General features: G+C 35.6%; 1 protein-coding gene across 5 annotated transcripts; it reads right to left on the reverse strand.

Moving 5' to 3' along the window:
• Positions 1–5,007: 5,007 nt before the first annotated feature.
• DNAJB6 (DnaJ heat shock protein family (Hsp40) member B6) lies at positions 5,008–119,199 on the reverse strand. 5 transcript variants are annotated; one of them, XM_051961574.1, is made up of 11 exons: positions 119,070–119,180; positions 91,889–91,933; positions 87,449–87,539; positions 84,833–84,942; positions 76,941–77,003; positions 74,800–74,910; positions 60,248–60,379; positions 58,609–58,750; positions 57,943–58,013; positions 16,906–17,091; positions 5,008–6,867 (listed from the first exon to the last, which is right to left on the reverse strand). In XM_051961574.1, the coding sequence occupies exons 3-11, from the start codon at positions 87,511–87,513 to the stop codon at positions 6,785–6,787; spliced, it is 963 nt and encodes a 320-aa protein (XP_051817534.1). In that variant the 5' UTR covers positions 87,514–87,539; positions 91,889–91,933; positions 119,070–119,180; the 3' UTR covers positions 5,008–6,784. The 5 variants fall into 5 exon arrangements, with proteins under 5 accessions (XP_051817534.1, XP_051817533.1, XP_051817535.1 ...); XM_051961573.1 differs by lacking the exon at positions 91,889–91,933 and having other exon boundaries at positions 119,070–119,183; XM_051961575.1 differs by lacking the exon at positions 119,070–119,180 and having other exon boundaries at positions 91,889–91,948.
• Positions 119,200–144,179: the final 24,980 nt, after the last annotated feature.

Raw genomic sequence — 144,179 nt, forward strand, 5'->3', positions numbered from 1 at the left:
CTCACTCCATTTTGCTCTTGTTGCAATTCTTTGAGAAGTCATCTACTATGAGTGCCTTCCTTTCTTCTCATTTCTTCACGACCTCTACAGTCAGTCTGGCTTTAGACTGAATCATCCAACCCTAACATCTCCCTCCAGTTACCTAAAAGAATGGCCTTTTCTTAAGTCTTCCTAGACTTCTCTTTAGTTTTTGACATTATCACTATTCTCCTTGATATTCCCTTCTCGCTGTTTCCATGACACTACTATAACCTGGTTTTCCTTGAACTTAACTGAATGTTCCTTGAGTCTCCTTTGCTGGATCTTCATTCAGGTCACTCCTTCCACTGGTGGGTATCCCCCAGGGATTGCCTTTTGGGTCTTCTTCTGCCACTATACAATTTCACTTGGTTATCTTATCAGCTCCCATGGATTCAATTATCATCTCTATGTTCTCAGATTTGCCTCACCCTAATCTCGCTTAATTTCCAGTCTCACATCTCCAACAGCCTATTAAATGTCTCAAACTAATGTTCCATGGACAATTTACACACAAGTGCAAAACTTTCTGATCTTATCTTTCTCCCCAAAATTAACTTCTAATTTTCCTATTACTGTTGAGAGCACTAAAACCTGTTCAGTCATACAGGCTTGCCACCTAGGTAACAACATCCTTGACTCCTTACCTCACCCTACTCCAAAACCAATCTTTTGCCACTTTATATTAGTAACATCTCCCTTGATATTGCCTTTCCCTCCTCTGTAACTCTACTACACACACCCTACCCCAACCCTCTGGTGCAGGCTTTCATCACATCCATCTTATTTACTCTTCCTGACATGTCTCTCCCAAATTTAGAACATTCTCCACTTAGTTGTCAAAATTGACTTAAATTGCAAATCTGACCATGTCATCCACTCTGTTCAATAAACTTCAGTGACCTATCACTTCCACAAATATAAAACCCTTTTGTTATTCAAAGCCTTTTATAATTTGACCCCCCCTCTTACCTTTCCAGACTTCTTCACTTTGCTCATTTTGGATTCCTTGACTTCTCCTTACACAGGATGCTCCATATATCAGCTGTAGACATTTTTACCAGCTGTCCCCTTGACCTAGAATTCTCTTTCCTGAACTCTTATCTACCTCCTGCTTCTCTAGCTTCCTTCAAGTCCTGCTAAATTTTCATCTTCTACAAGAAGCCTTCCCAGTTCTTCCTTAACGTTGGTGCCCTCCCTTTGCTTATTATCTCCAATTTATCCTGTATTTATCTTCTTTGCCCCTAGTTGTTTGTGTCTTGTCTCCCCGTGAGACTGTGAGGTCCTCCTCAAAGGCACAGATTATCTTTTTTTTTTTCCTAAACTGCGGTGTTTCACACAATTCCTGGCACATAATTGGTGCTTAATAAATGCTTATTTAGTCACAGTTCAGACTGAAGGATTTGGAAGTGGGAGTAATAGACAATGATGAAGTTGGAAAGATGGTTTCACTTCCCAATGAAAGGGCCCACAACTTTAAGACACAGACAATGGAATGGGAACCAAATTAGATTCCTGTTGCTTATACTTACCAATCACATCGCTTCCGGTAGTCTATTAACTTCCCGGAGCCTCAGTTTACATATCTGTAAGATGCAGAGAACACTACTTACATTACCTCCTCCACAGGATCGTGAGGAAAAGCTCTTGGATAAGAACCGTCTCACTGTCACACAGCTGCTTTTCTTTTGACCCAAAGATATGATGACTTTCTGCATGTCCACACCCCTGGATAGAGGGACTGTCTTTTCTAGATTTGATACATCTCAGAGCTAAGCATAGCAGGTGCTTTATGGATATTCAATGAGGGAAGCAACAACTTCTTTAAGATTCCAAAATATTTCCAGAAACTTTACTTCCAGCATCTGAGGAATGAATACCCTTTAATCATTTATTAAGGATAGAGGAGGCCCAAGTTTTGGGAGCTCTGATTTACTAAAGTATTGTTATGGAAGCTAAACAACTTTGCCAGGCAGACTCTTAGCCATTTAAGAGTCTATTTTCCCATTTGACATGGGGACATGACCATACCTCCTGAATCTCTCAATGTATGCTAAAGAAAACAAAAGAAGAGAGTTTTTTTTTTTTTTAAAAAAAAAAAAGGACAGAATTTGAGTGAAAGGAGGAAAAAGAGGACAGAGCCAAAGATCAATCTAATCAATGACTAAATTTCAATCAAACTCTGATTAAGGATCTCTGCAAAACACCCTTTTCTACACTTGTGATGGCATTGTTCTTTCCTATTCAGCCTCAAAACATTTTTTAAAAAAGAAGAAATTCCAAAATATATTAAAATAACTACTATTGTAAGGGAAAATAGCTTTGAAATGCTTCAGAGCCCTGATCATTTCAGTGACCCATCAGGACCCCAGAAAAATTTTAGTGAAACAATACTTCCCACCTAGACTAAAGGTGCAGGTAAGACATATGTTTTCTGAAATGACCAACGTATATATCTATTTTACTCGACTATACTTGTTACAAGGGAAGGTTTGTTTGTTTTTAATTTTAGTAGAAGAAAGCCATAGGTGAGGAAAATAAATAGGGGTGTCAAAAATCAGAAAAGAATATTAATGATATATTTATAAAATACACAGATTAGAGCAAAAGGAAGTCCAGAGACACAAATAGGATCCATGTTAAATTTATTGTATACTTCTCAAGGACTATACATAATGCAACTTCCTATACAAATTTTTTTCTTCTGTTTTTTGAAAATGGAAATGATTATTCTCACTGACTTCTGTCAAGGTCATTTTAAGAGAGAAAAGCCTCCCTTTCCAATTTTGCCTTAATGGAAAAAGAATTTTTTCCAAACCTTCATTAGCAGACTTAAGGATATAGTTACAGACACTGCAGGAGAGGATAAAAGTGAGATCATTTTTGCTTCAGAATTCAGACAAGGAGAAAACCCCATGAAAGTTTAGAACCCCCTCCAATGCCTAAGCCACATCTTTCCCAGCATCCTCAGCAGGAACAGCTCCTCTGTTCAATGACAGGGGGAAGAGCTAAGACAGCACTCTTAGGGGACTCATTTTAGATTGCTTCAAAAATGCATTGATCAATTAGAAACTACTTCAAAGCAGAAACAATTTAATATTTTCCTGGTGCATGTAACATAAGGTTTTAATAAACAAATGTTTGCCGAGTTAAATTGAAATTCCTGTTTCTCTGACCTCAGGATTTTTTTTGGGGGAGGGGGGAAGAAGGGGCATTTCCCAACCCTATCAGGATTCCCACATCAGCTGAAAAATCTTATCCTTAGCTGCCCCATTCATTATTATTTTGTGGTAACATTCTTCTACAGCTGCTCCCATCCCCGATTTGATACTCTCCAGTCTTCCATTCCTACCATCTGTTTAGATATATAATCTCTGTTTGGGCACCGCTCCAATTGGGCCCCTAGCCTTTGTGATACCAGTTGCTATTTTATCCTCTGATCTCCTGTTGTTTCCTCTGTCTGCAAGCTGCATCTTTCATCTCCCTTCACACCCACCCACACACTCCTAGTCTTGTCTTCTCCCTAGTCTTAGTTGTTCTGCTAGTCCCTGTTAGCACAGCTATATCATCTATTCTCCCCATTACCCACCAAAACCAAAATTAACAGGGGAAATGTGCACCCAAGTTGTTTCATCTTTAATGGACAACACTAGTGTGTTAGGAACTCAAATAGATCACAGCACCAGCGATGAACTTTTAGCTCTATTTGTGGTTTTAATTTTTTAGATCAGGGATTCATAACCTTTTACTAATTACAAACCCCTTTAGCAGTCTAGTGAACCCCTTCTCAGGTTTTTAAATTAAAAAAATTTTTTAAATATAATTTACATTTTACTGGTGGAATAAAATATGAAAAAGAATATAAATGTGTTCAAAATAATGGGAGAGAGCTGTAACACTAAGGGATCAGGAAAAGGCTTCCTATAATAGGTGTCACATGAACTGATCTTCAAAAGAAGGGTTTTAAGAGTTGACTATAAGAAGGAAGTAAATTCCAGGCATATAGCACTGTAGTTGTAAATATAATGGGGTATAGCTAAGGCATAACCATTCACACAGAGGTCTTGGAGTGGAGAAGGTGGAAGAAATGAGAAGTTGGGCAGACTGTGATTCAGGCATTGGACTTACTGGTGAATAGGGAAGATTCACAAATGACATCAATGAGGGTCTTGATAGGATAGTCAATTTGGAGGCAATTCTTGGAATATATCAGAGGATTTCCAGACTTGGGAAAATGTCAGGTATATTCAGAATAAAGCTAAGTTTTAATGAGAGTTAGAAGATGGAACAAATATAGAGAGAGCTAGGTAGGATGAAATTAACAAAATATTGGGATTTCAGGAAGCAGAATGGAAAGTTAAGGCAGAGAATTATAAAAACTGGGTTTGACTATGGCTGATATGAAAAGGAGCAGTGTGTGTATGGAGAGATAGCAAAGATTTTAAGGCAGACCAAACTAGGAAAGTGTATATCATGATACAGAAGGAACGGCATATCTACTTCTATTTCCTCTATGATCACCACTGATTGCTCCCTTGGGCTCCCTCCCCTCTCCCTTACCCCGGCCACCCTCAACTTCTCAGGGCAGAGGCACAAAGCAACAAAAGAGCTCAAGAAGTGAAACATAGGGAATTACAGTGGGGAGAAAGGAGCAATCCCACCTACCAATCCAGCAATGAGGAAAAAACCCCAGTTGTCCTACCCCAATTATATTTTGGGTTGATATAGTTGTCTAATGGGCTCTGTCTGAGTCATTTATATTTATTATTTTCTGCATAAAAGGGGAGAGGAGGATGATAGCTTAATTTCATTTTTTTCTAACCTGCATCTAACATTGACCTTATGCCACACCTACTTCACCCTCACACTCTCCAAATAAAGTGTCTCTATATTTTCATAGTAATAATTGAAAATAATCTCAAATCCACTTGAAACACCTACTCCTCCACCTCCTCTCCCATCTCCCACCCCAAAAAAAGACAAAGACAATGAGAGAATTGCTTTTATTTTTAAATATTAGTAACACAGCACAAACAACTTAGTGGTACTTATCAAGTGACCGACAGAAAGGCTATGCTAAATCTTAATGTTTCACATATGTAGTACCTAAAATATCCTACATACGAAGTAAAGTATCTTAATGTTTACTAAGGTTACAGTTTTCATGATAAGCATAAATACTAAACCACCCCAGGGTTCTAAATTAATCTACCCTCCCTCCCTCCCCTCTCCCCCCACCTCCATATATAAGGCCCTTAAAACACAATTTTAACAATCAGTTCATACAAGCAGAGGCTACATTTGTATTCTGGCTTCCTGAAGCTCAGTATGTTGCTACAGCATATTGACATGCTGCATTTTACCAAAGAGCTCGGCCTTCAACAGTGCTAGGTGGAAGCTGCTGGCTTTTCCCCCCCAATCACATCAAAGATTTCACAGTGACTACATCTTGAAGACACAAAAGAACAAACCAGTGTGACCCAGAGGCTCCGGTGTTAAGAGGGAAAGAATTCACTGCCAAGGAACATGCAAGGAATCAAGTTAAGTCAATACAAGGAGATTCTAGTCAGGCTCAAAGAAAAAAGAATAAAGGTTAAGAAGCAATAAGGTCATGCAAATGAAATAATTACAGGAAGCTGGAAAGTGATCCTGCCAGATTCAAAATGATTTTTTTAAATGAAGAGAATGTTTGCAAACTGAAAGTCAGCTTGGCCTACTCACTCATGATAGCAGATGTCACTTTAAACTAGCTTATTCCTTCCCCTCATCATGACCCTAATATGAAAAGAGTCAACCAATCGCTGTGGAACAAGAATTATTGGGGCAGAATCCTGGACATCCAATGAAAAGGAATCTTATAAATATAATAAAATAAAAGAAGAGATTCTGCATCATACACACCCCAGGAAAAAAACCCAACCAACCAAACAAACAAACAAACAAAAAAAAAACCCAACGGAAGTTTAAAGTAGAATTTGGACGGTTTGGAGAGTTTGGGAGTTAAGGTCATAATGAATGTCAGGAATGAATGATTTCACCTCTGGGGTGATTCAGCGGTCACCTGGCAGCACCTAGGAGACAAAGCCAGAGGTCTAGAAACATCTAGGCCCAGTTAACTTCTATTTAAGAGAAAGTACCTTCTTCACGACTCAATGTAACTCACAGTATGACAGTTTTCTTAAATTATGCAGTCTTTAATTATCTTGCTAAGTAGCATATGTTCTACCTCCCTTAGGGAACAAGGGTCACTTGGCAGATCCTTCAAGAGCCCATATCTGCTCACCAGTTAGGTTCACTAGGGCTTGGGCGTGCAGGGTTCTGTTGTAGCAGTCTGCATGAGTTGCATGGATGAAAAGAATGAGATGGAGGTTTAACACTAACCCTCAGCGGGGTGGTGCTCAGTCCCCTCGAGGGGAGGACACAAAGTGAAAACATCTACGATCTTCCAAATCACCAGTACATCACACATCACCAAACCACCAATCACTAACCTGGCAGTCTTCTCACTTGCCTAACCCGACAACCCGTTATTAAAATGTCCAGAGTCTCATGAGAAACTGTGATGATAGTGCAGTTTTAGTACAATATTTAAACACGAGCTGTCTTGTACCTAACAATGTGTATGACCAAAACACACAGACACACACACATGCGTGCACACACACACACATACACACATACACACACATACACACACACACACAGATGTGTTCAAATGTTATAGGATCATGTGGTGAAAAGGTACTGGTGCATCTGACAATCCGTTTTAATGGTTCCCTTTGGTCGACTTCTTCTTCTTCTGCTCTTCTCTCTGTTTCTGTTTCTTCCTCTTGCCACCTTCTTTGTGTCCTGAGGAAATATGGCTTGTAAAACACTGTTCAGACATTAACTGCATTTCCTCTGTAAGAGGCAAATAGTTCTATATACCCCATATAAAATCACACACACAAACCAGCATCTTCACTTGCAAAAATTGCCATCATTAAAACCTATGTACAAAGGGGCAATCAGAGGAATCCCCTTTTGAGGGGTGTGGGGAGGAGGGAAGCCCCTGGAGCTGGGCAAGGACCCTCTGGCTCTGTGGGGAAGAATACATGCACTGTCCCCTTACTAGCGGTCATATACAACCAACAGTTCTTGCTTAGGGTTCCTGATTGCATCCTTATGTTCACATGACTAGGGGATGTGCATGAGTCCCTTCCTATGGAGTCAAAGCCCATGCATAGGACAGCAGATCAAGAGGTTCCCTCGATCAAACCAACTGCATCTAAAGCAAATCTAAATTCAGATTTTTTTTTTAAGTTACGGCTGAAAACCTTTTAATATTAGGAAGAAAGAAGCCATTCAAAGATCTTCAAAGTCCTTCACATTTGACATACAGGCTACCTATCAATCCATCTCTTTATCTGCCATCCTCCTAAGTCTCTCCATCCCTTCTTTCAATTCAGGGGAACTCAAACACCTCCTTAGTAAGCTGACATTATTAACAGAGCTTTCTCCTGGTCATAGGATTGGAGAACATTTGATTGTGTTGGAGCATTCCAACAGGGCCAGCCTGAACTGCAGGGCAAGGAAGTTACTTTCTCTGACATCTTTGCAGAAGATTGGGCTCATTCTGTGGCATGGTAGGATATTCTCAGAGCACAAGTACCCAATATTCTGACTTGAGCAAGAATCCTTTACCTTCCCAGTCTACCATACTCCAAGTCAAGTTTTGCCTGCCCACAAGCAAAAGAGTCATTGATTCTAGACAGTGAGGGCACAGCATGGCTCCATGCACTTATCCTTTGAAGTTCTAGCCAAAGGGGTCAAGGCACATTGACCCTCATCCTATAGTCACTCTGGTAGAAAGAGCTCCCAGCAGCAAAATGTGGAGGGACTACAAAATAGTTTAACAGATAGATAGGCCTGATGCTTTATTAGGCAATAAAAGAACATGAATTCAATCTGAATTTCTGGATTGGGAATCTGACATGTAAAACTAGTAATACGGCAGAGCCGCCACCAGCCTGCACTTTAGAAAGCATAGATCTTTTAACCCACAGATATACATCACAAAAACAAAAGATACTCCTTTTAACATGTAATAAATACCGGACTAAAGATGGCTGAAGAAGTTGAATTCTTGGTGGACAACCAGTTTTCACAAACAAACCTTAAACATAGAATGCTATAAAATGTCTTCCATGCCCTAAAAAAAATGCTCATCAATAGTGGTCCCACACTAGTCAAGTCATCAAACATTCATCTTAAGGAAAGCCTCTCTTGTTTTTGTTTTAGTTCAATAAGGTTGGGCTGCAAAGGCCTTTTCTGTCTCACAACCTGGCCTGAGGCCTAGGACACATTCCCTTATGAAGAGAAACATCTTTCTCACGGCTAAAGGCCAACATATTTCACCAAGGGCATCAGCCTAATTATTTCCACATCAGAGGTAGCTGAGCTTGGCTCATCCGTGCTAAATTCAAGTTATCTATCCATGTGGTTTACAGCCTTGGTTGAATGATGAGGTTTTTACTTTAAAAACCAACTTTTAGCCTCCTAAACTGGAAGCTTAACCAAAGTATGACATATGGATTCTCTGATTATTCTTCCTTTATTCCGCATTGAGCTAAGGCTTCAGGCATGACACCTCTAGGTATAAAACAACAATCCTCAAGACAGCCTCTAATCCCCATCCAATTTTATGCTGCTGCAGTACCTCTCTACTAACAGTCCACTTATTTCACTGGGACTAACCTGATACTCAGGATTTTGAAAAGTTCAAAGCTCTCTCAACATGGTACTTTCCACAGCACAATGAAAAGACAGATGCCCTTAACTCTTGAAAAATGTTCTAACCATTCAATATGTAAATTGGTTTGGAGGCCCCTATGGATTTGAAAACAAAGGAAATTTTCCACTTCCCTGCCAAGATCCCACCATGACACAAAAGGTTGGCCAACAGTAGATGGAGACTAAAAGCCAAAGCTTTGCCAGCAGGAGGTGCGATCCAAAACCGAGAGCAGATCTCACTTGACCTCCTCCCACAAATAAGGATGGACGACAGAACTAGCTGAGGCAGAGAGTTTGCTTGGGAAAGAAAGCGTTGGTCACTCAGCTTGTCCCGTGTGGTATGCGGAGATGGATGATTCCAATCCTCTTAATTCACCATCTCAGTCATTCCCGAAGCACGTTATGAAGCGGACATCCCAGCACGAAGCAAGTCTTGCCTACCTCACTTACTGTCACGGTGAAGAACAGATTTTTCATGGCAGAAAAAAAGGATTGCTTCAGTTTAGCTCCCCTTTTAATCAATCTGTGGCAACCTGTCTTGTACCTCCCCAAAGGTAGTTATATCTGGAAGCCTAAGAAGTCTTCTCTGACCTTCAAAACCATTCTGGGCACCCCTACTCCCTTTTCAGCTCCCCTTTTCGCGTTATCTTCTCCCACTGGGACATAAGTCTCTGAGGACAGGGAGTATCTATCTTTTTCGTTTGCATTTCTATCCCCAAATGTCTGACACTGAGTAAGCACTGAGTAAATGTTTTTAATCTAATTCAGGAATCTGGGGTCCAGATTCCAGCTCTGATACTTTCTACTTATGTGACCTTGGTGAAGTCTCTTTATGCCTCAGTTATATCTAAAAATTGGATTTGTGAATACTTTCACGACTTATTCTCCACATGACTGTCTTGAGGAAAGTGTTCAGTGAACCTTAAAGGTACTATAGAGTGCTATCATCCTAAGGTATGGACTATGAACAGAAGAGAAACAGCAAAGACTTCTGGCTCTTGTTATCCTCAAACCTGCACCAATTGTGGGAATCAGAGGAATCTACATCAGTGAGGGGAAGAGAAAAGATGAGAGAAAAGAAAGGCAACAAACTATACAACTCAAGTAGCAATGATATTGAGTTGAGTGACAAGGCATGTATATGCCAAATAAATGCAAATTCATTTGGGATCCTTCTATTTCCTTCACTTGGGTTTTGGGGTGGAGGTAGAGGGAAAATCTTACTAGACACTAGGCCCTGAATTCTGGGGGGGGGGGGGGGGGGGAAATAACAATTAACTAAAAGTGTGAACCATCTTTAATGGATATATAAAATAGCTATTTAAAATGGGGGGGGGGGGGAGGAGGTACATTTGTCACTTTGTTCTGAGTCATGAAACAATGAAGCAGTGAACTTTATAAATAATGGCAAGTTAAGGATACTGATGACACCATTATTGCTAATGGTAGATTAAATTTTAAAATCCCACACATCATGATGGAGAAAGGAAAAGACAATGTCCTTGAGGGGTGGGGAAAGAAGAGAAGACAGAAGCCATGAAAATTCACATAGCTTCCAATTCCAATTCCATGAAGACTGATCTTGTTAATAAGTATTTATTAATCACCTACTATGTGCCAGACATGGTGCCAAGTTAGGGGAAAGAATAATTAATTCTATTCATACCAGTGAAGACCAAATAAAGTGATACTGTCTCTCAAAGGAGAGAGTCTTTCTAATTCCAAGCTGTACAAGTATAAACCTCATTGGAAATGTTTGTGATTGACCTTAGCTTGGTGACTAGAAGCCTAGAAGCAGAGAAAACTGGAAAAATCCAGGTAAAGATCACATTTAAAAATGCTTTCTAGTCTTCTTTCCTTGAAATAGAGCTCCTCCACCTTTCCATGGGTCACAGAGAAAGACTTAACAGGACTAGGCCACCTGCCCTGACACAAAGAGAAAGAGAGTCTTAGTTTTGGTTCCTGACAGAAAGTTTGGAGAAATGCCTGTCAAAAGTGGTCCTTCAAAACCAATATCTGGGGTTTGAACCACATGGAAGAAAAGCCCAACAAGGGAGACTGGGCCCGCTGTGATTAGGTTTTAAACAGTCATTCCTGCATAGAAATTGAGGACTAAATTAAATCCCACCAAAACACCAAAGCCGTGCTAGGCCAACACCAAGCAGATCTATGAATATGCATTACCCACCAAGTCATTGTGTAGCCCTGCCAGTAGCTATGTTGAACTGTTAACTTTATGCCTATGGATGGCTCTCAATTATCCACAACAACGTGGCTAACAGCACTGCACTTTCTACTAATTTTCTAGACCTTTTATGCTCAAAAGTTATCTTTTTACATACCATGGACCTCTTTAGCAGTCTGGGGAAACTTACTTTCAAAATAATGGTTTTAAAACAATTAAAAGAAATGCTAAATTTCAGCTGGAGGCTAGTGAAAATAAAGGATGTCTCTTGAAATCTATCCATAGACTCCTTAGGCTCATGGACTCTGTACCTCCCAAGGTTAAAGGGAAGAGGAAGAGACAGAGACTGTGTAAAGTGACTTGCCCAGAATCACACACACAGGAAAGAAGATACAAGCCCAGGTCTTCTGCCTCCAAATCTAGGGCTCTTTCCTAGGTCACCAAACCACTTTGAAAAAAGCCAGTCTCTTATTTTAAAATGTTTCACAGATGAGTCACAAAGTGCTGAGAAGTGTCTAACTACAGTGTCTTCCCCAAGGTTTGGCTTGACACACTTTCTCTATTTGACCTTATATACAGTCAAGAGGCAGGAAAGGGGAGTAGGGGGAAGTCTAAGTTGCAAATTTTACCCATGTTCAAATGATTTTTTAACAAACTAGTAAAAGACCCAGCATCCATGACAGTTTTCTTTGAGGATTTTTTTTAAAAGCTGTAATTCTTCTTATAGAAGTAATCAAATATACAGAGGTTAAGCTATTTATATTAAAAATTATGCTTTTGAGGATGACAAGCTGAAAGTAAGATTAACTATGAGTGATTAGTTTGACAAGCTTCATGCTGAATGCAGTATTGATCATTGCAGTAACTGAAAACATTGGGCAGCATTTGTGGGCAAGTTAAGTGGTTTCTTTTAAAAAAAAAAAAAAAAGCAGCAGCACACACAACACTTTTCAACATAAAAACTTCTCAACAACGTTCATTGTCCAAAGGACTCCAGAGGCATCCTTTATAAGGTTCTCTTTTCCTCCAAAAGCCTATAGCATGTTTGGGATTTGTACGAATCAGAGGAAGCCCAAGTACATCCTTCTCCATGATGTATTCTGAGAAATGAATTTTCTTTCCAAGATAAGCTATTAAGTTTGAAGCAACACAATCACTCTGGCCATTTGGAACAATGCAACTGAATTTTAAAGTTTCAAATGGAGTAAGCAACAAGGCAAAGGACCAATGGGTCAAAACTGCACCATCTTTACAACACAGCCCATGCTATTGGCACAATGAATTATCTCATTAATCAGAAACAAAAGCAGGACTTGCTGTTGGCTCCCAAAAGAAAATGCAATCTTTCTGAGAGTCTCCTTTGATTTTCATCCTCAAGGAAATTTAACTGGGAGTAGCTAGACTATTATTACTCATGAAGATACACCAACATTTAAAACAAATAATGGATCATAAGTGAAAAATATTTTAGCACATCAATATGATTCATTAGAAATCCAGGTGCATCCTGGACAGACACATACACATACACACACATACACACACACACACACACACACACACACACACACACACACACACACACACACGTGCTGTGGCTGAAAAATTAAATGATTTCACAGTCATACTTCTGGGTATCATACTAGGCTGTATGGCATAAGTTCTGACATCAAGATTCTTTGCTTAGCAACTAGTCAAACTGCTGAAGCATGAACACATCTGTCCTATTCTCTTAAGGAACTCTTTACTCCCTTTTTGCTTCACTTTTCAGGGCCTAATATCTGGCTTTAACAAATTTCATCACAGTGTATATTGAAAGGTCCCTTCAATGGCATCAAAGAAATATTTCCCAAGAAACATTTAACCAAGTGAGAACAAGCTAACACAGACTTGGAACAAAATGTTTCTTAAGCATTCCTCCACTGAAGTCCTATTCTGATACTTGGGGGTGATATTGGAGATAGTATGATGAAAACTCAGGCTCTGAAAAGATCACACCAGCTGAGTTCAAGCTGTGGGTCTAGGCAGTCTAAGTGTGCCCATTGCCAAAAGGATAATAACTCCAAAGCTGGCTAATAGGGGAATTTTGAGGGAGAAAGGCATGACTACTCACAGAAATCAATTAAGGTGGGGAGAGGTTACCATTTTGATTGATGGAAGAAATAGTATGTCATTGACATCATGAGTATTTAAAATAATGAGCACCTCCAGATATCTACAAAGTACCATTTCAGAAGTTGGTAATCAAAGTACTTCTGTCTCATTCAGCAATGAAAAGAATGAGTGGTCAGAGGTAGTTTATGAAGATGATAAAACCAACATACTGGAGAGAGGGAATTAAACTTACACATGTAATACCACTACCATGGCTTTACATGAAGGCAAGGAGGAAACGGTTCCTAGGCCATGTGTCTACAATATAGTTATCTAACCTATTCCTGTTCCAATGAACAAGGGCTTACATAGTGGATAACACAATGAATAGAACACTAAGCCTGAAGTCAGAACACCCTGAGTTCAAATTCCACCTCAGACACATACTTGAGCAAGTCAATCTCAATCTCAGTTTTCTCAACTATAAAAGGGAGACAATAATAGAATCCATCCCAAGTTGTTGTGAGGATCAAACGAGATTATTTGTAAAAGCACTTAGCACACAGTAAATGCTATGTAAATGCTTATTCCCTTTTCTTTCCCCCAACCCCCATAATAGATCAAGCTCTTTCTTACCACAAGCTTGCCTAAAGAGGAAGATGAGAGAGGCAACACACATAGCTAGGATCCTTTAAATTATTAAAGAGTATTTTGGAATGTACCAACTTCTCCAAACTCGGAGCAACTCAACTTTCTATGATATGGCTTGTCCAAAGACAACAGTACCTGCTTCGGATCCCTGTGTTTTTCCCCAGTGTGTCTAAGCTCCACACTTCAGCCCCATCCAACAAAAATACCTCTTTTCAACCCCCCAAGCTGGTCAGTGCCCAGAACATTCGGGAAGTTTCTAACCCCACTGAAGTTAGCACTGAATTTATTCTGTATTCATACATGCTCCCCAATTGCCTCTATTTTTCATTCAATTACACAGGAAAGGGCTGATGCCTCTAAAACATCCATCTGCTTCTCCTGGCAACTCTCCATCTAGAATCCTAGTTTGATTTGTACATTTCAGATGGTTGCTATGCCCATCCTGATGAAGTTTCAGAAGAGAACTCTTGAATTCAGGTAGAGAAAATGGGTCACAGTACCAGAGAGTTTAAAGCTGGAAGGGAACATCTAGTCTAGTTTTGTAGTTGAGAAAACTGAAAGTAACTTACCAAGGTCACAAAGGTAACTTGTGCAGAATGTGGACTCCAAATCCATTGTTCTCAACTCTACACAGACATCTTGCTTTTTATCAGGCTAGAGCATTTCTAAAATGAATCACTCACTAACCATACCCTTTCCTTTGCATTCTAAAATCATAGATGTGGAGCTAGAAGGATCTAGTAAATTAACTAAACCCTATCCAAGCCAGGTGAAAAAAACTGAGGCTTAAATAAATAAATAATAAATAAATGGCTTATCTAAGATTGGCCCTGCAATTACTTACTGAACTAATATTTAAATCTATACCCCTTCTCTATTTGTCCATCATGTTGTTTTCCCAATTCATAAACACAAGTATGGTGCCCTGCTTTACCACAGAGATGAAAATCCCAAGAGACTGCTGTTTCTTTATAAAATTTTAAGTTCTCCAAGAAACTAAGAAAAAGACCTAATCCCTCTGCTTCCCAGATCAGAAATGAAGACTACATTGCCTTTTAAGAGATAGAAGATTTTCCTCTCACGTTCTTACTATTGAGAATTGGGGGTGGAGGGGGGGGGGGGGGGGTTGGGGGGGAATGTGGAAGAAGATTCACCAACCAGACATCTTATGTTTCCTTTCCCATAGGAATAGTTTGAGTGGGTTCCACTTAAATTGTCCTGTGGCTATTTCCTCAGCATACCTCCAAAACTGACTATTTGGATTTCTGATAGCCTGATTTCATCTCAATTCATGATAGCCAATCCTCTCACTTGCCTAAATTAAAGAATCTATATTAACAAAGGGAAGAAGAGGCATGGACAATGCAAAATGATTATTTATCCTTGGCTTTGGGATACAGCTCTGGCTGTATTCACAGCTGTTCAGTGACACATACAAACACATCCATGCACGTGTACACCATGCCTAGGTCTACTACCAATACCTAATGGTTTAGCACTAATAGAAACCACTGGGGAGATAAAGATAGAGGTAGTTGTAGTTAATAATGACTATAATTGGCTAAAATAGAAGAAATGCACTAATTCTATAAATAGCTTCAAAAGTCCTGGATCATAGTTTCCTTCTGTAGCAGCCTTTTAAAGTTCCTCATTTTTGATGATTGGGAGATCACAGGAAAAGATCTGAAGGGGCTTTAAAGGTGAGCTTGTCCAACTCCTTTGTTTTAAAGATGAATTAACTAGGGCTAGGTTAAGTGACTTGCTCCAGGTCACGCAGATTATAAGGAGCCAAGATAAAACCAGGACCCAAGCCTTCTGAATCCAAATCTAGCATTCTTGCTACTGGGCCATTTTGGTGACATTCTGCAATCTAGCTGCCATTTCTGGCAGGTGCCTCCATGGAGCCATCCCATGGCTGAAGGGCAGGATGAGGACAAGTGGATTCAGTATTACCTGCAGCTCTAGATGAATGGGAGGTGGGGATGGAGAGGAAGGAGACACAGACACATACACAAACACACACACACAGTCTCTCTCTCTCTCTCTCTCTCTCTCTCTCTCTCTCTCTTCATGCTCACTCACAAAAGATCACTCAGTTTAGCACAATCCTTCTCACTAATAGGGTGTATGGGGAGCTGAGGGGAAGATAGGGGCGAAGAGAACAGGATGACTTCTGCAGCGGCCGTGGAGAGGAAATAGATGCAACACGTCTTTGGCACTTAAGAGACTTCCCACTTTACTTGGGCATGAGGGTATCCTATAGCTTATTACTGATACCAGGAAAAGGCATGAAGAGTATTTTTCCGTAGTTACAGAGTTCTCTACCTGCTCTACCTGTATGGAGTCCACCAGGCCTTAATGTTAAACAAGCCTGAAACATAAGAATCCTCTTCCATTCCCATAGTTGCAGGTTATGGGCCCAGCATATGTATCAGGGTTAAGTTAGAGCCAGAGAACTAAGGCATTGGCTCATGTAGGGTGGGGCTTGAGGGTGTTTAAAAGGAAGCAGCCCTTTGCAGTGATAGCTAGCACCTGTTTTCTTGGAATAATGATGCACTTCACACACACAAAAAAGAACCATACAGAACCCCCCTCGTTTTACAAGTGGGGGAAACTTGGAGGTTTGGAGAGATTAAGAGTTACTTGAAAGGATGTCGGTCTCCTGAGTTAGGGCAGAGAGCTGTGCATGGAAACCTAAAGGACTCTGTCTGTGCCCCCCACAGGCATCTCCCCTAACTTCCCCCCAGCCTCCGGATTGCTCTGCCCAGGTCAGGTCAGGACACAACAGCACTGGCTATCGTCTTCCTCTTTGTTTTGGTCTGAAAGAGGTTTTCCCTCATCTGGGAGGCTCTCTACATCAGGGTTTTTCTGCTCTTTCTGCTCATTCAGCTCTTTCTGCTCATTCTGCTCTTTCTGCTCTTTCTGCTCATTCTGCTCTTTCTGCTCTTTCTGCTCTTTCTGTTCTTTCTGCTCTTTCTGTTCTTTCTGGTCTTTCTGGTCTTTCTGCTCTTTCTGGTCTTTCTGCTCTTTCTGCTCCTCTGCACAACTAAGGGGATCTGGGAGCACGATGACATTCTTTTCCTCATGGATATTAGTTTTAGAACTTTCACTTTTGGGAGAAACAGAAGGGGGTTTCTCCTCCAAAGGGATTGAGGAATACCCCTCATCAACCTTTTTTTCCACACCTGCTACGAATATGGGGGACTCCCAGCTGCTGCTGACCCGAGGTTTATCCTGCTCCTCAAAAATATTTTGAGGCGCGGGTTTGGAAGGAGCAGGGCGGTTCATCTTCTGAGCACGGGACTGGAAAGGCAGGGCACTCTGTCCTCTGCGGCTACACTCCTCCACGAAGGCGTTTTCATCTTCTACACCTGAAAGAGCACACAAATGCAAGAGGGACATAAGCAACGCATCCTAGGAATTGGCAGCCATCATCCCGGGCGGTTATACTCTAGCAGGAACAACATACCCAAAGTGTTTCTTTGAGAAATTTGAAGCAAAGAGCTTGGCCTTCGCCTCATTCAAAGGTAATGATTCCTGAAATAGCAGAGAGGGCACCAATTTTAAGTCCTTTTTACAAACTGCCTCTTTCACTATTTACAGCCCGTCTGCTTTCCATTTTAGCTCAGCTTAGAACAGATAACTACAAAGAGGAAGCACAGTGTGCCTTAAAAACCCAAGCCTGGACATCTCTGCCACTCTTGTGTCCAATATTCTTCCTTCCATACGTTTTTGAGAGTTCAATGGATAAATCATTCCCTGGATTGGTCTTGTTCTAAATTTAAAAAAAAAAAAAATTCCCGAGGTTGACCACCCTAGACAAATTCAACCATCACCATGCAGGGTGAAAAAGGCAAAATGATTTATTTCCAGGAAGCATTTATTCTAGAATCAGTGCAAGAAGCTCCTGAGTACTAAAAACATTTGTTAACCATCCGACATGAAAGGAAGAAAACTGGTATCCTAATAGAATTTGAAATGATACGAATAGTCAATTGCCTCACCAAATCCTATCATCTATTTCCTAATTGACTCCAACTGGGAAGTAGTGTTCTTTCAAAGATTCCAGCCTTATTTGCACACATCATGAGAGTCTCTATGCCAACTTCCTGCCTTGGAATTTGAAGACTTATCATTCAGAATGTAGGCATTTCTAACTTGTTTTGTCAACTAGTATCTTTTTTTTTTTTAATAAAGCGTTTCAAAAATGGGGGTAGAGAATGGCATTGAATACTGGGGATTAGTTAAAACAAAATGTTGAACACCATGACTAAGAATAGTTGCAGAATGATTTCAATTTAAATTCTTGGGAAATACTTAGATTGAACTTTTGATTGAGTAATTAATGATGACACAGGAATAACTGAGAAGAACTTGAAGCATAGGGAGAAATCCATTAATGTCATTTAAAAACCCAATGATGCCCCCCCCCCCGATATGCTTAGCACAAAAAAGTGGTCCTATTCTCTCTAAACCTTTACCCATGACACTCCATTTCCCAACTGAGCATTTTCTCTGGCTGTCTTCCATACTTGGAATGTTCTCCATCCTTATCTCCACTTACGGGCTTCTTTTAGTCCCAGCTAAAACTCACACCTTTTGCAAGAATCCCTTCCTATTGCTTCTTAATCTTAGTGTCTTCCCTCTGAGACTGTCCGGTTTATTGTTTCCTCCTCCCATTAAAACTGTGACCTTTCTTTCTCACACACACACACACACACACACACACACACACACGCATATATATTTGGGCCTACACTGTGCTAAGAATTGAGGATACAAAAAGGACACTGAATAAATGCTGGTTGATTGGCTGTATTCAAGTCAAGATACTCAGCACAGAACTCTACTAAGCAAATTATCCTTACCCTGAAGCTTTGCACCTTCACTCTTAACACATATCTTCCTCATCACCAAATCACAAAAGAAATACTGATGTATCATGGAAAGTGATTTTATGGGATTATAAAGTGTGCTTTTAAGAAGCACTCTTAATTGTGCCTCTCTGTAAGATTAAGTGCTCCCTCATCATCCTGTGCTGTTGTCCATCTTTGGTTCTAGTAGCTGATTTAAAAAAAAAAAAAAGATTCTTTGCCCTTCCACAATGGGACTCATATGTGTTATGTCTAATTTTTCATGTCTCATCATTGGATCTAGGCTATAAAGAATCAGTTTAAATTTATATGTTCTAAATGTATAGGCCTTTGGAAAAGGCTGTATCCCCTTCTTGCCAAATTTCCACAGTTGGATGGGGCCTTAGGGACCAACAAATATTCTACAACATGCCTGACAAATAATTAGTTGGATTTATGCCAAGTTGGTTCTTGCCTACAAGAATTCTGACATACTACTACCTGCCATAAATATAGTAAATGAAACCTGTTAACAACAAAATGTTTTCTGGATAAAATGGACTTTCTCATCTCCCATTGTGGTGGAATAGCTGAAGCTTCCTCCCTCTGATAAGAGATCAATGAGTAAAGATTGTAATGATACTTCTGGGATTTTAGAAGATGATCTCATTGGGTAATTATAGGCAAATTACCAAATCCTCTATTTGGCTGGAGTATAGGAATTTTGGCCTCAGTTGTCTATCTCCTTAAACTGAGAACAAATTAGATTTTGAAGGTAAACTTGCAATCTTTTTATCACCTAAGGGAATTCCTGTTCCAATCAATATCCACCAAGTTACTCCCCATCACCAATGTATCATCAATATAATCTTCCATGAACAGCTCAATAATAGCTGCTTGTGTTAATACTACAGTTCCCAAGACAATCATTTCATGAAGGCAGAGTTCTCAAGGTTTTACCACCCCAAGCCTACCCTATGCTCTCCTCTTCTCCCAAAAGGAACAGAACAGTTATTCTTGTAGGCATAGATACCAGAGTCCTCCAGCTCTGCAATCATCACATCCATAAACTAAGAGGCCAGAAGGCAGTGGTCGGTAACTAATTCTTTCATTCACAACATGTGACTACAACCAAAATGAAAAAATGGAAAATCTGGTCTTTTATTTCCCACCCACAACTACATATTCCTTCCAAAGGCATCCTGTGGATTCCAATAAACACAATTATGAAAGCCCAACATTTACAGTTGGAAAAAGACCTTAAAAACATAGTTACAAAGATGGAAGAGACCTCAGAAGCCATCTAATCAAACTCATTTCTCAGATGAGGAAACCAAGGTTCAGGGAGCTTGTGATTTGCTCATAATTATATAGGAAGTTAAGTATCAGGTGGAATTAGAATTCAGATCCTTTAAGTCTAAAGCCACTGTAAATATTATAAGACCTAGGACTAAGAGAGTCCTTAGATATTTAAAGTTCTAATTAACTCTGAGTAGTTTAATGCCCCATTCACTATAGAGATGAGGAAACCATGCCTCAGAGAGGAGAAATGTGATAGAACAGCTATTTACTGAAACCCAGGTCTTAATTCCCTCTCCAACATTTCTCTACTTAACCATGGGGCCTATTGGTCACTAGTCTCAGAAGACTTCTATCTCAGAAGTAGATTATCTAATGACTTGAGGAATCACTTCATTCTCTGGTCATTTCCTTGTTTCTAAAACAAGGTGAGTGGACTAGATTTTTTTTCTAACTTTTAAATTCTGAGATTCTATATAGGGCTTACTTTAAGAAAAACAAAATGAAACAAAAGCCCCATACCAGAACTATCCATGGATACCTAGAAAATGGCTTTAAAGAAATATGGCAGAAACATGAGTCTTCAAGCAGGTCACAACGGAAATAACTGGCTAATGGAAAAACTGATCAGAGAACTTAGAATCTCCAGATGATTCACCCACAAAAGGAGTTTCCCCACCAAAGCTGAGATAGCAACTAGAAACCAGTTTTGCTCCTGTCTGGGGTTTCTGTGGTATGATGCAACAAGCTGTGAAATTCCAAAATGTCCTGCCTGCAGGGTAAAGTAAAGCCCAGCATTGAACACAGACAGCAAATAACCAGGTTCCTACTTCCCTGTGAAAAGGAGTGGGGAAAAGCTATAGAAAATAGCTTTATACAGAGTATCACTCACTACATCCTGATGGTTAAAAGCACAGTGTTTAGGACACATTTCAAAAACCCCAATTGTGAAACTGAACAGTAGGCACGCAGGAAGGGGATTTTGGTGACCAAGTTTCTGTAAGCTCACCTGGCTGCTTCCTTTTGGTTTCCTTGGCAATAAGTCAGTTGCCAGTCAACATAACACAGTAGAGTCACTAATTATGATTAGTCTCCTAAGAGCAAGCTTCTTTGGCTTCAAATGTCAGCCCCTGGCCAACTGTTCAATTTCTTTCTACCTTGGGAAGGAATAGGCTACTGAACCAATCCCACTTCAATAAAAAGTAGCAAATGCAGACCACAGACTGGGGTATGAGTCCCATATTGGAATGTTTGAAAGTTAGTCCACCTAAGTTGTGAACGAATCCAACCATTCTGGAGAGCAATCTGGAATTATGCCCAAAAAATTATCAAATTGTGCATACCCTTTGATCCAGCAGTGTTTCTATTGGGCTTATATCCCAAAGAAATACTAAAGAAGGGAAAGGGACCTGTATGTGCCAAAATGTTTGTAGCAGCCCTGTTTGTAGTGGCTAGAAACTGGAAAATGAATGGATGCCCATCAATTGGAGAATGGCTGGGTAAATTGTGGTATATGAATGTTATGGAATATTATTGTTCTGTAAGAAATGACCAGCAGGATGAATACAGAGAGGCTTGGAGAGACTTACATGAACTGATGCTAAGTGAAATGAGCAGAACCAGGAGATCATTATACACTTCGACAACGATATTGTATGAGGACATATTTTGATGGAAGTGGATTTCTTTGACAAAGAGACCTAACTGAGTTTCAATTGATAAATGACGGACAAAAGCAGCTACACCCAAAGAAAGAACACTGGGAAACGAATGTAAACTATCTGCATTTTTTTTTTTTTCTTCCCGGGTTATTTATACCTTCTGAATCAAATTCTCCCTAAGCAACAAGAGAACTGTTCGGTTCTGCAAACATATATTGTATCTAGGATATACTGCAACATATCCAACATATAAAGGACTGCTTGCCATCTAGGGGAGGGGGTGGAGGGAGGGAGGGGAAAAAAAAAATCGGAACAGAAACGAGTGTCAATATAAAGTAATTATTAAATAAAAAATTAAAAAAAAAAAAAAGTTAGTCCACCTAAACCATGCCAGACATATGAGGAACTCATGAATTCATATAATTACATAAAATTTAACATATACCTTATTAATTAATAATGTAGAAGATTTAACAGTTTCTAAAGCTTTAGCCTTGTGGCATTTTGCCTTTTGAGTTCAATACAAAGCGTTTCAAGACATTTTTCAGGTACTAGGAAGCAAAGAAGCAATTAGTCCAACTGCAGAGGTATTGGGTTGACATAATCACAAGACTGGTGAAATATCCAGTAAGATCTCCAAGACAGCACCAAAACAGTGGTAATTTTCCATTCCCTGTGCCATGTAAATTTGAGAGATCATATGTAGAAGAGAGAGCAAGTACTGGATTGGTTCTGCCACAGCTAAATGCATGACCCTGGTCAAGTCACTTTAATTTTCTAAAACTCAGTTTCCTTGTTTTTAAGATGAGAACTGAACTAAATAACCTTTAGGGATCTAACTCCGAATTTGTAATCTTAAGAGGAAAAATTCATAATCAATATTAAGAGAGAATTTTTGAATGTGACTTTGTATGTAGGGGGTGTGTGTGTGTATGTCTCTATCACACATCAGATGTTTCCATTTTTTAAAATTGGCACTCCATAATTTTCTCCCATTTTGCTTTTTTTAAAAATTTGTTATTTACTTTTAAGTTTTTATAAATCATGAGCTCTAAATTCTGTCCTTCCCTCCAACTGAAAAAGCAAGATACATCAACGGATATCAATTATACACCCATATAAAATTTTAAAGAGGTAAAAAGTGATCTCAGCAATCTTGTCCAATCCCTATTGAAATCATTAAGAACCTTGCATAACAATCTCGAAAAGTGCCAACTGAATTTTTGCTCTAATACCTAATGGGACATCCAAAGACAAACCATTCCATTGTCAGACTTTTTTTTTTTTTAATTATCAGGAAGTTTTTCTTTATGTTGAGCCAAAAAACTACCCTCTGTAATTTCCAATGTCCTAGTCCTAGTCCTGTCTTTTGGAGACAAAGAAACACATTAAAACCCTTCAAATTTATCATAATTTTGTCCTCTTCTGAACTTTCCCTTCTCTCTAATAAATATTTCCATTTCTTTGAATGTATCTTCTTATGCCATGATTGCAAGGGACATCTTAGTCATCCCACCTCTCTGTTTTCCAATTTATCCCTCATCTTATCTATTAAATTTGATACCCAGATCTGTACACAAGATGTTTTCAGAAATGCTCTCAACAAGTGGAATTCATCAGGACTATCATGCTTTCCTAGGCCTGGATGTTATACACCTATGAATACGGTCCAAGTTCACATTGGCTTTTTGGGTTACCTAGAACTTACTATGTAGTTACCACACTATGGACAGACCTGATTTAACAGACTACAGAAATCCCTACTAAAAGCTTTCTGACCTCTCTTTCCTCTACACGTCCACCCATGTACTTCATTCTCTTTTAAACTTTATTAGTTTCAGCCCAACATAGGCATAAGAAGATGACAGTTTTGAATCCTATCATTTATCATACAAGTCATTGAGGCATGGTATGTGTTAGAGATGATCTTCCACAGTTGCTTTAGAATTTGGTTTCTACAAGGGTCTTTCCTTTTACTTGCTTCAGCAGATACTTTATACAACTTGTTGAACTTAACAAATTTAATATTCAACCAAGCAAAACCACATTCCGCCTTGAACACATTTCTACTTTGGGCCTTGCTATCTGTACTATATGTGTGTAGGGCTCCGTTTCACATACTAAAATAAATTTTGTAACCACAATGAACTTGTAACTTCCTTGAGTAAATCAAGGGCAAATTTCCAATTTTCATTTCATTACCTACTCAATGTCCCCCAAATCAAAATGAAAGACAATTGAAAAATGAGGATCAAGAATCCAATAATGCCTTCTATTCCTATCCAAAATTGCCACTGGGTATTCTGTTCTGATCTGTATAAAAAGGAATGCTCTTCCAGTAAAATTAGGGCCTATGAGAAAAAAATTCAAAGCAATCAAGAAGCATCTTTTAAAAAAAAATGAAAATACACTATTATTAGAGGTCATCACAATACTACAAAATCTATGTTCATAGGTGGGCAGACAGTGAGGCATAATGAAAAGACCATTTTTGGAAACCAAGAAGCCAAATTTGAATACTTGCTTCTTCCATTCTCCAGATAACTCAATTTATGCAAGCCAATTAGCCTATCTGAGCTTCAGTTTCCTGACAGAGATAACATTTGTAATTCACAGCACTATATTATAAGCATCAGGATAATTACGGGAAGATTACGGGAAGATCTTTATAAAATTAAAGTACTATTTAAATATATTTGATCATCATTCATTCAATATATGAATAGGTAGTACAAGAAATGCAGTCAGCAAGTGCTTAAACATTTGCTCCCACTCAACTCAAATTTTTATTAACATATTCCCTTCCAAATTTTTAATGTTTTTTCCTTTGGAAGATTACCCTATATTTAATTACCTACTTGAATGGTGATTTCTGAAGCAGAGCATAAGGGTGGGAGTATTTTTTTTGTATTATCAATATCTAGGGCAATACCTTGTACAAAATACATAATAAAAACAGTCAGTGAACAGAACACTGAACTAGAGGTCAGGGCAGAGATCAGGAAGGCCTGAGTTCCAATCCTATCATTAACATTTTCTAGGTATGTAACCTTAGGCCAACCACTTATGCACTCACAGATGTTTCTTCTTCTGTAAAATGGGAGTTATCATTAGCAGTAACTCCCAAAGGTAGTGGTGAAGATGGTAGGAGGAATGCTGAGTTAAAGCACTAAAATACATAGATCTACAGGAGTGCCCACTCCCATGGCCACCCCTACTTAGGAATTTATGGCCCCTGGTAAGATCTATCATGATGACCTTTTTGCCAATAAATAGATGCAGGCTGGGTTGGGACTGAGGGAGGGAACCTCCCCACAGTGTTATCTAAGAACATAAATACTATAAATTTGTTTTAAAAAGTTATAAACATTAAGATTTGTTCTGATTACTACTACCCACCAGCAAGAGACTATCCACTCTAGAAGCTGGAAAATGAAAGGATGTCCATCAATTGGAGAATGGTTGAGTAAATTGTGGTATATGAACGTTATGGAATATTATTGTTCAGTAAGGAATGACCAGCAGGATGAATACAGAGAGGACTGGCGAGACTTACATGAACTGATGCTGAGTGAAATGAGCAGAACCAGGAGATCATTATATACCTCAACAATGATACTGTTTGAGGATGTATTCTGATGGAAGTGGATCTCTTCAATAAAGAGAGCTAATTCAGTTTCAATGGATCAAAGATGGACAGAAGCAGCTACACCCAGAGAAAGAATACTGGAAATGAATATAAACTGCTTGCATTTATGTTTTTCCTCCCGGGTTATTTATACCTTCTGAATTCAATTCTCCCTGTGCAACAAGAAAACTGTTTGGTTCTGCACACATATATTGTATCTAGGATATACTGCAACCCATTCAACATGTAAAGGACTCTTGCCATCTGGGGGAAGGGGTGGAGGGAGGGAGGGGAAAAATCGGAACAGAAATGAATGCAAGGGATAATGCTGTAAAAAATTACCCTGACATGCGTTCTATCAATAAAAAATTATTTAAAAAAAAAAAAAAAGAGAGAGAGACTATCCACTAATTGTTCTCCACCTGCTGCCGCCCACTCTTAAGGTTTTAGTTCTGACCATGGTACTTTGACATTGTGAAAGCATCTGTGCTTGAGTCACAGAGCCACAGGCCTTGGCCATTTGCCATACAACAGTCTCAGAAAAGCCTGGCTGTTTCCAGAATCCCATGACTGAATTATTTCCAATGCCTCCTGTAACCTTAAAGAGTGAGGGGATAAGGTACAAGGGGATGTTGGAGAACTTAGCTTCTTTTAGTTATTATGGCAAGTGCACTCCATTACTCACTGTGGATGTCTCTGGCCCTCTTTCTTAATTTATAAGATGGGGGAGGGGAAGTGTAGGGGGCCCTAGAATCTCAAATTTCCTTCCAGTTTAAAATCTGAGTCCAAAACCCTAGAGAGAAGAGGCCACATTTAAGATTGAATCAGGACTACAGGCATTTCCCAAATTACCAATACCTTTTGAAAAGTCAAATATCTGGGGTGAGGGTGGGGGACAAACAACAAAAGTTGTCACTTTCATGGAACAATGAAGTCCTAGCTCCAATGAAGACCAACGTATTCCCTATAATTAAAGCAACCTGCGCAGGGTCTCACAAACAATGTTAGAGGCAAGATTTAAACCCAAATCTTTACCGAGGTAATCCACTAACTAAACCACGTTGCCTTTCATCTAGGCTGCTGATGGGGATTATCAGGCACAGAAAATCGTTATTTACTGAAATGAGTAACAGAAATGAGGAGGGGAAAAAAAACTTTGAGTTTGGTTGTTTTCTCTCTCATCTTTGAATAATAAGTTAATTATTTATATAACACCTTAAGGCTTGACAAACTTTCTATATTAACTCATTTGATCCTCAGAAAAACCTTTTGATACTCTGATTATCTCCTTTCATCGTTAAGGAAGATACGGCTGAGAGAAAGCCACAGGCTTGGTAAAAAAGAAGCCTCTTTCTGACATGGAAAAATGAACTTAGATTTTAAGTAGCCTTGGATATCACCATTAAAAGTCCAATTAGTGAGTCCCTAGCCAGGGCAAAAATTACTTTTTCACACTTAACATAAGCAATTATTTTGAGTTTAAGTCTTTGGTGAGGCCTATATATAGCCTGGTGAACAGGTTGAAATCCAAGCAAACAAACCCAGTATTCTCCCATGATTTCATAATGCTCTCTTTAAGAAAAGTTATCAGCCATAGCAGGCTGGATTTTGGGCAGTGACCCTGAAATGACTCAGCAAACTCCACACAGGGACTTGAAGTCGTAGACTGCCAAGTTTAAGTAAGAGCTATTCCCCTTTCCCACCCCCACCCCATCCCTCATTCCCTGGCCTGGACATTGTCTGAAGCTATTTCCTTCTTCCCAAACCGGTTCCTCGGCTCTGAAAAGGTAAAGGAAAGAGCAGAGGGAGTGAAGGGTGGGGGGAAGGGAAGTTAGGAGGGGAACTAGGAAGAGAATTAAGGGAGAATATTCTGTTGAATTTATTAATTATAATTTTTTAAATCGGAAAACAACTTGGAAGAGGCTTGAAGCAAATTGTGGTATAAGATGAATTTTTTTAAGTGGCTTAAAGTTTAAAAATAGCAATAGAAGAAAGTGTATTCTGGTAGAACAGCAGTACAAAAAAATTTATGTGCATTTGCTTTGCAATAGTGCACCTTTAAGTATATATTGTTGACACCCAGAATTATAACTCCATACTTCAACAATATGCTGACAGCTCCTAAAGAAAAAAAAAAAAAAAAAACTTAACTTGGAGGTTTCTTTATTTGACCAATTCCCTTTAAGTTGAAATGTGTAGAAGGGTTTAGGTACATCCCAACTAAGCCACATGTAACAGTGTAGCTGCTCCTGACACACATGGAACACCTACAACTACAGAGCTAGGGTATTTCTGTCACAAAAACATTGGCCTCTTGGCTGGCTGACTGCTCCTGAAGGGTCTGATCAATACCTCCATTCCTCACAGAATCACTTACTCAGTCTCAATTTGGGAAAAGCTATGGTGTACGCTCAAAACCATTTTAAATATACAAGTTAACTGTTACATTTGACTATTACCTTTTAGTCTCTTTTTTGGGGAGGCAGGAAATAGGATTGAAAAACAAAATATCAGTTATAACCTTGGGACTTTTAACTAAGTAGATGGGTCTTTTTCTGCCCAGATTCACAAAGTCTGAACTTATTAAAAGCAACCAGAAAGAAACCCTAGAGCAGGGGAATTTCCAAAAAGAAAATACATAGGTTTGAGTCTCCCAAGAATGGAGATCCAGGAGATCCCAGCATCACCTGGGAACCCTGAGTCCTTTTTGCCACCTCCAATAAAATAATGAATCATAAAAGCAATATTCAAATTGGAACTGTTATATTTATATCTATAAAGCTCTCATGCTAGGTAACGGGCCAAGATTTGCTTCAAATTCCCAATGGAGAAGGGAGTTTCACGTTCAGAGTTGCTTATGCTTAAACCCCTGAGTAGACCACTGCCATAAAGTAGGAGACATTCAACAGGAGATCAGTGGTACTCAACACTCCAGAGTGGAGCTGCTGAACCAAATTAAAAAATAATTGGGAAATAGTTAAAAATAAAATTTTAAAAAATATCCTGTAACCAATTTTTCCTGAGTTATATTTACCAGCAGAGGGCAATATTGTATACGAAAAGCTCAAAACAAGCAAAACACAGTTCCCAGTGTTGCTTAGCTTCAAGAAGATGGAGAATGCCTGTGTTTGCTGCTAGAGACTTCACCTGCTTGCAATAGGTTAGACAAAAAAGCTTCAACAATAAAAACCCGGGAATCTGAGGAACATCCAGCACAACTGTCTCTATGCAACCTGGTTTTCTTCTGACCATGTGAAAAACACATTTAAAATCCAGAATGCTATGGATTGGAAAGACACTTGCTCCTGACTTGCCCAACCTTGTTGTTCTACTAGAACAAATTTTATGAAAACAGGACAATATTTATTTCCTTCTTTGTATCGCAAATGTCTAATACAATGTTGTCTGGCATCACATGTAGTAGATACTTAATAAATGTTTGTTGACTGTACATAATATCCTTGATCTTCTACTGGGGAGCAGCAGGGTAGCTCTTCACTAAAGCAGCTTTAGAGTAGAGCTTCACTAAACTCAGTCCCCTCTCCCTGCTGCCTTCAGGGCAAAGTTGTGGCTACCAGAGAAATAATAAAGAGTTTATATGGGTTCTCTTCTCATAGAACCTCATTTAATTGCCAAATACGACCCTGCTATTTACTTTGCTTATTATTCAGGGACACTCAAGAGGTTTAAGCCATTTTAGGAGCCATTAAATTCACCACCCTCCTGTGTTAAAAACCCAAGAAGCAAAAGTTTAATGGCAGGGAAAGAAGAGTGTAGACTGTTTGGAAATGCATCTATGAAATTTCTGGAAAATGCCTAGCCAAAAGGTAAAATGCAAAAGTAACATTCAAATTGGAACCCAGCTATGTATTTGTCTAAAGCTCTCCTGTGATCTAATGGTCTTCCTTTCTTACAACCATAGGGATATTACAAGGACCAAATATGATCACCTATATAGTGATTTGCAGACTTTAAATATGGGGGTGCACGTATTAACTATTATGTGAAAATCACTGGCCTCTAAGGGTTTAATAGATTGAAGATATTTTTCCTAGTAAAAGAGATGGATTTTGTCTATATATCTAGCCACACATTTCCCAGTTGCTGTTGGGACCAGAAGTATCCGTTTATTAGGTAGTTGAGGCACAGACAAGGTCACAGAGAAATGAAGGGGAAAAGAAAGCCTGAGATGTCTCCATGACTCCTTGCCCTCAATTCACTAATTAATTAACCATTCCATCTTTTATACAGCATATTATAAGGATTAAATTTCTAATTAGGAAAATAAATGTTTCATCTCTGCATGGCTGAAATTGCAACTTGTGTGGCAGAAGAACAAATTAAAAGGAAAGATTAATATTTTCAGAATAGAAGGATTACATTTATCTGGAGAGACAGCAAGATTGGTTGATATGTGGGTCAAATGATATAACATACAAAGCTCATAAAATGTCAGTTATTTATCATTATTATTGTTAGCCAATGAGGCAATTCTGCTTGTTTTGGTTCGATACCAAACTATTATTTAAAAAAAAAAGGAAACCAAGATTAAATTATTTGGGTCATACAAGGCAGAGAAACATATAATGCTCTGAAGACTGTAAAAAAGCCAGTGACGTGTTCAGGAGACTTCTTGCTATTTGTAGTTATGTGCTGTTAGGATAAATTACTTTAGTTAAAAAAACAAAAACCCACAATAACATTTGTCATTATATAACAGTTCAAATCACTCTAAAACAGAACTCTAAGCAACATACATTGGAGCTTGAGAGTTTTAGGATTGTGTCCCTGCTATTAGCCATTATAAAGGAGGATTCTCCCCCAAGAGTTTTTCTTCTCTGCCCCCCCCCCACTGTAAAGTGATTTTGATATTAGAAACCGTTAACCCTAGAAGGTTTGGGCTTTTGACAGCTGCTTTCTGCCTTGTGATAATTCACAACCTTTTCAAGAACTCAACCCCAAAGCTGATATTCAGATTGTTAAGTTTGACTTCTCTGGAGCAGAAGTTCTATTTTTATACTCAGGAATAGTAAGATGTGCCAGTAGATAAACCATAAAAATTAGCACAGGCCTGAAAGACAAGTTGGGCAAGGGGAAAAAAGGGAGAAAAATTAATGAATGCTAATAAAAACTAACCACAGGTCTAGAAATGCCTCCTTGTAAATTAATATTCAATACCTTCACAGTGAAGAGGTCAAAATTCAAAGTTTAAAATTAACTGTAAAATCTGGTTGTCATTCTATGTAGTTATGTTGGGGAATATGATATAACAAATACTATGAACATATACATGATTATCTAAGTTTAGCAAGGAAAAAGAACAATTTGGTAGAACTAGCAATCAATATCAAGGGATAACCCTTCTTAAATGAGTAACAGTTCCTTTTAATAGGTAAAAAAAAAAAAAAAAAAAGGTCTACAAAGAGCCATCTACTTTAAGAAAGGTTGATCAAGATCAGGAGAAGCCAATTGTTAACTGGAACTGAGTATAAGATATTAGGTTTGAAATCCAGCCATTCTGGAGAGCAATTTGGATCTATGCTCAAAAAGTTATCAAACTGTGCATACCCTTTGATCCGGCAGTGTTTCTACTGGGTTTATACCCCAAAGAGATACTAAAGAAGAGAAAGGGACCTGTATGTGCCAAAATGTTTGTGGCAGCTCTGTTTGTAGTGGCTAGAAGCTGGAAAATGAATGGATGCCCATCAATTGGAGAATGTTTCATAAATTGTGGTATATGAATGTTATGGAATTTTATTGTTCTGTAAGGAATGACCAGCAGGATGAATACAGAGAGGACTGGCGAGACTTACATGAACTGATGCTGAGTGAAATGAGCAGAACCAGGAGATCATTATATACCTCAACAATGATACTGTTTGAGGATGTATTCTGATGGAAGTGGATCTCTTCGATAAAGAAAGCTAATTCAGTTTCAACTGATCAAGGATGGACAGAAGCAGCTACACCCAAAGAAAGAACACTGGGAAATGAATATAAACTGCTTGCATTTTTGTTTTTCTTCCCGGGTTATTTATACCTTCTGAATCCAATTCTCCCTGTGCAACAAGAAAACTGTTTGGTTCTGCACACATATATCATATCTAGGATATACTGTAACCTATTTAACATGTAAAGGACTGCTGGCCATCTGGGGGAGGGGGTAGAGAGAGGGAGGGGAAAAATCGGAACAGAAGTGAATGCAAGGGATAATGCTATAAAAAAATTACCCTGGCATGGGTTCTGTCAATAAAAAGTTATTAAAATAAAAAAAATTTAAAAAGAGAGAAGAGGACCATGGTAAACCAGTAAAAAAAAAAAAAAAAATTAAAAAGTCAGTCTTCCATTATCAAAAAAAAAAAAAAAATAGATGTTAGGTTTGCCAAATAAATGTTTTTTCTCCCCAAAGGTGGGGGAAGGGCCAAAATATGAAAATATCTATGACATATCACTTTTTATGATGATCAAAAACTGAAAAAAGTCAGTGTCAAACAATTGGGGAATGGCTGAATAAAGCAGGGTATATGAAATATTTTTGTAAAACAGAAAATAAATTAGGTAGCTAGGTGGCACAATGGACAGAGCTCAGTACTTGGGAGTCAGTAAAACTTGAGTTTGACTCCTAGGGTCAAAATACTGTGACCTAGGCAAGTTACCATCTGCCTCATTCTGCATACCTATAAAAATGGAGATAATAGAAGCACTTACCTCACAAGTTAATTGTGAGGATCGGATTATGTAACATATGTAAAGCACTTTGCAAACCTTAAAAATATTATATGTAAAACATAAAATCTATAAATATGCATTGCTATCGTTATTATTAGCTTTTATTCAGAGAAACATAAGTATGAACTAATGCAGTATATAATCAATGAACTACTTGTTAGCAGTCACTAAGTGTTCATTATGTGCCAGGTATTGTGCTAGACATTGGCTATGCAAAAGAGGAGAATCAGCACCACATACACACTTTAAAAAAAAAAAAAAAAAAAAAAAAAGCTCAACTTTAAATGAAAAGCCAACAATTGTCCAGAGAAATTGATTAAACCATCTCAGCCTTTCAATAGAGAAATAGAGGATAACTAGAACAGAATGTTTTAAATGCTGTAAAATTGCAATCATTTTTTTTGTTGTTGTTTTAAATCACTTTGCATTATAAGAGGCTCACTTTTGGGGTGAGTACATCTCCAGAAATCATTTTGATGTTAAAACAAAAGGCATCAGTAAAAGTATAGAAGAGGCATTAATTTGGTTTTGTAGATTTATTTTGCAAGTCACTATCATATTAGACATCAGAATATTATCTGTTAAGCCTGAGAGATGTGCTAATCCCACGATGATTAATGTTCTGGATTTTTCATCATTTTCTTAAATATTAGTCACCTTTATGCCCTAACGCAGGGAAAAGTTACACACTCTCTCTTTCTCTCTCTCTTTCTATAGATAGATAGATAGATAGATAGATAGATAGATAGATAGATAGATGATATATAGATATATACATATATCTATATATATAATATCACTTATCACTAGTAATCACTAATAATCATTAGTGTTGTGATATACTACTAATCACTATAATCTCCATTTTACAGAATAGCAAACTGAGTCGCAAATTTTCTTATGTCTTATTCAGTCATTATTAATAGCTATGAGTTAAGGACTCAGACTCAAAATTCAAACTTAAATGCGGTTATGAGTCTATAAAATCTGAGATTTTGATAAGAGTAGATGAGATCTTGAAAGTCTAGTCCAATTCTTTGATTTTTCATGTGAGGAAATTGGACCAAAAGTTAAATGATTTGCCCAAAAACATAGGTCTTAAGTAGCAGAGTTAGGATTTGAACCCTAGGTTCTCTGAATGAAGAATGTGGGCTCTATCTACCTTATTGTTTTTGCCCCATTGCTTAAATTAGGTAATGCTAGATAATTACCTGAACAGATCTCGGCTTTCTTTTAGTTTAGTGGAATGAAAACAATTTAGAATCACTTTCTCACTGCCCTAAATAAGCACAGAAGGACAGTTTCACCAAATTAGGATAAAGCTTCTCTAAGTCCCTACTAGTCTTACTCATAAACCAAAAGGCAGATGATTAGAATTGTCCTGAATATTGATGTAAGCAATTCTAAACATTTCAAAAATGTTTTAGTTCTCAAATACTGCATTTCTACTGATGACTCTCACTACCAACTGAATCAGGCAAAAACAACAATGGGGGAAAAAAATCATAGAAAATCAAGTTATTATTACGCTTCAAAAATCCAGGCTGCCCCAAATTTCTCATATTTAAAAAAGAACCTCAATTTTTTTTGAATTTTATTTAAATTGGCAACATTGCAAACTCGGGTGACAAATTGGTCAAGCACCTTTCCAGATTGCTAACCCTAAAAATAGAACACTATAATAAATGGGCAAATAATTTTTTAAAACAAAGTAAGACAAGTCTGTTGATATCCTCGGATTAAAAAAGGGTGAAATCATTCAGAAGCTATCCTTGGAATGTAATGGCAGCTGTTACATTTGCACCACCATCTCACATATCTGTGCTCTTTCCCAAACTGGAGAAGTCCTCAGGCCATGGAGTTCAGTTGATAAAATGCAAATGAAAACATAAACCCAAATGCTCTTTTCCTTAAATACAAACTGAGAAGCTTTGACCAAATATGAACTGTTTTCCACGGAATGTGAATACTGTGTTCTCTTAGTCCAATACTAGTTCCAGAAACGCATGTCACCCCTGAAGAACATTTTTCATGATCACGCCATTCAATGGAAGGTATATACCAATAAACATTTCACTAAGAAGTTTGATCAATCTTTGTTGGGAGCTACATTGGATCAGTAGGGAATATATTAATCCTCAGCAACTTGCCAGGGCACAAACTCAGATTGTGGTACTAAGCACTGTCATTTTCAGGGCTTTGGATCTTTCTGACAAATGAGAAAACTGAACCTCCAATAATAATTGCCTTTGAGAGGCAATACAAAAACTAAGAAGGGAAAAAAACCCAATTGTGTATTTAAATGGGGAAATCATCTCAATTCCCTGAGCTTAATTGCTGCTCATCTATAAAACAGGACTTCTTGCATCTCATGGGGTTATTGATTCAAAAATAACATCTTAAACCACAAAATGCCAAAAGAATTTGTGATACTGATAATCATTACTTTAAGTCACAGAGCTCATGCCAGAACTAGAATTACAACTCAGATATCTGTGGACTCCCAGAAGTGCTCTTTTCACTATTCCACACACATTATGTTCTTTATAGGCCTCTTTCCAAAACGAGGTTCAATGGAAAACCAAGATTTCAACTCAAGCCATACATCAGGAATTACTGGGCAAACAGTGAACTGAAATGACCAAGATCACTACAAAGTTTTTCTTCTGGTAATACTCATAAATACTCAATTCTCAATGGCAATCCAGGTCAGGTTTTGAGGAAGCTCCCATTGGACAAACTACTTGTCCAGCACTTAGATTCACAGAATGAAATATTTACAATTGGAAGGCCTTGAGAGGTCATTTATTCCAACCCCTTAATTTTACATTTTAGGAAATTACACCCAAAGGAAGGGGAAGTGATTTATCTATCGGAGATGTGTCAGAAGCAGATTTTGAACTTGGGTCTTCAGACTCCAGTATCAAAGTTGTTCTGTATTACACATGTCCACACATTTTTTGGAAGGGTCAGTGTCTCAACCCAAGGCGTCAGTGGGGAAGAACAGAAAGAGAACTCCAGAAAAAACATAAAAGGAGACAAACCATAAACTGAGCTGTATGACCCTGGACAAGTCACTTTAGCCAGATCTACAGAAAAGACATTTTTTTTTTTCCTCTCAAATTAGAAAGTTGGTCTAACGGACTTTCAGAGACAGAATCAGAACAAGGGGGGACAAGAGACAAAGCACAATGGACAAAGGCTGGTTTAAAGGACTGAACTTAGTTGTTCTATCACTCAAACCCTAAGGAAATGATATGCCTTTAGAGAGTTTATACTTTTCATCTGACTTACTAACCCCTTGAGATACCACAATATCATTTGTCATTTGACAAATCATTTGACAGTCATTTGACAGCACTGCCAGTTCACCCTGTTCCTCCCCTTCTTACAAGTTAATTTTGTCGGGTGACTCAGTTGCCACCCATTAGGACTTGGGCAGTTCAAGGTGGAAAACAGGCTGGAAAGGAAGAGATGTCAACATAAGAAATAATCCTGCCCCTTTTACCTACCCTCCCTCTCTCCAAAACCCTCTAAAGGACTACTTCATGGGGATAGGGCCTGTGTGTTACAGACTGGCTGGGATAAGGGGGAGGAGGAGCAGGGGAGGGAGGTGTTTGGGGAGAAGATGAAAACAATTTGGTTATTTGAACTTCCAGTTCTTCAAATACAGACCCAGAGGAATGATTCATGCCAAAACAAATCTAGCAAGCAAATGCCTGTATTGACAATAACTAAAAATAGATATGTAAACCTATTCACCCCAAATTAGCTCACAGGGCTGCTTTCTCCATCAGTTTTTTTTTTTTTATCATGTTGGAAATCACACTGGCACTATGGGTGATTTAACCATGACATGTGGTAATGCTGTCCACAAGAGTGGTTCTTACAATTTTTAAAGGAAAAAAGAATTATAAAATTATAAGACAGCTGAAATAAATCATTAAAAGATACTCTAACTTTAGATGGAGACATGGTAACTTTCTTCAAGTATTTGAAAGACAAAAAATTTCATATGCAAAAGAATGAAACTTGTTCTGATTTCCAGTAAACAGAATTAGGGTCAAGGAACAGATATTACAAAGAAGTAGGTTTGATATATAGGAAAAGTTCCTAATACATAGAATTATCTCAAAATAAAATAGATTTATCTCAGAGTTAATAGTTTTTTCCTCTTTGGCAATCTTTAAGCAAAAGCTGGAGAACGTTGGATGTATCATAGAGATTTTTTTTCCTCAAGACTTGGTTGGAGAGATGGCTTTGAGGCCCTCTCCAATTCTAAGGTTCTGTGACTGTGCAAATGTGTTTGAGAAGCAGGGGACCCAATTTGAAATTCTGCCTCTAATTTACTAGTTGACTTGGGCTCCAAGCTCCTTAAGAACAGAGGTGGTCTTGGGTGACAAATACAATGGATCTCCTCCAATGATTTCTATATGTACAACACAAAAACTTGAAAAGAATTGAGCTTACCATCTATTTATACTACTATTTCTAAGATTATGACATTGGGAAAATCAAGTAAGTCTTCCAAATCTAATTTTTCATCCCTATTTTTAAAAAATTGTTAACATATTAGCAATCCATCTAAAAGGATTGTTAGGAGGAATAAAAAATATATGTGATCATATATGCAACTATGAATACCAAATAAGTGTAAATTTTTAAGACAGAAAAAAAAGATGCTCTACAGGCCAATAACAAAATGCTCCAAGCAGTGACATTTTAAAGAACCTAATTTCTCCAAGTGTTAGCTGCTCTATTAGCGTAGATAATTCCCAGAGAGGCACCAATCCTTTTTTTGGTTATAAGATCAATTCTTTCATTCAAGATCCATCTGCAGGAAACTTTGGCAGTTTGTTTACCAGGCTTTGCATTTTTTCCCAATCAGGTGAAAATATGAGTACATACCTCATTAAGCACAATAAGAACTATCTTAAACAGTTGTCTAAATGGCAAAACATTATGCAACAAAATGCTTAATTCCCCATCCATTTATATAAGGGGAAAGATGCTGTTGCAGGGCAAGACCATACCTATTACACTTACTGTAATCATTTTTAAGGGAACTCCTGGAAATTATCTTCTGAGAGTTTCCCTTAGATTAGCAGAAGGTAGGCAATTATCATTAGAAGAGACCCAATGAAAAAATTATAGCATGGAGTTTTCTCCAGAGGATTGTCACTGTGGAAAAATATATATGGGAGGAGATAGTGAAACTGGGTGGTACTCCCCGGTATTCATTAAAAAGCACAAAGTCCCAGGATAGCTAAAGCAATTCAGGATCCCAGCCTTGATGTGGTTTCTAAAGATCATTAGTGGGGCACTGCTATTGTTCCATAGATATATCATTCACTTGAATGATATTCGAGTTGTTTTCTTAATGGTCCCTTGACTATGGCTTCAAACTCAAAAACTAATCCAGAAAATATAACCCTGTAAAGATTTTTATTTGATGTTACAATGACTTCAAAGGGACTCTGACAAAAGATTTTACAGTCTTACATACTACATATACAACATAAACACCAATAACTATAAATGAATTCCCCCCCTTAACAATGGCATCAGAAGGGGGGTAAAGAGGAACCATCACTGCTAGGCTGACCATCTCGCCTTCAGTTAACAAATACCTACTATGTGCTGTCACTGGCTTATTTAGGCAGAATATTAAATGGAGTGGAATATCCTTTTTATGATTCTTCCTCTTAGAAATTTTAGTTCATAGGACTGGCCTCATGCAAACTTTTTGACAATGGAAGTTTGGAGAGAAGTGTTTGAAGGTTTTTTTATCAATTCAATTCTCCTATAATAAAAATTAATTTAGCATTAACATACTCTGGCATCCCATTTGTTGGGGAGGGAGGGGAGGTGAATGAGTTACTTCTTTTTCCAACACAATTAGAAGCAACTTAAGTTACACTGGCTTGGCACTTGTTAAGCAACACCTCCCCCACTAACAGAATTCACTTGATAATTCTTGGTGAAGTAGGAGAGAAGTAAGGAAAGTACAAATGCCTGCAGGTCCTAAACTGGTGATACTTTTACTATTTTTACTAAAATGACTAAATTCAGTTTAAATTCAGGAAGGTTCATCCCTAAGTTGGCTATGAGGTGATGAATTCTTCAACCACAGCTATTCTCAAAGACCATCAAAGTTATACAAAAGGATTGTACTTGGCATGCATGAAAGAAAATAGCCATAGTTATATACTGCAGACTGCTGTATATAAGACTAAAAAAAGCACATAGTCTCTGTTAGGCCATGTGCCTAGGGACTGTAATTGGTCAATTCATACAGTGTTACTTGTATTCATGCCTGCAAATACAATAAAAAATTGTTTAAATTGTTAAAAGTGTTTTTTAAAAAGGGGTTAACTAGTGCTTTAGATATCTCATTTTGAGTTTCTGAGTTTTATGATTTAAATACTACAAGTATATTACCCCCATTTTATAGATGAAGAATGTAGAGATGACTTGCCCATGGTCATAGCTACTAAGTATCAGAGAAAGGATCTGAACACAGGTCTTATTGTTCAGTTCAAGACCCCATCCCATGTTGACAACAGCTGACTTAACTCTTAGCACATTACAAAGAGCTGAACACAATACCCACTCCTATTAAGATTATAAGGCATAAGAAAAATGGAGTTTTTCTTAAAATATTGAACTAAAACAAACAAAAACCCTAACAAGATTATCAGTAACGTGTATAAACTAGAGGCCCTTGCCATAATATCAAAGGTAAAACAAGAATGTGCATTATCATCATTAACGTTATAGTTTAAATGTTAGCTATAGGAAAGGAAGTGAAGGAATACACATGGGGGGAAAAAAAAACTATCAGTCTTTGCAGATGACAGGATGAACTCCAGAGTCAACCAAAAAAATCAATCAAAATTAACTTCTTCAACAAAGTTACAGGATATGAAATAAATGCAACAGAAAGCTATAAAAAGAGAAATTCCATTTAAAGTAACTACAGACAATATAAAATACTTCAAAGTCTACCTACCACAAAACACAGGAATTCGATCAAAACAATCACATAATATTGTTCACATAAATAAATCTAATTATTAAAGAAATATTAGTTGTTCACAGGCTGGGATAGCCAATATAATAAAGATAACAATACTCCTTAAGAACTATTAAGTAACACCCCAAATTAACAAGTAATTACTTTTCAGAGGTAAGAAAAAATAACAGTAAAATTCATCTGAAGAACAATAAAAAAATATCAAGAGCTATTTTTGTGTGCCTCCAAGTACCAGATCACACCATCCTACAAAGTGGTAATCATTCAAATAATTTGACAAAGGTAAAATGTCCTTGTTCATGTCTGGAACATATTTAATTCACATTATATAGAAAGAAATGATCACAGTAACCAAAAGCTATTGGGCAAAAATGGCTGGGAAAACTCAAATTTTTTCTGACAGAAACCTGGCACAGATTAATATCTCATACCACATAACAAGATATGCTCAAAATAATTTAGACAAAAATGGTGATATCAGAAGCAAATTAGGAGAGCAAGAAAAAAATGACCAGTCAGATCCCAGGCCAAAAGAATAATTCATGACTAAGTAAGAAAAAAAGAGATTCACAGGAGGTAAAATGGATAATTGTGATTAAATTTAAAGATTTCTCAAAAACAAAATCAATGTAGACTAAATTAGAAGAAGAAATGGGAATGGAAATAATTTTTGTAGCAAGTTTCTGATAAAGGTCTCATTTTTCAAATATATAGGGAACTGAACCAAATTTATAAGAGCCATTACCCAATTGATAAATGGCCAACAGATATGAAGTTTTCAGAGAAAAGATCAAAGCTATCAAGTAGTTTGGAAAAAATGCTCTGAATTACTAATGTTCAGAGAAATGTAAATTAAAACAACTCCTAGGTACTACCTCAAATCCATCAGACTGGCTAAGATGATAAAAAAGAAAAAGGAAAAATGCTGGAGATGATATGGGGAAAATGCAGTCTGGTTGCAGCTGTGGAATCCAACTATTTTGGAGAATTCAGAACTATGTTCCCAAATTATTCATACCTTCTCATCCAAAATTAACCCAAAAAGATCGAAGGAAAAGAAAGTCTATGTACAAATGTATTTATAGAAGTGCTTTTTATAGTAGTAAATTGGAAAGTAATGGGATGCCAATGGCTGAATAAATAATGTTGTGAAGATGTAATGAAATAGTATTGTTGTGTTAAAAAAAAAAAAAATTTCCAGAAAAATCTCAAGACATGAACTGATTCAAAGAATCAGAATCAAAAAACAGCAATATTGTATAGATTAACAACTTTGAGTTAGCAGTTCTTATCAATACAATCAATGATCCACGACAATTCAAAGGACTCAAAATTGAAAATACCACCCACCTTCACTTAAAAAACTGATGGACTTGGAATGCTGATTGAAGTGTATTTATTTTATACTTTATTTCTTCAAATGATGACCAATAGAGCAATATTTTGGGCGACTCCATATGCATAATGGGTATTGTAATCGTTTATCTTTTTAATGGGTGGAGATGGGACTAGAGGGAGAATTTGGAACTGAAAATAAAAGTAAAATTGAATTTTTTTTCCTTGAGGCAATCGGGATTAAGTGACTTGCCCAGGATCAAACAGCTGGGAAGTGTTAAGTGTCTGAGGTCAAATTTGAACTCAGGTCCTTCTGATTTCAGGGTTGGTGCTCTATCCACTGTGCTACCTAGCTATCCCATAAAACTGAATTTTTTAAAAGAGCTATAAAAAAACAAGTTTGTTGGCATTTTAAAACAAGTATTTGGAATGACAAAACTAAACCATAAATATAATCTTGTCACAATCCAAACTCAAAAACAAATTGTTGGTGTTTTTTTAGCTAGGTTGCTCAAAGGAGAGTCCTCAGCCTGAACTCCAGAAAATCTGAGTTTAAATCCTTTCTTTTTCTCACATACTTGCTGTGTGAACCTGGGATACATTTAACCATTGTCTGACTCAAGTTTCTTCAAATGTCAAATGCAGATCACCCACCACACAGAATTATAGAAAAAATCGAATGAGATACTGATTTTTAAAAAGCTTAATGCATAAAAAGCCTAATTAAAAAGTGTTTAATATTTGTTCACTTTTCTCCCTTGAGCCATAAGGCAGCTGTCATTTTTTATCCTTTCAATCCTAAACTTCATGTGTAATGAGTACAGAATTAGTTTTGGATCTATCATTTCAGCAATCTGAAGAATCTTCCAACGAAAAAAGTCCTCTTCCAGTGGAGATCTGCACTTTCACTAATACAGAGTCTCAGTAACTTGCCCAGAATCACAACTAAGTATGCATCAGAAGTGAGACAAACTCGGATCTTCCTGACTATAAAGCTAGGACACTATCCACTTGCCTCACATTGGAAAATGAAGACAGCAATACAGATTAATAAAAATGAAGTTACTTACCTCATAGAATATAGGTTAAAGGTACATTAAATGCCAATTAGTTTGATTTTTTTTTTAAAGATCTGGAAGGGGCCCCTAAAACTTATAAAAATTAAAGCACGAGGAAGAAGGAAAAATGAATGTCAATGGATTGATGGTCAAGGAACATCCCATACTGACTTTGTGTATGTAATGACATTCGCTCTTGCCTGGTGAGAAATCCTTGAGTCCTCTACTCTAGAAGCATATTTAACATGCAGTTTTCACCATGTGACCAGGAAGATCTTTAAGTGCAGATGAGTGACACCCCTTCCTATTTGAATTGGATACCACTGCTCTGAATTGTCAAAGGAAGAGCCTCTCTCCTTTCCAAAATACTTCCCCATTTTATCTATGCCAACTTCCAGAAGAGATTCAGTGAAAGCAGAAGAGACTCAGTGAAAGGGAAGAGGGATGGCTGGGTTTTGGAGAACAGACAAGATAGTACAGTACCTGGGATAGGACTCAAGGAAATGTCTCCTGGCCCAAGTCTTGTGGATTTTCTATTACTCTCATCATTTTAATAACTTAATTAGAGCAACTTTTTCATATCATCATCATAGCTAATGTCTGGGGCAGAACTTGAAATCCTGACTCCAAACCTCAAATCCTATCCACTATGAACCTTAGCTGCAATAGCTACTTTGGTTCAGGGCTGAGGTTTGAATTGCTAAACTAAGCCATCTTCCAATGGAAGAAATAGTATCTTTCACACAGGCATCTGTGAAAATGTGACTTAATGCACATGTCAAGTGAAAAAGCAAAACTCCAATAGTCAACAAAACTAGTCAATCTACCCCAACTCTCTAAAAATAATTCATAGTTTCCTATCCCCATATTTTCCTTTGTACCATTCTTCTGCAGCCATAATACTGCTCTATCAAAATCATATTCATTCTCCAAGGCCCACCTCAAATTTTACCTTGTCCACATTTCTACCATGACGTAAGTCAGCATTTATCATCTATACCATTCATGAGATTTTACATATACAGTCATCTTCATAATCATTTTCATACATATTATTTTCCCCAATTAGACTAATCTTCCAGAGGACAGACTTTTAAAATTGTGTAATACCTGAAGGGCTTAGGTCCCAAGGCTTTGTTCAAAAGAATCATTCCCAAAAAAGACAAAAGTGCTGACAAGGGGGAAAGAGAGCAAACCAGCAAGAGAGAAAGTATCACATAATGGGGAAAAGTATATAATTAACAGTTGGAGCCCTGGGTTCAAATCATGCTTCAAAAAACATTTAGCTATGTGGCTATAGAAAAGTTGTTCAAAGACCTCTTTTCTTATCTATAAAGAATCCTTGCACTATCTATGAAAGGAAATAGACTAAGACAAACAGTATATAACTAATAACAGAATAAAAATTCAAATTAATCATCTAAATTAAATGAAAAATACAGGTGAAACTTTCCCCCCATTGACTCAAAAAGACTTGGTCTGGTCTCCACCCCCCCTCCCAATATGGCAGATAAACTCAGGTTTCTCTCTTCCTCAAGGATTTATTTCAGAAGAGTTGATTAGTGGAAGATTATAATAGACATAAAGGAGTAGGAGCAAAATACATTTTAAATGTCTACCTATAAAATTAATGGCCCCAAATGTAAAGAGTTGTCTAGAAAATGTGAAATGGATATTGAAAATACCAAGACGTCATCACATTGAGAATAGTGGATTATACGAATTGAATAAATGTCCTCACTATTCATTCTCATGAAACAAAGACACTTTATGAAAGATTTGGCTAAGAAAGGGTTAAACCAGAAGTCATCCTTTTATTGACAAATTGTTTTCATGTCATTTGCCTTTTTCTTATCCCTCTGATTTATCCCATACACATCAGATCGATTTCCCCTCTCCCCCCAGCTGATTCCTTTAATTTCAGATGTTTCCACAGGGGGGAAATGTCTTCAACAAATATTACAAACAAGCTCTATCACTTGGACATGTCACAGTGCTTTGTAACTTCAAATTTTATCAGTAAAATGGGAGGGCTGAATTAAGATAAACTGGATGGTCAGTTTTGTTATGTGACTAACACTTCTACCATACAGTTTTAATCATTCCAGACAACTGCCCCAGGAAAAGTGATTATAATAGGCTTTGGGACTTAATTAGAAGCTTAACATGCTTATTATAAACATACTACAGTCCACACCGTAGTTAATTGCTGTTGCAAGTGGAGTTTTCTCACTGACTCCATGGCATCAGATTTGTAAGCAGGCACTCAGGTTACTTTTTCTCTGGGGCCAGGGGAAAGTATGACTAAGCAAGGTTACTTAAATAATCAAAAGCTTATTGCAGAATCTTAAGACGACTAGATGTCTCTTCTGGACCTAGAATCTAGCACGGCAAAGACAATGTCTCTGAACAATTTCCTTGCCATCACTCAAAGCTGTTTTCCTTTTGAATAAACAAGGATGTTTATTCCTAGGCCTGTTGGCCTAGATGATACCCAGCAAGTCTTCTCCAGCTATAAAATCCAAATAGCTAAGACTCTATTAGCAAATATTTAGATACTCAGTCTTCTGAAGTCTGGTTTGGTTCCTGGCCAAAGGAGGCAAACTAATGTAAATCTAGTTGATCTCAAATCTTAAGAGTGGAGAAATGGGCAAAAGAGCTTGATCAAAGCCCAGTCCCAGTCCCTGGTATAATTAAATATTCTGTAAAAATGACAATCAATTTTGGTCAAATCTAATAAGGAAAAACAGCAATATAGAAAACATTAAGTAATTCACATGAGTATATTACATGTTCCCATTCTACTTACCTTCCTATTGATGTTGTTTTCAAATCAGGCTATAAATATTTCAAATGGAATTATGTTCAACCTAAAACCTATCTATCTCTCCTCTTCTGAACTTCCTAATTTCTATAGCATCCCAACATCCTTCCAATCTCTCAGGTTCAGAGAAAGTCTCCTTTGGCTTCCTGGACTCCTCAACTTTTGACTTACCCCACATATTCAAGTAATTGCTGCTTCTTGTTTCTATTTCCACCCGATCTATCCTTGTGTCCACTGCTGCCTCAATAGTTCAACTTTTTATCACCTTTTGTTTAATCTACAGAATTAACCTTCCCTTCTCCCTGTACCAATCTTTATACATTTTCAAATCAAGACTTTCATAATCAAGAAACTTTTGGGCTTCTTATTAAAACCCTTACAATTTAGGGACAACATTCCTTTCTATTCTCATAGAAACTCCCCAAATCCAGTCAATCTGGCTTTTTTGGCTTCCTTCAAACTGATAATCTATTTCCTAATTCCAAGGCAGTACACTGGCAACTCATAACCTTCTCCTTATACTTGTGAAGTGTACTTTTCTTACTCTGCCTGATGAATAGCAAATCTTTCCCCATTCTCCCTACCTGCAATGTTACTGCTTCTCCTCCCCAAAACTACCAGGTAAGGTACTCACACACTAATGTGCACTGCAACCCAATCTAATAAGCTCTTTTGAGACCAGGGACTTGTCTTTGTACCCTAGTACACAGCATAATGAGACACTGATATCTATGTCTGTTGAGTGAATTAATCAGGACTGGACTTGGGAACCTGGCTCTATTTTTCCATTGATGTGAATGACCTTAAGGCAATTTTTATCCCACTGAGCATTAATTCCCCAAATATGTGAAGAAGCATGTCTCTAGAGGTGCCTTCCACCTCTAAAAATTTTACAATCTGACAATGTGTAGTCTCTAACGCTACTAGCTATATGACACCAGGTAAGTCACTTCATCTCTCATATCACCAGTCAACTCCCTAAATTTCACTTATCAATATCGGTAGTTTCTTCACCTTACACCAATGTAAACACATGGAATGATTTTTTTCAAATTCAAGGGGATGTGTCTCAACAGGATATGACATAGGCAACTTTAAATTTAAAACTCATTCATAATACTTCATAATTCAGTAGAAACTGATGATCTGAATTCATAACATATATTGTTATAAGATACTTATCATTTACCTCAATTTTAATTTCATGGGGGGAGGGGGAGAATCTCCCTATTCCCCCAAATGAATTTTATTCCTCAATTATTTTCAATGCTGTACAAACAGGATTTCATTTTTATTATTGGGGGACTTTGATGCATAAAGTTTGCTACACTATTGAAATATCTTTTTTGCCCTCTCTCATATGGATCTAGTTAGTACTAATTCCAGAAATACAGACTTGATTATTTTTGGAATCTAAAGATCAGGTTTTAAAACTAAAAACCGAGGCAATGAGGCATACTCTAATGTTATTTCATTATCACTATGGCTCAAGCCTAGAGATCACAGATAGGGATAGAGATAACAGAAGACTGAGATGAGTCCAGGCAAAATTGCCTTCTACAAGAGGTCTGTCCTGATATTGCATTTCAACTTCACATTTCTTAGTTCTCTCTTGAAACTGTTTCCTACTACACTTATCTGCATTCCTAGTGCAAAGTGCTTAATATATGTTTTGTGGAAAGTGTTAATAAAAGGGGTGACTGTAAGAGGCTATACATTTACTATAGTGTGCTCAATGCTCAATACACATTCAGATCTTTGGAGTTGGCTAGACCACTTGCTGCCATCTTACACACACACACACACACACACACACAGCTTCATGTACAATCTGCTTATTGACTAGAAAGTCTTAACAATCATCATTAACCTACCTTATTCAGGTTTGGCTCCAAATACATTCTGCTGTTATTTTCCACCCCCTTCCCCCCAATACCCTCAATGAAAAATGAAATGCCACTAGTGAAGAAAGTAAAAAGTAACAATCTATATGGAGGATCAAAAGCATTTCTACAAAAGTTTTGATAATATTCTGGATACTAATTGTTGGTCAACTATACATTTGTGAATCCTTTAACAACTCCTTCAGAGGAAATACTTAGCTAAGTAAGACACATTTGTGTGTAAATGTTTTTAAATAATCATTACTTTATAATAAAGATACAAAAACAGCCCTAACTTTCTTCTCATCTAATTCAACAAATATTTATTAAATATTTACTAATATCGTGCAGGGGATTAAAAAATAAATGAAAAGACCCACCATATTCCAAGAAGGAACTGAAATTAGATAAAGACCTCCTCCTTAGGAGGAGGCAAACAATTTATCAAGACAGAAATAAGTTATAAAATGGCTAAATAATGGTATGCTTCATCTTCTTGGGCCAGCTCCCATCACATTATTTTGTGAAACCATTCCTATTATCTTCTTGGAAAACACTACTTACAGAAAAACTCAACCAAAGGACCCAATTACCCTAATCTCTAAAACAAGGTAAGGAAAACTCAACATTATATATTTAAAAGGAACTTGTTTCTATTTTTAAAGAAATGCAGGATGCTCCATTCATCTACTTTTGAAGACAGGGGGAAAAAAAGGAATTAACTTTTCCAAAATGCATCTTCCATAATTATGTCTGGAATATTGCCATTCTTCTGGTCACACGGGTTTACAACTTTAGGGTCATCTCCATCTTCTCACATATGCCATCTATTAACGAGCTGTCTTATAATTCCATATCATATTCAAATCATCTCCTATATCTATCTCCTCCTCTCCAACCACCCAAGTTAACCAACAACTCATTACCTCTTGCTAAGACTATAGTGGGGGGGGGGGGGGGGGGGGGGGGGAGACGGACACAAAAACCACAATCTAAGCAGTTTCTAAACTTTGATTAAATTAGTCTTCTCTCATATATTCCCCTATTAAAATACTTCCGATTATTGTTAGGGTCAAATAAAACTCATTTGGCATTGGAGACTCTTGACAATATGGTTCCAATCTAACATTCCAGTCTTCTTATATTTTACTCCTCCTTCATAAAAGTCCTGTCAAAATGGCCTTGAAGTTCTTCACAATCATCACCATGTGTGTTTGACAGATAATTCCGTTTGGGCTGGCATGCATATTTTTCCCATTTCTGCATCTAAGAATCTCTACCTTGTGCCAAACTCAGATTTTTCTCCAGGTCCTATGTATATTTTCCTGACAACCCCCATTTGATGCCTAATCAAAAAAGAAAATTACCTTGGCTTTACTTTTATATACATTCTACATATGCAGTAGAAAAGAACCTAGCTTTTTATTCCCAAAGCCTGGTACATAGTACTTGGTTCATAAATGCTTGTAACTTTAACTGATTCTCACACAAATACAATCCTTGACCTCTGGTTTCCAACTTGTAGAACTTAACTATCAATTTAATTCAGGTACTTATTTTCTCAACCTATTTCCAGATACTTTCATGAACTTGTAATTTCATCAATATTATTGTTCCCACCAATGCCATGTTCAGTTTCCAATTCCTCGCCAATGGGATATTCACTCAACATCTAAGGGCTTTAAAATATAATGGTGTTACAGGATTATCACTAGATCACATATAGTCTAAGGTATCATTTAACCGTCACTTGACAGTTGAATGAACAAAGTTATTTAAGCACTTATCTAACAAAGCACTATGCTAAGCATCTAGGATAAAAATAGAAAGCAGTCCTTACTCTCAAGGAACTTACTTCAGCGACCAATCAGATGGAAATATCTCATGTCTCTAGAGGTATAGCATCAAAGCAGGCAGTAACATGTCCCTTCTTTCCTGTCATTTTCCACCGACAAAAATATCAGTTGTGATGCTGATAGATCTGACAACCAAGGGCTTTGATGACAACACTTTTTTGGGGAGCTTCTTCAAATTTGTGGTTAAAGCACTTTTACAAGGTTTCCAGGCCAGATCTCCACAGGGATTGCTTCCAGAAGATGGCAGAGGACCCAAACACTCCTGAGATCAGAATCCAGGCAATGTCTCCGTCAGGTCTGAACTAAAATGGGGTGGGTCAAGGTGGCTTTCATGATTGTTCAATTTACCATGACCAACCAGTGTCCTTTTCTGTATACCTGTTTCTTTAATAATAGAGGCAGGAATTAAGCCCAGATCTCCCCCAACTGATGTCAGTTTTATACATTAACCCTACTGCCACACCTCAAGAGCTTAATTTGGAGCCCACATGACTAATCCATCTGTGTTCCCTTCCAGGCATGCACTTCTGACGAGATGTTTTACAATGTTTCTCCTGAAAATTTTCTCATTTATGTGTTGCAACCTGCTTGTATTCTTTGAGTAACGTTCAACTTCAATTATTCAAAAACTGTAATATTCCACGTCTTACAATGACATCACTAAAAATCATTCTTTCATGGAAAAGCTTGAAAAAGTATTCTGGCCTTCTTGTTCATTTCTGGGTCCATTTCAATGTCCACATGCAGCATCTATCCAAGATATATAAAAACTGACTGATAGTTTAAACAAAAAGTATGCTTCATCCCCTTGGTTTTTCCTATATGGATATTGTGCATCTCATTAAAGTGGTTCTACAATGCTCTAGAACTTGATACAAATAGGTAAAAGGAACACTTTCTCCATCTAGAGGGAAAATGTCCTTATTTATACTTAATACAAAAAACATAACTTTATTTTAAAGATATGGCACATGTGCAGTGTTACTTAATAAGGGCTTAACAAAAATATTAAAGTAGTTATTTGAAATAAAGTGACAAGAGCTCTACCTAATCAAATATTGTTTTTATAAAGGCATGCAAGAATTTAAGTACTATGAAATTTTGTATTTTCCATACCATTTGTATTTTCTATACCATTCAAACAACTGTAAAAACAGTGTATGCACTCTATACATATATAATAAACCATGCCCTAATAAAGCCTCTCATTTTTTGTAGAGATGAAAAAGTAGGTATATAAGTCAGTCCATGGTTAATTTCTTTGTGACATTATCTAATAAGGCCCCAAATCTTTCCCACATCTTTAGCATATTTCTATACCTCAGGTATTATTAGCGTCAATGCTTCAAACCCCTCAAAAATATCACTTTTGCATAATGTCACTTCTTTTATATGCATTTAGTCTAGTTCGACACCTATAAAGTTTTTTTTTTCTCCAAAAAAAAAATTTAAGGATGTAACACATTCAGAATACAAATATAACAGGTCTACTTCAACTGTCAAAAGTTTGCAATAAAAATCCTGGCTGTGATCTGAGGTTTATTTTAATCTTTAAAAACTCCAATGCATTTAAATTGTCAACGGAGTCTCCTGCCAGGCTCTCTATAAACTTGTTCCCTCCATTGGCTCAATGTTTTTATGAAGTGTATTGTTCATAATATTCTACTGAAATTTTAAAAAGTTTATATTCTGAAATGGAATAATGCTTGGCTGTACTTTCCCCTTCTGGTTTGCAAGGAGATCAAGTATTTACTCATAGACAGTTTCAAGATGGTCACAGTCTCTCTTCTCTGGCAATTAATTTATAACAAACTTCCTTAGGGAAAAAAATAGCAATGTCTACTTCAATATACATTCTTCTACTCATTTTCCATTTTTCAGTACCAAAAGCTCTTAAGTCAGATTGAAGGTCTAAATTCAAAATTCTATTCTTTTGCTTTTACAATAATCTGTTAACAAAGTTGTGGGACTAAATGTTCAAGGAGTTAACTAGAGAACAACTCCCACATTAGTTATAAGCCATTTTGTGTCTCTTAAAACACATTTGATTCCATTTGTATTAGTCGCTCCCACATCTATTGCCTCTCTCACTTCTTTTCTCAAAATAAATTTTATAATAAAATTTAAGTCCTTGGCCTTTCTGAATTCTTAATCCTCTACCATATTTTGCAACTTGGAGAATGGATTCTTCCCTATGCACTAAAGTCATGAAGAAACCAAGGTGATATGTTGGTTTAACTTGGAAGCTTTATACATCTGTGACAGATATTGCAAAAACATCATTAGTTCTAGAATGAGATGACCAAATGTCCCATGAAGTGAGTTCTCTTGGCTTTTAGAGATGAAACCAATTCAGCCAACTTCTTTTCTTTGCTTTTCCAAGAATTATAAAGCAGGCTTTATCTGTAAAACCTTTCTTTCTTGAAAAAGTTTCATTCATAGCTCAAAAGTCAAGGTTGATATGACTTTTTTTAGTAGAAGATCCATTCATAGGTCATTTTTAAAGACTCATTTAGAATAGAAACAACGAAGTTTCTATCTATACACTGCCAAAACTTTGATTCTTAATATTCTTACCTGTTTCAACTATTCTCTTACTATCAACTGTAGGAAAAGGGTCATGTGGAGCTGAAAGTCATTTTCTCATCACCATTCTTCCAAGATCAATTATATAAATATTCTAACACATCATAGAGTAATTACATATTACTAATCTGTAGTCAATAATTTTATCTCTTAAAATATAATTAACTTTATTCTTTTTTCATTATTTGATGCACACAATGTTCTTCACTTTGTGATTCTCTTATGAAAGTATTCATGACATATAGGCATGAAGTACATGAGTAGTCTATATAAACAATCGACTTATATTGCTTAATAGTGAACCATATTTTCCAATTCTTTGTGGCCAGTTTTCCCTAAAACACCTTTACATCACTTTGGTATATATGCTGATTTATCCTGTAAAGGTTTTGTGAAGTTCACCTTGTTTTCTTTATCTTACCATATTTTATTAACTAATGTTTATTCCGCAACCTATAATTATTTTTTAACAATGGCCATTTATAGCATGTACTGCAATAAATGGCAAATTAAATATTTCCCTTATTACTCTAACAAAAACTATTTTAGCTGCAACTTCCTTTCTCTTCTGACTTCCTTTTATTACCAGGAAAAATGAAGCAATATAGTTACACCAAAAGTACGCCCACTTCTTCCCTGGATAAGGACCAAATTCAAGATTGTATTAATCAAGCCTATAAATAGAGGGTCCTTAAAACCATGTGATTCTCAGCACCTTCTGTCCCCTTTTTCTATCTCTCTATATATGGTTAGAGGGGGAAGTGGGTAGGATTAGAGGCTATTTTTAATGAACCTTTTCATATTTAAGCTGTATTTACCAATGAAAAACATGTAACAAGTCCATCTAGCATAACATAACTTGCCAGAGGTTGTGGTCCACTGAAACATAAAGCAACTTTCGAGAATTCAGGGACAATGTTTTCCTATAAAGAGGCAACAATCCTATAATGCACGACAATTGGGGACAGGGAAATTATGTGAAAAAATACAAGAGAAGTAATAACAGGAGAGGATTTTAGTAAGAACTTCATAAAACTAAGGGAAAAGAGCATGTTTCTGTTTAACTCTTTTTAAATATTGAAAATTGTTGGTGTTTTGAATAAATTCCTTCAACTGAGTGATCAAGAATTTTATAAAAACAAAGATTGTTAAAAACAAAAGCTATTAAATGTAAAATTTTTCTAAAAGTTCTTAATTACATAATTTTATACATACAAACAGTCCAATTTGAATATATATTTTAAAAAAATACATTTAGAAAGCCCTAATTTGATATATTATTTTATGTTCACAGCTGTAAAAGAAAAAGCCTCATCCTTAAACTATTTCCATTACATTTTTACAACTCTTTTTAGGGTAAATTGCAAAACTCAAACCTACATTTCTTTGTACCTTCAAGTTGAAAATTCACATCTAGTCCTGCAAAGTCCATATATGGAAAACAGGGACTACCTTATAAAACAAATTTATATGCATCACGCAACAGAATTTTCAAACGCCTATTTCTTCCCTATCAAAGTTATAAGTATTTTCTATCATTCATGTCAGACTTTCATTATTAACATGTTTCTTCCTAATAGCACAGGATAAAGACAAAAATTCAGACAACAGCCATATGATCAACTATCTACTGTCAGGTGAACATTGTTCCTATACATTGCCTTTTAAGAATGTATATTCTTCTCTGGGAAATGAGTATGAACCACTATATAGAATATTCAATCCCTCTATTTTTGTCCACCTACATTTTTGATTTCCTTCACAGGTTAATTGTACACTATTTCAAAGTCAGACTCTTTTTGTGCAGCAAAATAACAGGGTGTGTGTGTGTGTGTGTGTGTGTGTGTGTGTGTGTGTATATTACATTACCATATACTTTAACACATATAAAATGTATAACATGTATTGGTCAACCTGCCATCTAGGGGAGAGCGGGAGGGGAAGGAGGAGAAAAATTTTAACCAAGGGTTTTGCAAATGTCAAATGCTGAAAAATTACCCATGCATATATCTAGCAAATAAAAAGCTATTAATAAAAAGAAGGGGGGAAAAAAAAAGTATGTTCTTATATGCCACTCATAGAAATTCAATTATCTCCAGAAAATGTCATACCTCCTTCATTCTTTTCACCATGTTAGAAGACTGCATCATCTTGCTTCCCATTACTACTCCAATCCTCCCTTTCCTAAAATGTTCAGTAACCACTCCTCCACAGAGTGCAAATTGTCTATAACACCATATCAAGCAGGTAATGCTACTGTGTCAGCTACTAAGGAGTGTCATACTTTATCAAAGAGTTTAATATCGGTCCCTCCTTGGCCTTCCACTTCATAAATTTGATACTATGATCATCTCCATCCCCTCTCTAATCATACTTTGTTATTTCATCGTCCCCTACTACTTCTTCCAAAGCTTACAATAAACATCAAATGAAATGCTGCTGCCTAATAAGGCATATTCAAATATGTGAAAAACAAACAAGTTATCAGAAATTCACTAATTATATAACAGGAATGTCCTTAAGAACTTGCCTCTTCTAGCTATCTTATCAGTATTCCTCAAAACTATCTAAAGCTTCAACCTCCTTAACATCTTTCTTCAACCTTAGCCAATGCCTTCATCCAATCATTTTAAGGATTCCAGTCTTTTCAGCATTCTCACTAGAGTTTTTGTCTTTATTTTAGCCTTCCTTCCTAAGCTGTGGTACTTAGTTTATACCAAGTCCATAGTTTACTAACCACAGCCAAATCTTTTAAAGTAAACTTGCTATCTAATTGCAGCTCTCTCAATTTCAGAAACTGATGTTTCAAATCCAACTATACGACAGAAACCTAATGATGCTACTGGAGATAATGAGGTTAGTAGTAATAGTAGTTAAATGTTGCTATATATTAAGATACTTTCTACAAATCCTTCACAACAAATCTGGGAGGGTAAATGCTATTATTTCACCCAATGTGTAGTTTGAGAAAACTGATGTCAACTAAGATTAAATGACTTACCCAGAAACATAGCTACTAAGTATCTGATGCACTGATATCAGTACACTGATCTTGAGTCCAAGTCAAATGTTCTATCTACGACACTACCTTGACACTACCTAACTATTATTACAATTTAACTTCATAAATTGAGATCAATAGTCATGCTAAAGTCTCTATAATTGCTGAGCTTGTCCAAGTTATATCTCTTCCAGATGTGGTCATGTGAGAATATGAGTGTTCCTGTCTTTGTCATGACCTCAAGCACAGGTAAAAAAGTTAATCAGAGAAAAATTACAAGCTCTTAGATAAAAAGATTGTCAGTCAAGGAGTTTCCACCATATTTTCTAAGACTAATTTTATAGTACTTCCTTTCATTCTGTTCCAATAGACAGCCTATAACAGTAATTAATAGCATTATTTTATGCCCAATTCTGAAATGTTTCCCATCTCTCCCATTGACTTCAGCCTCTTAGAAGCCTTAACTTGCTTCAAGGATTAGTTTAGGAGGCAGGTTCTATGGGAAGTACTCATACTATTCTCTTACTCTTGATATTACTTAATATTTGTTTTATGTTATATTTCCCTCCCCAATAGAATTAAAGTTCCTTAAGAATAATTTTTATTTTTAATTTTGCATACCTTTCCAGTCTAAACATCCCCTGCCCCAGAGAGTACCAAAGAGGCTTAGAAACGTTTGTTGAATTGAATTTTTCTCATTTAAGTTCTGTAAAGATGACAACTTAATATTATATTGTACACAATTATTGAACTTTCGGCATTGAAGATTAGATCAGATTCTTAAAAATAAAAATTCAATGCCTTCCTTTATATGAAGAGGAAAGGGCATAAATATAAAAGACTAACTGTAGTTTAGGAAAGTATTTTACAATAATTTGAAAGAGATGCTATTACCAGTCCAATCATTATTTCTCTTAATGAACTGGATCTTCATAATTTGCCTGAAGGATTTCAAAACCAGTCATGTCCACATTCAAATTAAATTATATGATGCATTTCTCTCAAATTAATTTAGCTTTTGACCTACTATTTCACCTTCATTTAAAACAGTAAAAATACAGTGCCTTAATTGTTTATATATAAAACAAAGCTTATAATTAAAACACCCTGAACATCCTAAGTAATTTTTCACATTTAATAAATAATAAAAGAGATAAAGGGGAAGTTATTTAACACTTTTGTATATCAAGCTTTAACTAAAGTAATTAGGAAAACACTTGTAAAGATATCTAAACACTTGTTAGAATTATGATTGCTAACAAATTTTTGTTTAAGACATTTGTAATCATGCAAGAGAAATGAGAATCATAAAAGCTAAAATCCTGCTGCCCCCAAAACTTTGTGTGATAAGGATTATATTCAAGTTCATAGTTTCAAGATAATCTATGAAAATTTGGGTCATAAAGATACAGTTATAGAGAGATTAAAGTGTAACAAAACAAGATTTTTCCATGGAGTCCACATAACTGGATCTCAGGATTATATTAACAAAAAAAATTTTTTTTAATATCAAGGAATCAGAACATTTATGTTTCAACTGTTTTTGTATAATACGTACTTTTGATAGAGGTATTACATATTGGAAAGACCTCAAGAAAGAGCATAAGGAAATGTTTCCTATTCCTAAATTCTGGCTATATAATAACCTTTGGGAATATAGTTTCATCTAATAAAGAAGAAGATCCCCAGGGTCTCTTTCTATTCAAAACTCAGTTCTCAGATTTGGGTGATGGGATTTATTTTCCCTGTGGCAATAATGCTAAATAGAGAAGAAAACAAAATCAAAGAAATAAAATAAAGTCTCACTATATTTTACAAGCCTAAATCAATCTACAACTAGTACTTCTTTTAAGCAACTGATTCTACTTTTTAAAATGTAAAGAAATACATCTTTTCCCTATGATCAGTATTTACCGGGGCTACCAATATCACATCATACCCCAACGATTCAAAATTATCTAAGAATCAAGATATAACTCAGGCAAGCAACTTAATTACTCCTGCTTGACTAATAAACTTTTAATGAATATGAATTTGACAAAATTCTTTAAAATGTAATCATTTGGAAAACAGTACAAGGGTAATGAGAAACAGATTGATGAAAATTTCACTTTCACACAACCAATGAATCAAAAAGTTAGAATGTAGCTATCTAACTTCTGGTGTGACAAAGAAAATAAGTAATCATATAATTAAAAAGACAAAATAAGAAAATGTGCAATTACTCAAACATACATAATACAATATCGTAAAAATTTCCTCATAAAACTTTAAATAATTTAAAAATCATGTTAACTTGAACAATTAAGAAATAAATCACTTAAATCAAGATTCAGTCATCAACATAATGTTCTAAAATTGCTGAAAACAAGCATTCTTAAAGCAAACAAAAAAAAAAAAAAAACACCACAATCTTTTTCATTGTTTTTAATTATAGAACCAGACTAATATTTTCTCATTAAAACATATTTCAAATAAGAAAATCCCTCACTAAATAATGTCGGCTGAAACCTAAATCTCAAGTTTCCTGACTTCCTTACCAACGTTGATTCCTCTCAACCATGTATATACAAAACCAAATATAAGGTATACATATTAATAATAGATACCATTTAAAATCTACAGCATCTAAACATGTTATTAACAGAATGCTTTTCTCATCCTAACTGCAAAAATGAGATTCTGAATTCCTGTCTGAAGTTCATTCAAATATGATTGCTTCGCCATCACAGATATTGGAGGAAAAAACCACTTACCTTGTTTTTGAGGAAAGATGAAGGTGAATCATTACTCTTAAAAATATATGTATAGATATCATTTAAGAAATGTATAAAACCTTTTGTTTTAGTTTAACCATGTGCTCAAGATCTCTTCCAACACCTAACATTAAACTAAAACAAATTTTCGCAATTGCTTTGTCTTTGGTATGCTAAATCATGTTAGCTATATTATGTTTATGATTATCTCTTTTCAAATATTTAAAAATTTTAATCTAAACATACTTTTTTAAAGCTACCAAACTAAAATAATTGAAGTCACAGCAACCTTCATATTTTTTCTAAATATATAGTGTCTTAGGGTTTGTTTTAGTTTTTATCCCCCAAAATGAATCAAGATTAATCTAACTCAGGAAATTTTCATTTATTTGTACATACCCTATCAATTCACAAAGTTTTAAGACGGTAGATGATGATAGCTTAGATGCAAAATTCAGTAGTTTGTATTTTTCCCTTTGTGTAAAATTTTTAGCTATAGTGATAAATTAATATAAATTATTTCATCCATGTTCCAATTATGCCAAAAGATTTAACTATACAAAGTGTCTTCAACTGTGTGCTTTCACATTGATTTTTTTATTCCATACAGCACACGCATACATGCATGAACACACGCAGGCATACATGTATACACACACACACACAAACATACACACATCCCTCTCTGCCATAAAATCAAATTCCCTCTTTTTAAAAAAAAAAAATAAATAAATCCAACAACTGAAATGTTACTTAAGTGCTAAGAGTTACCTTGCAGGCATGGAAAACTACATATATTTTGCAATTGTAAAAAGAAAATATCTGCATATGAAAGGCCCATATCCACCAGCAAAAAAGAAATTGAAATACTAGTAAAGCAGCTGACTTCCCACATACCCGAATCACACACAGACACAAGAAGGCTACAAATCCCATTCATGAAAGAATGCACCACAAACATTAGCATTTATTCATTTTCTTTTTTTTTTTTTTTTTTTTTTTTTTTAGCAAATGACAAAGACCCAGTTTACCAGATTTACTTTTTTTTGTTTTTGCCTAGGCTTAACATTACATATTTAAACAATTGTCAAAACTTACTAAGTTTTGCAGCATTCATGCACAACTAGAAAACATCCTTAATTTATTTCAAACCAGAAATGTATTACCATTAACGTATTAATACCTTTTTTTTTACTACTAAATACTTTTAAAAAATTGAAATTAAAAAAAAAAAAAAAAGAAAGAAAGAAAAAAAAAAAAAAGATTCATCCTGGAAATGTTAACTTCACAGCAGACTTAAACTACTACTTGGCTCACATTTCAAACAAAATGGAAAAGCAAGATTCATGCTGGTGTTAGTGTACATTTTGCCCTAGCACTACTAAAGGATCACTGTTCACCTTGGATTAATTTTAATAAAAAGCAAAGTGCATACAGAAATTTACAACAATTTTAAAGACACACACAAAAAAAAAAAAAAAAATGGTCCTATTAATGTGGTCCCAAACAATAAACTCAAAAGTCTATGACAAATAGGTGCTTCGATGAGCCGTTTATAAATACTTTAGATTAGATACAGTTATACTGAAAGAGTTCTTTTGAAATCTTCAAAAAAATGTTCCTGTTAATCCTCAAATGGTGCTTGTAATAGCTTAATATTTCTGTTAAATGCGTGCGTTGAATTACTTGTTATCCAAGCGTAGCAGCTGCTCCTTACCATTTATTGTTAAGGACTTTAACTGGCCATCTTCTTCAACTTCTACTCTTTCTTGACCATTCTCAACAGTTCTGCAGGACAAAATTCATTTAAAAACCTTTTTGGAGTATGTTTATTAAAGGAGGTAACTGCAACACAAATACATGAAAAACCTAATCCCCATTCTTAGGTGACTGAATACACTACGATGCAACAACTATAGTAAGCCAAGTTTTCTGCCATGAAGTTTGCTAAGCTACTTTTCCTACCTAAAAAGATTCTTTTCCAAGTATGGATAAACTTTGGCTCAACAAATTACAGGTTTGAGGATTAAACCACCTACAGAGATAATCTCCTTATCAAGAGAGATTAAAATTAAAATAATAATAATTTTTAAAAATTAACAGAATTACTTTTCCAATTGTGTAGATCATTACACATCAAAATAACTATTTGTAATTCATATAACAAATCACATCAAGCAGAAAGGAAAAAAATAAAAAGGCTCTTAATCATGGACTTTTCCCCCCACAAAAACATACAAGAACTCATAGTCAACCAAATTTATAATTTCAAGACCTAGTTTATCACTGAAAATCAGCATATGAATATAAAATTTGTTAAGACTGACAAGAAATCATTAAGAGTCATTTAATTCATAAGATAGTGTTAAAAATACAACTGTACCTCTTTGTAGTGATTTTTCTGCCATTTACTATTTTAGTTGTAGTTGATATGGATTTGAAGTTACCCATCCCACTACCACCAAATGACGTTGAAGAGAAGGAAGTAAGTCCTCCATGCCCCACTGAACCAAATGAAGAAAATCCTGTATAAATAGAAAAGATATTACAATTATTAAAATACTGTTCCTATTAAATGATATCAAGAGACAACTATTTAAAAATCCAATGTTACTCCAAGTAACATGAACATTTCGAAATCTAAGTCAATACAGCTACCACAAAACAAAGGATCATTAAAAAAAGAGCCCCAATTATGTCAAACCAGAAATATTGTGGAAATAAATAAACTGTCTTAATCACAATGATGTGTCAACAGAACCTAGAGGTAAAAGGAATTTTTTTTTAAACTTTTAAGAAGAAAGATATATTCTCTAGAGTTGGAAAACCTTTTCAAAGGTCATGCTTTCAGTCAGAAAAAATGCTTTTAAACTTTTGATTATTTTAATGTGAACATGGCTTTAGCCAAATGACAGGGTCAGGTAGCACATTACTACCTATTCTAAGCTGTGAACAATCACCATCAGTATCTCTCCTAAACAGTATCATTTTCCTATTTTATTCTCCCAACATTTTAACATTTAAGGACATGGAGCTATAGACTGAGTAATTCTGTCCAAATATTTCAGATACCATTAAAAAGTGACAGAACACCTATAAGTTATCTTAAATTTTTTTATACCTCATATGGCTACCCTAGGTTTAACTGTAAATTAAGGTTAGGGGATTGTTTTTTCTTCTAATGATACACAATTGAATTCCTTAATTTTTAGATTCTTATCATATTCATCCTTGTACATTAATACAATTCAAACTGCAAAAATAAAAACTATCGCTTTTCTCCATGATAAGTTTTCTTTTCAAGTCTCTACAATTCACATGTAGGAAAAAATGCTCAAAATTTACTTTATTATCCCAACAACATAACCTAGACCAGGAAATATCACAAAAAAGGAGAAAACTTTCACATCCAAGGGTGTGATTGCTCTCTACTGATATCAAATACCAAGTGTAGAAGATACATTATGTACTGACAACATACTTGTTATCTCAGCATCTTGGGCAACAACTAAGTGGAGTAAAGAAATACTAAGTTTACCCAAAATATGAAAGTGTTTCTAAAATAAAAGAAAATTTTGAAGTCCAAATGTTCTTGGAGCACTTAGAAAACCTAGCTTTTTGTAACACTAAAACCAAGGATTTAAAAGGAGTTAAAAGAGTTAAAGTATAGGAATTAACAAGGCAAAGGGAACACAAATTACTAACAGACAGATCAAATTAATCACAGTTTAGGTTAAAGAGGCTCAATCAGACAAGTGAATAAACTTATAGCCAAATGTAGAAAATAAGCAATGTTGAGACTTATTTTCACAGAATTGTAGCAAATAAAGTCTCCTTTTGGTGTGGATCACATACAATCCCTCCTTCTCCCCCAAAAAAACTATCACAAGGCAACAAAGCGTTAACATACCAGAGAAAACAGTAGCCAGGTTGGTCTACCAAAATTAAGAACTACACATAAAATACAGTTTTGAATCTTTTTTTAAAAGAGCATTGGTTCCTATTTTACAAGTGTAAAATACCTGTATCAAATGAAGCAAGTCCACCTCCAAAACTTGGAAATCCACCAAAGGCAGAGAAAAAGGGTCCTGCACCTCTGCTTCTGTTTCCACGATTCCCTCTTCGATTTCCAAAAAAGTCGTCAAATGGATCTTCTACAAATAAACACAAATTTGTTATTTAAAAATTCCATTTAAATTACTTGTTTTTACAAATGGGTAATAAAAGAGTAATAAGAAATATGAGGCACTTTCAATTTCAATATAGTATTCTTTAACTGCTAAGGAAAGTAATTTCATCATAGGGAGGAAAAAAAAAACTTACCAATTAGCAAAAATATAGCTATACTTATAACTGTCATTAGAAAAAAATCTTTCCAAACAGCTCTTTTCTCTTACTGAGGATGAAAAATTCATAAGTTAAACTTGAAAATCATCATGAATAAAAATATTCAAATTTTCAAAGATAAACCATAATCACTTAATACCTATAGAGCAAAATCCAAATGGATAAATAATACCTCTTGTTCAATTCTGGGCAAGCAGTTGAATCGGCAGCCTACTGAAATTAAAATATTAGTGCATATATCTTCAAACTACTGTAGATGGCACGATGAGATTGGTCCAGGGGGAAAAAAAAAAACCACTCCATATTCCATTTGAAAAATTACACTGCTTTAAAGCATCTTAAATAACACACTACTATGTACAAAGATTAACCATCAGACAGCATTTTTAGAAATGAATATTCTTTTGTTGCTATCATTATGATCGTAACAAGAATTTTCAAAGAATAAAATGGCAGTCAAGCATGCCAAAGAGATTATTATGGTATATTTTAAGCTATGATTGTCACACAAGTTAGCATAAAATATAATGAAAAAAAAATTTGACACTAAAAAGGTAATGGACTGGTCATCTACTGAGACAAATGGTCAGGATTAAAAATCAGTACAGAAAAGACCTAGAAGGTCTTTATTGCACTTAATAAAGAATTTATAGAACCACATAAACAAAAAAAAAAACCATCCTGGACTGAAAAAACCTTACTCTGGTGGAGAGAATACACATATATTAAAAATAAATAACTATTTTGCATGGATATATAATTATATACATATATTACATTTTACATAAAATTATTCAAATAAGAATTTGACAGCCTTTCATTTAGTTAGATGAATATCACAAAAATATCCCCAAAACAAAACATCAAGATTTATAACTATTGTACAGTATGAAAAAACAAGCAGGATGGTTTCTGAAAAATCTGTAGACTTCTTTGAAATAAAGCTAAGTGAGCAGAACCAAAAACACTGGACACAGTTAACAGAAAAACTGTATAATGATCAACTATTAAATAACTCAGGTTTTCTAATCCAAGACAATCCTGAAGTAATTATGATGAAAAATCCTATGCACCTCCAGAGAAATAACTAAAAGTATGCTTTATTAAACTTTGTTTTTCTTTTTTCCTTATTTTTTGGGGGGAAGGAGGAAAGAGAATTCTGTGGGTACTATATGGCTAATATGAAAATGCTTTCTATTACTACAACTTATATCAAATTGTTTCCCTTCTCAATGAAGAGGGAAGAGAAAATTTAGAATTCAAAAAATTTAAAAACAAATGAATAATTATGGCCTTTTCAAATAATTAAAAATGTATGTTATCTATTTCTATTTATTAGTAGATTCAGGATATTTTTCAATGAAAAGCTATTCACATAGCATCTAATCATGTTTCTCAGAAACATATAATGGAAGAAAATAAAATACTGTTCTATCTTGGTTCATGAGGAGACCAAGTATATATATTTAAAGAAAAAGAAATGTAAAAGAATAAAAAAACTAATAGCAAATCATGCAGTAATAGTTTATCAGTTAAAAGAAGAGCAAGGAGATTGGGGAACTTCCCTGAAAAAAAACCTTGAAAGATGGATGAACACTACACTTAGAAATGTGAAGGGCAGAACAAGTTAGGTGATGGGAACAAGGAAACAGATATCAAAATTAGTATATTGTACAGTGAGGATTATATAGATTGCATAGTATATAGTCAATTATCTGGCTAAATAACAAAGTGAATGTTGGGAAGTGGTAGGAATTAAGATTATAGGTGAGCTATATTGAATTTATAGAAACCCATAAAATCAGGTAATTAGTTGTTATGCACTCAAAAATGAGAAGTCACATGTTTTTGAACAAGACTAATAAGGATGTAGGGCAAGAGTGAAAACAGTAGACCAGTTCTAAGACTAATATTCACGAGGACCTGTAAAGGATGCTAGAGATAACAGGGGGAAAAAAAAAAATCAAAACATTTGATGACTAGTTAATGAAAATGAAGAGGAATATGGTGAAACTACTGACAAAAAGGATTTATAGCTAGTTGTATTTACCACTCCCCTCCTACCCCCAAAAAAGAGACATGTTTGATTTGAGGCATTCTACCAGGAAACAACTAATAAAAAATAAAGCTTAAGAACATAGGGCAGCAGTTTCTGAAAACCCAAGGAATAATCTGTTCAATGTGAACAAGGAAAACTCCAATGAAAAATTTTCATAACTCTGATCCAGTCAATGCCAAAGAAGATTTAATAGTGAAGTATGCCTCCCATTTACTGCCAATGGAATTAAACATATACATATATTTTAAGATTTGGTCAATGTGTTTGTTTTATCTGCTTGACTATATTTGATATGTGAGATTCTAGTTGGAGACTGTAAAATCAAATCACTGGTAAATGGTGACAGAAAGATACAAAATATGTGTAAAAAAAATTTTACCTATGGGGAGATAAAAAGCTGGAATTTTCAATATGGGAGGTGTGAATACAAAATTAATAGATTTCTCGAAGAGTGGAAAAGTTATCTATAGGTTGAGTAAGATGAAAAGGGAAGGCAAAAATAAAGCATGAATAATATTCAAAGAAGATAAAAGTTAAGGGAAGGAGTAAACTAGAGTTTACAAAAGAAGGAAGTGAATGATCAGAATGCTACAAAGAAAAAAATTATTAACTTGACCGTAGGAATTCACTAATGACTCTGCGGTAGATTCCATTAAAGTGACAATAATGGAAGATTGTAAAGCATTAAAGAAAATAGTGAATGAATAGAGGGAGTAAAAATATAGATCAAATCAACATACTAAGCGTGGCTAGTAAATTAAGAGAAAGGGATAAGGCTTAACAAGGTTAAACTAGATGTAATGGAAATATGACATCAGAAATGGTTTAACAGTGAATAGTGCAAAGCTGAATTGCTAACTACAGGATCAAATCTACAAAGAATTTTAGGGTTTAGAAGTAGGGTTTTATAAAACACAGATGATAGTAAGGTCAAAGCTAAATACTCTTATGGATAGCTCAAAATAACCATAAAATGTAGGCTAAAATGATAATGTAGGTTCATGAGAATTAAGGTTAATGAACTAGTATATTAAAAATGTCAAAAGTGTTCTTATTAATGTGTATTAAATTAACAGGAGGGGTTGGAAACAGGAAGTGAAAGGCTGTCAGATACCAAACGTGAATAAAGGAAAGAAATGATATGGACACTAATATATGACTACAACAAAAATCTCCACTAGGTGATATAGATGGATGTTAAACTTACAAAGGCAGTGAGGAACAATATATCAAGAAACATTTCCAGTATTTCCATCAATACCCTGTAGTGGAAAGACTGTCAGGTTCTAGAGAGCTAGATTTATATAACCAATGAATGCTAGAAGATAGTCCAAGTCTTAAAAGTTAAGAGCAAAAGCAAACTTCTTCAAATTGCTTTTACAATACAGTTGGGATTATGGAACTTTTGATGAAAGAGGAAGGCAGAAAAAAATATGAAATAGTAAAGGTAGGTGTGTGAAGGGTGTGATATCCAAGTTTCTCACTTATAGAGGACAATGACCTGAATAAATTCCAACACATATTGGGAGGCAAAGGCTTACAAGAAAAACTCAATATGGGGTGGGTAGAGATTTCCATTTCTATAGCTCAGGGCTAATAATTTTGGAGGAGACAAAGAAAGGAAGAATATGCTAAAAAAAAACGGTAGCAGGGAACTTTTTCTAAGCACCTAGGGCGGCTCTCCAGTTTAGGCTGAAGTCATGCTCAATGTTATCCCATAAAAAGTATAAGACATACCCCAAATATGGACAAGTGCTTACTCAAAAGTGTCATAAATTTTTTCTAACATGGAATATTAACTCCTAGAAATAACCATAATTCAATTATGTCTGCCAACTATTAAAAAATAAACTGAGTTTTTAATTGCCATTAAATATCGGAAATTGGAAATAAAACTGCTCTTCAGATTTTTATTGCTCACTTACCCTACCAAAACAAAAACAAAATCATACATTTAAAAACAAATACAAATAGCTGAAGTTAAAATGTCAAAAGGCAATTTATATCTGTGCATTATAAAAAGCCTATGAAATATGTCATTTAAAATACAAACCAGGGGCAGTTAGTTGGTATAAGTGGATAGAGCACCAGTCCTGATGTCAGGAATCTGAGTTCAAATCTAGTCTCAGACACTTAACACTTTCTGTCTATGTGACCCTGGATAAATCACTTAATCACAATTGCTTCAGCAACAAATGAATAAAATAAAACCAAATTATTTGAATTTTACCATGTAACAATCTATACCTCAGAGTTGTATTTTCACTATCAGGTAAAATATTAAACAATTCTGTAAATAAGCTCACAGTGACTCATTAATAGAACCACAAATCTCGTACATACAGGTGTACAGTCTCTATTAGAGTATCCAATTATGCTTACTATTTATACTTCATCTTTTTAAAGCTACTTATTAAGTCCTTTCATTCAAATCTCATCTGTTAAGACTTAGTACAGTGGGGAAAAGAGCTGAATTTGGAATCAGTATATCGTTTTTTCTAGTATATACTACCTTTGTGCCCTTGGGCAATTTAAATTGTCTGGGTAGGTTTCCTAGGCTGTAAAATGAGCACAACCAAATAACCTCTAAAGTGACATCTAGCTCTAATAATACCCCGGGTCTTTTTTTCTTACAATTCAATATGCTCTATAATGGAAATGAGGTTAAATCTAAAAAGGGTAGGAAATATGGGGGAAATCCAAGATTCTAACTTTTTATCTAATATATTAAATCACCTTACAGTTGACAATTTATTTTTACTTTAACTAAATGTTAGATAGATTTTTTTAAAATGGCTTTACTACTCATGTGTTAAAATCCCTTGTTTCTAACAAATTCTTTTCAAAAAATTCAATTCATAAAGGAAAAAACCATGATTTTAGAGTTTGAAATTTTGCTCTAGAGGAAAGTAAGGGATTACTCTTAGAGTGATTCGGATATAACAAAATTTATTTCAAAAGAGAACTCATTTTTCTCGTTTGTTTTGTATGTGCATTCCCAATGCCTATTAAACAACCGTGTGTGTGTGTGTGTGTGTATGTTAAGCATTTAATAAATCAACAACTGAATAGATTTATATTTTGACGACTAAATTTTGAAATGTTAACACTGATCTATTAAGAGAGTCAAACATAGCAACTCTACCAGAAATTAAATATTTTCACAAAAATATTGTTAGTAACATTCACATGAATATACAAAATTCTGTTATTCTAAAATAGACCGTATTCTGATTTTGTGAAATTATCGAATACATTAAAAACAACAGATCTGAGGTGAATATTAGGTTCAAGGCAGCACTTTTCATATTAAGCAATTATATAGATATGACTTGCCTTATTATTTAATTAATGTGACAATCTCAATTGCTTTCCACATCTCAATAAGCTTTCGCATCCTAAAATTTTCAGTCTTCTACTAGAGCAATAACCAAGAGGATGAACTATAGGTAATAGATTCCATCTGGCAACAATGAAAAGGTACAAACTACACTGTTACACTTCCTAAGATTTTTAATGAAAATTAACCCCCAAATCCCTGGGTTAGTGAACTTAACTCTTCTTTAATACCTAAGCTAAAGAGACCTGTGAAAGAGCCTCAAGGGCTGGGGATAATAAAGGCTTAATAATGGTCTCTATCCTGCAAGGAATTAAGACAAAAGTAGCCAAGTTTGTGATAAGCTTTCTAATATTTTCCATGTCTTTCTATTAACAGTCACCTTTCACATTTTTGGATTCTCTCACAGAGTGACAGTGCCATGATAAAAGAAAATTTCTTTAAAATCTTTTAAACTTGTCTTTTTTGAAGTTTGCACTTTCTGTATTACTGTTTCTTGATTACATAATACTAAGTAATAATTCCTAGGATATATCATTAACACTTTTGAAATTAAACAGGAATTAAAATATGATACATGATGTTTGCAACATCAAATAAAAATACTATTTAAGCAAAATAATATTCCCCCCCCCAAAAAAAAAAGATTAAGTGGAAAAAAAATCTAGTTAGAGAACAACTTTTGATACTGAATACATAAATCTAGGCATAACAAAAATTTTAAGTAACATAAACAACTTTGCATAACAATCCTTATCAAATTTTTAGCTATTCCCAAAGTACAACCAATAAATTAAGTAAAAGAATCTAAGTTACCAACCCTGGCCTCAAAGATTTACTCCAGAGGTGGATGAGAAATGAGGAAATTATTTCTTATTTCCAGATAGGGACAATATCCCTTATAATAAAACAGACAAGCACTGTCTTTTGCAGGGCTCTATGATGTGCCCTTGTGAAAGGGTCCCTGCCTTTAAAAGGCTGACATTCGACTAGGGAAACATTCACAAAGAACTGGATGTGCATCAAGATATATTTAAACTAAGTAACCATGGATTCAACTTACATTAACCTAGAGCTGAATCTTGAAAGGAGACAGGAATTCCAAATATGGAAATTATCAAGGAAAATATTCCAAAATAACTGAAAACAGTTTAGGCTAGAATTAATGGTATTCATCTGACTAAATCTGACTGTCTATAGAGCCCAATTGAAAAGTTACTTAAATGTTTAAAAGTTATTATTTTACCCTTCAGGTAATGAGAATTATCAATTTGTCAACATACTGGAGACAACAAAGTTGAAATGTAAGAGGGTAGACTAAGAAGGGTATTCTAAACAATCCAGGTAATAAAGATTGGAATATAATGGTTGTGATTCAAAAACAGAAAGGCAAAGAGGGGAGGAAAGAGATGCATGTGAAAATGACAAGTTAAGTTTTTTTAAGCATTAAAAACATAATGTAAACTTGTCTTACTTGTTAGAACCATAAACAATCTAAACAGCCTCTTATTTTACAAAAGAATAAAATGTGACACAAATAAGCTACTTATCCATAATAACCCAGTCTCCTGGAATCCAGATCAATCTTCTTCCCAGCAAACTACATTGCCTTCAACCAAAACATTAGGAGGTTGGAAAAGAGCTCTGCTGGGATAGGGGTTTGCCAGTACCACCAAGCAACTACTTATCCACAGTGCCAATAATTAGGTTTTTAAAGTCATTTGACCATTAATTTCACAATCATTAATCACTACATTAGTGATCTTATTCATTTTATTTCTTTACTCTGCAAACCAAACAAATGAAGATAAGGAGTTGTTAATCTCTATATGCCTATATTTAACATTCTACTTTTTAATGTTATATCAGTCAAATGTTAACAGGAACAAAACTCAAGAGATTACCTTTAAGTGATTTCAAGAAAGTGCTAATAACTTAAATTTCTAGATGAATGTATAGACTAAAAAAACAATAATAATTTTAAAAAATTACAATTCAAAATTTAGGAAAAATAGGTAACCATATAAGATCCAAAAGCACCACTCTTGGTTAAAAAGCATGATGGATATAGAATATTCTGGGGAATAAAGACTTTAATATAAAGTTGAAATACTACAAATACAAATTATAGTATAATTTCTAGGTGAGAAGCAGTAGTTTAACTCAAGCCAACAGTAATATAGAAACTATTTAATCTCCCTCAAGTTTATCATTTAAATTTCGTTTTCTTAGAAAGCCATGCTAAAATCACACTTTATAAATACCCAAAAATAATTTTTAAAAACCTCAAGCATTGGATTTTTTTTGCTGACTAGGGAAAAAAGTAACACAGAAAACTTTCATAAATGGAAAGTTTAAGCAATTCATTACTGAATTAAAAAAAAAAAAATCAAGATCTTATCTTAATCTCTTGCCTGAAAAGGTCAAATAAGTAAACATTAAAGAATAAGAAAATTAGAACACGCTGTTAATAACAATTTAACTTAAATAGTGACATTAGAAAATGGCCCACACAAATTTTCTAATAGAAACATATTCTGCAATAAAATAAAATGCTAATATATGGTCTTCAATTCCTTTAAGAAAAGCTAAAATTTCAGAATACAACAATCTCATTTTAAAAATTTAGATTTCTATGAGAAGTAATTTTTATTTCTCCATAAAAATTACTTTTTTCATTGGAGAATTGTAACATTTGAAGCTATTGTAAATTGTAATTCAGGTATTTTTTCATTCATTCCCTCAAATATCATGTACTTCTTTGTAAATTACCTTGGATTTAACATATTATATTTAAAAATTATTTAAGTTATATAAAAACATTTAACAAAACCCTACACAATTCAGTCACCACCCATAAATGCTTCAACTTTTCAAGAAACACAAAATTTAAAGCCTTGAGCCCAAGATCTAAGTGAATCATACTAGATAACCTTAAGTGAATACATTACCATGTGAAGACCTAGAATTCTACGATATTCATAATAAAAGAGTTTTCTTGGCTGTTGATCTTAAGTCATTCAAATTATATATATAAATATAAATACTGTCAAAGCCGAAATACTTGCAGAAAAACACACATGTGCAATGCAGAGAGACATCAATAGTACTCACTGTGAAGTTAATTTTTCACTATTCTATTGAACTTTTGTTAAATAACTGCTCACTAACATACGTGCACTGCCATCACCTCAGAGCAAGTTTACAGAGTTTCTTCTTGTTCCTGGGATGAACTCTAATTCTTCATGAAGATAATTACAGGTTAAGCAGAAAAGAAAATATAAGTTTTAGGAGATCTTAAAACTCTGGTGCTGAGATGAACTTTTAAGTTCTCAAAAACGTATTTATTTATGTAGGAGTATTAAAAGGGAGAAGGGAAAAGAAATATTAATGGTTTAAAAAAAAAAATTGGGGAAGCTACAAAAACAGTCGAACCACATCTTAAATTCTAAATGCTCCCAAGTCTCTTACTCATCAGAGGCAGTTTCAGATGGCTCTTAGATGCATTTAGTAAACTAATCTAGTCACTAGATTTAATAATTGCAGCATATTTCTCACATAAGACTCATGTTATCATTGGATAGGTGGATGGGGAAACAACTTCTGGACTACTCTTTTTTTTCCCCCACGTGGTGTATTTCCATGAAGATTTCTTGATTTAAAAACAAACGTTGGAAAAATAAAATATCCATAAATTATCTCTCTCCACCAAAACAGAACTTAATCATATTCAGGTCAGGATCTGGAGATAGAAATGATCACTGAGAGTTAATCCAATTATGTTAGTTTATAGAAAGGAAAACTAAAGATAGAAATTAAGTGACTTCCTGCTAGAGGGAGAGGAAAAGAAGGGAAAATGGCAGGGGAGGGAAGGGAGAAGGGAAAGTAAGAGAAGGGAAGAATTTTCCTTTCATGAAAAAGGGAACCGAATCAAAGATTAAATTACAAGGATCAGTTATCATATTACATCATACAACAAAGCCCTCTCAAACCATTATTATTATTATGCAGTAAAGATAGCCCTTTACTACTTCCAAGTTCTTTCCAAAAGAAAAAAGAAAAAATCCACACCCACCCATAAACAAAGCAAAACAAAAAACTTTTTCTTCCCAGAGATCACCTTTTATTGCAGACATGGGGCAAGACCTCTTTCCCACCCCCATTTCTAATCTGTGTTCTAGGGAACAACAAACTAATGCCTAAAACAAAAAGGCTATAAAAGTGAAGGGCTGAGGGGTTTTCCTAATAAGTAGGAAAATTCTTGAGCCTTAAATGTTTGAATTATGTGGCTTCTACCTCTGAGTCCTCCAAGATGTTTATTGGCTTTTTTTTTTTTTTTTTTTGCCTATTTCCTGGTGTTCTTCAGGATAACTGAGATTCCCTGTTTTTGCTTATTGAGTAAACGGGTTACAGAATTCTGTTAACAAGTATCTTATAAAACAAAAATGAGTCATCACCCATATTTTCTTTTAATGTTTATTGTTAAACCAGTAGTGCCTCACGTTCCGCCTCACTATGTTCTTCCTCGCTGAGCAGCTCTTCATATTCTTCGCTGAGCTCTTCCATATCCCCATAATAGGGAAGCCTTTCACTTGCTTCTTCTTCACTAGATATAACTTCCAATTCCTCACTAAGCACTTCCCCTGGGCCCCGACTGTTCACCTCACTTGGTTCCTCTTCACTAGAGATAACATCCAGTTCCTCACTGGTCAAATCTTCAAAAAACTGATGTCCTGAAACACAGAGCTCATCCTCACTGGACACCATATCCAAAACCTCACTGCTATCTTCACTGGTAATTTCGTCAAACCCATCACTTTTCTCCTCAAAACCAGGCTGATCTAATTCCTCATTAGCATCCAAATCTTCACTGGTCAGCTCGTCGAATCCTGGTAGGGTAAAATGACTCACCATATTAATGTTTATTCATGGCTTAGAAAAATATAACATTAAACTATCTCAGATTCATATATGGATTGTGTTTTCAAATGACCTAAACTCTCTCCTGTATTTCTCTTCTTTTGATTCTTATCTTTCTCTAATTCATTATCTTATTTATTCCCAAAGCTAAAAAAAATTAATATAAGGGGAAATGTTTAAATAAAAAACCACTGTGAACACTTGAGCTCATAAGAATTTTTAAGATTAGGATCCTTATGCCTGCCTGCCTTAATGAATTTTAAAAAAATGATAATTGCAAGTAATATAACTAACTATATTCACCCCACCCCAAAATTTTATGGGGAAAAAAATGTGGGTTCACAGTAAGGAAAATGTCTAAGTAATTTACTTTAATGGTGCCATCAATGACATATTAAAATATTTAAGTGGCTCTAAACCAAGTTGTATAATCCTTTTATGCTAAAAACTCCCGATTAACATCCGTATGGACACAAAGCTTTTAGTCACCAACTAATCTACTAACCTCCCATAAAGGTAGGTATTTATAGTCACACCCTGTTAATCAGTTTTCAGAGTTGATCTTAAAGCCAGGATATGAATTTCTAAGCTCCATAGGGAAACTATTCCTTTATCAACTTTTGAATCAAACTTCATCCTAACATCTATCCCAATTTTTTTACTGCTATAAATTAAACCCTCTTATTATTTTGTCCTCAAGAGTTACTGCCTATCACCACGTGTAACATGTCCTTAGACATCAACTATATCCCTTTCAGACTTCCCCTGGTTTTTCTACCTAAATCTATTCTAAGATTTTAAACCAAAAAAGGATAATGCTTTTCTGCCTAATCTTGTTTATTTTCCACATTGGTTATGATGCAGGGCACCCAAACAAGAAATAGTATTCAAGGTGCTTATAATCTAATTAAAAAATTCAAGTGTGTCTGGTATTATCACTTTTGAAATGAACAGTACATATACGTACATACATACCAGAGCACTAGGAATAAAAGACTTCAAAAATTATTTTGTGCAATTAAGAATAAAATTAAGTTAGCTCAAACAAAAAACATAAAAATAAAAACAAAAAAACAAAAACAAAAACAAAAAAACAGCAAATTCATTAAAGAGCTTTATAGATAATCTCCTGCATCGTGGAAATAACAAAAGGGGGGGAAAAAAAGCCCAATTTCAAAATAAAGCTGAGAATCCCTGAATTCACCCAAATCTACACTAAACATACCACCAGCAGGACGGACAGTTACTTCATACACGTGGAAGCCATCAAGCATCCTCTTTTCCCTTGCGTAAATCCTTAGTGACTGAAAATGGAAGCCACCTAGAAGACCTATAAGAATGGAAGAAGTGTCACTGCCAAACTAATGTAAGTCATAAATATAAAAAAGGAGCAGGCAGTGGTAAGATAACAAAGGGGTTTGGAAAATGAGAAGTTGGGAAATATCAAGACTTCCAAAAAAGATATTTAAGAAAAAGAGTGCCTTCTACTATTACAATTTTTAAAATAGGCTAATTTTTGAAAGCCTTTATTTACATGTAATATAATTTCTCTTTACTATCAACTACTTTACTTTTTCTTATAAACCATATTCATACATAAAAACACTAAGCTTTCCTAGAATAACCATTTTTAGTTTAAAAGATCCATATCTGAAAATTACTCATGAAAAATGTTACAAAGAAGTTTAGTTTGAGTCATATAACCTCCTTTTTTCTCCTAAATGGAAATCAAAAGATGGGATTTAAATGAAACCAGTCATTACTGAATAATACTTCCCACTTTTGTTATCATTAAAGAAAAACCATATTCAACAACTCTAAAGATAGAATCAGAACTAAAAAGGAAATTAATCTAATCACCCTACTTTCAAGGGAAAAAGAGTTAAAATTACCTCCCAGAGAGGAGAATTGAAAATATGAGTTTTCACAAAAATTAGGCCTTCTTCTCCCTGGTTACATTAGAAACAGTAGTCCATCAAAAAAAAAAAAAAAAAACTAAAAATTCTCTGCCCTTACTTTCCTTTTCCCCTAAGAAAAATGAGTAGCGTAAGTACTCTATATTAGCTAAAGATAGCAAGAAAAATACTGACAGAACAATTAGCAAGTACTAGTTCTAGTATTTCTACTATCTCTAACAATTTCTTGTTAAAACAAAGAGTTCTGCCTTCATTAATTATGTGAATATTCATATATTGGATCTTTAGATATACTCAATAGCCACATAAATTTATACTTGCAATCAAAACTTACAGACATAACCATAAAAGGTGTTACAAGCACAACCTGCTAGTGGCTGCTGGGGATCTAATTCTGAACAGCAGACTAGATCCCTTCATATGAAAGGATGATAATGACACAAGGAGACTGAGAAGTAGTTGCATTCTCTAACCACCTCTCTCCCCTTCCCTTCAATTTATTTCATTCCCAATTCACAGGCAATATTTGTGTCAGTAAAGGCTGCTTTGCAATTTCTTGAAGTATGTTATGATTCATAGATGGGGGAAGTTTCCAGACAACTAACTGGTCCCTTAACATTTAGTCCTTAATAAAAAGGATTAACAAGATCCCCATATATTCATTGTGCATATCTTGCCATAAACTTCTGCTCCTTTTTTTAGGTATGTACTTGGTCTTTAAGCTGTTACTTTGTGTAAATGAAAATGGAAATCACATCGTTTTTTCCCTTTTCCTATCAGGTTTCTTTAAAAGACTAAAAGTGTGGGATCATGAAAGTGAATGATGGAATTTTTTCCATTCCCACACGATATATTGTAGAGTTGCACCATAAATAAAACCTATTACCTACCCGAAGTGCTGGTGATTTAATTCCTCTTCTGTGCCTACGATGGGCAGGGGGCTCCACTTGTTTTCCCCTGTATTCTTTGTAGACAGAATTGATCTTCTTGTTTCCCTCCTGGGGGGAGGTCCAGATGGTGATCACTTTCTCCAATCAGGCTCCGGGGAAATGAGGGGGAAACACAGGGTGTATTTCCCCCTTCAATGAGCCAGAAGACAAAAGTGGCTGTAGCAGCACAATTTCAACCCTGACCTCCAACATAGGCAGTGCATGCAATTGAACACCCTGATAGTTCAAACAGCCAACTAGAAAAGGGGGAAAAAACACTACAGCAAAATGCTGACTTGACATCAAGGTACCTGACAAGCCTTGAAGGATAGCCAAAGCACAGTTCTTTGAAGAATAGACGCTTAGTAAATGTTTCTTTAATAGTGAAGGCATATGTTAAAAAGTAGCAAAGACGAACAAGAAACCTATGTGATCATGAAGTCCATAATCCTAACCAAGGAAAAAGCAATCCTAATCAAACACTACCTCGCCTTACAAAACTATTTTTTCACTTCAAAGAACATCTCCAGGATCTGCATCTGGTGATATCTTTCCCACCCTCCTTTTGACAAAACTGAACCCAAAGAGCAGAGTACTCCACACTTTAAAAAAAAAAAAAAAAGAGGATTATTGGTAGATTAGACTAAAATTTCTTCTGCTTCTGAAGAATACCTAAGCTATCACTTATGGTTTCTATACATGGCAAACAAACATACACTTAGCTTAAGAACCAGTTTTCCAAATGGGAACCAACATATGTACGCAACATCTGAACCCTTAAGTTTTCCCCACTTATAAGCTGGCAAAATAAAGTTAAATTCTTATTTTATACTTTCAACTAAATGACTTTAAAATGACTTTAAAAAAAAAAAAAAAAAAAAAAACCATGAGAAGTCCCTATAACATAGACAAACCTAAAATGACAGTTAGAAATTTTCCATGTATTTTAAATAGAAAACCATAAATCCAGTAAAAAAAAAAAATCTGATTAAGTAAACCTTAAACACTGTTACATTTTACATAGTGCCATCATACCAGGAATACAATACCATAACCAGTAGCTTACCAAAGAAGTCAAATGAAAATGGGTCCCTTCCACCAAAAAATTCCCTGAAGACATCATCTGGGTTCCGGAATGTGAATCCATATTCAAATGGATTATCAAAATGACTTCCACCTGTAGAAATGGTTTAAGAAAATTATGTTTTTAATTCTCACTCTACTGTTTCTATATCATATACTTTAGGAAGACATAGCAAAGTCCTACACAGAAGAGAGTAACATTTAATCAATTCATAAATCTGGGTTTCTAAAGCACAAACACAAAATGTTCATGTTTTAAGATACCCTGCCTTAATTGTACAGTAGAAGGATAAATACTACATTAATCTTGTTAACTTCTATAATGCACACAACTCTCATTTTTAAAAAATACAATGAAGAAGAGACTCATGAGTTTCATGGTCACCACTACAGTACTGAGCAAACTTAAGGGACAATATTTTCTGCTATATTTTTAGAATTTAACTAAGACACCATTATGTTTCTGGTTTTACTCCAAATGGCATAGATTTTATATCAGCTTCATTTATACTGGTTTATACATCATTGATTTTGAATTTTTAAAGACCAAATTTGTCTTCAGAAAAGCCTTATTAAAATTCACATCATATCAATTATGATAGACATCTAAGACAATTCCAATACACCACAGATGAAAAATACCATTTACATCCCGAAAGAACTACAAAGACTGAATTTGGATGAAAGCATAATTTTCATTTTAAAATTTTTTTTTTTTTTGCTTTTTCCTTCTCATGTTTTTTCTCTTTTGTTTAGACTTTCTTTTCGCAACATAACAAAAGAGAAATAAGTTTAAGATGACCATACAGGTATAACTTATATCATCAGATTAATTGCTGTCTTGAAGGATAAAGAAGGGAAGGAGAAAAATCTGAATTTCAAAAGCTGGAAATCAATCTTTCAGAAATTAATGTTGAAAATGAAAAAATGCCTTTACATTTAATTGATAAAAATAAAATCCTATTCAGAAAAGGGGGAAGGGGCAGAGAGAGACAGAAATACATACACACACACACACACACACACACACACACACACACACACACACACGGGATGGGGGAGAATTCAAATGTGGGAAACAGCAAAGAAATCCATTAGATTTCTCCAATTTTTAAAACGATTTTATTCAGTCAGTTAATTGTTACTTATATAAAAGATCGGGACTATCTACATCAAGAAATGAGGTATTTAACAGGAGAGTGAAGGATGGCAGCAATGAGTGCTGGAGGTAGAATACAAAGGAAGAGCTCCATTTTCCTTAGTGAAGTTGTTCAATTTCACACTGATGCCACATGCCAACAATTACTGACTTGATTTTGACTAGATGAAGCATATTTAAAGAATTATCTTGGCTTAGGAGCATGAAATATGAGTCATCAAGCTTATAAGTTAAATTAAGAATGTGTGGTATTTACATATTTTCTAGTCTTCTATAGTAATTTTCTACTTGTAAAGTAACTGATCAAAAATATTAAAAATAAATCATATTTCTCCCAAAGAAAATTGAAAATCACACAGACACACACACACACACACACACACATACATACACATACACACACGAAAATATGAATTAAGAGGATACTACTCCATACTTTAGTAGAACTGAGCAACTTTGGATTTGTAAAACATTTGTGTCCTTTTGGTTTTGCCAAGCTTTCTTTCCCTCTTTTTTTTAATGTTTTATTACAAGTAATAGCTCTCTAGAGGGTCAAGATAATTGAAAATAAAGATCATGTAAAAAATAAAACATAACAAAAGTTTAAAGAATAAAAAATAAAAATAAAAACACTGGCTATGTAAATCAACATTTCAATACCTACTTATATATTTATAAATACGGCACAAATGAGCTCAAAAACCCAAATTTGCTCTAAAGACATGGAATAGCATTTTATCAAATCTTCTTTTGGTTCAAGCTTGGTCATTCATTATATGTTCAGCTGGTGGTGTGTTTTTTTCCCTAAGAAAATGCTTTCATAAACTATTAACAGTATATTATACTTAAATACAATTACGCTTATAGCTTTACTGTCACTATTACTGAAAATAAGAATCAAAAATTCAAATCAAGAGAAAAAAACAAATAAAAATCTGTATTTTTGGTGTGAAATAACTACATACCTCCTCCACCTGAACCATTTAGTCCTTCTTTTCCATATTTGTCATAGATGTCCCGTTTTTTGGCTAAATAGCGGGGGGAAAAAAATAAAGCTGAGATATACCTATATGTATATAAATATATTTATACTCTTTTCCCTCCTCAAATCAAGAGCAAAAATATTTAACCAATTATATACTATTGTTAAGCATCCATAAACAAAGTTTTTCATAGCACCAATTGGTGTAAGTCAGAAATAAACAAGTAGTCAAAGGAAAGAAACAAAAACCATAAAATGGAAAGTGTTCAATAACACTCCAAAGAAAACTTCAAAATGCTTTACATAAATTATCTCATTTAAGGCTCATACTAACCCTCTAAGATAGGTAATGCAAGTTATTCTTATTCTCATTAAAAAAAAAATTTTATCAACAATAACAGGAATTATATTAGGAATAAGGAGAAAAATGAAATCAATCTTCTATCCTAAATTAGCTATAATGTTTTTAAATCAGATTTTAAGGATTCCAGTTCTCCCATTTTACCAACAGCCTTCTGTTTTTCAAGCAAAAGTTAGGAAACAATGGGAAATGTCTCATTGCTGGAAGAACTGTGAGAAGACAAAAATGCAAATTCACAGCTGGCTCGGCTGTGTTTTCTGGCTCAGCAACTCTTAAAAAAGCATGGGGAATTACTAAAAAGATTACATTATGACTATATTCCCCAAGGTAAATAAGAAAGAAAAGGCTCCCCCATATGTACAAAAGAATTTATCAATTTTACTTGGGTGAATAAAAAGAAATAAAACACATTAAATGAATAGGTAATGTTTGACCATTATTGATTTAATAATAATAGCACTGTCATTCCCTCAAACATTTTAGGGCAACACACTTTTTAAGGTATTTATTTCAGGAACTAGGGGTGAGGTGGGAGGAGAGGGGAGTTGGGGATATTGGGAAATTTTTAAGTAATTTAATTTAACAAAAGGTTCTGTAAGCAAATACACTTCATATTAGAAATCTTTAAAATAAATTATAATCTTTTACACCCCCACAAAATTTCTTATTTATTGTTTATTTATTATTTATTAAATGTATTTGATTTTAAAATAAAGTATAATTTTTTACATCTTTACAAATAAATTTAATCACTTTAGAGTAATTCAAACTTCTATGCTAATAATGAAGGGAAATTTTTAAAATAAACAAGCTCCCTTTTCTCAAATAGTCTATGAAGTATTAGAAAAAATGATATATATTCATAGAGATATAATCTAAAACATGATAAATGCATCAAAGCTAATAAAGAGCTATAATAAGCATTAGAAGAAAAGCACAGTGCAAGATACATGATAAAATGTTTCTTTTCTTCCTTCCCCTTTAAAGAAGGTGGGTTTGTTTGGGGGACGAAGGGGGGAGAAGGTGTGGCCTTTGTTATGTCCAGCACTTAGCACAATACCTGGCATATAAAAAGCACTTAAACTCATTGCCTGACTGATAACTCTAGCTTCTTCTTGAGGCAATTTTTTGTATTTAAAGCTTTTTATTTTTCAAAAGACATGTGTAGATAATTATGATGTTAGCTCTTGCAAAGCCCTGTGTTCCAGCTTTTCCCTCTCTTCTCCCATTCCCCCTCCCCCAGATGGCAAGTAGTCAAATATATGTTAAACATGGTAGAAATGTTAAATATAATATATGCATACATATTTCTACAACGATCTTGCTGTACAAAAAAAATCAAATCAAACCAAAAAAGATGCAAGTAGAGCAACAAGAAAAAGAGTGAGGCATGGACCCACACTTAACACCATATACACCAAGGTAAGATCAAAATGGGTCCATGACCTAGGCATAAAGAACGAGATTATAAATAAATTAGAGGAACATAGGATAGTTTATCTCTCAGACTTGTGGAGGAGAAAGAAATTTGTGACCAAAAATGAACTAGAGACCATTATTGATCACAAAATAGAAAATTTTGATTATATCAAATTATAAAGCCTTTGTACAAACAAAACTAATGCAAACAAGATTAGAAGGGAAACAACAAACTGGGAAAACATCTTCACAGTTAAAGGTTCTGATAAAGGCCTCATTTCCAATTTATAAGAAATCAAGCCATTCTCCAATTGATAAATGGTCAAAGGATATGAACAGACAATTTTCAGATGATGAAATTGAAACTATTACCACTCATATGAAGAGTGTTCCAAATCACTATTAATCAAGAGATGTGCAAATTAAGACAACTCTGAGATACCACTACACACCTGTCAGATTGGCTAAGATGACAGGAAAAAATAATGATGAATGTTGGAGGGGATGCAGGAAAACTGGGACACTGATGCATTGTTGCTGGAGTTGTGAACGAATCCAACCATTCTGGAGAGCAATCTGGAATTATCCCTAAAAAGTTATCAAACTGTGCATACCCTTTGATCCAGCAGTGCTACTACTACTGGGCTTATACCCCAAAGAGATACTAAAGAAGGGAAAGGGACTTGTATGTGCCAAAATGTTTGTGGCAGCCCTGTTTGTGGTGGCTAGAAACTGGAAATTGAATGAATGCCCATCAATTGGAGAATGGCTGGGTAAATTGTGGTATATGAATATTATGGAATATTATTGTTCTGTAAGGAATGACCAGCAGGATGAATACAGAGAGGCTTGGAGAGACTTACATGAACTGATGCTAAGTGAAATGAGCAGAACCTGGAGATCATGATACACTTCGACAACGATATTGTATGAGGACATATTTTGATGGAAGTGGATTTCTTTGACAAAGAGACCTAACTCAGTTTTTCAATTGATAAATGATGGACAGAAGCAGCTACACCCAAAGAAAGAACACTGGGAAACGAATGTGCAACAAGACAACTGTTCGGTTCTGCAAACATATACTGTATCTAGGATATACTGCAACATATCTAACATATATAGGACTGCTTGCCATCTAGGGGAGGGGGTGGAGTGCGGGAGGGGAAAAATTGGAACAGAAGAGAGTGCAAGGGATAATGTTGTAAAAAAAAATTACCCTGGCATGGATTCTGTCAATATAAAATTATTATTAAATAAAATAAATTTTAAAAATTTTTAAAAAGAAATTAAAAAAAAAAAAAAAGAAAGAAAAAGAAAAAGAGTGAGAATGCTATGTTGTGAACCACACTACTTTCCCACATGTAGATGACTCTCTTCATCACAAGATTATTGGAACTGGTCTGAATCATCCCATTGTTGAAGAGAGCCATGTACATTGAATTGATGTTGCCTGTACAATGATCTCCTGGTTCTGCTGGTTCTGCTAGTTCTGCTCATTTCATTTGGCATCAGGTTCATGTTAAGTCTCTCCAGATCTCTCTGATATCATCCCACTTAATGTTTTGTATAGAACATTAATATTCCATAGCATTCAGAAAATCACTTTTTAATCAAATTATAGCAGACCAGGGAAAAATTGTGGTTAAATCTCAATTTGGGTAGTGTTGGTAACTGGCAACAATGAGAACCTAATTCAATAAAATTCCCATTTATTTAGTACCTAAGAAAAGCACACACAAAAAAATACAAAGCATAAGAAGCAAAAAAAATACATAGTCTTAAGAGATCTTCCTCAATAAAGATACATGATAGAGAGATCAGTACCATTATTAGCCACTTTCTAATTTTAAACTTCCCTCCATCATCTAAGGAATAATCCCAGTATACTCATTCCTCTTTGAGTATGCTGGGAAAGGAGTGAAAGTAAATAATATGCAACTTCGAGAAAAAGAGACTGGAAAGGCCATCCTTCTGAAGATGGGCCTGAGCCAATCCTGAAAGAAACCCAGTAAGAAGTAGAAGCAGAGATGAGGAGGAGAGGGGTATTAAGAAAAATGCCACAGAAACCATAGATGGAATAACATGTGAGACAAATGGAGAGAACTTATTATGTAAGCATATTTATCTTGAGAAAGATATCACATATGAAGCTTATAATAAAAGATACAAAGATTCTTGATATAAATTTTATATAGACATTTATCTTAATATTCCAAATATGAAATTTAAGAATTTTCAAAATATTTCACTTGTATTCTAAACCTTTGCATATATTAAGGAAACAAATTCAAGGCTCTGAGGGATGGCAGTTGGGGGTATGTGGAATAGAAAAGGGAGAAAAGCATTACAACAGTTGTGATTTCATTTCCCATCTAAGCTGCAATTTAGTTTTAAAAGAACTAGCTGGACAATGTACAAGTCAAGGAAAGACTCCATCTCTTCTCTATTCCACTCTACCATAAATAGCCATGGGTACTTCTTTCATGATAACATGAAAGTTGAAGCTTTCTTTAAGTAAAAAGAATACTAAAGCATCCTATGTCATGGTAAACAAACCAAGTCTTTTACCTGTAATCTGATTGCATGCAGAGGAAAGTTTATAAATGTCCACTCTGGATGAAATTAGCCACCAAGTTACCGACTTTCACACTAAATACTATCTTGCCTGTAGTTTTCCACTGAGAAGCTCAGAATGAAGATCTGTAATAGCACATACTTAGACCTCAAGACACCTATCCCTATGAATTCACAATCAACCATTTATTCTCAGAGATACAGGCCAGTGGATTCAGCTTTCAATAACAACTCAATACCTAAGAACTAGTTTTACTCTGCATTTGATACAAAAAGTTTTATTTTAAAAACAAAACTTAATCTTGTAAATTGGAAGGTCTGGAGTGTAATGGTTTTATGATTTCATGAGTCTGAAACTTACTGAAACATGCCTTAGCTTAAACAAGTTTGTGTCATCTAATAGTATTACTAGAAAGGACCCAAGTAATACATTTAAAAAAAAAAAAAAATTACAGGTTTCAGCTATAACCCAATAATGAGGATTTCTGCCTATGAACTTTTAAAGTATAACAATCTGTCAACGTGGGGGGGAGGGGGGTGGGGGGGAAAAGAAGGGGGGGCGGGGGAATTACAGGTGCACAACTACAGATTTGGGGAAATAGTTTTTAACTGAATTTTCTAAAATCTATGGTTTCACAGCAAAAATGAATCCTTAGGGAACATCTTTCTAAAATTGTCTTTAAAATGACTTTACTTTGCACAACTGGGGAAAAAATTTCTAAAAATTCTCACTGGTTTATTATTACCAAATATCAAAATGAACTATAAAAGATACAATTTTGGCTAATTCCAGCTCCAAATACAATTTTATTTATAATCAGCTTTTCTTTGGAATATTTAAATCAGATGCTATTAACTCTGAGACTTGCTGATTAGATGTAGTAAATGTTACAACATAAAATTAGGTTCCAATTCTTTTACATAAGAAAAGGCCATTTAACTGTTCTTGAATAGAGAAAAGCAGTGTAATAGTCTACATCAGATTTATGATTATGTTATGAAAAATTTATTCAATTCTCACAAATTATCTACGGGAATAATAGTTCAAAATTGTGGCAGCTGGTGTATATATTTATTGACTTTGTGACTGGACAAGTACATACATAACCACCATCATCACCACTACCAACACCACAAAATAGAGAAATGAAAAAATATAGAATTTATTTAATCTTATTCAATTGAAACAAATTATAATTGACCTTTCAACAAGTGAGACATCTAAGACTATATACCCCTATTTCTTCTGATTAGTTTTACTCTAAGACCTTCCACAAGAATATCAGCACTACACTATGAAGTCTAAGAAGACTTAAGAAAAATCTTGCAGATTTACCTTGCTTCAAGGATATTTTCATTGCTGATTTAGCTTCTATATTAAATAAAAAGGATCTTCTTTGATTAGAAAATAGAACAGAATTAACTGGCTTTGATAATTATTTGAGAAAATTTTATCCTGAAGATTAATCAGAATAAGACTATTCCACCAGTTTCGACAATAAATTGCTAACAAAATGCTAAATACTTAATATCCAGTCAGTCTGTCACTAATCGTAACCAAATAAAATTTTCTTTCACAAACCCAGGACATCCCCCCCCTCCAAAAAATTCCAATGTTACATACCATTTGAGAGATAATGGGTATTGTTTTTATATTAAGAACCATCATCATACAATCTATGGAAACCCAAAACACCCCAAGCTATTTCAAACCATTCATAGCTATTATTTGTTAAATCATATTTTCCAGAACGTTGTGAAAACTAGATCTTCATTTCCTTTCCTCTTGAAATCATGATGTTTTGGAATTTTACACCAAAATCTGCTTTAAAAGGCAAATTATTGTACATTCATCACTTGGACTTAGAATACTATTATCTTCTGAAAGGAAAAAGTGACAAACATTGAAGGGGATGTGGTGAAAACTGGGACGCTAATACATTGTTGGTGGAGTTGTGAACGAATCCAACCATTCTGGAGAGCAATCTGGAATTATGCCCAAAAAATTATCAAAATGTGCATATCCTTTGATCCAGCAGTGTTTCTATTGGGCTTATATCCCAAAGAAATACTAAAGAAGGGAAAGGGACCTGTATGTGCCAAAATGTTTGTAGCAGCCCTGTTTGTAGTGGCTAGAAACTGGAAAATGAATGGATGCCCATCAATTGGAGAATGGCTGGGTAAATTGTGGTATATGAATGTTATGGAATATTATTGTTCTGTAAGAAATGACCAGCAGGATGAATACAGAGAGGCTTGGAGAGACCTACACGAACTGATGCTAAGTGAAATGAGCAGAACCAGGAGATCATTATACACTTCGACAACGATATTGTATGAGGACATATTTTGATGGAAGTGGATTTCTTTGACAAAGAGACCTAACTGAGTTTCAATTGATAAATGACGGACAAAAGCAGCTACACCCAAAGAAAGAACACTGGGAAACGAATGTGAACTATCTGCATTTTTGTTTTTCTTCCCGGATTATTTATACCTTCTGAATCCAATTCTCCCTACGCAACAAGAGAACTGTTCGGTTCTGCAAACATATATTGTATCTAGGATATACTGCAACATATCCAACATATAAAGGACTGCTTGCCATCTAGGGGAGGGGGTGGAGGGAGGGAGGGGAAAAAAAAATCGGAACAGAAATGAGTGTCAATATAATGTAATTATTAAATAAAAAATTAAAAAAAAAAAAAAAAAGTTATCAAACTGTGCATACTTTTTGACCCAGCAGTGTGTCTACTGAGCTTATATCCAAAGAGATCTTAAAGGAGGGAAAAGAACCCACATGCAAAAATGTTTGTGGCAGCCCTTTTTACAGCGCTAAACACTGTAAACTGAATGGATACCTATCAATTGGAGAATGGCTGAATAGGTTATACTTCTTTGAATGTTATGGAATATTATTGTTCTGTAAGAAATGACCAACAGGGTGATTTCAGAGAGTCCTGGAGAGACTTATATGAACTGATGCTAAGTGAAATGAGCAGAACCAGGAGATCATTGTACATGGCAACAACAAGATTATACAATGATCAATTCTGATGGACATGGCTCTCTTACACAATGAGATGATTATAAGCAGTTACAATTGTTCAGTAATGAAGAGAGCCATCTACACCCCAAGTGAGGCCTGTGGAAACTGAGTGTGGAACACAACATAGCATTTTCATACTTTGTTGATGTTTGCTTGCATTTTGTTCTCTCAAGTTTTTTTTTCCCTTCTTGATCAGATTTTTCTTCTGCAACAAGTTAACTGTATAAATATGTATGCATATATTGGATTTAACATGTATTTTAACATATTAAACATGTATTGAACTACTTGTCATCTAGGAGAGGGACAGGGGGAAGAAGGGAAAATTTTCTAACAAAGTTTTGTAAGGGTCAATGTTGAAAAATTACTCATGCATATGCTCTATAAATAAAAAGCTTTAATTTAGAGAGAGAATAAAAAAAACTTTATCTTAAGCATCCAAAGTACATTAAAATTCTGTTATTCTTACCATCTGATAACACCTCATATGCCTCAGCTACTTGTTTGAATCTCCTTTCTGCTTCTTCTTTATTTTCAGGATTTTTATCTGGGTGCCACTTAAGTGCCAATTTACGATACCTAGAATAAACAAAGATATAGAAGAAGGAGTTTATTATACATAAATGTGTAAAATAAATTTACCTTCAATGGCAGCTTAATTTCAAGAAAAAAAATTCCAAAATCATTTGCTACATAGTTGCTACAATAATTTTTAAATCAAATGCCCATCTTTTCTCCAAGACTAAGATAAATGGACTATAAATTTAAAAGGCAAGAAACCCCGTTTTAGTGGGATATGGAGCTGGCTGGCCACAGATATGAGAATACTGAGTTCACATATGAATCTGTGAATACACAGACAGTCACAAATAATTACCACTGTGTATATGTATCAGGAAAGAATTTTTTTTGGGGGGTCAGGCGGTCCCATAAACATTACAATTCAAAAAAAAGGGTTAAGGATGTCAATTCAATGTATCAAAATAATAGTGAGGCTCACTAGTGCCTAAAGAAATTTGGCCTATTAACAAATTCTAGAAATAAAGCAAATATAAAGAGATTTGGGGAATTACATGCATAAAACAGAGCCACAAATGGCAAAAATTCATCTAAGATATGATGGTCTAGAAACTACCTTATGGAATTTTCTCATGAAGTCCTAATTCCCCATGGTCATTAAGCTACTGCTCTACTTTATACTTAATCCAGCATAAATAAACCTTCCTGATGCAAATATAGTATGTAATAATTTACTATATAACTTGCAGATAGCGAAGTATCTTTTAGATGTTATTGCACTAAAAGTTAAAAATAATTTGTTTTTAATATTCAAATTTAATATTCATTCTAGTTTTTGCAAAGCATTTTTATTATAAGACAAATGCATTCTCATTTGATATTTAATAACAAATCTCTAAGATAGCTAGAAAGCAGGTATTATTTTTGTTTGATGGATGAGGAAATTGAACTCACTTGAGAACAAGTGAATTGTCCACATAGTCAAATCAAGGGGTCCCCTCATTTAAATCCAATGTTTTCTCCACTCTGACAGCACTGCTATTAATATCATCAATCCTCTGGGGCAAAATCCTTTTTTAAAGGTATCTTCAAACAGGAGCAAAATGAGTAACTTGAGAAAAACTGAGTATCTCATCTAAAACTGAATTAAGTTGCCAACTCTAGAACAAAGATACTTCAGTCTCCAATTTGAATAGATTGTTAAAACACACAAAAGCCCATTTCTAGGCTTGAATTAATTTCCTCCTTCAATTCACACTAATAATTCAATGGTAGGTAACATTCTTCTAAAATTTAAAATGTAAAAAAGTCACCAACTCCATACTTTAGTAAGAAAATCTCATTTGTAACAGAAGAAATAAATCCAAGTTCTAAGAAACCTCAACTAACTGAAACCTCAACTCTGGAGAAATTTTTATTTTTTATGATAGCTTCATTTGTCAAAATACACATGCAAAGGTAATTTTCAACATTCACCCTTGCAAAACTTTTTTATTACCTTATTTTTTTTCTCCCTTCCTCCCCATCCCTTTCCCTAGACAGCAAAAAAATTCAATATAGCTTAAATATATGCAATTTTTTTAAATATATGCAGACCAAAAGTTCTGGCCTCCAATACTAAACTGTTTGATCATTCAAGATGAAAGCATGAGATGTGTTCATAACAACTTCCTATGATTTGTGTTGCTGCTTCTACTACAGAATGTTTACTTCTATAGTAAAGTCAACTGCTACTAATTCCCTGAAACTAATCAATCACTGAAATTCACAGTAAGTGCACCCATGTCTTTTGGCTCATTCTCCTACCACAGAATTACTTAAACTCCCTGTAGAATATATTCTGTTTCATGAATTTTCAAGCTAGGTCTAGCTTGGCAAAATTGTGCCAGAACAAGTATGTCAGAATCTCTTTGGAAGCAAATTAATCTTATAATTGCTATTCGATATAGGTTCCTGTCTATAACTATCCACCAGTCTCTTTTGATTCAATTTGTTATTTCCATCAAATAGCTTCAAGCAAACTATACCAGGACAAAAACATAACCCAATTCCTTCTTATGTTCTAAATTGCTTATATTTGAAAATATCTTTATTTTCAGGTAGTTTTCCCCCTATGGTATCAAAAACATATCATCCATTTTTTCAGATTCATTATCCAACTTTCCTAATGTTTGTGATGGACCATGATCAATTTTAAGAGAATCCTTTCAGTACACAGGGAAGTGGATTTAAAAAAAAAAAATCATTATACAATAATGAAGTAGATTACTGAAGTCTTTTCTTCCAATATCCAGTAAAATTTTCAGTCACAAAGGTTAAAAGTAGACCTATCTAATCAATATTATGAAGTCAAGTAAATATTTTCTAAACCTACTCAAAAAAAGTTTACTTCAGCCAAAGGAGTCAATGAGCTGTGTAGCCCGTTTGCAAACCTAGATAATGCAAAGAATTTCAAAACAAGATTAAATACCTACCTAAAAAAATATTCCAATAAAATTTATTATTTTTATTATTGTTTTATGTATTTTATATTTATTATTATTAAGACAATAAAAAGAATACTTACGCCTTTTTAATATCCTCGGCTGAGGCATGTCTCTGCACACCTAGAACTTCATAGTAATCCACCATGTTTTAATAGTTTGTTGGAATAAGACCTGAAATTAAAAATCTTTTGTAAATCATAACATAGTAATTCCTGAATTGATGAATTAAAGAGCAAGATGCCTACTGATCCATTTCCATTTTTGAGGATAAGGAGATGGCTTACATTATTTAATAACCTAAATTGCTATCCATTAACTTTAGGTCTTATGGCAAGGCTGAAAGTCAATGTCAAAGAAAGCAAATTTCTAACATTCATATTTTCTTTGCTTTAATGTTTTAGCCTCTGAACTAAGGTGGTAATAATTTAGGGAGACTCATGTCTGCAAACATAATCACAAAACAGACACATATTCTAAACCAACTCTATCATCCCAGTTGCAGAATCCTGCAGATACAGGCAGAATTTAGTTATCAATAAGGATTTATTAAGCATTTAGCCAGGCACTGTGCTAAGTCATAGGGATACCCAAAAAGGGGCAAAAACCTATTTCCTGCCTTAAAGGAACTCACATTCTAATGGAAGAAAAAAAAAACATACAAACAACTATGTACACATAAAATATACAACATACATATTATGAGTGGAAATAATTGGGAGATGGAGATAGAGGGAAAATTAAGAGAAAGGTCACCTGCATGCAAGACTTGTAATGTAAGAGTTGAATTTTGGAGGTGGGAGATAAAGGAGAACATCTCAAATATGGAAATGAGCCAGTGCAAAATCAAAAGATGAAGGGTATGAGAAATAGCAAGGAGAACAGAAGACAGAATCTTAAGAGATTGTGCAAGAAAATCAATTGTAAGATCTGGAAAGTTAGAAAGGAGATAGGTAGGCTTTAAAATTCCCAACAAGAGGATTTTATATTTTATAGTCAAGATAACAGGAAAAAAAAATTGTTAAAACTGATTAAAATGATGACAATATCATACCTGCACTTTAAGAAAACTGCTTTAAGCAACTAGAAGAGTGCTAGGCACTAAACTAAGCAATGAAGATAGAAAGACAAAAAACAAATAATCCCTGGCCTCCAGGCGCTTTTCATTATAATAGGTGAGGCAACATTTATGTAATTATACTCAAAATGAAAAAAATTTTAAAAGGTGAATACAAGGTCTCTTTGTCTCTATCAAATTAGAGTATAGAAGGCAGTGGTATTAGAAGAAAACTAGGGATACTAAGAGGCAACAGTTAAAATCAAGAGCATTTCAACCATGAAGGATCAGCCAATACAAAGGCCTGAGAAAGAGGTGATGAGAGTTGACATGTTCAGAATGTCAGAATCAACTCCCCAAGGGCCTTCATTTCTCTCCAAATATACTTCCCGTCCAACTCTATTCTATGTTATATCAATGTCATTCAAATCTAAGAAAATTGTATTTGGGGTACAAAAGAATGGAGGGCAGTAAAGACCTTCTAAAGGAAGTAAAACGAAAAAAAATGGCCCTGAGGTTCTAAATATTCTTGGTTTCCAGATTTATTATCTAGATGGCTACTGAAAAATGATTTTCTTTTCAAAAACACTCTTACCCAAGCATCTATGCTAAGCATATAAGATATGCAATGACTATTTGGAGGTAGCAAAACCAAAAAACTAACCTACTAGGCCTCTGTCTTTATAAGACTGCTGTTCTGGTCAGAGGAAATCTACAACAGTCGTTGCACTACTACCAATTAATTAACCAGTTCATGAAGGTGCCCAAGGGAGAGTGAGGTAGCAAGAAAAAAAATGATGACATTGGTAGCTACAAATTAATCCATGAGATCCCCTTGCTTATTATCTTCTTTAAAAATTTTTTTTTCCTTGAGAATTTTCCGGTTGCCTAATATTATTATATTTGTCATTTTTGTGGATTTATACTTTACCTTAACTCCCCAAATCTCCTGTAAAGTAAAAACCAAGAAAGTTTATCTTTTTTGTTTTTTTTTTTGTACTGTTCAAAATGGCTCTTGCATGTAGCATTCTAGTTAAGTCAAATTTTCCCAGGCTCATTCCCAAACCAGGTATTAAGTGTTACTTATCTAAGTAATTAAGGCATTAAGTTTACTCTCTCCTGAAGATGTTCAAATCAAAACTTATGATCTCAGAAGTATATGTGAGGGGAACCTGGGTAATGCGGGGATAGAATGCATAGGCCCTACTATCAGGAGGACCTAAATTCAAATTCAATCCCAATCCCAAACACTTGAAACTGTCTGTGAAAACTTGATTACCTAGCATCCCCGACCTCAAAAGAGTACATGTGAAATCATATCCATTCTAGAATCCAAAATTCCATGTTATACTAATCTCAGTTAAAATGAGTTCCAAATTGAATCATCATCTTCATATATTATTTTGCTTGTATTTTTCCTCTGAACTGAAATAACTCTGATTATTAAAAAATTTACTTACAGCTAGTGACCTCATAAAAATGTTAAATTGACTCAAAAATGTTAAGAGATTACTTGTGTTTATCTATTATAAATAAGTATGTTTAAAACAATGCCAAACTTATCTCAAAAAAGTGATTAGCCAAATACAATACAAAGTCAAGATAATGTTATTATTCTATCACAAATACAAAAGGAAATTTTTTTTAATGGCTCGTACTTGGATCGGGTGTTACCATCAATTTAATTGGGAAATATTTAACAAACTATAAACAACACAACCTAATGTAGATACATAGTTTTTTTATGTAAGATTCAGGGATTTGGGTTTGACACTATTGTATGAAATGACTTATGAGGCACATATGATAAATATTACTATAAAGAACAAGAGAATTTATTTGCCTCTTTCTTGCTAAGACCAACATGCTTTTCTGCCCCAACTAAGTCAAGACACATCCTATAACTTATAGCTCCAGGACTTAGTTGTAGAAATCATCTCAGACTTCTCCCCATCTATGCTGTATGCTCTTGACCTACTCAGGATTCCCAAAGTGGGTGGGGAGGTGGGGAGTATATGGGGGGTGTTGAAGACACAATATGAGGGTACAATGTTTCCCCCTCATCCTTATGTCTCAATGCTCTAGCAAAATACCTAACAGTGGAAAAATGTTTCTGATTGATTAATCAGACTTTCATCCACTCTGCTGAAACCAAAGTACCACTCTCTTCCTGCCCTCCTCAGACCAATTCACCTCCTTGCAATGGCATTCTCCAAACTTCTGATGTCTCTCCTTTAACTATTTTTTTTGTTCTTGTCAAAAAAAAAATAGCACTTGGAACAGTAGGCACTTAAATAATTATCATTTTTTCCCTCGAAAATTTCATTCATGTTGCAGAATTGCCTTCCAAATCTCCAATCTAGACCTCTCTTTTGTGTTTGTTTCACATTAAACTTGCCCACATTTCGATCTGAATGCCCTGCCAAAACCTCATCCATCACAGTCCGAATTCTAACATATTACCCTTCCTTCCAACACAACTATGAATTTTCTATTGCTATCAGCAGTACCATCTTCAGTCTTCCAGATAATCAAAACATTTATTTTTCACTATTTACTCAAGTTGTAAATGTAGAATGATGTTCTACTGGTTTTACTTAAATAATCTCTCCCATTCATCTGTCTCAATATTACTTCTACTTTTACTCCCACTACCATAAGCAAGCCCTTAATATCACCCAATGGGGGGTGGGAGGGAGGGCTATCGCCTTATCAGTTACTCTTTGATTTTGCTGCAAGACATCTTAATGTCTAATCTGCTCATGCCATTCCCCTGCTAAAAATTCTTCTCTGTAACCAACCAGGGAAAGTTCAAAGTACTTTGCCAAATCTCCAAAAAAGACCAGCACAACTTTACTTTTCTATCTTGTTCTTGTACCACCATTCCCATTCAAATACATTCTACCAGCACTGTTCCACTTCCAAAGCTTTTCACATACTATTATTGCTATGCCAGGAATGCCATCCTCCACACTCTTTCAAATCAAACTGAAATCAAGCTATTCCAATACACCTCAACTCACCAATTGGTAATGACTTCTGTGCTCTCAAATAAGTTTTTGGTTTTTGCATCTTTTTATAGCCCACCTTTACAAAGGTTTTATGAGGCACTTTATAAATTTGATCCCTATAATGGACCTATACAAGATTAACTTGTTTTAAAGAAAAAATAGCTGAATAAATTAAATAATAAAAATCTCCAAATATAGGTATTTAAAATAAATGTTCAATCCAACGGTTTAATGTTTTCAAACAATCATAGCATAGCATTTTACAGCTGGAATGAAATTTCAATTAATTTAACAAACACTTGTGCAGTTGTCTTTTACACTTTCTAGCTGAAGAAATGATAGTAACAGAGAATAGAATTATTCTCAAACTCAAAAGGTTCCCTATTTAGTAAGAATCAAATACAAATACCTTTTTTGTGGCATTTAAAGCACTTCACAATGTGGCTTCAACCTACCTTTACAGGCTTATTATTGCTCCCCTGAACCACCTTCAGTGATCTCTGAAAAATCAAACAGGAGAGGTATGCCTCAGGAGTGGAGATGGGCAAACACAATCTCAATTTCTGGAGGGGGGAAAACGCAATTCTTGAAATTATGAGCCAAAGATATTGGCAAAATCTTGGCAAAAACTCTACAACATGATTTTGTTAAAGTTTGCAAGAACTTAAAAGGGAATAAACACAGAGCCAGAATACATTCATCAAAAATAGGTCACTTCCTGTGTTGACTGGTTTATTAGATGGTATAATCCAGGAAATATCTTAAAGCATGTTTTACTTCTGATACTTAAAGGTGGCCCTTTTCTTAGCCAATGATTTGTGCAACTACCATAGTAAATCATCTCTAATTTTTATGTCTTAATGCATTCATTTCTGCCTGAAAAAGGTAAGCAGAATGTGGTATGCCTCTCGACTGGGATTAAATACATTTATGATATATGTAAACTAGAAATTCGTTTCCCAAGTTAAAAGGAATTTTTTTTTCTTTGAAGTAGTTCATAACCCTTTTGGATAGCAGAGCTAAAAGGGACCTTGAGAATCATCTAATAACAACCTTAGCATTTTACATATGAAGAACTGAGGTACAGAGTTAAATAACTTCTCCAGGGTTCAACAGCTAATTGGTACACTACAATTTGAACTTTCCAAGTCCTCAGACATCAAATCTTCATTCTATTACATCTTATTACCTTAGTTGCCTGTAACCTTCTACTTGGCATACTCAATGTTTAACAATACTTTTTCCAGTTGGTAATTTTTGCATTTACCAGTTTTACCAAAGCCTGATTGATTCTTAAATACAGTCTTTGTAAAATAAACATCTTATTACCTGTTCAAATGATTAAAATTTTAATTTAAAATCTTTTACTCAAGACATTAAATTGTTTTTTGGGGCTGCCTCTACTGGCTGGATCTGCAACTTCATCAAAAATGCTACTAAACCCACTCTGAGCCTCAATTTCCTCATCTGTAAAATGAAGAGATTGAAATTAGGTGACCTCCATCCTGCCATCTAGGAGAGGAGATGGGGGGAAGGAGGGGAAAAATTGGAACAAAAGTTTGGCAACTGTCAATGCTGTAAAATTACCCATACATATAACTTGTAAATAAAAAGCTATTAAAAATTTAAAAAGAAGAAATTAGGTGACCTCTAAAGTTTCTTCCAGCTCTTAATCACTGTAAGCTTTCCTACAAAATATTTCAGATTCATATACTGCTGGTATTTATATGTAAATTAAGTTAATGGTTTTTTCAGAAATCATACAAAAATTGTCCATTTTAGAACTATGCACAAAAAAATTACATATATAATAGATAACATATATATAAAACATAATGATATATGTAACTGATAATAGCAATTTAATCATTTGAGAAAGTAAAGAGAATTTCTCACAAAATATTTGTGCAAATACTGTAACCATTCCTTGCATTTGGCTAAAGTAAAAATGCTCACAAAAAATGTAATCAAGGCACCCCTTGGGGGGAAGGAGGGGAATCACTGTTTATATAAATCACAAGATTCTTTCCGATTTTCCAAATTAGTAATGTTTGTATATACATGGGGGGTAGGGGTGGGGGGAGACAAACTTTTTAAAAATTAACACCACTATTTCAATGTGGAAATTCCCTGAAAAGTATCTTTAAATGTACAAAGATAGAATTAGTGTAGTTTAAAATGCGGGCCTATAACTAGGGAGTATATAACATCAGTCAATTTTAAGTAAAACTATAGAAGCCATTCTCAAAAACTTGGCTGACATAAAAATTCCTCATCAGCCTTTGCTTAAATGCTTGAGAACAATATTACTACCAAAAATATCAAGCGTCCTAGTAGCCACTTTTTAAAAATAATGCAACAATGAAGCTCTTTAAAAGTACAAATGGCTTTTTTTTTTAATTCAAAGGCTGTGAGAAGTAAAATGATTTATAACAATAATGGGTGTTATACTAATGAAAGGAAATACTCAATGTTATCTTCGCAATAACTTGGATTGAAGAATGATCAAAGAAAATGATAAACTAGAATGAAGGGAAGTACTTCTTGGGTATACTGATTCTATTTTCTCTAAACTCTTAACAGTAACCTGCAATATAATTAAAAATATTTTTATTATAAATTTAAGAACAAGAATTAATGTTCAAAGCAACCAATCTTTAATTGCTTGCACCATATATATATATATAATGCATACTATATATTTAACCATTTTTAAATGCTATGTTTTGTGTCCCTTTAATTTTGTGTATATTTTGTTTAACATCACTTTACATGGTTAAAAAACAAGATCCATGACACTCAAATTCCCTAATGGTTGGACATATTTGATTGCTTCTTGTTTACTACCATTGTAATCAATAATCCTGATACACATAGTTTTGTACAAATAGATTTCTTTTCCTGTAAATAATCCTACCACTAGGTCAACAGTTTTGTAGAGTGTCCCCTGTACTTCTACATTGATTTCCAAATATACCAACATATACTACGTTATACACACACACACACACACACACACACACACTCTCTCTCTCTCTCTCTATATATATATATATACACATATATATACACACATACATATATATATTCATATTGTTTACTAGTTTTAGCATTCAATCCTACAATCTTATTTTTTTATTGCCTTAATGTTATCAGTACTACATCCCCAACTAAGTTCCTTGAGGTAAGAGAACTGCATCTTACGTCATTTATGTTTCAAGAAAAGTAGCAGAGAGCTAGGTACAAACTAGGTCAAATATGCTATAATGGGCATTCATGTATGAAAGTTGGACTTTTAAAGTTGTAACTTAAAAGGTGCTTAACCTGGAAATCTGTGAGGTCTTTTTTCTTTTTTAAAAGACTATTTTTAAAGTTGCATTTTGGTTTTGGTTCATTATATCTATTTCCCTTTTGTAATTCCTATTCAAAGGTTTTCAGATATTGTCAAAATGACATACAAAAAGTTTAAAACTCCTAAAATAAATGAGATCCATTACAACTGTTAAGAATTATTTGTTGTAACAATATTGTATGAGGATGTATTCTGATGGAAGTGGGTATCTTCAACAAAGAGAAGATCTAATTCAGTTCCAATTGATCAATGATGGACAGAAGCAGCTACACCCAAAGAATGAACACTGGGAAATGAGTGTAAACTGTTTGCATTTTTTTTTTCTTCCCGGGTTATTTTTACCTTCTGAATTCAATTATTCCTGTGCAACAAGAGAACTGTTCGGTTCTGCACACATATATTGTATCTAGGATATACTATAACATATTTAACATATATAGGACTGCTTGCCATCTAGGGGAGGGGGTGGAGGGAGGGAAGGGAAAAGTTGGAACAGAAATCAGTGCAAGGGATAATGTTGTAAAAAATTACCCAGACATGTTCTGTCAATAAAAAGGTACAATTTAAAAAAAAAAAAAAAAAAAAGAATTATTTGTTGTGATTTAATAAAATACAAACACCTTCCATTTAAGGAGGGTACCCAGGCATTTCCCAGAAGACTGATCTCCATTGGAATTCTCCCATCATGCCTCAGAAATATCTTTAACTTGAAACCCACAAAGTCCTGAAACGTAAATATTTTCTGCCCAAGAGGCTAGGTTCCCTTCCAGTGATTGGAGACCTCTTCCCAGAGCCTTCATTTAAAGAGAGGGCCCAGAGCAGTCTCCATCACACCTCTCCCTACTGAATACTTTCTTTCCATTCAGCTTCCTGATAAGAATGTTTGCTCCTAAAGGTCAGGAACTGTTTTTTTTCCTTTTGATTGTACTTGTATTCTCAATGCTTTGCACAGTGCTTGACATAAAGTAAAGCATTTAATAATATTTTAGTTGGCCAATAACAGAACCAGTAAACAGGTCAATAAAAATAACTAGAAAGGCATACCAACAATCACTACACAACAAGCATTTAGCAAATTCTATATATTATCTCATTTGAAACTAGAATTGTTACTTTATTTGATTTGATGTTGTTAAATGTTAAAAATTACGTCAGACTGACGTCCTTATTTTATATGTATGCTGAAACAAGCCATCACACTGAGTTTTGATACAGGAAGGCATGAACTCAAATCTCACTAGTGACTACTTAATAATTTGGTCACAATCTTACTCCATGGATGATTTTTCTGTAGGTCAGTGAAATCAGTCTTTTAGTTATTTGCTTTTGTTAAATCATTATATTTTTAAAATGTTTGTTATAAATATTTTAGCATCTGGGGACCCTGATTTTATTCAAAATACAAGACAGATTTCTCTCAGTTCATCTTGTATAACATTAAGTTCTTCCACAATGGAGAACTTCACAAGCAAAGGCTAGATGAACACTTGTGAGACCCACAGAGGAAGATTTTCAGGTATACTTTTATGTCACTGATAAAAGATGGGGGAGGAGGGGGAAAGTAAAAGAAAGAGCAAGGCCAGAACCCTGTGGCATGCCATGAAGAGAGTCCTCCTATCTGACTAATCTATCCATTAATCAATATTCTAGATCAAATCATTCAACTATTTCTAAGTCCCTTTATCCAATCCATTTCTGTTTTAGTCACAAGGTTTATAACAAATGATTTAATTATACTACTCTAAATGTCAAGTACTTTAATAAATGTATTATCTTCATTTTTAGAGATGAGGAGAATCTCTGAGACTAAATGATTTGGCGACAGTTACAACTAAAAGATTTTGACATGAACTAAGATTGGGATAGGGATCTTCCTGACTCAATCCCAAATGCCAACTAATTGTTCTACTACAATGCTACTGGAGATTTTTGCAAGTGTGCTGCTACTACACCTAAAGGGCTATAAAATTGTGCATACCCTTTATACAATCTCACTACTGTGTCTGTATCCCAAAAACCATGAGGGAAAAGTTAGTACATGTGCAACAGTCCTTTTTGTATAGCCAAGACCCAGAAATTGGATACTCACCAATTGGAAAATGGCTGATTAAGTTATAGCATATGAATGTAATGGAAGATTATTTTTCTATAGAATAATGAGCAAGCTGATTTCAGAAAAGTCTGGAAAAACTTATATAAACTGACGCTGAGTGAAGTGAGCAGAAGCAAAAGAACACCAAGCAGTAACAAGATTAAGTGAAGATTAATTGTAATGGATTTGGCTCTTTTCAATGAGGTGATTCAAGGTAATTTCAACAGACTTGGAATGGAAAATGCCTACTACATTCAGAGAGGACTACTAGGGAGATAATGTGGATTGAAAGCAAGCTATGTTCACCTTTTTGGTTTGTTTCTCTCCTAGTTTTCTTCTCCTTTAGTTTTGATTTTTTCCTTCCACGTGACAAATATGGAAATGTTTAGGATTGTACATATTTTACAATCCTTCTACTTGTAATCATCGTCTCTAGAAGACTGTCTCCACAAATCTCAGTTTCTGCCTATTGATTCATTGCTTGCTTTAAAAAAAAAAAAATGATAAATTGCTCCCTAATGTTTAAGTAATATTAACAAAACTCTTTCTAGGACCCTAAGTCTTCATACTATAATTTATATTTTTCTTTCTTTCACAACAAGATGCCTAGAAAAAAACAATGACTCACTCTATTGCTTCTCCTTAACCTCTTTGCAATCTAGCAACCAAAACTTTGTTAGACTACAACTGCTTTTCCTCTTCCTAAAGTTACCAATGGTCAAATATCAAGAGGCCCCTGCTGGGTTCCAAAAGAATCTTATTTCCTATCCAAAAGCACAAGTTCCTCCCCAGATTCCCCATTAATTGGGTGTTCAGAAGTTTCAGAGTGTGAATCTCCACCCCTCATTACATCTCACAATTCTCTATCCTTGATCATGTCCCTTTTATTATGTGCCAAGCATTGTGCCAAACAAACCCAGACAAGTGAAAAAATTAAGATTACAGAGGGGTGTTTTGTTAGTTTTTCAAAGTCCCAATTTCCCATTTCTTAGGTTTCAATTTTCTAATTTAAGTTTTATTTCTCTGTATTTCTCCAATTCTTGCACTTCCCAGAATAAATTGATCACTTGTAATCTCAAGTCTTGACTGCACTTCTCTCATCTTCTCCCCTTTGAACGAAAAGGACACAGGATAGAACACTAATGCCAACACACACAGTCCCCACAAAAGTTTTCCTTGAGAGATGGCATAAATTGCTCTTCCAGCTCACAACTCCATCTGCAATTCTTGTCTACTTTCAAGTCCTTGGAACCACATGAGCCTCTATGTCCAGCTTCCCTTTTTTGTGTGCAATCTTAATTATCCCCAATAAAACAGTAAGATCTTTGGAAGTATGAAAAATCAATAGGCATTTGATTTCCACAATTATAAAAATTAAATTGGAAAATGAAACAAATTACTTAACTAAAACTCACAAAGCCATCAAAGAATAATTAGGAGTAGAGGTTTAGATTTGAACAGGAGGCCCCTGGACTTTTGACCTTCCAGACTATGAATAATGTTCCTCCAAAAAGATGAAGAATGCACTTCTTGGGGGCAGGGACTGGCTATGTGATAAGGATGGGGAGTTTCCATCTTGGACCAGGAAGGACTCAAGACAAGGTGGCCAGACTAACAGAGCAGGCTCAAAGGAAGAACTGCTCAGTTTTGCTTAAAATTGGATATATATCTCATAAGGGAAACTATCAGGATCCTGATGGAAGAAGTGGGGCTAACTAAACACCCAAAAAAGGTTGGTCTGGCTTCTCTAGGTGTGTTCCCATTCTACAAAATTGGGGTACACTCATTTTTTTTGCGAGAACATAAAATAAATCTTTCTTACAATCATCAATGAGTCAGTGGAGTTCTTGGTAAAAGGCTATTTTGTCTCTTACAGGAGCAAGGCTTCTCTTGGGTTTTTGGTTTTTTAATCTGTATTCCCAGCTCTTCACAGCCAAGCACATAGTATTGAATAAATGTTTGCAGAACTGATGGCCTTTTCTCAGTACTTAGTATTCATGATCTCTTTGTAAGACTTCATATAGTTGAGCACTCTTTAACTATATACTTTCTTTTCTCTGGGTGTTCAAGACACTATTTCTGCTTAGCTGTTGTTCAATCGATCTCAAGATTCCTTGCTGTGATCCTCTCCACCCAATGTTTAAACACTAGCACATGTACCCTTGATGACCAATATTAATTAGAAAGTCACTGTTTATAGTACTATCATTACCTATATTATCTTCTTTTGTTGGATGTGTTTCTTCTAGGTTCTAGTTGATTTTCAATTGAGGGCCAACAATGCATCAAACTACTCTCCAGGTCCTAGAATTCATCATCCATTTGGATGGGACCCTAACAGGGTCTACTCTTCATTCAATGTCAGGAAGAAGCAGTTTCAAAAGATGTTCATCCCTCACTCAAGTTTTAAGGTCCCAATTGCTTAAGGGAGAGAAATGATGAGATCCTGGATAGGTAGCACAAGGCAAGGACAAGAGAAAATCTCAATTACAGTTAAGCAATCTAGAAGTCTAGCTGCTCACAATGGGAAAACAGGGAAAAATCACTAATGGATCATAAAAAGACCTTTTAAAAGATTGTGCCAGGGCCATCTCTGGTCCTGATCGTTGGCCACTGGATTCAGATGTCACTGAGGGAGAAATGAGACAAATGACCTTACATAGCCTTCCCTCACTTAAAAGCAATTCATCTGCATGTCACAGCATCACCTCCCTGATGTCATGGTGCTCTTCAAGAATGAAGAACATAGCTAAAATGTTTGTGGCGGCCATGTGTGTAGTGGCTAGAAACTGGAAAATGAATGGATGCCCATCAATTGGAGAATGATTGGGTAAATTGTGGCATATGAATGTTATGGAATGTTACTGTTCTGTAAGAAATGACCAGCAAGATGAATACAGTAGAGAATTGGAGAAACTTATATGATGCTAAGTGAAATGAGCAGAACCAGGAGATTATAAACTGATGATGTATTCTGATGGAAGTGGATTTCTTTGACAAATATCTAATTCAGTTCCAGTTGATCAATGATGGACAGAAGCAGTCACACCCAAAGAAAGAACACTGGAAATGAGTGTAAACTGTTTGCATTTTTGTTTTTCTTCCCAGGTTATTTTTACCTTCTGTTCGGTTCTGCATATACTATAACATATTTAACATGTATAAGACTGCTGGCCATCTAGGGGAGGGGGTAGAGGGAGGGAAAGGAAAAGTAGGAACAGAAGTGAGTGCAAGGGAGAATGTAAAAAAATTACCCATGTTGTCAATAAAAAGTTACAATTAAAAAAAAAAACTCAATGAAGAACATACAACTTTGCATTGATAAAACTGTAACTAGTTACTATATCCAATCAAAAAGGCAAATTATTTCCCTTATAAAATTTCCCTTATAAAATGCTTTCCAAGTGTTAAAAACAAAACAAAACAAATACCTTATGAATTTATCCCAATCTCATCAGGGTAATAAAATCTTTGCCCCTAAAAAAATCCTCCAAAGTCAACCTTCTAACTCACCTAGAGTTATTGTTGATTTCTCACCTTTCCTCACCCTATGTTGCCTTTTGTTGCGATGACCATATCATGCTGAATCTATATCCAATATCAATTTTTGCATACATGCTCTTTTGTATTTAGGGCGTGGGAGAACCAATTTACCTCAGGGCTTTCCTACCTTTTGTGAACTACTGAAATAATCTCATAATAAAAATGTCCTGCCTCATATCTCTTCCCAATGCATACTGCACAAAGATACCAAAAGTGGCATTTTTAAAGCACAGTCAGATGTAACCATGTCATTCTCCATGCCAGTAATCTTTAGAAACTCTCTATTACTTCTAAAATAAAATATAAATTCCTCTTCTTTGCAATTCTAAGCCCTTTCCAACCTGGATAAAGGACCTTTGGGGGCTTACTTTATGAGAATTGGATGGCAATTTAGTTTCCAATTATGAAAAATTGAACTGCAGAGATGAAACTTAAATTAGGAAATCGAAATCCAAGAAATCGGAGCCTAGGACCCACAAACAAATCAAAAGAATATGAATCAAGTGGTGAAAAGTTTTAGATTTGAATATGCCCCTTTCCCCTGATCTGGTTATTCTCCTCCAAAATAAAGTAATTTCCTTGGGAGCAGGGACTGGCTTGAGGAATGCAGATCCATTATTTAAGTTAACACCTAAATAGGGAAATGTTATGGGCCAGAACTCTGAAACAAGGATTCTTACAAGGTGTTAAGTTAATAGAATTGATGAGACAAAGGTTATCTAGTTTAACAAGATGCTTAATAGTTCTCTAAATTCAGTATGATTGATTTAATCTTACAAACAAATAATAGTTTCCTAGTGATATAAAGATTGGTTTATTTATACTGGAGTTCAGCAGCATATACACTGGGGTGATCTCAGCCAGAGTGAGAGCAGAGAAGACGAGGCGGGACCTCAAGATCTCGGAGCCAAAGACAGAGATTCATTCCATCTTCAGTAAGGCTCCTGGTGGCTCTTCTGGGGGACTGAGAGACAAACTCATTCATACCATCTCACACCCTGGCTGCCCTGTCCTCCTACATTTTCTCCACTGAAACCAAGTTCCCTCTGAAGGTCACCAGAAAGTTAGCTGAGCACCAGGGGAAGGAAATAATACTTTTGGACTTTTAACACCTGGCTATTCTAGTGGTGATTAATCTGCTGAAAAGAAGACTGCCCCAAAGACCTCCAGAAACCATACCGAGAACACTACAGGGAATCAGTGAAGGTGATATAAAAGACTGCTTGGGTTAGAAAGTTCCTACTAGGCTAGGCACCCATTCTGGCAAGAATGTGAAATAAAATCTTTCCAATATTCAGTAAGTTTTAAGTTCTTGGTAAGATATTTTGTTTCTTAAAACTTCCACCTTACCCTGCATGTGCAAAAATGTTTGTGGTAGCCCTCTTTGTAGTGGCCAGAAACTAAAAACTGAGTAGATGTCCCTCAATTGGAGAATGGTTGAATAAATTGTGGTATATGAATGTTATGGAATATTACTGTTCTGTAAGAAATGACCAGCAGAATGATTTCAGAAAGGACTGGAGAGATTTACATGAACTTATGTTGAGTGAAATGAGCAGGACCAGGAGATCATTTATACTCCAATAGAACAGTAATGAATTGAACCAGCTACTCTGGGAAATGAGTATGACTACTAATATAGAATTCCCAATCCCTCTATTTTTGTCCGCCTGCATTTTTTATTTCCTTCACAGGTTAATTGTACAGCAAAATAATTATATGGACATGTATACATATATTGTATTTAACATATACCTTACCATATTTAACATGTATTGATCTACCTGCCATCTGGGGAAGAGGGTGGGGGAAGGAGGGGAAAAATTGGAACAAAAGGTTTTGCAACTGTCAATGCTGAAAAATTACTCATGCATATATCTTGTAAATAAAAAGCTACGATTAAAAACAAAAAAAACTTCCACTCTCTTACTCCCTTTCATGAATTCTTGGGTCCAGCCAAAATGACTTTCAAGAGATTCCTACCACTCAGCATTCCTTCTTCCATCTTCCTTCCCCTATGCCTTTGAACAGCCCATCTCTCCATGTCTGGAATCAACTACATTCCTTCTCACAGAATCCCCAGCTGTTTCCTTTAAAGTTCAGCTCAAATGTCATCTCTTGCAGAGTCTTCCCTGATCCACCCCCCAATCACTATCTTTGGCAATTTCATGTTTCTACTCTGTATATATAAGCTTGACATAATATTTATGTATACTTGTCATCTCTCCCCATCATATAACAGAACATAATCCTTGAAAGCAAGAGCCTGTACCTCTTGTTTCTTACTTTGGCACCTAGTACAATTATGCCTAACAGTTAAGCCTGTGAAAATTGAATGTGGATTTAGTTCTCAAGAGTTACAAAAGTTGAATTCATACAGAGAAATTAAGCTTAAAGTGAAATCTAAAAAATAGTAGTCTGGGACCAGAAAAAAAAAAAATATAGTCAGGGGTAAGGTTTTTAGATTTGAAAAGTAATTCTCTGTACTTTGCCCCCTTTTCCCTTTTTGGGTTCCTTCAGGCGTCATCTTCCACTAAGAGAAAGTAAACTCTTGAAAGCCAGAAATTAGCTTCCTTTTTGCTAGTATTGGTATTTCCAAAGTCTGACACATAATATAAAAGGGAAGAGAATCGGACTAGAAGATACTTGTGAGATGTAGTGAGGGGTAGAAATTCACACCCAATTAATGGTAAATGAGTAAAGGGATTTGGAGTCAGGATAAGAAATAAAAAACTGCCTTTGCTGTTTGAAAAGAAACTGTTAGTCTAGACACCAGCTCTTAAAAGAATGTAAAATTAAATCTTTCCAGGATTCATCAGGGAAATTCTTAATATTTTTAAGATTTTCTTTTAAGATATTTTGTTTTACTTGGGACTAATACAATAATAAAATTAAGCAACAATTTTTATTTACTGTATTCTAAGTATATGAGGCACTATGGGCTAAGATATTCAGAGATAATCCCTAATAAACTAGTAAAAGAAGTAAAATACAGTCAAGTTTTTTGGAAATATACTACGAAGAATCAAAAACAAAGCACAGGTAAGGACTTCTTGGAGGAAATGGCATTTGACTTGGGCTTTTAAAAATGGATGGATAAAAAAAGGGAAAAAAAGACATTCCAGAGATAGAAAATATAGCATACTCCCTAAAGAGGTAAAGCTGGATGGCACCAGATAGTGGAGCCTGAATGCCAATAGCAAGGAAGAGCCAAGTGTCTTTATTAGGCTGTTGGCAACAGTAATAGTAATAAAAGGACAAAAGTAGGCAAAATAGCACAATAGACATGATAAAGGGTTATATTTGAAAAATAAGTTAAAAGATAACCCTGTAGGTTAAGAACAATACCATAAATCCTTGCCTTGTATGAGGCTACTTTTCCCCTAAAAGGGAACTATCCTCAAAAATAAATTGGGTTGGGGACTAAAGGTTCAGATTGTCATCCCTTTTTACTCATCAAAGTACAAAACAAACCATAATAAGGAATTTAAAGCTCTCTAAGGGTTGGTAGATCAAAACGGCAATTCAGTCAGCTGCTCAAGTTAAAATATTCATGTTAATGTTCAACAAGTCCTCTATATACAGGATGTGTATATAAGTACTTGTTGAATATCTTTCTGCTATGACTAAGTCCATCTCCTTTTGTTAGCTGCTAAATGAATGACTCAAGTACTAGAGTTGAAGAACCAGCCCATAACTCATTAGAGCAAGTTTAGAAAAATAAAAAAAATTTTGAAAGGGGAGGGGGTGGGGAGAAAGCAACTGGGAATTGAGAGTGCTGCTGCTATTCCCGGGGTCAGACCAAATTTGAAATATTATGTTCAATTCTAGGTACCACATTTTAGTAAAGAGTTTTGAGGATAGAGAAAAAATTGGGAACTCTCTAATAAACATTTTTTTAAATGAATGTTACGTTGTCTTTACATCTAACGGGAAAGAGTCTTCAAAAACTACATAAGTGCAATCTTAGTTAAGAAACTTAGTTTAAAGTTGTAAACTTGAAGTCTATTCAAACAATTATTAGGTCATAATTCAATTTTACTCTGAGGCTATCACTACTCAACATAGAGAGGTAATTTTGCTTCCTCTTACAGTTAAGTCACATTTTTAGATACAGAACCAAAACTGTCTCCTCCAAATATAGAGGAAAAGAGCTGTGACAGGCTTAGTGTAGATGTCTCCTACACAGTAGGCATCCAACTATTTTTGGTATAATACACAAAACATTCAAGATACAAAGTTAAAATACTATACATAATAATCTCTGTCTTCAAGAATTCACAATCTAACAGAAAGATAAGATGTATACAAATCATAATATGGGTTTACAAGATGAATTAGGTGCCAGGATAACCTGGGAGGGAAGGATGTTTTATGCTTATACAAAAGAGCTGAAGAGAAAATGAAATCAAAGCTAATAGCCCAATTTGGCTACCAAAGCACACGGTGATTCAGAGAATGAAATAAGGCTAGAAATAAACGTAATTAGCAGAACTTTCAGAGAGGCTAAAGTAAAGTAGTCCAAGCTACAGGCAACAGACACTTCTGAATTTTAGTTATTTGAGTCTATCCAATTTTTAGTTATTTTATGATCATTCCAATTTACTTTTTAAAAATTCCTTTGGCAATAATTATCAGTTTAGAGAATGATTAGTGAGCATGAGTGAGACCAGGTAAAGTTTTCTCAAAAAGTCTAAGAGGGAGTAGGTGAGACTAGGCCTAAATCACAAGATCCCTATTCCCAGAGGTCTGTAAAGCGAGAAGATCAGGCCTTGGGCCCAGGTTACAGAAGTCACATGATCTCTAGGCCTAGAGGTCTCTAAAATTCAGACCCTAGGTCTAAGCTTCAGAAAGTTATGTGACTCACAAGAAGTAGATAGTATTGCTGACCACTGGTTAATGGTTACTTCCTTTTTAATCCATCCAATGAACCCAAATCTTTTGCCAAATTATTTAATTCACTCTCTGTTTCAGGCTTGGGGCCACACACCAGACTGAGCTGGTCAGTTGGTATGTTTGGACCTCTCCTTGAAAAGAGGGAATAAATGCTGTTTGTACCTAAAGATGCCTCTGAGTAGTCAATTTGGGTAAGGGGGTCTAGCATGCCATCCCAACCAAGTGTTTCTAACATTTTCTTTAAATGGTATGGTGCTGAGTCCTGACTCTTCCTGAAGGTTTTCTTGGCAAGACTAGAGTGATTTGTCATTTTCTTCAGTGTGGAATTAACTGAGAGTGAAAACACTCTCATTGGAATATAGCCTTAAACTATAGCTTTAATTGTGACTTGAAACTTTATAATAACAAATAGAGCTATAGCTCTATAGTTGCAGGTATTTGTCCCCTTGGGTTTCCACTAGCTCTTAATTGGTATTTAAGTACTTCTTTTAAAGGTGACGTCGGCTTTGAATTCCCTTATGCAAAGAAATCTACAGGTCTCCAGGGAAATTTAAATTGAGATTATTATTTACTTGTATTCCTTTATTTCTATGTTAGATTTCCTCATTTAGAATGTAAACACAGACTCCTCCAAACAATGGGAGAAGGGGGGGGGGGGGGTCTTCTTCGTTAAAGTATTTAATCTTGTGTTTTGCAGTTTTCACTTGGCAACTTTTTACTGAGAAATACCTTGTCAGATGGGAGATGCCCTTTCTTATGAGATGATAAAGAATGGGATTGATTGAAGTTTTCTCAGTATTGAGATTGTCATATGACCCCTATACCTTGAACTCTGGGAATGCAGGACTTTAGTGAAGTTACAGGAAGTGACATGACCCACAGAAAGTAGGCAACATTGGTGACCATTGGTCAAAGATGGTTATGTTCTTTTAGTCGATTCAATGAAAAGGCTTGGTTCTTTTGCTTTTTAAGTCCTGGACAAGGCGGAAGAAGGCCAGGTTCCAGGGGCAATGGCCAGAGTTGGGATGGCTCCCAAGTGTGTATCTGGGCCTCTTCCCTGCAGTGATTAAATAAATGCTTTCTCTTTGTCCCTGAAAATGTCTCTGATTAGTTAATTTGGGAAAGGGGGTTTAGCACCTGTCCTATACAGTAATAAGCCCCTTTTTGCTTTCTCTTACTGAGTCTGTTTTTGTGCTCTAGGTCATTTTACACATGAGGAAATTGAGGCAAACATGTTTGAAATCACTTGCCCGGTATCAAACAGCTAATGTCAGAGCCCAAGTGTAAACTAAAGATGAAGTCTTCCTTACTGCTCTATGCACTGTGCAACCTAACTCCTCTCCCCCCTCTTCATTTCCCTCTCCCTCCCTACTTACAAGAAGTAAGTACAGTTAACAAGCAGTTGTTAAATAAAACTTTTTTTTTTAAAAGTAGCAATCCCTTGTTCAATTACAACTTCAATTAAAAATAATCATTGCTGACAGTCATGCAGTAATCTAAGATTTGCAAAGCACTTTATAAATATAATCTGATATTCATAGCCACTTTGTGCTACTTACTAATTACTAATTTTTTAACTAATTATTAACACAATTTACAAGAGTCCTAGATGAATCAGGTTCAGAATTGCAAAGATGACTTTTCCATGATGACACCATTAGCTAATTGTTAAAGTTCCTCATTAAGGAGGACTTTGCTACCACAGTGTTCAAAAGACTTGGAATCAAGAATAACTATATCTGAATCCCATTTTATGAGCACTGGCCTCAGTCTCTTTATCTGTAAATGAGGATGCCAACTTGCCTCACAAGTTAAAGGCAAAAAAAAAAAAAAAAAAAGTACACCACAAACTTTAGAGTCCATACAATGTGCATAATTATTAGAAACAAAAAATTTTAAATTTATTGATGGATTATCACACCTTTTTGTAATACATTACTTTCTGGGAGGAGAAGGAAATTTAGGCAATGGAAAATGTAAATGATGCAACAAAGAAAATTGTAAAAATTTTTAACATCTCAGAAAGTAAAAAAAAAAAAGTTTTCTCCATTTTTCCTTGTGACTTTCTTTTTAAGTATTAGAATCTTTAAGGTACAACATAGCTCATTCTAAATACAAATGTCAGTTAAAGTCTATGCCGTTTCATTATTTGTGACATTTTATCGTAAATTATTGACCTAAAAATACAAATTTAATCTTTAGGAACCTATTTTAACATGGCAATAAAAGTATCATGGAAGTTCTATAAACATAGATTGAAATAGGATTCTAAAAAGGTTTAATAACTCTGAAAGTAGGCTTACTATTCATTACAGCAGCTCTGTATTAATACAATTTAACAACTTGTGTTTCTAGGTACACAAGATGTGAAATACATAAAAGTTAGAAAAAAATATTAACATTACCTAAGTCTCAACATAATAAACAATGGGACAGTGGCCAATACACCAGGAATTACACAATGACAAAACCTACTTTGTTACAAACAAATTTAAAATTAAATGCCTTTGGCAGTTTTAAAAAACAAAAAGGGAAAGATTGTTTTAAAATTATTTTGCAGGCATTGAGGGGGTGGGAGGGGTCTGAGAAGAAAACTTGAACAATTTTCCAAATGACTTTGTGTTTAATTTAAAAAACAAACCCATCATGCGAAGGTAACCTGAAGTAGAGAGAGCTGACCTCAAAATCAGAAAGACCAGAATATTTAAGTCCTACCTTTAATCCATGCTGGTTATAATCCTGATCAAATTATTTAACCTCTCAATGTCCAGGGAAACTAAAACTACAGATTACAAAACTTTTGTTGATTTGCACTAGGTACAGGCAGATTTCTACACTAAGTAAATGGGTCAAAAAAATTGTTTTAAACTTTGATTTCTTGACAAGAAACATTTATCTTAAAAGCACTTTTGGAAAAACTGGGTTCTTACCAAGCCATGAAATAAATTTTTGTGCAACAAACATTTGAACACCTACCTATTTGTGAAGCACCTACAAAGTTACCAAGTAAAAACAACCCTTTCTGTCCAAAGTTTTATATACTAAGAGAATGAAAAACCCCAAATAACATATGAGTAAATAGAATGGATGTAACAAAGTCTTAAATGAAATTCAATAAAGTAGTATCACTATCCAAAAGGAACCAGTAAAGATGTAACTGGAAAAGGTAACATTTGAATGATAACCAACAATTTCTCATCTCTGGAATATATCCTTCTTGTGTATCTCCCACTTAAGTTCCAGCTTCTTAGATCCAAATTCTGGATTTTAAACCTTTCCCGATCCGATTTATTCTGTATACCCAACATACAGACATGTTCTTTCCCCAAAAAATGAAACTCCTTGAAGGCAGATAATTTTATTTGTTGTCTTTGTTAGCTGATTGAATAAGAATTTTAATAAATGATTGGGAAAGATACACTAAGGTAGCTAGATGGCGCTGTCAATACATTATTGGCCCCCAAGTAAGAAGGACCAGATTTATTAGACCCTATTTTGATTCCTGGGCAAGTCACTTAACATTACCTCAAAAAGATAAGGAGAAGGAGAAATAGGAGGAGAAAAGAGAGGGGAGGAACACCCTCAGTGTCCTTCAGTCACTCTGGACTAAGAGGTCTTCAGCCAATCAGGTAAGTAGATCCAAAGATGACTCCAAGAAAAATCTATATTGATATTCCACTCCACAAACCAGGATTTTTCCATAAAGAGTTTGAATATTATTACTTCATTTAAGTCAGATAAATATACTTGAGGGCTCTACTAATAAGGCCCTCAAATTTATAACATACAAGTTTGAGATTAAAACCTAGCTTCTCCAAAAGTTACAGGTACCCATCCTATAATGATGATTCAAGAAGACTTTTTAATGAACCAAATCATATCCCTTAGAGTGTTCAAATAAACTGGAAAAAGATTTTTACTGTCAAAGGTTCTGATAAAGACCTCATTTCCAAAATATATAGAGACTATAAGAAACCAAGCCATTCTCCAATTGATAAATGGTCAAAGGATATGAATAGACAATTCTCAGATGAAGAAATTGAAACTATTTCTAGCCATATGAAAATATGCTCCAAATCATTATTAATCAGAGAAATGCAAATTAAGACAACTCTGAGATACCACTACACACCTGTCAGATTGGCTAGAATGACAGGGAAAGATAATGCGGAATGTTGGAGGGGATGTGGGAAAACAGGAACACTGATACATTGTTGGTGGAATTGTGAACACATCCAGCCATTCTGGAGTGCCATTTGGAACTATGCTCAGAAAGTTATCAAACTGTGCATACCCTTTGATCCAGCAGTGTTTCTACTGGGCTTATACGCCAAAGAGATACTAAAGAAGGGAAAGGGACCTGTATGTGCCAAAATGTTTGTGGCAGCCCTGTTTGTAGTGGCTAGAAGCTGGAAAATGAATGGATGCCCATCAATTGGAGAATGGTTCAGTAAATTGTGGTATATGAACTTTATGAAATATTATTGTTCTGTAAGGAATGACCAGCAGGATGAATACAGAGAGGACTGGCGAGACTTACATGAACTGATGCTGAGTGAAATGAGCAGGACCAGGAGATCATTATATACCTCAACAACGATACTGTACGAGGATGTATTCTGATGAAAGTGGATTTCTTCTACAAAGAGATCTAATTCAGTTTCAATTAATCAAGGATGGACAGAAGCAGCTACACCCAAAGAAAGAACACTGGGAAATGAATATAAACTGTTTGCATTTTTGTTTTTCTTCCCAGGTTATTTATACCTTCTGAATCCAATTCTCCCTGTGCAACAAGAAAACTGTTCGGTTCTGCACACATATATTGTATCTAGGATATACTGTAACCTATTAACATGTATAGGATTACTTGCCATGTGGGCGAGGGGGTGGAGGGAGGGAGGGGAAAAATCGGAACAGAAGTGAGTGCAAGAGATAATGTTGTAAAAAATTACCCTGGCATGGGTTGTCAATAAAAAATTAAATAAATAAATAATAATTTTTTAAGTGAATGTTCAGTTCTGATACCCAGTAGTAATAGGAACTAAAGATCCTGAAGATTGTAGAAATGTAAATATTTTTTAGAATAAAAAAGGACACAAATGTACAATAGTTCAAGAGATACAGTATTTTTCAGATCTTTAGAGCTCAAATATTGTCAAATCGTTATTTCTAAAAAAAAGTAAACAAAGGTTGACTTGATACAATTTTTTTGCTTGATTTATTAAAAAAAATTAACTGGTAAATAATACTCAATGAAAAATAGTTACAATATTTAAGGAAAGAAGTATGAATTATCTGAAATAAGTGATTTTTAAAATTCCTAGTATAAAATATCACTTTGAAGTTCCAGCTTCCCATTTTTATAGCCAAGTAAATTGCATCCCCTTACCCAATCAATGCTCTTTATTTATATTCAACCAATAACTATTCAAACTTTACTTGACCTTAACTTCTCCAACTTCACATATGTGCCATACTACTTGCTTTCTCCTCTCTTCACTAAACGGTAAATGAATTCTCCCCTGACCTCCATTTTTGAAGACTGAAATGAAGGCATCCAAGAAAATCAAAATAAAATCATTTCAAATGAAATCCTTCAGTATGAGCTTTTAAGTATTAAAGTTCACATGAATCTGTAAACATGATGGCATTTAAAGTTCATAAGCCAGTTCTAGCCCTTTTTTACTTGTCCAGATTTTAGTACATTACACCAATCCAAAAACACTCCATGATCTAGCCATATTGGTTTGCTCTTCATTCAATCATCCACACCTCCCCATAAGTTCCACTTTTATGTGCTAGGTTTTTTGCCCAGGTCTGGAATGTTCTCTTCCTGCCATGTAGCCACCTTTTGAAATCTCTTGTGAGTCCTTTAAAACTCCTGCAGGTGTCACTTTTAAGAGATCCTTCCTGTTTTGCCCTCTATTCCCTTTTCTTTCAATGTACCTTAAGATTCTTTTTAACCATGATCTAACTTCTCTATACCTATACTTCCATATATGACAAGACAAATGTAGTGCAAAAACATCAGCTGTCCAAAACCCTAAGTTCTTAAGCAGCAACACTTTAACAATTTTATATTAAGATTATTCTAAAATATATTAATAGCTCACATATAAACTTTTTTATTATAGTTTTTTTATTTACAACATATACGCATGGGTGATTTTTCAGCACTGACAATTGCAAACCTTTTGTTCCAACTTTTCCCCTCCTTTCTCCTGCCTATTGGCAGGTTGACCAATACATGTTAAATATCACATATAAAAATTTAAAATTTAGAAATCATCTTCCTCACAATTACCCAAGTGTTTTTTTTTTAATTTAAGTCTAATTTCATCAGTGTGGGGAATTCCTAGTATAAAAATTCTCTAAATTATTAATTATTGCAATGTATAGTCTTAGTTACCCAAGTCACTGAGAGATCAAGTGATTTGTCACACAGAAGCAGAACTCAAAACAATATTCCAATTTTACAAATATACAAAGGGTCAAAAAAGGACAAGTAATTTTTTCATGGCCACACAATCAGTAAGTGGCAGAAATAGGATTTGAACACAAATTAAGCACCAATTTAATACTCCTCACAATAGACCATATTATTTTTCTGTATTCAAATGAGTATATTAAACATAATCTTTTTTCCCCACAACTCAGGATTACTATGTATTGTGAGGTATATTTGTCCTCAAACTAATTAAGTTTTTGGGTCAGTTTTCTGGGTCTTACTCCCTCAGCTCTTTTTTTTTTTTTTTTTTTTTTTGCATTTTTTTAATATGCCCTTCTCTGTAAAAATGCACATTTGAAAACTTGATAAACAAGCTTATTTGAACTATGTTTAAAGTTTGAGTCGATGAACTGAGCATTAGGAAGCTTGAAGATTGTCCCCCGAGTCAAATATACAAATTTAAAGCATCCCACTGAACTTACTCTATTTCTCCACCTCCTTACTAACATAGCAGCCTTACCACAGTGACTTAGTCACTAAGCCTGCCTCTTCATTTTATGTTTTCTCCTATTAAAATATAAGACCCTTACTAGCACATGTAACCCAGAATGTTGCACAGTTCCTGATACCTTAACCAAGTTTGTGTTAAGTGTTTAATAAATGCTGACTCTGTATTTTTATGACATTTATTTTAACTAATGGAATGAAAATTTTGCTTATTTTCTGGCTAAGTTGTATATAGTAAGCAATTACTATTATACACATAAGGAACCCTCTTCCTAATGGTCTCAACTATTTTTCAAATAATTTTATATAGATCTTTCAAAATAGTATTATCTCTGAGAACCAACATTGAGCTTTCTACTTTAAATTGTCACATTTATAGAATTTTAAAGAGAAAATAAATATCACCTTGTCACTTAAATTATTTTTATAGTTTATAAACAGGTACATGTCTAGGATCACTCAATCCATTTCTTTTTTACAAAGCTAATAAAACTCTTTAAAATGATTTTCACAATCTTTTATTCCCAGATCCAAGAATAATGGCTCTATACCATTTACATATCAAACAAAATCCCTAACTTTCTAATTCATACCCCCGCCTTAAATTAAACATATATTTCTACATAGAAATTCCCCTTTAACAGTCTTTCAATGTAACCAAATTAATTTGCTTGCTAACCCAGCAAAGATTGATTCCTTCCTCTAGGCCTTTCTTTGTCAGTCATGAGATGCCCTTTTCAAATCTTTTACAATCCTCTTAAGGTTCACTAACTCCAAGCAGCCTTCCATAATGATATAGTTATCCTTCTTTTACTCTCTGAAATAATTATGAATTATTTGTTTTTCAAATAATTAATACATTGATTAAGTCAAGATATAACTCTGCAAGCCCATCCAAATCAAATCATCATAAACAACTGAAGTACTGAAATGAGTTCAAGAGAACTGGTTTAGGACTATCTCACTATCAACTACACCCTTCCCTTATGCACGAGTAGAGCCCAAAGATCCAGAAGGTAATATAAATAATAATTTCCCCAAAAGTTCAGAAAAAGACAAAACAAGTGTTTTGTCTCAATTTACCCAGGAGTAACTGAGTAGTCTGAAAGCAAGAAACTAGAAGAAAAAGTCTATGAAAGAATATGGAATGGAGATGCTAGACAACTTTCTAGCTTTCTCCAAGTCAAATCTTGAAAGAATGATTTTATGGTCTGGTTGCAAGCACTGTGAATTCACAGTCAGACCAATCCATATTCAATTAAGTAGGAAAATGTTCTAAATTATCATGAGTCATTATTTTGCACTTACTAAGCTTGCTTACTAGTGCTCTTAGTACATAAAAGGGACTCATACACTCAAATTAATTTTAATGTTTTTTAAGGTCAGGGACTAAAATTGTTTGTTTTTTTTTTTTTTTTTTTACTGTTTCCACTACAACGTCTAATACACATATGGAACTTTCAATAAATAGTTGAGTAAGAAATAGAGTCTCTTGTCTCAAATGGTCCATGCACAAATTGCTTAATCCATAGTCAGTCTAAACATTTATTATGTGCCTACTGTGTGCCAGACACTGTGTTAAGCAATAAGGATATAAAGGCAAAAGACATTCCTTGCTCTCATGGAGCTCAGTCTAGACGCTACACTAACTACACACACCTCCCCGACTTTATTAAAAAAAAAAAAAAAACTTTCTGAAGAAGGTGGGATTTTAAATACAACTGTTTAGGAAATAGAAATGAGAATGAGAAAGCATTGCAGGCATGAGAGTGAGTGAAAATTCCCTGTGTTGGGATATGGGAGTGTTTTGTTACAGAAATAGCAAAGTTAGTTACTGGTGTTTGGTAAATTGAGTTTCCTCAACAGGAATTCCCAATACCAATGAACTTGAAAGTAAAAGGTTAAAAAAAAAATTAACTTCCTGTCTTAGTTTTAAAAAAATTACTTCTACAACATGCAAGGATCACAGAATTATACAATGTTTAGTAGACTTTTCTCCTTGACTGAATTCCCTAAACTGAATCACATATTTGATACATCGATGTTGTTACTTTTCCATCTCAGTAGTAGTACTGAACTGGCATCCCATCTTTTCTCCTTGGATCATACTGACCAGACCTCCAAAACAAAAAAAAAAAAAAAAAAAAAAAAAAAACAACTTGCAAACTTACTATTTTGAGATATAAAACTATAATGATAAAGTGTCTGAAAGAAGTGAGCCAACTCAAAATTTTAAATAATCCTGTTTTACATAAGTATTTGAATCCAGAAGAGTCAATTAAGTTGTCCAAGGTCATTCAGCTAAATATCAAAGAGCTGGAATTTGAACCTTAGAAATGTGTATTGAATAGAAATTCCTATGGAATAAATATACCCCAAAAACCTAATTTCTTACACTTTTAACAAGTACATCCAAAATCATGATGCAAGTCATTAAGTAAAAGAATAAATGAAAAGGCAGATAGTGATGTTGGGATTCTTTTTTTTTTTTTAAAGTAAACTTCCAAACTATGACTTCAAAACCTTGTAATTCCGGCCTTACAATCCCAGAAAAGATATAAAGAATTTAAAATTTAAATTACCTTTGAATCTTCTATCATTTCAAAGTTTGCAGTTTCCCTAATTTCAAAGTTTCCCTCTTTCAAGACACAGATACCAAGTTTAAAAAAGAAACAATACACCACTATCAACACTTAAGGAAATTATAAACCATGATAATGATACCTTTACAGGAGGCTCCAAATAGTCAAACAAATACTTTGCCCTAGCCAGTACTGTTAAATAAAAGATTAGTAGATCAAGCAAAAACCTTTTACAAAGAAATTCTAAGAGCTTGTTACATCTTTAAATAAAATCAGATAATTTTTAAAGCTAAACCCTTATCTTGTGGCTTTCAGTTTAAAGCAGCATGATTTAGTAGCCCAGTATTATTGTTCCATTAAAACAAAACCAAACTAAATGTTTTTCTTTACAATCATCATATTAACACTGAATAATTGTAAATTGTAAACGATCTACAAGGACAGAAATCTGTATAAGTCCCTAAGTATTTATCTGAAGTCTAGTCTTCAATTTGAGCTTTGTTTTTATTACCTCCTACAGATTTCATTTCCATTACTGTCTCTACCAACTTATTTTTCTTAAAAATTCACTCAATTTCTTCAGGCACAAAGAAATTATCTTTAAGTCAACTTCCTTCTTAAGTACTGCATATTTCTTACATCCATTAAATTGTAACTATTTGCTCCCATGTTTGAAAAGCTAATCAAATTCTTGCCATGTTTCTCCACTAGGTGGTGTTTCTTTTGAGGGGAGAAAATAATCTTTTCTTTCAGATACATATGTATTGAGACCAAAATATTCCTGAGAACATCTCTTAACTTTATGATGAAAATAGAATGTTATGTGGATTATAGATTCTAAAGTACAATAAATTAAAGAAATAATCTTAAAAGCGATTTTATTTTTCATAAATTTAAAACCACCTATAAAATTACATTTGAAAGAATCCCATGATAAATATTTGTAAAAGGCAATTAATTGCTTCTTTGAGTCACCACCAAGAATCCCTTTTTCATGGTCTAGCCTAAATGTAATTTTCTTCCACCAGAGAGTAAACTTCTGTTCCTCTTTTCAAACTGGTCCAGTCTTGGTGAAAGAGTCACCCAAAGATTAGTTTAAAGAATTAGTACAGAAAATTCACAGTTGACTTTTTTGCAGGTACATCACTCTTTAAATCAAGAAATTCTCAACTTGACTGGAAAGGTATCAAACTTTTTATTTTGGATTTTTTTGTTTAATGGCTTGGGTTGTGTTTTTTGGCTTTTTTCATTTTGGTTAACTTCTTTCAATGCAATTTACTCAGTTTAAAACTTTCTGGTAAAGATTTCTTAATATATCTTCAACAGTCAGAAAGGTTCATGAATCAAACTGTCCACTAAAGTAATGAAAGATTAGAACCAATATATTATGTATAAAGTATACCTAAACCTATGAAATTGCTGTTGTTTTGAGACTTTTAAAAATGAGATGTTTGATGTTTATTAAAATGTTTAGTAAAAAGTGAGTTTTAGAGCCAAAACCTAGCTTAAAGTTGAGATTTCAATTTTTTCATTTACAGATAAAGAAACAGAAGCACACCTAAGTTATTAAGGTCACAAAGCTGGCTAGTAACTAAATAGGACTAAATACATACCAGCTATCAGTCTAATGCATTCTATACCACACTGCCTCGTTTGCTTAAAAAGGGACATAAATGTAATTCTCCCTAGAACCAATTTTTTCGAAGTCTGTTGTAGAGAAGAAGGCTTGACGTGTCAAAAGCTAACAGAAAATTGGCTTTTAAATCAGGAAGACTGGGATTAAACTGTGGCAGTGACTCCAGGCAAATTGCAAATTATTTTAGCCTCAGGTTCCAATCATTATTTTGAGACCTTACATGCAAAAGCTTCGGATAAGCAATGCTAGTTTCCTCCTTGACAGAATTCTCTAAACTGAATCACATATTGGGCAAATGAATGTTACTTTTCCAAGTTTTAATCATCTCAGTAGTATTACTGGACAGGCATCCATCTCTGTCTTCAGACCATTCTGATCTCCAGAGCAAAAAAAAAAAAAAACAGCCTCCAAATTCTCTACTTTGAGATGTAAAACGTTTGGGGGAGAGGGGAGGAGCCCCCAATTCCAAATCTTAATTAAACACCCTAGATCTTTAAAGACACTTGTTCTATCACCTGCACACTTCATTTTCTCCAAATTCTCTAACAAAACAGTAAACAGAACATACTGTACACTCAAAAATGTGTAATGTGAACATCTCAAGCAAATATGGCCTATTACCTTCTAGAGAAGCTAACACATTCAAAATTATCTCTTTACATTACAATTCAAATTGTAATTTGAATTCAAAATTGGAAGGAAGGAAGTAATAATTAAATGCTTGACCCAGTGCTTTAAAAAAATCTCAATTGTTCCTCACAACCACCACCTTGGGATGTGTTATCCCCACTTTACAGATGAGGCAAACAGAGGTTAAATGAACTAGATAGGTTCCACAACTAGTTAAGTATCTGATCTGATGCCCGACCTGAATTAATGGATATATTTTATATTACTCATCTCCCGAAATTTTGTTTTGCTTTATCTATCCAGTGTCAGTTCCTTGTGAAGACTCATTCGACCTGTAGATGACACAAAATATAAACAACTAGAAACTGCAAATTTGATAGTAGTTTTAGGGTTTTGGGTTTCTTTTTCCTCTTCTTTTAAACTTTCTTATAAATTGACTGACACCATTTTACCAGGAATTGTAACCTAACTGCAGTGCCAAACCAATTGATGTGTAAAATTAAAGTACAAGTTACCTTTACCCTAATAAGACATTACTTGCTTTATGATGCCCTGAATCTGTAGTCATATTAAGACTCGACCTTTAATTCTCCCTCAGTCCCATGTATGAACTTGGGCAAGTCATTTAACCTGTCTGCCTCAGTTTCCTCAACTGTAAAAATAAACAGAATAACAGCACCTAGCTCCCAAGACTAAATTGAGCAAAACCTTAATAAAGTCCTAGCAAATTTTAAAGTAGTAAATAAATTCTACTAGCTGGTACTATTATTTCCTCCAACGGGCTTATTTTATATTCTCAGTTCACGCTAAAAAAGAAAAATATCTTATTTCTTCTAACTACTCTTTATTCTCACCAAAAAAGGGGGGAATGAAAAAAGGGCAAAGCTAGGTGAGTTTTTAAAAATTTCTCCTCAGGAGCCTCCCCTCCCGATGACACTAGCTCCCCAGATTCCAACTCTCTCCCCAGCCGTACTTGAGCACCACAAACCATGGCCTTTCACCAGTAATTTTCAAATTCAGTACGCAAGAAGCTGGGCAACTTCAGATTAAAACCATTTGACCACCTTGGTCTTTAAAAACAACCTCCCCAAAAATAAGTAAACCAACCAGCCCACACCCCCTCCTTTCTGGAAAAGCTCTCATTCCTGCGAGTTTCCCGGTCCCCTTCCCCTCCCCCACCTTAGAGGTGCAGCTTTCCGCGGGCAGGGAATTGTACTTTTGCCTTTCTTGATAAAGCCGTCACTCAACGCAGGGTCAGGCACACAGTAGGCCGTTAATAAATGTTGACTGAATGAGAAAGAACCCGAAGTGTACACCAACGTTGCTCCCATCTCGATGTGGCGTTCACATTCGGATCTAACTGACCGCATTTTGGGGGAGAAGCCGCCTAATTTTGGTCACGCGATGACAGCAAAGGAGAGGCACTACACTAGCCTGTTAGACTAGAAAAATCAATCCGCCTTTTTCCGCAGATCCCGAAAGGACCACGACCACCCCGAAGCTTCTCAACGCCCTCCCTGCCCGGCCCGAGGTTCGAGCTTTCGGATCCTTGGGATGAAGGGGGACGGGCTGAGAGTGGCCTTCAAACGGACATCGAGGCCGAGGCGACCAAGAGCCGGGGGGGAGGGGGGAAAAGAAGGCCCCGAGCGTCCGGACGCGTCCTCTGCCCCCTCCCCCAACGGCCCGGGCCGCAGCAGCCCGATGCCCGGCGGCGGCAGGCCAAGGGCACTCGACTGGGCAGCCGGTGTTGGAATCGGAGACACCGGGCCCTGGCCCGCCCGCAGGCCGCGAGGCCCGGGGAACCGGCGCGCCGGGCGGGTCATCAACACCGCCGTTGCTAAGGCGCTGGGAACAAGTCGGCCACCCGCCCGTCCTCCTAGTTCTTGCCGCGGTTCGACCCAGCTGCCTCCTCCCTGCGCCCCGGGCCCTACCAGGGGCTTCCCTTACCCGAAGGAGGTTGGCAGCTTGCGACTAGGAGGAGGAGAGGCTGGGCGGCAAGGCCCGCGGTCTCCTCTCGGCTCCGGCGCTGCTGGTGGTGTTGGTGGTGGTGGCGGCGGCGACTCCTCGCGCTTTCCTTTCTCTCCGTTTCTCCAACAACAAACAGGAAGTGCGTCAGACGTCGAAGCTACGCTTCGACGCTGCACTTCCCTTCCACCATTAAATCCGCTGGGCCAGAGGCGGCGGCTGCGGGGGCGGTGGCGGCTGCCGCTTCTACCCGAGGCCTGCCCCTCCTACGCCCCGCCCCTACGCCACCTTCCCGAAAATTCTCCGCTCATTTTGGCGGACGCGCCGCAGCCTGTGGCCGTTGGCGCCATCTGCCGGCCGTCAAGTTAGGGCGGATGAGGAAATACCGCTGCGACCGCCTCAGACACTCCCGCATGGGTCACTCCCCGCTATGTCCCCCCTAGTATCTGCTCTTGAAATACACACATTTACACTTAGGCACCCTTTGGGGATGTCAAGAGGCTGCGGCGGTTGGCGCTCCCTGCCCTTGCCGGCCCCTTACCCTGGCGACCGTTAGGGCCGACTGGAGGAGGGGAAGGGAAAAAAGGGGAGAGCTGAGGAGGCACCTTCGGGGCTCGGGCTCGGACCTAGGGGGAAAAAAAACCCAATCCGCCCGAACCACGTATTTGCCGCCCGTGGCGTACTGCGCCGAGGCGTCGAATAAATGAATATAATGGTATAATATCTTATTTGTGCTGGGGTTGTAGAGATGCCACAGGGCCAAAGGGCAGAACCTTTCGCTGCTCTCTAGGAATTTAAAATCCTGGGAAAAGGAAAGAACTCCCCAAATATATTTGCCCAGTCTTTTCCTCCCAGTCTCTCAGTCTCTTAAGTCTGTTTCCATTATTTCTGTTAGTCTTTGTTTCTCTTTTTCAGCCTGTCTCTGCCTCTACCTCTCTCTTATCTCTGTCTTTCTCTCCGCCCCCTCCCCTCCAAACAGTCAAATCTGGTGGTTGGCTCTACTTGTAAATGCCCTTTGCAGGCTCATCATGGATATCTGCCGCCTAACTCTAGGTCTTTCCCAAGATTCCCTCGTAGGCCCATTTTTTTCCTCTCCACATTTCCCTCACTTGACGTTCTTCTCATCAATTTCTATAGGTAGGTTCTGTTGTCCGTTCTGTGTAAATGGCAGTAAACAGAATTAGTGCTAGGAATCAAACCTGAGCTCAAATGTGACCTCAGGACAATTATCATCTATGTGACTGCAGCTACCTCCTAGGGTTATTGTGAGGATTTAATAAAGAAAAAAATTGTAAAGAACTAGCATGGTACTTGGCACCATGTATTAGTATTAGTATAAGTATTACATGTGTTAATTATCATTAATATTATTTCAGATCTAGTCAACCTAGGTTGGTGATTGAGCTCTAAGAATACACCATCCATTATCTTAGTTATTTCCAAGAGAAAATAACCCATAGGCATTCCAAATTCAACATGTACAAAATGGAATTTATTATCTTTCTTTTTTAAAAAGTTTATTATTTTTCAGGTAACAAGTTTTTCCCCCTTCATCTGACCTTCGCACTTTTCCCACTGAGCATTTTTTTAACTGAAAAAAATCCTCCTAATACATAAAACCATGGTTCAATCAGATGAATTCCCACAGCAGTCACGTCCTGTTTCTGCACATTCACCTCTTTCTCAGGAATTGAATGAGCTGTTTCATCTTCTTTTGGACTTAGGTTTATCTTTATCATTATAATGATCAGAATTTTATAGTCAACTTTTTATTTTCTATATATTGTTCTTAATATTGTACAAATTATTCCCCTTTCTGCTTCATTTGCTTTCCATCAATTCACAGAAAGTTGCATCAATTACTCTTGAAATTACACATTTCATCATTTCATGTGATAAAAGCATTTTCCACTTCATTCATGTACCACAATATATAGAGCCAATTCTCCTATAAGAAGGCTCTTCTTATTTTACAATTTTGCACTAAAATATTTTTGCACATATTGATCCTTCTTCTCTTTGAGGCATATATGTGCCTAATGGTAATGCAACTAGGTCAAAGGGTATTTACAGTTTGATAACTTTCTGGACATTGTTCAAAATTATTTTCTAGAATGGATGGACCAATTCATAGCTTCATCAACAGTACATTAATGAAAATATTTTCCCAGAAGACTTCTAACAATTTTTTGTTTGTAATTTTCTGATTTTGTCATCTTTGCCATTGTGAAAAGTATGAATAGAATCTCGAGTTGCTTTAATTTGTGTTCTCTATTAGTGATTTAGAATATTTTTTTCAAGATTGTTGATAAGTTGGATATCTTTAAAAACTACAGATTAGTATCTTTTGCACATTTATCTATTGGAGAATGGCTTAGTCTTTTCTTTTTTCTGTTTTTTAAAGACTGATTTCCTCTATTTGGTCCAAGCTGAAAATATAATGACCACTCCTTGGCTGATTTCACTGCTGCTAGACATAGAAATTTTATTTTGGATCTTCCTTGGGCAACCTGATAGCCCCATGCTCCTGGAGATAAACCATATTAATGTGAAACTTAATTCCAACATTCTTCTTAGCTTAACCCAGTGTAATTTATAACTCCTAAGGTATAGAGATCTGTGAACCTCAGTCTCTCCAAACTCAGGGCATCTACCAGCTTCAGGCTTCCTGGCAAAAGAAATGACAGCCATTCACCAGCATACACAGCAGTCTTAAATTTGAACCAATTTCTTATATATTTTGGAAATTAAACCTTTATAAGAGAATCTTAATGCAAGGAATTTTCTCAATTATTTCCCTTATAATCTTTACATTAGATCTGATTACACAAAAACTTTAAAAATATGTAATTAAAATTGTCCATTTTATCTTGGTATCCTGTTTATCTCTTGCTTAATCATCATCCATCCAGAGATTCAAGAGGTAATTTCTTCCTTCTCCTATAATTTCTTTATAGTATGATTTTTTAATATCTTAAGTCATTTGGAACTTATCATAGTATATAGTGTAAAGTGTTGGTTTAAAAAGTTCATTATCTTACACCAAAATCAATATTTCCTACAATTTTAATTTTTGTTCTTATTTTGCACAATCAAGGAAAATAAATTCTTTAATAACAAATTGGCCATATATAAAAATGTATGCCTTTTTCTACAACTTGAGTCCATTGTTGCTCAGGAGTTCAGTAGCATGCTTCATTGTCTATCCTTTGGATCACTAGTAGGTGATTGCATTGATCAGAGCTCTTAAATATTTAAAAGATGTTTCTTTTTTAAGATATTATTATTATAAATTATTCTCCTGATTCTGCTCAGTTACTACATCCATTCATATAATAGGTTTTCTCAAGTTAATCTGAAATCATCCCTTTTGTCATTTTTTGTTGTTCAATAATATAACATTACATTTAAATATCATAACTTATTCAACCATTCACTAATTTCAAGGTATCTCCTTAGTTTCCCGGTCTTTGTTACAGTAAAAAAGTTGCTATACTTTTTTTTTTTCCCCTACTTTGATCACTTTCAGGTAAAAGCCCCATGGAGATACCATTGAGTCAAAAGCCATTCTTGGGCTTAATATCCAGATTACTTTCCACAGAATAATAATTCACAGCTCCAACAGAAGTTCATTAGTTCACTAAGTTTTCCCAAAATCCTTCCAACATATGTTATCTCTTCCCCACTTTTTTTGTCATCTTTGTCAACTTGATGGAAGTGAACTGGAACCTGAGTTTACTTAATTGGCAATTCTCTATTTATTAGTGGTTTTTAGGAATTTTTAATATGCCCATTGATAGTTTCTATTTCTTTTTTTGAAAACTGCCTTGTATATTTAACTATCAGGAGATGGTTTAGTTTTATAAATTTGCATCAATTCCTTATACATCTTGTATCAGAGAACAAGAAAAAGTTTATGTATAAAACTGCAAATCTGTATCATGTACATCTTGGTTTTTAAAATTATTTTTAAAAGTTTAAAACACTGAAAACTTCCCTACTTGTCTATGATTCCTACTGACCTTCTTTTTGTTCTCTTTTCTGTATTTTTATAAATGCTTCAATGATTTTTCTATTTTTTCTTTTTTTTTTTTTTTGGCCAGTGCTATTACTACCCAACCCTCTCTCTCATCTCTACCCTTACTGCCCCCATTTAAAAATATATATATATATATTAATCCATCTACTCTTCTCTTTTAAAGACCAATAAGGGGATTGCCTCATTATCTCAAAGTACTGAATACCTCATCAGAGTCAAATATATGTGCTTAATTAGAACCAGAGAGAATCTTTGCTCAAGCTCTGTACAAGTGTCTATATACATATATACATAATATGTTTATTCAAAGCTGAATTGTATTAATAAAACCTTTTTAAGACATTTGTGTAGCAGAAATATATTCCTTTTCCACTATGGAATCTGAGTTAGCATTTCACATGCAAATCCTAAGGCTTTGCCTCCCCACTTGAAAGAAGTCAAGGTCATTTTTCTGGTATTTGCCAGATTATTTAAGGCTAACTTCTTTGAATAGATTCATACATCACATGGCATGTATTGTTCCTTTTTGTTAAAACCAAACAATATCTTCCCCACTTTTCTCAATAACTTAATAGAAAGGTTTCTATCTGGGCTCAGATGATCTTACACCACTTGACAGAGAAGTTTTTCCATATTTCCTTAGTTAGCAAACTTTGAGTTTATCAGGGAAAAATTCCAGTTGCATACTTTCATTCCCTTCAACTATTTTCTGTGCTCAAAGATCCCAAGACATAGCTTTAGACATGAAGATAGCAAGTAACGTTTTTACCCACCAAAGACTAATCTCAAAACTTTTCTATACAGAAACAATATCTATAACTCATGTCAGAAATGTGGAAGTTTCTCTATTTCTATGTCTCTTTCCTATAGGGGAAAAAAAAAAGGAAATCTGGAAAGACACTTTTAGAACTTACACCATCTCAGTTCAGATATAATTCAGAGGACCATAGAATCCCAATTCCATCTCTAGTTCTCCCAGGACCTTGGGACCATACAGATATCTTTTAATAGTTTTTAGACACATTTTTTCCTTTTGATTTTTTTCCTTTTTTCTCTTCTTTAAGATGTTGGTTTGCCATATAATCATTCATTTGGAAATGTCTTTGATATAAATATATAGGCTCTAACTGATGGGGTATGGAATGCAAAAGCATTGAACTTCCAAAATATAGGTCTGGGACTCTCCCTGTGTCATGGGAAGTGGGCAAACCTCAAAAATATGTTAGGGTTATGGGTCAGTCCTGAGGTGTCTCCAAAAAAATCTGTGTACTTAGACCATCTCCAAATTAAGAGGCAAAGATTTTATTATTCCATTGACTGGCAGACTAAGTTCCAAAAGGGGGGGTTTAGCAATAAACAAGGGGAAAGATTTGGGATAAGTTTCCAAGTGGAAGGGGAAGAATTCCTAATGAATAAACTATAACAGGGGAAAAAACAATATATCAGCCACAATTGCTAGAGAACTAGCTGCCAGATTGGCTAAAATGACAGGGAAAGATAATGCAGAATGTTGGAGGGGATGTGGGAAAACAGGGACACTGATACATTGTTGGTGGAATTGTGAACACATCCAGCCATTCTGGAGAGCAATTTGGAACTATGTTCAAAAAGTTATCAAACTTACTGAATCTTAGAAGTTAACCACTTGATCATATATTTTTGAGATCTAATCTTGAATTATTTTTGCAAAACAGTCCTATTTTGAAAATATACTATTTTATAGCAAGTAAATGTTCCAAAGAATAACCTTAATTTTATACTATTTTCTATTTTATTTTCTTCAGTTTATTAGAAGCAAACCAACAGAACTAATTTACCAAATTATAATTTAACATCTGTCTGATTTGGGTAAAAACATTTTTTTCAGCTCAAACAGTTAAAATTTGTTTTTCATATTTAAAAGGGATTTATAGGCCAATGGGAAGAAAATTTTGGTAAATGATAATGAGAACAAGGAGATACAATGGAAATAAAGCATCCAGTGGTTGTAAAGTTGATAAGGCTTTAGAACACTTTAGAACATGATTTTAATCAGTTTTCCTCCAAATCAAAATTATTTTGTTAACATCCATTTTTAAGTTATTCTATTCTGTAATGAGTCAGTCATTTATTTAACCCTACAAATTAAATCCTATAATACAAAAAAAAAAAAAGTTATCAAACTGTGCATACCCTTTGATCCAGCAGTGTTTCTACTGGGCTTATACCCTAAAGAAATACTAAAGAAGGGAAAGGGACCTGTATGTGCCAAAATGTTTGTGGCAGCTCTGTTTGTAGTGGCTAGAAGCTGGAAAATGAATGGATGCCCATCAGTTGGAGAATGGTTCAGTAAATTGTGGTATATGAACGTTATGGAATATTATTGTTCTGTAAGGAATGACCAGCAGGATGAATACAGAGAGGACTGGCAAGACTTACATGAACTGATGCTAAGTGAAATGAGCAGAACCAGGAGATCATTATATACTGTGGTGAGCTTTTTCTTCTAGCCCGGTTAGCTTAGAGGCCTATCTCTCTGCTTGGTTCCAAGAGCTCTCTCCAAATGTCTTTAAATCCAAAGGTCTGGTCCTTCAGCCTCTGCCTCTGCTTTCTTCAGCCTCCAGCCAGCTCCAACTCTTCATGTCATTCCGGTGAAATCTCGACTTGTAGCTTCTTCTTCTAAAGAACTTCTTCAACTGGCCCATTGGCCTATTTATGCTCCTTCCAGAGAGAGGGATTATGGGTTTTCTCCCATAGTGCTCTCTGGCCCAAAGAGCTTCAGGGGAGGTATGAACTCATTGAACTCCAATGAGTAAAGGTGTGAACACACCTAAGTAGAATTAGTTCTACTTAGTACCTTGTTTCAGGTTCTGCCCAAAACATCTTCTTGTAAGATTAGATCAACTCTAATTAGTTAGCAGTTAGTAAGGATTCCAACATCTCCCCCTTTCTTTTGTTTTAAAACATAGGGGGTTTCTGAGGGGGTACACATAAATCCATCAATATGGGCCAGAACTTTGTAACAGATATACATGGTATACATAAATCCATCAATATGGGAGGCATTATACATAATTTACATAAGCACATAGCAATATAACACAGGCTAGTAGTAATGTAACAACATAAATCAACCTGAAAATTTACACATGTCCATAAGTCCTAGAAATAGTCCATAAGCAATCCATTGTCCATTAGTTCATGTGCCAGGAATCTAATAATTCCTGTAAGCTCTGAAGTACTGCAAAAAGTCTCATCAACAATTTTTCATCTCAGGGAACCCAATGATTCTTGCTGGTTTTTCAGGAACTGAAAGCTGAAGATTTTAAAGTTCTTTTGACAGTCTCATTGTTAGCCTTTTCCACCTGTGGAAATATAAGCAGATCCTCTTCCCCAAGCAGTTAACCTAATTCCCTTCTATTTACCAAATTTGGGATTTCTCCTCATTATCTGGTAATTACATTGGAGCCATTTGCACTGGATATTGCCTTGTTGTCTTAAAAGGCCTGTATTCTTCCCAACTGTAATCCTGATTGCTTTTCTGTTGGTTGATGACATCAGAGTTCTGAATTTCTAAAGTCTCTCTGGGTGTAACCTCAGCTGCTATCATGCCCCACCTGTCCTTTGATTGATACTTTGGAGCTGGGCCCTGCCTCTCACTCTTCTGGATCAATATACATTTAGAGGCCCAATGAAAGCCTCGGGTACATTTTGGACATGGGGTTTTAGGTTTTCTCTCACCCTGTCTTCTCACTCTATCTCCATATCTACAATGAGCTCTCAAATGTCCAACTTTTCCGCAATGAAAACATCGACGAGTTTCTCTAGAATTCCTCTGCCAAGAAGGATCTTGTCTTTCCATGTTCATCATAGTCTGGGCATAATAAGCATTTATGTCCACTGTGGCACAGCATCTTATGATCTCTTCTAAAGGAGCATTTTTGCCTAGCCCCCATATAATTCTCTTGCAAATCTCATTGGCATTTTCCTTAGCCAGATGTCTGGTCATTATTTCTGTTGCTGCATTATCTCCAATGGTTCTTATTACAGCTGTTTGTAAACGTCCCACAAAATCTGCAAAAGGTTCATTGGGACCTTGCTCTATTTTTGTGAAAGCATTATTTCCATCTTTCTGTCCAGGGAGAGAATTCCAAGCTTTTATTGCAGCCTTAGAAATTTGCTCATACACTGTTATGGGATAATAAATCTGTTCTGAACTCTCTGCATACTGACCTTCTCCAGTTAGTTGGTCAAAAGCAACTTGTCTTCTCCTTTTTTGACCTGAGGAGTTGAGCTCTTCAATCACAGGATATGCATTTATAAAATCAGATATATCTTCTCCTTCATTTTTTGCTTTAATTAATGCTTTTTCTAATCTTGTCAAATTCTGCTTTACAGGAGAAGCTGACTGTGTTTCTGTCTCTCTCCCTCCCCCTTGTTCCACCCATGAAGGGTTAATTGCGGGGGGAGGGTCATGAGATGTGGAATCACCTAATTCCTCCTTCTGTGAAGTATCATACTCAGAGTTGTAATTAACTCCATTCTCATCTGATTCGTCCTCCTTTTCACCTAGTAAAGTTGGCAATTCTTCCTCCTGTACTTTCCTTTTCATCATTCTATCACTTAAATAACTTCTTATAGCCAATTGTATTACATTATATGTATTAATTATTGAGTTAGGCCCATTTTTATCATAGAATTGACAAAGATCCTCTCCAACCAATTTCCATTCATTTAGATCTAATTCCTTATCAAGAGAGAAACAAGGACATATGTCCTTTACAGTTTGTAAAAGTTCAGTGATTTGCTGTAAACTTATAATTAAACCTTGGCTTTCCATAATTTTGACAATGCTCTCTAAACATTTTCCTTGAACAGAAACAGACTGTTTTCTAAATATCTGTCCCATCTTAGCTGAAATTCTACTTTAACTCTTCTAACAAAATTTCTTTGTTGCACTCACCCTAATTTCTGGGTTGAAGTTTTTTCCACTGGATCAGGATCAGAGGCTTTTCCACTTGAATCAGGATCGGAGCTTTTCCACTGAAATCCACTGAGGGGTCTGTTTGCCCCACGTTGGGCGCCAAAATGTGGTGAGCTTTTTCTTCTAGCCCGGTTAGCTTAGAGGCCTATCTCTCTGCTTGGTTCCAAGAGCTCTCTCCAAATGTCTTTAAATCCAAAGGTCTGGTCCTTCAGCCTCTGCCTCTGCTTTCTTCAGCCTCCAGCCAGCTCCAACTCTTCATGTCATTCCGGTGAAATCTCGACTTGTAGCTTCTTCTTCTAAAGAACTTCTTCAACTGGCCCATTGGCCTATTTATGCTCCTTCCAGAGAGAGGGATTATGGGTTTTCTCCCATAGTGCTCTCTGGCCCAAAGAGCTTCAGGGGAGGTATGAACTCATTGAACTCCAATGAGTAAAGGTGTGAACACACCTAAGTAGAATTAGTTCTACTTAGTACCTTGTTTCAGGTTCTGCCCAAAACATCTTCTTGTAAGATTAGATCAACTCTAATTAGTTAGCAGTTAGTAAGGATTCCAACAATATACCTCAACAACGATACGGTTTGAGGATGTATTCTGATGGAAGTGGATCTCTTCGATAGAGAGATAATTCAGTTTCAATTGATCAAGGATGGACAGAAGTAGCTACATCCAAAGAAAGAACACTGGGAGATGAATATAAACTGCTTGCATTTTTGTTTTTCTTCCCGGGTTATTTATACCTTCTGAATCCAATTCTCCCTGTGCAACAAGAAAACTGTTCGGTTCTGCACACATATATTGTATCTAGGATATACTGTAACCTATTCAACATGTAAAGGACTGCTTGCCATCTGGGGGAGGGGGTGGAGAGAGGGAGGGGAAAAATCGGAACAGAAGTGAGTACAAGGAATAATGCTGTAAAAAAAATTACCCTGGCATGGGTTCTGTCAATAAAAAGTTATTTTAAAAAAAGAGAGAGAGAGAGAGAACTAGCTGCCATAAAGCAGCCAAGACCTAAAAAACCTGCCATTGCGATGCTTAGTAAGCAGGCTAATCCTAAAAGGAGTTAGCAAAGAAATGGGGTACTAATAGGCTCTTTTATAGGAGAAAAAAGAAAGAATTTTTTCCTAAGGGAGGAGGAGGAAAAAATATTAGTCTGCCAATTTAACTCTCCACTATGGTACCTATAAGCAACATCTACAGAGTAAACCAAGGAAAGATAGAGGAGGAAAATCAGAAAAGGCTTTGGGCTGCCCTTTGAAAAGACTAGAGGAGAGGAATGCATTCCAGGACTGAAGGGTTGTCTGTGAAAAAGCTTGGAGATGGAAAAGCACTGGAATGTGTAGAAAAGGAAGTAGGCCAGTTTAGCTAAAAAGAAAAAGTGTGAGCAATCAACCCGGACAGGCATAATAGAGCTGTATTTGGAAGCACTTTATTAGAGCTGGGGAATAACATTGTCAGATTTGTCTTTTTAGGACTATCCCATCTCAACATTGATGTTTTGACTTGGAGCTCTGGCAGCTCTTTTCTAAGAATGGCAGTTGAAGCTATGTCACTTCTGTGTCCCCCAGGATGGGAAGCCACTCTCTGTAATCTAATTATCATGACCCCACAATTACTGTATCCACTAAGAAGACTAAGCTATGATGTCAACCCCTGAAGTTATTTTTCTTACCTCCAGTAAAAACCCCTACCTTAAGTAGCTCTAGACTAAGCTCCTTTCTCCTCTATCACCCTGTTCTCAGGATTAGAGATTTATTTAGTCACATCCAAATTTGAATAAGATTAATAGTTTAGAAGCAGAACTCCAAATTGTTTTTTTTATTTTAATAGTATTTTAATTTTTCAAATACATGCAAAGATAATTTTCAACATTTACCTTTGCAAAATCTTGTGTTTTAAACTTTTCTTCTCCCTCCTCCCCCCTTCTCAAAAGGGCAAATACAATATAGATTGAACATGTACAATTCCTCTAAACATGTAATTAAAATAGAGTGTTTAAGCTGGGACAAACTCAGCCAGGGTGGGATTGAGATGAGAGACAGATTCATTCCATTGTCCACCTTTGTGGTGGCTGGAGGCTGAAGCACAAGCCCTGGGACTCAGAGCCAAATTCATTTACTCCATCTCACATCACTGTGGTGGCAGGCCTCTCCTCCTCCTCTTCTCCACTGAAACCCAAGACTTTGAAAGGCTCTCAAGAAAGCTGTCATTTTAGGACATTGGGTGTTTTCCTGCATTTTCATGTGCCTGTCATTCATTCCTTTTGGAAGGCACACAGATTGTTTACTAGATTACTTTTGATGGCAAAACCCGCATAAGCTTCACACACTCCCTTTCACTGCAGTAACTCCAGAATGGATATGGATACATATTTTTTCTTTCTTGAGAGCTATTCATCTTTGTGTATACCATTACCATACCAATGTGTACCATTGGTGCATGGTGAGAAGAATCAACTTTGCAGAAGTTTTTGTATATCTTTTTGTTTCAACCACAGGGTAGGATCCCTGCCTGCCCCAGCAATCAGGCCACAGTTGGATAATGGGGCAATTTTTAGAGCACTTTTTCTAGACCCTTTCCTCACACCTGGAGGTGAGCAGTGAGCTCGAAGCACTCTACATCTATTTCACCTGCTTTCCTGGCTGTTGAAACAAATTGGTCTCATCTGCCCATTACACCAGGGAAGTTTTCACATGTTGGGGTAGACAACCCCCTAACTTACTGTGAGAATTGGGTGGTGATTTAGGTTTCCACAGAGTTATAAAAAAATTGAATTGGAAAAACAAATTAGAAAATTGAAACCTAAAAAATAGGAAACTGGGATCCACAAGGACATCAAAGAATGTAAGCAGGGGTGATGGTCTTAAATTTGAAAAGGAGCCCTCTGGATTTTGCCTCCTTCCCTTTCTATGGTTATTTTCCCCCAAAAGAATGTAAGCTCCTTGAAGGCTGGGACTTTAATGAAGGGTGGAGATTCACTTCTGTAACTTCTGTAATACCCAGTTAATGGGGAATAGGGGAGGAACTTTTGCTTTAGGATAGGAAATAAAAGACTGCCTTTGTGGTTTCAGTACTAACCTATGCATTCATTTATGCAAACATATAAAATAAAATCTTTCCTGCATTCATCTGTGACTCAATGAAGTTCTTGGTAAGATATTCTATTTCTTACATTATCATAAAGTAGTTCATCTCAAAGAAGATTATATTCAATTCCATCAAAAGCAAAGTGCAATAGAAACTTAGAGAGATGCAGGATTCTTGGTAAGAAAACAGATGAAATTAATACCAAGAAAATACAGGTCCTCCATCAGCCAATACCACATCATCCATATGTGGAACCATCAGTTACAGAAAATAATGAAGTTTTGAATGTTGTGGATAATTTCACTTACTTTGACAATATACTTTCCAAGGATTGATAAAGAGACAGACACACACAATGCCAGTGTTTGAAAGGCTCTAAAGGAAAGTGTGGGAAAGGAGAGATATTAGACTGACCACCAAACTGAGCTCTACAGAGCCATTGTGCTGACCTCATTCTTGTGAATGCTGGATAGTGGTTTCATATCTGGCCAGGAAATTGAACAGCTTCCATTTGAATTGTCTTAGAAAGCTTCTGAAGATCCCAAAGGATAAGACACCAGACACAAAGGTCCTTTCTCAAACCTAACTGCCAAGCATCCCAACTCTACTATTGTAGTGTTCTTAGTTCAGTTTTCTGGGAGGTCTTGGGAGCAGCCTTCCTTTCAGTTCAGTAATCACCATGAGAACATCCAAGAGTTAAAGTCCAAATCCTTTATTGTCTCTTTGCCTAAGGCTCTCCTTGGTTCTGAGAGCTTGAGCTCTTGCCCCTAGTCCTTTGTCTTCTCCGCCTCTCTATCAGCCTAGCTGAGAGTCCCAGTTTATATGTTGTACACTGAGAATAAACCAATCATTATATCACTAGGAAACCATTATTTGTTGTAAAATTAAATCAATCATACTGGACTGAGAACTATCAAGCACTATGCTAGATAACCATTGTCTCATTAATTCCACTTAGTACCTTGTAAGCATCCTTGTTTCAAGTACAAGTTCTGGCCCATAACATACTATAGAGAACACAACTCTGCTCTGCTGGCCACAATGTTTGAATGCTAAATATATGCTTGCCAAAAAGACTATTTTATGGAGAAATCATACAGGGCAAGCTCTCACAAGGTGGTCAGAAAAAGCAATACAAGGGCACTGTCAAGGTCTCTCAAGAACTTCAGAATGGATTTATGGCATGGGAGATACTGGCACAGGACTGCCCAGCATGGTGTGCTCTCAACAAAGAAAGTGCTATGCTCTATGAGCAAAGCAGAATTGAATTAGCCCAGAAGAAATGCAGGATGTGCAAAGTTATTGAAGTCACCCCAAATGTTCATAGGGACTATTTGTATCCAACCTGTGGCAGAGCATTCTGAACTCACATTGGTCTGTTCAGCCACAGTAGGACATTCTGTAACTCAACTCTAACATAGTAATGTCATTTTGGTCCCCTTCAAGAACAATAACAAAGGACAACAACCAACCAAACATCATTTACTAAGCAATGTTTACAAGCTTTTTAATAATTGCTCCCCAACAGAATGAAAGTTCCTTGAGGGAAAGAACTATTTTTGTTTTTATTCAGGCACATAAATGGACCTTTGGATGAATAAAAGGAAAATTAAATAACCTAACTGATTGACTTTGAACAGCTCTATTGCAACTGATTGAATTTGTCAGCTCTATTGATACTTTTCCATTGCCATTTTCTCTAATGTTTAGGGAAATTTTGTCTCCTACCTCAATTTCTCTAAATATAGTCATTTTGTGTTTCCCATAACAAGTTAAAGTGTGTATATATGTGTGTGTGTGTGTGTGTGTGTGTGTGTATACACATACATATATACAGTTTAAAACTCCTTGAAAATGTCAAATGCTATAGAAATGCTATTGTTGAGCCACAATGGAAGTTATAAGTACATTCTCAACTAGTTCAGCATTTATTGAATTCCCTCTCGTGTAAACCCTTGAGATTCATAAGTAAAAGGCAATTCCTTAGCAACATTTTATATATTCGCAATAGCTTTTGAATAATTTCAAACTGAGAACCCTGAGTTTGTTGAAGTGGAAGACATCCCAACAAGATTAGGGTCCCCTGATCATGTCATGGGTTTGATGAAAGAATTCACACACTCATTCTCCAAGTTAAGGGACAAAGATTTACAGGCTAATTTTCAAGGCAATTTTAGCAGAGTATCAAGCAGAAATTTTTATAGGAAAAAGAAACAAAGATTAGATCAATATGTTCATATGATGGCTCAGAGGTACAATTAAAAGGTCCTAGAGTTGGGGTTGTTCCTGTCATTGAGTTCTACAGCTTATTGACCGGATTGGCCAGCATTGTTTAGGACACAAAGCCTTAGGGTTTCTCAGGAATTGCTACGTTTTCCACTTATCATTCCTCCCTCAAGTAATGCAAACCCAAATTCATTTGGGCAAAAGAGTTGTTTTGGGCTGACAAGGAATGTGGAGCTGGTCCTGCCTAGCTGAGTCCAGACTGAGGAGGGGAGACTTGAAGAAGATGGCAGCAGAGCCCAAGGGGTGTTTTGTTTTAGTATTAGATAGCCAGTGGTATTTGTCAGGAAGTTCATGGCCTATAAGCAGGGGTCCTCAAACTAAGGCCTGCGGGGCCAGATGCAGCAGCTGAGGACATTTATCCCCCTCACCCAGGGCTATGAAGTTTCTTTATTTAAAAGCCCACAAAACAAAGTTTTTATTTTTACTATAATCTGGCCCTCCAAGTCTGAGGGACAGAGAACTGGCCCCCTATTTAAAAAGTTTGAGGACCCCTGGTAGAGTCTGGAAGATACAAAACTCACAAGAGGGGGAGGAAAAAAATTAACTTGGAGAAAGGGGAGGATAACCAACACCAAAAAAGGCAGGTCTGCCTCATCCCAGCTTTCTGTTTGACTGGTGAAAATTCCCAAGGATTGCAGGGTATTCTTTCCCAAGGGAGTAGCTTGGTGTAGGCCAAAAAGAAATTTCCATGGCTGGGCTCTGGGATTAAAAGTTGGCCTAAGGATGTTTGAAACCAGTCAGAAGGAGAAAGGGTGTATTCTCTTTCTTTAGCAAGGGCCTGTTCCTGGGAACTATATGAAGGAGTGTAAGAGTTGGGGAATCAAAGGTGCCATCAGGAGCACCCGGGCAGCAGTCCAGGTGGCTGAATCTGCCAGCTGCTTCCCTTGGCTTGAAGTAAATCCCCTTTCTGTTGTCCTTTAAAAAACATAACAGAAACCTCTCTAGGTTCATGGAAAGCTTGTGGTAATTATAGAATTTCCCCTATATACTTATCAGGGGAATGTTTGGCTGTCAAAAATCTCCTTTCTTTCCATATAGCCCTATGAGCATGCAAGACATGAAACCCATATGTGGAGTAAGTAGAGACGGTCATTCTCATTCCTTTCCCCAATTCTAAAGCTCTGGTGATCCACCTTCTGAGCAGAGGTCCCAAGGAGGAGTGGTTTAGCTTTCAAGGTTCACCACAGAGTAACCTGCCTTCCTTTTCCTATTTAAATTAGGCAGTGCTAATTAACACTGAGGCAGAGATCAACTTAGCTTTCTTTGAGCTAGGTTCAGAGTGACAAGATCACCTGTTTCCTCTCCTCAGTAAGTGAATGATGAGGGTTAATTCATGGCCCAAAGACTGACAGGTAATGTGGCTTTAGACAAAGAAACTCTATAGCCTCAGGAGTCTGGAAAGTTAAGGGTTTTTATAACAACAGCCAGAGAAGCCTCCAGGGTTGGACTACAGATCAAGATATCATCAACATACTGGATGCTGCTGCTATTAAACAGCTTCAAGCCTCTTAAATCTGTAGTCAGTTCCTGTCCAAATATGTGGGGACTGTCTTGGAAGCCCTGGGTAAAATTGTCCTTGTTAATTGGTGGGAGTTAGTTTCCTTTATTTTCCTATTCAAAGGCCAAAAGAAATTGTGGCTTTATGTAGTAGTATACAAAAGAAAGCATTTTAAAGATCTAAAATAGAAAACCATTGCAGGTCTCCCAGGATCTGAGTCAGGATAGTAAGGGAATTAAGTACAATGGCGTGTATGAGAATAACTGCCTCATTAACAGTTCAGAGATCCGATACCATACAGAACTCCTCATTTGATTTCTTAATAGGGAGGATAGGATTATTACAGGGAGACTGACAAGGTACTAAAAGCTTGTGCTTAAGAAATTTTTCAATCAGAGATTGCAATCTCTCTCTAGCCTCTGGCTTCATTGGGTGCTGGATCCTACGAGGGAACACTCTGGCATCCCAGAGGCACAGTAATGCTAGCGGGGCATGAATAGCCCCCTCAGAGACTCCTTGGTCTCAGGCAGAGGAATCTACTTCCTCCCAGATTTCAGATGAAATATGGGGGGGGGGGGGGCTTTGCAAGAAGCAAAGTGCACCAGGAGGTCTAAGAAGAGAAAATTGGGACTCCAATTTTACTATTAAGTCACACCACAACAAGGGGATGGGACAAGAGGAAATAATAAGAAAAGAGTAATTGCAAAACAGGTCACCAAACTGACAAAGCAAAGGGAAGGTCTCAAAACAGTTCCCACGTTTTCCTTCAATTCCTACTATTCTGTAGGGGGAGGGCAGGTAGAGCCAGAGTAGCAGGGCAGGACAGAATAGGAAGCCCCTTTGTTAAAGAGAAATTTAGTGGACTTACCTGCCACATCCAAAGTGACCCTGTGTTTGACCATTGTGATGGCCTGGCCAAACCCCAGCATCGGCACTCCTGAGAAGACCAGAGGACAGGGCATTGGGGAGAGGCGGCTGTACCATACTGCGGGCAATCTCTCTTCCAGTGCCCCTCCTGTTTGCACTTAGGGCCTGGGCTTGGAGGTTTTCTCTGAGGACAGTTGTGAGACCAGTGGCCTTGGCTGTAGCATCTGATTCCCAGAGACGGTAGCAGCTAAAATTTGAGCCTCCTCTGATTCTTGCCCTGGCCCTGCATTCATTCTCCTCTGCCTCAGCCTGGTCCCTATTATTGAAACACCCAACAGCTGTGTCTGGGGAGTTTGAGGACCCATGGTTAACTTCTGGAGCTTCCTCTGAATGTCTGGGACAGACTAATAAAATGCACACTGAGGACAATGGTCATTTCTGGAGAAGTGGGATCCAGATTAGTGTAATTCTTTATCTAAGAAACAAAATATCTTACCAAGAACTCCATTGACTCACTGATGAATACAGAAAAGATTTATTTTACATTCTTGCAAGAATGGGTGCTTAGATGAGTAGACACACCTTTGATACTTCAAAGGCAGCATTTTATTTCCTGTTCTTCAGCACAAGTCCCTCCCCGGAATCCTCATTAATTAGATGTTACAGAAGTTATACATGAATTTCCACCTCTCATTATATAGTCAATCCCTACCCCAAAGGAGTTTCCATTTGAGAAGAGGAAAGGTAACAGGAGAGCTAAGGGCAAAGAACAAAAGATTCTTTTAAAATCTCAAGCCTTGGGTAACATCCTTAATTTTTTCATAATTAACCTGCTTCTTAATTCTCCTCTTCATGCCTTCAATGAGGCAGATTAGAAAATGATTCCTTCTCTCTGTCTCTGCTTTTCTCCTAATAGTCCCCAGTTGGGACAGCAATGGCCTCTGGGGACATATCTACCAGAGGAGGAAAAGGATGCAGCTATATTATCTCCAAACTTCTGGGTTAAATCCCAGGTTCTTTTTCTCCTCTATGGTACAGCAAGAGGAGATAATGATGTTAGCATCATCCTAGGTAAAATCAAATTAGAGGGAGATGGCTTTAAAGCCCTCAATATATCTAGTGGAGTCCTTAAAGTAAAGGCCAAGTTTTTCCTTAACCTGGGAAAGGTCTGACTTTGAAAAAGGCATATGCACCCTGAATGTTTCATCTTGAGATAGAACATCCATCTCTCAATGGGCAGAGTTTAGAAGGGGTGACTGAATCAGGATCCTTAGGCAGTGAAAAAGGGATCCTGTTCCTCATATGGGAGGGCTGAGGAGCAGGGGTGGGACACTTCAGAAACTGGCTAAAGAGGTGAGGGTCCAAGGGAAGGGGACTGATTCAGATATGGATAAGGGGATGGTTCTGGGATGGATTTTTGGACTTCTGAGTAGGATTGCATGAAGCGGGCAAATAGGGAATCCCTTGCCCCTGGAAGAGTAGAAAAGAGAAGGTCATCTAAAAGATCAGTGTCTCAGTTACCCTCCAGTAGATTTAAAGATAGAGGTGAATTGTCCCATCTTTGCCACAAGCCTTAGAATTCCTAATCCTATAGTGCCGCACCTCATCTGGTGTCCCAGGAAGGGTGAAAAGATAGTAAAGGTCCCTTAGTCAAGAAGGAACTTTGCTGAGAAATGGCAAGAGATTTCAAGTTCAGGTGTCCCCAGTCGGGCAAAATTTGCAGAGCATGGAACTCAGACTCTGAGTCACACAAGTTTTCCTAAGAGTTTGGGATAGATACTCTTATACCTAAGAGTGTAGAATGAAATGGGCTTATCTTAACAAGGGATTTGGGAGGAATCCCACTTTGGGCACCAAAAATGTTGAGGCAGAAGACACACCAACAAGATTAGGGTCCCCTGGTCGATGTCCTAGATTTAGTAAAAAAAAATTCTCACTCAGATTCCAAATTAAGGGGCAAAGATTATTATACAGTCCTGCTAATTTTCCAAGGGAATTTTAGCAAACAGAATCAGGGAGATACTTTTATAGGAAGGAGAAATAAAGATTAGGTTGATATGCTAATATGATGGCTTTGATTTATGATTGAGGGTTGGTAGGGATGGGGTAGTTCCTATCATTGAGTTCTATAGCTTACTGACTAACAGATCGGTCAGCATTGTTTATGGCACTCCCAAAGCTGGGTAGCCTTACAGTTTCTCAGAAATTGCTACTTTTTCACACTTCACCAAGTTCCCAAGTTCATACTATCAGTAGCCACAGTGGACTCTTCCACTTCAAAACAATTTTAAAAATTGCTTTTTATTCTGCATTAGTTTCATTTTCATTAAAACATTATTATTTTCCCAATAGAATAACATTCCCAATAGAATAATATTCATAGCATGTACCTAGAAAAATAAAGCAAATGAACCATTACATAGAATTCCCAATTCCTCTATTTTTGTCTGCCTGCATTTTTGATTTCCTTCACAGACTAATAGTATATTATTTCCAACTCCAATTCTTTTTGTACAGCAAAATAACTGTTAGGACATATATGCTTTAACATACTTAACATGTATTGGTCAACCTGCCATTGAGGGGGAGGGGTTGGAGAGAAAGAGGGGAAAAATTGGAACAAAAGGTTTGGCAATTGTCAGTGCTGTAAAATTACCCATGCATATAACTTGTAAATAAAAAGCTATAATAAAAAAAATAATTCAAAAATTCAAAAAAAGAAAAAAGAAAAAGAAAGCCATTGGTAGAACTTTATGTTTTATAAGTATCCAATGCAAATGGGAACATTAAGACATTTTACTTGAAATATTCATTTCTAGTTATATATAGTTTAGTAATCAAGGGAAGTATAAATAGTTAGGTTCCTGACTCACATCAAAACTGAAGTAACCTTAATACTAAGAGTAAATTTCATTCAAAAATAAATGAAGAGCTTGTCACTCAAATGTAAGGCATATCTATAACAGCAAAGTCAGGGTTTTTATCTCCAAGTACTGACAACACTATCTTCCATCAACTCTATTTCACATTTAAATAATTACCAATGTAATTATGAGCTATGAAATCTTGAAACGGGAGCAATAATACATATGAGTATAAAATAAAGAATAACCTAAAATTTTATTTTCAGGTCAATAAAACATATTAAATAAGTAAATGAAAAGACATTTATTGACCATTTACTAAGTACCAGGAACTGTATTAAGCAAATATAAAAACAAGATGATTCCTGCTTTCAAGGAGTTTACATTCCAATTGAATGAGTAAATTTTTTTATATATGAAGGTTTGGCTGTCAGAAAAATATAAAGTTCTAAGGATTCAGAAGTAGGGTGAACAATAAGACTCAAGAATTCTTAGGATACATTGGCAGATCAAACAGCAATAATTTTCAGATCTAGAAAAATAGCATTAGAGCAAATGGTAAGACTCTGGATTTTAGGTTACAATGATAGGATAGATAAAGCAACTCTCCCACTTGTTTAGAGGATGATAGTTGGTAATGTCTGCTTAGCCATCACCATAGGAAAGAGAAGAATGCTGCAGAAGCTTGCAGTGGAGTGAAGATACTAATGTCAGTATCTAACTAGGCTGAAGAGGTGAAAGAGAGCACTGGCAGGAAGGCTGCTGAGAAAGATTTTCCTGTAATGCCTTCTTCTGCCAGATGGAATTTGCAAGCCCTTCAATGCCAACTTAAATTTGGATGTTCTCTGATAGGCAACAAAGTATTTTCAGAACAGTAATCTGGCAGTGATAAGTAAGTGTAGTTAGAAGACTAGAAAATATATTTTGACAGAAGAAACTATAGGCATAGAGAATGATCAGTCAGCTTTTTTCAGTAGTCTCTAGACATGACATGATTAAAAATTTGAGAATTAGGAAAAACCAACTTGTACTACTGGGTTAGAAAGGTGAAACCAAAAAGGATCTGAGGTTTTTAGCTCAACTAGACTAATGATGATAATTGACAGTCATTGAAACAGTAATACAAGTTCAAAAATTGCAAGAAAAGGAGTCTGATTTGGTTGGAAAGAGGTCTGATATTTAGACATTTTAAATTTTGAATGCGAGGATAACCAAAGAGAAATATACAGTAAGGAGTTGGAAATATGGGGCTAGAGCATATGAAAATTTGGGGGAAAAAATTTTGGGAAGAGAAAAAAAAAAGGAAGGGAGAAAGGAAAGAAGGAGGGTAGGAAGGAAGAAAGGAAAGAAGGAAGGAAGGAAAGAAAGAAGGAAGGAAGGAAGGAAGGAAGGAAGGAAGGAAGGAAGGAAGGAAGGAAGATAAATAGATTACTGAAATTGGAGTTGGAAATGTCTTCAGAGACTACCTGATCTAATAACTTTTGAAAAGGGAAGTAATTTGGTCAAGTTTATACAGGTAATAAGTAAAATGTTCAGGTTTCAAACCAAGGTTCTCTAAATGCAAATGCCATTTTTTAAATCAATATGTGAGCTAATTCCCCACCCTACACTATTAGTGTAATGCCAGAGAAACTGAGGCAGGAGAGAAATTAGAGAGTTTTTAATATTTTATTAATGGGAGAGTAAGATTGACTGGACAGGACTCTTGTCTCAAATTATCCAGTTAGACAGAGATAAAGATATACTGGAACCAAGGAATCCATGTTGGTCCCAGGGCTGGAGGAGATTGTCATCCCAAAGAATCCAGCGTCCAGAATCCAGCATCCAGCCACCAGCCATGAATGGAGGAACCCCAACTTCTTAAATACCTTTTCTCTAAACAAAGGAAGGGGTAAGAAGCTGTCAGGATGGGGAAGGCCATAAATTCTAAAAAAAACAACGCAGAGACAGGATGTCTGAATACACAGAGATATCTTGGAATATTTTAGAGCGATATTATAAATTCTTGAGGAGAGAAAAGAGTCAGGAGGTCTACTCTCTTGTTTATCTTGCTTGGGCTAACAATTTATAACCTTAGAGTAATTGGTCCTCAGTAATGGACCAGAGGGGGTGGTTTTACAACTTAGGGGATTGACACAGAACAGTTAAAGAAACTGAGACAAGGGAAACTTAGTGCAGGGAAACTGAGTCAGGACAGTTAAAGAGAACTATGGCATAACATTAGGATTCAGGGTTATTGATTAGCAAAGAAATGTGGATGGGTAGAAGAAAAGCTAGAAGTGGAACAAGTCCATACCTCCTCTCAGTTATTCTTTCTCTGGTTGAAAAATTCCTTTGGAGAAAAGTAAGAGATGAATAAGGATTAAGATTAAACTGTAAGAAGGAAAGGATGGGGGAGGGAAGGAGTGATAATGATAAGGCAGGAACTCAATGGGTGCTTTCAAATTCTTTGGCAAACAACTTTTAAAGTAATACCTCCAAATCAATTCTGAAATCATAAAATCAACAAAAGGTGGGGATAAAATAATTTTCAAGTACAAGACAGCTTAGACAACAGAAAAGGTTTGTCTCACTAGGTGTGAGAGTATAATCCAGCACAGGTTAAATCCTGGCAAGCAAAAAACAGGCTTTGAGGGCTGCAGTGGCAGCAGCACCAGCAGTTTCTGGACTTTTCAGCCCACAGATAAGGGGATCAAAAAACTGATCAGAAGGAAATTACAGAAGATCCTTTCCTGACATTCAGAGCAAGACTCAGTTGCATTGTCCATGTGTGGTTTCAGGCCCAGGACAAGGAGGAGCACTAGCACATTAATACTTGTAGCCAGAGGGAAACAGCCTCCAGATCATAGTTCAGGGCAGCAGACCAAAGTCTAGAAAAGCAATAACCACACAAGAACTGAATTCTTACAACCAACTAGAACTAGCTCTGAAAACAGTAGCACAAAAACCTGAAACTTAGACCCATGGCCCCTCCATCTTGACAACAGAACCCAACTTTAACATGATGTTAAAAGTCAAGAAATAAATTGGATTCTTTGACAAAGAGACCTAACTGAGTTTCAATGGATAAATGATGGACAGAAGCAGCTACACCCAAAGAAAGAACACTGGGAAACGAATATGAACTATTTGCATTTTTGATTTTCTTCCCGGGTTATTTTTACCTTCTGTATCCAATTCTCCCTGTGCAACAAGAGAACTGTTCGGTTCTGCAAACATATATTGTATCTAGGATATACTGCAACATATCTAACATATATAGGACTGCTTGCCATCTAGGGGAGGGGGTGGAGGGAGGGAGGGGAAAAATCGGAACAGAAGCAAGTGCAAGGGATAATACTGTAAAAAAAATTACCTTGGCATGGGTTCTGTCAATATAAAGTTATTATTAAATAAAATAAAATTTTAAAAAAAAAGATTATTCAGGAAAAAACCCCATAATAATAGCATTCCATCACATTCATATATCATAACTTGTTCTGGCATTCCCCAGTTGATAGCTATCTCTCTGGTTTCCAATTCTTTATTATCATAAAAAAAGCTGAAATAAATATTTTTGTACATATAAAAAAAGAAAGAAAGAAAGAAATTGGAAAAATATAAAATTTGTCAAAGAACAGAGAAAAGTATCTTTAAAAAGAAAAGAAAAAGAAGAAGGGGGTAGTCTTTCACATAAATCAAATAGGCAAAAATGACAAGACAAAAAAGGGAAAGCAACAAATGGGAAAATAGGTACACTAATGTATGAAGTTATCAATTTGCCTAGTTGTTTTGGAAAGCATTGTAGAACTATGCCCAAAATGTTTCTAAACTGCATATCCTTTGATGAAACTATAATACTACTAGGTGTATATCCAGAACAGATCAAAAGAAAAGGAAAATGACTCAAATGGAAAAAAAAAATTATATAGCAGTTTCTTTCATGATGATAAAAACTGGAAACTAAGTGAGTGTCCATCATAACTATAGAATGGCTGAACAACTTATGGCATAATATACTATAATAGAACACTCCAGTGTTGTAAGAAATGATGAAAGAAACAGTTTCAAAGAAACTTGGGAAAACTTATATGAACTGATGAAGAACGAAATCAGAAGAACCAAGATAACAATTTATTCAATAATATTAACACCATAAAGACAAGCAATTTTGAAATGTTTAAGAATTCTAATCTACACACTGATCAACCACAATTTCAAAGAAATGATGAAGAAGCATACTACCTACTCTTTACAGAAAAATGATTGACTCAATGCAGAACAAGATAAATATTTTTTGGACATGGCCAGTTCAGAATCTTTTTTTTTCTGGCCTGCATATGTTACAATAATTTTGGTTTTGTTTTTCTTAATTAAGGAAGATTTATGCATATTTATAAATAGAGGGGAAACAATCAATGAAAAGGGACAGATTAAAGATGCTAGAAAAAGGATACTTGGTGGAAGCCAAAGACGCCTCAAAGAAAATGGAATTGAGACAAGTAAAGACTTTATCCTTAAAAAGTGGGAATGAAAGTAGAAATGGAACTTCTTCCTTTGTCATAAGAAGGAAGTAAAAAGGCGTCCAAGTAAAGATATTTAAAAGTAATCAGGAAATTCAGGCAGGATAATTTTGTTCTTAGTGAAGGAAAGGATTTAGTGTCTATAATGAGAATTTATTAATTTTCTAAATTTGGAAAAAAATGAAGGCAAAGGTTGATGAACATTTCTGCATTTTGTTGGTTAGATAGGTAGAAGTAGAGACTTAATATTAACAATGCCAAAGGTAGAGGCCAATGAATCAAAAATTATATTTCTTTGGAATTGCCATAAATTTGGAATACAAATTTAATGCTATTAGTCTCATGGAGTCCCCACAAAAGCTTTATGTTAATGATGATGTTACTTTAACCAAGCCACATTATGACAGCTACTGTACTTTACATGGGCGTTGGAAGTAATTAGTGCTTTGAGATCCCCAGATAAAAGGTATTATAAAAGCATGGAGTAACATTTATGTGATTAATAATATATTTTACTCCACAGTGAATATATGTTTCTCTTAATGAACGCACCATCTTCAAAACTACAAAGGAAACTATGCAGATTAGATATCAGTTAGCATCCAAAATTTCAACATCTTCTAGAGAATGCTCTAATATTAGAAAACTTATGCTTCACTTTCTGGTTATCATTAAAGACAATCTTCCAGTCTATCAGAAAAGCCTGCCCATAGTCTGCATTGAAATTATTATTATTATTCCAGCACAATTAGTAGGTACTCTCACCATATTGAAGAATCATCTTGTTCCACCTAGAGAGACGTTCTTACAGATTTTCTTTTATGAATATATTGTTTTCAGGTATCATATGAATATGTTTATTCTATTAAGGTACTGATTCAGGAAAGTATCCATGACATTTAACCCACAATAAACTATAAATTATTATAAGAAGAATTCATATGCAAGTTTTTATTTCTCTTGGTATTTACTTAAATCTATATCT

Source organism: Antechinus flavipes, chromosome 5 (assembly GCF_016432865.1).
Source record: "Antechinus flavipes isolate AdamAnt ecotype Samford, QLD, Australia chromosome 5, AdamAnt_v2, whole genome shotgun sequence".
NCBI lineage: Eukaryota > Metazoa > Chordata > Mammalia > Dasyuromorphia > Dasyuridae > Antechinus > Antechinus flavipes.

Excerpts from the sequence above, each read along its gene's own strand:
- DNAJB6 (XM_051961577.1), bottom strand. The coding sequence starts at position 87,513 with ATGGTGGATTACTATGAAGTTCTAGGTGTGCAGAGACATGCCTCAGCC. Across the intron at positions 84,943-87,448 it reads GCCGAGGATATTAAAAAGGC|GTATCGTAAATTGGCACTTA; the intron begins GTAAGTATTCTT and ends TGTTTATTCTAG. Across the intron at positions 58,751-60,247 it reads ACTTGCTTCATTTGATACAG|GATTTTCTTCATTTGGTTCA; the intron begins GTATTTTACACT and ends CTATTTATACAG.